Source organism: Colius striatus, chromosome 14, assembly GCF_028858725.1.
Source record: "Colius striatus isolate bColStr4 chromosome 14, bColStr4.1.hap1, whole genome shotgun sequence".
Classification (NCBI taxonomy): Eukaryota; Metazoa; Chordata; class Aves; order Coliiformes; family Coliidae; genus Colius; species Colius striatus.
The window spans coordinates 9,109,654-9,253,832 of NC_084772.1; the positions used below are offsets into that span (position 1 = coordinate 9,109,654).

Here is a 144,179-nt window from a genome sequence, read left to right on the forward strand (position 1 = left end):
CAGCATTAGAAATCTAAAGAACTGGGAGAATGATACAGGCATATGAAGAAGTTGATGGCTGTTTTTTCATGTAAGTTTTAGTGGGTTTTTTTCCTCTTCTCATTTCCTAGATATCTTATAGTTTTGATTGGTTTTTATCAGTTTCTTGCTTGTTGCAGCAGTCTATGTAAGCTATTGCTTTGGTGTGAGCTTATAACATTGTGTATTTGATTCTAACGTATTGATCAATGACTAGGGAGGAAGAAACAGAATCAGTAATGGAAAGCCAGAATTTTGAGCCATGTGACCAGTTTTTAATTGATTAGGGACAATTTTTAATGTGACATTTCTGCATGCCTATGCAAGTCCATTTTTATGTTGGCTTTAGTTATCTTACTGCATCTTAACTACTGAGGTATATCATAATGTTTTAGTGAAACAAATGATGTAGATATTTATGGCTTACTTATAAAGAAGCCAGTGGGTGGTTGGATAGACCAATTGTTCCATTATATTGGTCCATTACAATTCCCTATAAGAACTCTGTTTCAGAGTAGAATTAATTTAAAAGTAAAAATAACTACTGAAAATCTTGAAATGAGTCTCATTAGTATCTTCAGGTGCCTAAATATCATTTTAGCTGGTTAGATTCTATCCAGCTTGGAGACAAACATTGCATCTATTAGCCCTAATATAAATTAGCACACTTTGTTGAGTGAACTCTTGCCTGTGTGTTCTTCCCAGAGACTTAAATAGACTACCATCAAGGAACTCTGAAACTGTTCCCTTATCAAAATGTGGTACCATGAACTGCAATGATGTTATTGTTAAGCTAGTTATAAAAACTCATTGTAGGTAGAAATGTAGTTCAAATTGGTAATAAAAAAAAAAATTAGGAAAAAATCTTGCAGAAGAAACTCAGTTTATACTATAATGATATTTCCAGTATTTTGCAAAAAGAAAAAGTGAATGTATTATTTGGATTGCTTTATATAAAATATATAGTTGTTCTCTGTTTATATATAGCTATTTTATAAGTTACGGTAATACACTATCCCATTTCTTTTCCTTTGGTGATTTTGTGTTTAATAAACTACTGCAATAATTTTTACAAAGGAACATTATGTGCATTTGAGGAAATTAAGGCAATTGAGCTCAATTTTCTTATTCCTTCTCTTTTCTGCTTTTCAGTAAGGATCTAGCTATTAGTCACTGATTTTTTGGGGTTTTCCAGTTTGCTTTTTGAATCTAGAATCATTGTGTGGACAATGTGAGGATGTAAACAAATATTTCTTTACTGAGAGGAGTGGAATGGATGGACTTCCAGGAGTTTCAGCTTCTTTCTTTTTTAACAAGCTTGTTTTTTGGGATTTGGTTTTGGTTTGTTTTTTTTTTTTTTTTAACCAGAAGGTACTCAGGAGCATTGTAGGGCCCTTAAGGGTCTAAATATAGAGAAAGGGGCTCTACAGAATTTTCAGAAGTATATAGGTACAGAAACACCTCTGAAAAGCCCTAGTGCTTCAGATACTTGGGGGAGTGTGGTTTTAGCACCTAACCACTTTCATTTTTTAAAAGCTCATCTTTTGCATCTACGTAATATCATCAAAATGTAACTACCTCAGGAAAGGAAAATCAGATGTGGATTTACAGTGGTAGGTAAATGTCCTTTAGGTCACATGCCATTAGCGCCACCTGGAGCAGTGTGTCATATGCCCCAGGAATACACAACTGCAGCCACATGGCTGTGCAGCATTTCCATGTGAACTGCCCCAAAGATGGCTACAGGTTGTTTCAAGATCCGTTGTATTCTGAGGGGACAAATAAGACTGATTTCACGGCACTGAAACTGAGGACTTGCTAAACTGAGTAGATATAGTTCCAGTCCTCATCATTATTAAACCTGCTTTCATGAAGATGAAAGTGATTTAAAAGTAGACTCAAAGCTGGAGGCATAAACATGTAGTAGGTTGTACTATAGTGGCTGCACAGGAACGAACAGTCTAAATTTTTAAGTATGTGGGGAATGCTGTGCAGGGTTCATTGTAGGCCAAGATTGTTTTTGGAGTGTTCATCGTGTGTTTGATGCTTAAACAAAAGAGCTCATAAGAAAGTTATGAGTCTTAAGATACTGAGCATCAGATCTAGAAGTTGTCACTTGCTGGTATTAAAGGTAGTGAGTTCAGCATCTTGTTGCAGACACTGTCATTGAAATGTTTTCACAGAAGCTTCAGTGTACTTCCAAGTGTCTGGTTTTGTCTAAATCTGGCACAGGATGATACTTTTCCAAAGCAGAAAGACTTCACACTGGAAATGCTATGCCATAGAGCCATTCTTAATGTCTCTGGCACATTAACTGTACTGATGCTTTGATCTTAGATTGATATGAAATGAGAGCCCAGCTTCTTAACGAACTCCACATCTTCCTCATGCTCTTTTGTTTTGCTGTGGTTTCCAGGCCCTTAGTTCATCCTTTACCAAAACTACTTTTGCAACTGCAGAAGTAGTACAAAAGTAGGCATAAATGTTTACTTGAAACTTTGGTACACACACCTTTTCCTTTTTTCTTTCTTTAATAAGCCCTTGTGATTTTTAACATACAAAACTAGCAAGCAACAGAATGCTTGCAAAAAAGTAAAATCGTCGTTGTGATTTGGTGTGAGTGACAGTGCTGTTGATCTGCCTAGCCTGGCAGTTGGGAGGTAAGCTTCTTAGAAGTGTTTGTCTCCTTAGGAATTCCCCTCTGCTTAACCAGTGATAAAGAGATGATGGTCCATTTAACCATAAAGGCTTCTCTACCAGCTGCCCCTGTGTTTATTAGCACAGTTTGTATTACACAAACATAATTTATAGTACAATGACATATCTGATTACAGAACTGTTTTGTGATATTTTCTGTTTCCTGTGACTTGTTTAATAGGAAGCAACCATGCCAAAATGCTTTCAAATGTGAAGTTAGTGAGGCATTTAATGAAGTTGTAAGAGCCAATGCACTTGCAAATGGAATACTGAACACATCACTTATTTCATTCGTGAAACAAAATTGGTTGTGGATTTAAAGAAGAGAAGACTTGCTGAAAAATATGTCTTTGTAAATTCTAGAGGCATCATAACTGGCCTATGACTTGAGTTTAATTTAGAAATGCCACAATTTAGGGGTTTATGTTTTAGCTAGTTTAACAAAGCAATCCTTTGCTTTAAAAGTATTTACACTCTCGAGTCAGCTTCACCTGGATCAAAAATAACCAGCCAACCCTTCTTTTTCCTCTATGTAATTAAAGCCTGTAATACTTTAAAAAAGAAATTAAAAAGTGATAACATTTTCTGCAGTGGGGGCATGCTTTGGGTTTTTTAAGGGATGGGTCTTGGTTTTTGCTAAGAGGTGCATTTTTTCAGGGGCTGTTTTTTGGTTTGGAGTTTGGGGTTGGTTTGTGGGGTTTGTTTGAGAGAAAAGGTCTCTGTGAGGTATTGCAATAGCCTACAAATGTGCCATGTGTGACTGTTGAGTTCACATAAACTGGGTTAATCTGGGACTGTCACAAAGGGCATATGGTCTTGGAAGGAGCATATGGTCATGAAGAGGGTGTCTGTTGTAGTGCTGTGGAACCTCCCCAGATGGTTCATCTGTGGGGTAAACTTAAGAGTTCACTGGGGAAGAATGCATGTGTACATGTGGAGTCAGTGTAAAGTCTGAGACAGGACTCTGCTTCCATTGTAATCTATTTACTACAATTGTTTTGTCAGTCTCAAAAAAAAAAAAAAAAAAGGTCAGAAAAGGCTTGGCCACAAAGACAATCTTTGGAAATAATCCACATGTCAGTGACATTGCTATTTAGGAAGCTTATAGCCTTGTGATATTCATTAACAGTCTAATAAATACTCTTAACACTTGACTTGAGTATCATAGATCAGCTGCTTGGACCTGCAGCTCATGTTCAGCTGATGATTATTGGACTATATGCTTATTTGGGCTGTTTTTGTTAGATATTTTTAAAGTTTGGAATAAGTTACCTCAATGACTAAACATTTTTCCGGTAAATGTATTATTGAAGAAACTTATGGCAATTCTGTACATTAGCTTTATTTGGTCCACTCTTTGTCTACTAAATGGCAAACATAAGGTCTTGAATTAGAACATGAAAAAGAATAGAACTTCATTTATAGAATCAAGACATCCATCTAAAGACCCATGATTGTTCATTGTTTATAAAGTTCTAAGCAGAAGAAAAAAAATACTCTCAGATGATTTTTTTTTTTCAACCTATAGCAACTTATTTCTACTTAACTTCAACTATTTATGTAGAGTCCTTGAATATTCATGTATCTGAGTAGGTAAAACAGTGTAGCTTTAGGGGTGCTTCTGTATTGGTAGACTTTATAGCTTGTATATATGCAAGTTAGTATTCAAGGCTCCCCATAAACAATCACTGCAAAATCTTGCTGTTATGGGTGCAAAAATAAAGCTCCAAGCTTGCATCTCAGACTACAAGTTGCTTTTCCCAGAATGTTCCTTTGATGAGGGAGATAGGAGAAATAATTCATCTTGTAGAAATCTAAGATTTTTTATATGAAAATTCTTGTTTCCATAGATATCACAATATCATGTCTGTACAGCTCTTCTTTTCAAAGTAGTGAAGTGAGCTTTTAGTATGTTCATTCATCCCTTTTTTGAAGAAAAAAAAAAAATGATCTCCTTTTTAAAATTTCCTTTGGTTTTGTCGATACTCCTGTTCCTTACATTGTATAGTGAATGTCGTGAAGTCTAAGCATGTTTGGTGAAAGACCTTAACTATTGTTTATTCTCCCTGCTGTTGAGTTTGGTTAACAGTGCAAGATGGACCCATTTTTGCTTTCTAAGTCAGTACAGTCATAGATTAGTTCAAGTTGGAAAGGACTTCAGGACATCACCTAGTCTAACTTTTTATTGAATGTACTGTCAGCTACAAGACCAGACTGCTCAAGGCTTTGTCATGTTGGATTTTGAAAAGCTCCAAGAAATGAGGCTAGGCAACTTGGTCTACTGCTTGGCTCTTCTAATGCTCAAAAGATGGGGTTTTTTTCCCTTGTATCAATCTGATCTTCTCTTAATTCAACTTGTCTAAAATCTCCCATCCTTCCATCAGACATTACTCTGAGTCTGCTTCTGTCTCCTTGATAACCTCCTTGTAGATGCAGGGGGACTATTGTCAAGTCCCCCACAAAGCCTTCCCTTCTCCAGATTGAATGAGTGTTCTTTCCTCTACCTTTCCTCGAAGGATGAGTGTTCCAGGCCCTGGCTGTCTTAGTGATCCCTTGGTGAACAATTTCTTTCCAGTTTATCAATGTGTTGCTTGACTGGAGAACCAAAATAGGTTACAGTAATTTGTATGCAGCCTAACGAGTACCAAGCCCAGGGAGACAATAGCTTCCTTCAATCTGTGGGCCTTTTCTCATTAACACAGCTCAGGATGTTATTGGCCATCGTGTTGTCTAGAGCACACTGTAGGTGTACATTCAGCTTGCTGTTAACCATGGTCCTCAGCTCCTTTCCCACACAGCTGCTCACAACTAGGTAGTCTTTAGCTCATATTCTTGTACAGGATTGTTCCATCCTAAGTGCATGACCCTTCACTTCCCTTGTGGAATTTCATAAGGTTCCTGATGACCAAAGCCTCCAGCCTCTAGATTGGGAGTCTTTCTCTTAAGCTTGTTGACTGGATTCTCTCAGTTTAGAGACACTAACCAAGCTGCAGATTTGGTGGGCGTTCAACATGAAATATTTAAGCTAAACTTATTGTAAAGTTGGAAATACTGAAGAGCTTTCTCATTATGAATTTAGTCCAAGAAACTGCATGTCTGGATGTGGTTGTGGAAAAGTTTTCTGAAGCTCCTCAAGGAAGTTTCTTGTGGAAGTTTCAACTTAAGTTGAAAAGCATGACATGTTTCTGTCCAGAAACAATTAAAACACAGCTTTTTTTATTAGTAGGATCATCTTTGCATGCTGTTTTTATGTATGTTAATTGGTAGACACAGTTGCAGACACAACAAATCTGTCATATTTTATTGAAAGGAAATGATCTTCATCTGCAGCATTTCAATTTTACTTGGCATTTCAGTATGGCCAGGACATATAAAATAAGGAGATCACACACAGAGAAAATGTGTCAATGTAAAAGTCTCTACATTCCAGTCATTTGGCAACTGAAAATCCTGCTAAGGGAAACTAGCTAGATAGTAGAGCAAATCAACAAGAAACAGTCAATAAAAAATTTTCCAAAACAAAGCCATTGGGATTTTTTAGCAGAATGATTATAAATTTCACAGATTATATGGTTGTTTGGTCATTAAGGTAAATCTGGGTAAGACAAGATCTACTTAAAGCTAACACAATTAGCAAATGGTATGGGATTGATCAGTGTTCCATGTAGTACCATTTTACTTTTAACTCTGACTTTTTGAGACATTCTTTGCTTGCCTGGTGTGCTACATTTGTTAATTAACTCCATCTGCTGAAAGTCTGGTCTGGTAGTTTAATAATATAATGAGTTGCTGTATTAAAAAATTGTGCCTGAAAGTGCTACTGTTGGTTATAACAGAGAGAATTGAAGGTAAAAGTATCTTGGAAATAAACTTATTTTGCTGATGATATCACTAAATTTTAACTGACTATAGCTATAGTTCTCAATATTTGAAGTTTATAGGAGATGGTATGCCATGAATTTCCCTATGCAAAAGTGAACAAAATAATCTTTTGCACAGAGTAATCTTAATCACAGCCTTGTTCTGTAGATTGTGTTACAAAATGTAAAGATATCCACTGAAAGCATGAAAGGCCTTTAATTTTGCAGCTTTGGAACTGCAAGTGAAAGAGAATACTGATAATAATTCATGACTTCTTTGTGAATCTTGCCACTAAATGCAAATGGTTTACCTGCCAGAATCATGGGTATAGTGTTATGTTCCTAATGAATATTGGAACCGTATGTTGTAAGTTGGTTTAGGGTGTGTATTGCTATTGTATGTAAATATATTTTACCATTTGACATATATACAAAGGAAAATGATACCTTATTGTAACAACTTAATGTTTCTTATTGAATTCTAAGCAAATTCCTGATTTGCTGCTTCATTATGTGTAGTTAATTTTAATGAAGTAATGCCTTTCTTTTTCAGACTTCATGTTTGCTATTGAAGGAATCACTATGTCTGTGTCTCTTTAAGCCACTAGCATTCCGATGTGTTTGTAATTAGTCTGCATGCTATTATGTAGTTAGTAAAGATAGTTATATTTTAACTTCATAGAGTTTATAGCCAAACAGACAGTAGATTATATAGCCTGACATGTAGGTAAGAGGTAATTGTAGTTCACCTAATGATTTGGATGTTTGTCCTAGGGTCCAACTTTTTGCATTGTGGGAGATTAAATGCCATGAGCAGATAATTAGGAGGGAACATGCCTTTAAGACCCATCTATTGATAATCAAATGGCTAGGTGAAAATAGCAAAGCTATTTAACCTATGCTTAGTGACTGTCAACTATCAAATTTCCTTGAAAAAAAATATGTATTTCCAAAGATGTGCATATATGCAAAACATTGTGTTGTTTCTTGCTGTTCTTGTTTACAAATCTTTACAATGGATTTTTAAATAACTACTGAAGTAACAAAAAGTGTCAGCAATACCTAAATTGTTTTATTCAGCTTGCACGGAGAATTGTGTTGATTACAACAATCCTTGGGTCTTCCTGTGAATTGCTGCTTTTCGGGATAGCTTCCATCTTCCAAACAGTTTTTTGGGTCCTTTCTTCTTCCTTACTACGTATATTATAATTATATTAATATTCAGTATGACCATGTAACCATGTGTTTAATGTGATTCGTGTAACTTGCCATTCTATAAAGCTTTGGATAGGAAAGCTAGATAGCTCTCTAGATTGCCTATACAAGTATAAATGGCATGATGCAAGAATGGATCATCTGATGACCAGCAAATGATTTGATAGTTATATTGAAAGGTCTATTGTCAGACAGCTTTTAATCCTTTTGCTATTGGACCTGTTTGAAATAGAATCATCTACATCTCTTTCTCTTGTATATATATGATATACCTACATATTTGTATATCATAATAAATTACCCTGCATGTACCAGAGCATGTAAAATACAGCTGCCTTAGCTGCTGATCTCTTCCCATGTGAATTATACAGACTTATCTGTTAAGGTCTACTCTGTATGCAACTGAATGGAGAGCAGATCCTTTGTCAGAGGTTTGTGAAGAATAGCAGCCTTGCAGCAAAATAAGTAATAGTGTGAAGCACATGGGATGTCTACCCTCACATATTCTTCCTCTAATCTACTATTAGGTTATAAATTAATCATAGTTTTACTTGCTGCCAGAGAACATTTTGTTACAACCATACTTCAGCTTAAAAATATATATATTTGCACTCATTTAATAACATATATTTAATGATAAAATAACTAAATCTTGAAGTTGACCTGAACTATAACCATTAAGGAAGTCCTGTCTGTAAGCAGTTGCAGCTGTAACTTTTTTGTTTGATTGAAAGTGCCTAGATAGAAACTAAACTCAGCCTATGTAATTGAGTTTGTGGAGACAATGAGGTTAAGAATTATACTGCAGATTAAAAATAAAGTCCAGAGGTTTCTTATTTATGATGTAGCCCAACGGTACTTTGTTTGTAGATGTCTGCCCTGATGTCTATTTTTTTTCCCAGGATTATAATACTTTGTGTCAAAAATGTAATTTCTGTTTAGAGTATAATGTAATATCTATTGACTTCTTTAAAAATATACAAAGAATACATTGGATATCTTCTGTTTCAGGAGATACATGTCTCTTCTTAAAGTATAATCCATACCATTAGCTACTACAATGGATTGTAAATAAGCAACTTACCCAGACCACTATAGTTAATTGAAAGTTCTTGCTATAATGATATTTTTGGTAACCGAATATTCAGATATACAGCTAATGGAATTTTCAGAACTGCCTAACTAACTCCTTCCCATTGATTTAAAGGGAAAATAAGTGCTTTTGGAACACTAATCTTTTGTCAGAAGTTTGAATTGTTGTTTGTTTGGTTTTTTTAATTGAAAACAATTCAGGTTTATACATTATGAGCACATTTAAAGTATTATATTATTCAAAGTGTCTCCATAATTTCAAGGCTACATTTATTTGACTTAACAACATTAAAAGAGATTGCACAACTTGACTAACTTACTGCCTGAACTTTTAATGCATGCTTAGCTAAGGGTGTGTTGTTTGGCATAGAATCAAACATAGGAACTAATTAGAAAACAATGAGGACTAAGGTGATGGCTGAAAAGGCCTTGTTTACTAAGCTCAGCTGCATCAATCACATATTACTTAATTTTGTCAGTGTTTAAAGTGGCTATTAGGATGCTACAGGAACATGTATGGCCAAATAGATGTTTCAGGGGGAACTTAACATCTCAAAGCAAAGCAGATGGATTTTTAAGCAATCTGGAAGAAAGGAGAGTAGTCATCTTAGCAAAGCAGCAAAACAAAGAGAGTCCTCTGTATGCCCAGGGTAAGAGATTCAGGCTCTGATTATTAATTTAATAGGAAAATTAATTGTGAAGGGGAAAAAGTTACCAACTTAGAGCTGGTTTTGCTTGGTAATGACATTTGGTAATTCTTGCAGTTAGTTTGTTCCTTATGTATCATGTGGAATAATGCTGTTAACATACCTCATTATCATTTTATCTTAGCATTTGGTTATCTAGGTGTTTATTATAAAGTTCACATTGAACCGTGGCCAGGATAACTGAATGTATCTTAGAGATAGCTAGGATATATTGCTCAATCATTTATATTTTGCAATCTGATTCAAGGGAGAGAGGGAGATTTGTGCTGACTGAACTTAAGTAGTTTTAATTTTATGAATCATATCTAAGGAATCCTAGAAACTGAAAAACTTAAAAGATCTTTATTTCAGTGCTCCCTGTCAGTGCACAGATCTTTAGCTGCTGAATTCCATATCACAAACTACAACATCACTTTGCTTGTTATAGTTAATTGCTTACAGAGACAGAAATATTGAGCTAGTTTTTTAGCACGGTGGCTATGTTTTTTTCGGTCAAATATGACACATAATGGTGTAAGAATGGTGAAGAATTTTTTCCTTTCAAGTGACTATGCTTTCTTCAAATATGGATATTGGTTTTGCTATACTTGAATCTCTTGGTAAATCTATTAATGATTTCACTGAAATATAAGGAAAAACTATTTTACTGTGAGGGTGAGGGAGCCCTGGCACGGGCTGCCCAGAGGGGTTGTGGAGTCTCCTTCCTTGAAGGTCTTCAAGACTCACCTGGACATGTTCCTATGCGACCTGATCTAGATGAACCTGCTTCTGCAGGAGGGTTGGACTAGATGGACTAGACTAAAGGTCCCTTCCAACCCCTACCATTCTATGATTCAGGTCTTTCAGTTCTGCTGAATGTTTTGCAGGAATGTTTTCCAGATTTTCTGGAAAATCTTTTTTCCAGAAGATATAGTTGGAAATGAAAAAGTGCTGCTGTAGGGAAATTGATGTAAATTTACATGTTCTACAAAAATTCTTTACCCTAACCAGTAATCTACAGATGTGTTATTTTGAAAAATGTAACACCAACCATAAGAATTCTAGTATTTTAAATCAAGGTAAAATGAAGTTGTGTGCAAAACTAGATCTAAACAAACTTTACCTGTATGTTACAACTTTTGCCATTCTTAATTCCAGCCTGGTGTCCGAGTGAAACCTCTAGTCATCCTTTCCAAGCTGAGTGAGATTGAAAGGATAAGGGAAAAGGAAATAAGGGTGGAGAAAAGTGCAATTTTTGTAAGAGCCCTTTGTGTAGTTTTGATTATGGAAAATGTTGTTTCTTGACCAGACTTATTTAATGGGCCATCAACACTCAGATTTTGTATCCTTCTCTTTTTGCCTCTTACTTCAATGGAAAAGCAAGAATGAAGCTCTTCTCTGTGTTAAATCACTTCATAAACCAGTAAAGATTAGAACAATACACAAGCAGAAGACTTTGGTAATGCAGTGCAAACAATAGAGGAAGAATAATATTAATGCTGTTTGAGATGCAGTGCAGGTGTACATGGGAAATTAAAGTTGTGCTGTTATTTTCAGGTAAATTTCTCTGTAACCTTTTTACCTGTACAGACCTGTCAGAACAGTTTGACATGCCCTGTACCAGGACTGAGAGCTACAATCTAGAAAGAATAGTAGAGTAAAAACATGGTGATTGAATGGTTAATGTCTTTCTTGGTCTTGTAGTATGACATTTTCTTTTTAATGTATATAATAAATCAGCCCCTTTTTTAAATTGATTGCAGTTAAGGATGAGATTGGTAGTTCTTGTCCCACACTTGAAGAATTTAAGTATTGGTTGAAATATTTGGTTTTCTTTAGTGCATTCCATTGCAGAGCATCTTGTTTTGCTTTTGCCTCTCCCACTTCCTCACAGAATTGTACCAGCAGCCTACAGGCTTGTTGAGCATTTCAAAGGGGCAATATGATTCCAGATCAGAATGGTGTCAACAGGAGACAGTCTGCCTAGTGTCTTTTTTTTTTTTTTTTTGTAAGTTGTTTCTTTGTTTACCCTGTGAAATGAGAAGGGAGGGGGGAAAAAATCAAATTGTGCACAATTGACTCCAGTAAATACCAAGTGACAGTAAATGCCTTGTTTATTGCCTGGGGAAAGCTGGTAACTTGCTGAATTTCCATTGAGGCTTCTTTGTAAAGGAGCAGGGCTCAGATCTCCCTTGAAACTGTTATGCAATTGATGGGGTAGGGTTTTGGCTTCTGGAGCAGCAGGCTTGCATAACTTGGTTTATAATCCAGCACTCCCTTCCCAGCCTGAAAGGACCTTTCTTATAAGGCATTTTCTAAAACAAAAAATGCTTCCAGATTTCTACACAACTACTGGAATAATGGTGCCTGAACTCTTAAAAAAATCTGTTGTTGGGATTTTTCTTTAAATCTTGTACAAGAGATTCTTGGCCTGATCTTTCTGTGTATGTAGCACCTCTTCTTTTTTTTTTTTTTTTTTTCTTTTTCCAAATAATGAAACATTTATACAATATGGTTTTTTGATGCCATAAAGGCAACTTTGTATTTTGTTACAGAATTCTTGTTGATACAACACTGAAGAAATTTAATTATGCCAACTAAGCATTTATTGGAGGCCTTCACACAAATAAGCTGGTGTCTGAGTGTTTCACTTTTATTATATGACCTATATATGAAAGTGTAGGTGACCAATCCTGTAACTGGAAGGTTCAGTCTGAACTTGGGAGAAGAAGGCCTGAATAAGAGCATGATATTAATGCTACAAAGACGTTGTCTGTGAAGATGGCTACAATGGTTACTTAAGGACAATGGGAATTGGGATGTCTTGTTCTTCATTGCAGCCTAGGGGCATGCATTCTTCTTGCTTTAACAAGAAACTTCCATCTATTATTCTTCAACTCACTTCATAACATACGCTACCAATCTCCAGATGTTTGTTTACTCTCTGTTTCTGTCCTTACAGAAGTGCATGTGTCACCCTGTTAGCTTGGTTGAAAATTCCAGAACAGATGATGAGGGGTATCTGTGTGGTGTAATCCAGGTCCTACCCTGCTTTGTCCTGTCTGTGCAAATTCTATTTGAGGGCCTTAGGGTCAATATGAGGATTCATGCAGCATAAGGTGGCATAAACATGTATATTTTTATCTTCCAATTGATAGATAAAAAGACAGAACCTTAAGAAAAATGTGTAGATGAAGTCTTCTTGGGAATTGGAGGTAGGCAATCTAATATTCTTTCCCCTCATGTTCCTGAACTGCCCCACTGCATCTTCACACCCAGCAATAAAAACGTTCCCAGCTTGTTACAAATGCAGGATTTCTCTGGGTACTCATCAGTTAGGAACTTATGACTTGGAAAGAGATGAAGTAACATATGCATCTCCCACCGTTGTTAACTGTAATTGCAAATGATTAGTCTTTCTGAAAATAACTTTGGTAGTGATGAGGTGACACTACTATTTCAGAAGGCAGCAATCAGTGATTTATGGGAGATCACATGAAATCTGCTATTATGATGTCTGTAGCAGTCATTACTTGCTTTCATGAATGCAGATATGAAAGGTGAAACAAAGAAATATATGTATTTCAATATTACTTCTTTAAAATTACTAAATTTAATAATCTTACAAAATTACTAAGAATTCTAAATGTAGTTGCCAAAGTTCTCAATCATGAAAGAAGCAGTAAGAACAGCAGAACTGAGAGCTGTTGCACAAATAAATTGTCGTATATTTACGTATTGTTAAGCCACTGTCTTCAGGAACTAGAATATTAGCAAGGAAAAATTTCTACTGGGAAGTGCTAACTCTGGGAAAACTCTTTTTTCATACTTACTCTTTACATTGTTTCTCTGCTGCCAGTAGCATTGTCACCATCACATCTGCTCTTTTGTTACACAGAGTGGATCATTTTTTGACTGCTTTCCTGATAAGAGGATTTTGTCCAGATCTTGAGGTGGTAATCAAAGGGACTGCTGGTTTTATCTAATGGATTCTCTGATACTGGAGGACATGATTATTGGAGTAAACACAGTACCATAACAATGTATATCTCTCATAGTCCCTAAGTGTTCATGTTCAGTTTGGATTTGAATGACCAGAAAATGACTGTCTTTCTGAATCAAGTTCTTTCCACTCCTTAAGGGGCTGACAAAAATAACACTAAAGCTCTGGCAGGAATTGTTCAGATTTGTATTTTGAAAAGTCAATAGTCTGATTGTAGCAAACATTCAGAGATATCATTCTATGATTCTATGTGGAATCAGCAAACTGTAGTAAATTGTCAGGTGATTTTGGATTTTATTATTGAAATGCAAAAGCATTCTTACTATTAGCTGAATATAAATGAGGAGACATGCTTAGAGATTATTCAAAACAGTTAAATCTTTTATGAGAAACTGCACATCTTTGATTTGTGTCTACCTAAAAGGCAAAATACATATCATTGCATAAAATATGGCTAATCTCCACTAAGCAGCCGTAGTGTTTCATCTATGAGAAACTGGAGCCCCATCAAACATTCTGCTTATGCAATCTATGTTATTTAATGACCTACTAACTCTAGGGTTATTTGATCTTTGACAGTTTGGAGACAGGGGTGGGAGATACAGTTTCCTTCTTGCTGGCAAAATCCACAATAGTTTCAGAGTTTTTAACAGAACTGTAGGGTCAAGTCTATTGTACAGCAATGTATTCACTAAGTTGTGTGTGACTGCTAGTGCTGTTCTTACAGTAAAAACAATATTGTTATGTGAATTCAATTCTAAATTCAGTCTTCTATTTTCTGAAGGAATCTGCAATGACTAATAATGAAACCAAAACCAAAATCTAAAATTTTATAGTACCACATAATTTTCCATGTACTGTCTGGACAAAAGAACTCTCACCTTTACCCCTTGGAAAGCTCTCAGCAATGTTTGACTGACTCTTCAAGCATAAAATAAAAAAGAAATTTCTCCCCTCTCTCCTTGAAACCATTCCATTGATCTTGGGAACAAGTTCAGGATGGGATACAATGTGTACAGCTCTAGGGTTATCTTAAAGTTGTGACTTAAACTGGAAGCCCATTATTGTTATAAGAACATTTAGATGTACTAGCATGCAACATTTTTTTTTTTTATGGACACTGTAATACTGGTGACTGCAAAGTTTTAAGGTATTTTTCCTTAGATATGGGGAAAAAGTCTTCATGTAGACCAAGTAAATACAGATGTAACAGCCTACATGAACTATACCTGCACAATGAGCTTGCGTAAATGCATCTCTGAGCAGTCAGCTGCCCAGCTACCAATGGGCCTTGTCTGTGCTATAGATTTGTGTTAGTGTAGCCCCCTGAGCATACACACCTCCTCTTTTGATATCTAAGATATATTACTGTCATATAAATCAGTCAAAAGTATAAGGTATGCTTATTAAAAAATCATTACATCCTCACTTTACATTCATCATTGTACACAGTGGATGCCTTGAATGAAGGTTATTTGAAACAAACAAAATTTGTCTCATCAGATTATCTAGTTATGTAGCAATCTGGGATAATTCATTGCAAGCAGAAAAGGCACATAATGGTATATATAATGGGGAAACTTTTCTGTTTATTGGAAAAAAATCAAATTAGCAGCTTCAGAAATAGCCCTGAGTCAGACAGCTAGCTCTATTATTATGTTACTTAGAAGCTAATGTATTATGAACAAGTGCCAAATATTTCTGTGTAATGCAGAGGAGATTAAATGGAAGCTTCTATTTTTGAGATCTACTTTGTACCATACATGTAATCAACAGAAAGTCCTAGATAACAAGTAGTACACAGATAGCCCTGCTAATTACGAATAATTATGCAAATGGTTATAATCTGAGCATTGTACTTATCTAAGGGATTAAGAATATATATAAATCAACAGAAAGTTTGGAAAATGAATTTGCAAAAAGTCACTTACAAGTTTATTTTTAAATGATGATGTGGAAGCATAACTCAGTTATGCAGTCTTGTTTAAGTTCACATTCCTAGCGTGAGGAAGGAGAGAACTCCCTGACAGGGCAGAACTGACAGATGACAAAGACTGTGAGTTCCTGAATAAGTTTCTGTGCAATTCTTGGCTAGTTCAGTATAGTTCTGTTCTTTATTATTTCTTTACTGGAAAGGTCAGTGTGTAGGGTTGTGGAGCTGAACATGGTAAAAGTAGTTTCTCCAGTTAATATGTTGCAGTGGAAGCTCCAAAACTAATGTTCATGTGAATGTTCTTTGAGACAAATGCCCACTTTGATTTCAAAGATCTCTCTGTTCTACAAAACTTCAGATCTAGTTAGTACTATCCACGGCATCGTCTGTGTAGATACTTGAACTAATTTCCTTTATTTTGAAATAAGACTTGTTATGAACTTTTTACTGTTTAGAAATGTTTAGGACTTAACAGAAGTATCTAGGATAAATTTCACAGGAATGGGCTTACTTAAAATGTTCTCAATCCACAGCAAGTAGATGGCCTAGTTCTGAGTGACAGAAAGCTGCACCAAGAGTTGACTCACCCAAAATTGACCTACTGTCTTCCTAATTCGTGCTTGTGGATTCATTAGGGAATTTACTCTTATAGCATGGACTTCAGACTTTGTGAGTTGTTTATTTTGGGATATGTAAAAATGTTGCTGAATTTATGAGGGATTTTTTTATTTATTTATTTTTATTTTTTTTTAACGTTTTGTGGACAGAAAAAAAAAAGCCCACCCTGCTTTACAAAGTTACTGTCTTGTACATTATGAAGTGCTCATTAAAGGTTTCAAAGAACTCACTTAACTTGGTGTTACCATTTTAGTTCCATATGGCACTATCTCTAGAAGAGGATATCACTCCACAACAGTCTCTAATGAAAATCGGAATGGATTATTGTGGCCACTGGAGGAAGGAATAATTAAGGCCCTGGGAGAAAGAAGTGTATGCTTCACAGCTACCTGCCAGAGCAGCAAGTGTGTAGCATACTGCTAATTTGATGGGACCCCTAAAGGCAATTACTGCTACCTCATTACAGGCATTTAAAACACCTTCTCTAATACTTGGGGTCTTTTTTTATGTTGGTTCTGTAGGTTTTGTGAAAGTGATTGAACAAGGAACCAAGTTTTATTTTGTTTTGCTTTTGTAGGAGTACCACTTTAAAAAAACAGAAACAAACCTACTTCTAAATTGGAAACAGACTGTCTTTTCAAAAGATACTTGTTACTAATTTTCAAGAAATAAAACTTACAGAGACACCTTGTTCATATTGGCTTGCAGATGTTTACATGCTATTTAAAAAATTGTTGTAACTTTAAGCAAGTTCAGTTAGGGAGTCTTTGAAAGAATTTTCCCAACATGTATTTAATTTACTGGAAATTCTTTCTCCCTTATGCTACCAAATAAGTTGTTCTTCACAGAAGAACTTTTTCATACGAAAAGACACAATATATTAAATGATGAAGTGATAGCAAATAGAAGATGATAATTCTACTATTTCTAAACTATAGTTGTTTGTGACTCTGAAAGATGAAAGTTCTAGAGATTTTCCTTCCACTACATAATGTCAATGTTAGATATGATGTCTCCCTTGATATGCATGTAGACTTTTTTTTAAGTAGTCATTTAAATAATTACTAGCTCAGTTGAATGATACATAAGAATTGCATAATTCTATTCCTAAGAAATTTTGTGAAGGACAATATTCATTGGAATTTTGCTCAAAAATTCTTCATAGTTGATTGGATAAAGTTGTTATTTATTATCAGTCCATTCATGACTAGGGAATACTCATGGGCTTGCTATGTGCTGAGATTCTAGTGTGCTTTTAGAGTGCATTAGAATTTACCCATAGCATCCTACTGGGAGCTAAATAGTGTGTGATAGAAACAGAACATGCCTTAGAGGAACTTATTAATTAATATGAAATTAATACATTGAGAAACAGTATTAGGCAGAAGAGGAGGGTCTGAGGAAAGTCAGAGGTCACAGAAGGTATTGCTAAGCAAACTTTTTATACCCATATTTTTTAGACAAATAGGGTATTACTTATTGGTTGCAGTTTAGGAGGATTTTTGCTTCCTCTCTGAATGTAGTAGTTGTAGAGTGTTTTTCTTGAGCTATTCTCATACTGAATGAGTCTTTGTTTCTGGTTATGAGGCTTTATTTATAAAGGGCAACTAATAAAAATGCATATTCTGAAAACCAGACTTTTTCTGTAACCACCTCTCATTTATTTTGGGTTCTGGGAGGAGTTCCATTTCCTTCATCTCCCAGGAAGCCCCTACACTCATCCCAGCACATCTGCAAGAGGGTATGTGGATATTTTTTAGACACTGATAATATCTGACATTTAACCAGCTCACTGAAATTCTCCAGGGACTTTCCAAATGGTGAAATACTCCCTTAGCTGCCTAGTTATCTTAACACAATGACTGAGTTTTATCGCTCTTGTCATTGAGGCAGCTACTGTGGTGTCAAGCCAAGAAGGACCATCTGGGATATCTTTGCAGATAAGTCCCATGACTTGCTTGAGTCTTGTATCAATCTTCAAGTAATGTTCTTTGTTTAGGCTGTGAAGCACTATGTTAGAGGTATTTGCATCTGAACTTGTTTCCTCTTCTGCTTAACATACATTATTATTTTAAGTGCTTGTGACATTGATTCCTCCCTTGTGACGTCTATGCTATTAGAAACAGGAAGTTTACCTTTTGTGTGGTTCCTATTTGCCAGCATCATTTCCTTCTCAAGAGGACTGTACACACTAAAGACATTCTCTAGATACGTCTCCTGTCATCAGTTCTGTGCTTGAATTGTTTGTTATCACATCTCTAACTCATCCCCTGTAACTGATGGGTCTGTTCAGATTGTTTCTTAACAAAATTCAGAACATTGTATACTGTGGCAGTTGTACTTGGTGAAATATGGATTTCTACAGTGGTAATGTTTAGTTAAATAATGCTGCTGTTACATGGATTAAGTTTACAGAACATATTGTCTTCCCATATTTTTCCATTGATTTGGTGATAAGATGCAGTAGTTAAACCACAGCTATACTGAAGACGGAATTTCAGTCTGAAATGCTACAAAAACAGCTGTGATCCAGTGGGATGTTGTTGATCACAAAGTCCTAGATAAAGTTTTTTCATTTAACTAGTTCTGGCTTAGAAACATTAAACCCAGATACTGAACATCTTTGGGAACTTCTATACAGAAAGTCTTCTTACTGTTGAAATTACATATATAATCTTGATACCAACTTCAGCCCAAGGAAACCCATGCAGCACCAAATAATTACTTCAACCAAAAAGAAAACCGCAACCAACCAAAAAACCCACCCCCATCATATTTTTTTTGAGTAAAGACGTCTGAAGGATGTGATTTCACAAGAAAAAGACGTGACAGATTTTTATGACATATATTTTGAACTTTACGAATTTGTATAGAGAAAGTATGGAGACACTATAACAGTAGGTGAAAGCATAAGCAGATACACTGTTAGGTCCTAAGCAAATCATAGCTCTTCAGCTGTTTCAGAATATGGCCCAGCAGACTGGGAACCGATGTGGAAATCAGAACTTTGAGTTGTAAAACTAAATTGATCTGATATTCTCAATTTTCATCTAAGGTTAAGGTCCTTCTGAGTGGTAATACTATTTTTTCTGCTGGTATTGCCATTTTATGTTTAGTTAGTGTGTGCCCAAATCTTCCATCTCTTTTTTTGATATCTTCTTTGCTTTCCCTGCCTGGATTCTGTGCAGTAATGAAAACACTGCTAGATCGTGTAAGCTCCAGATATTTTTCCTTAGCGACAGCTGGAAAATATGCTCTCCAAGAAGTACTAGGCAAAACAATAACCCCAAAAGAGCTCCAGCTAAAAGGAATGTAGACGTTAACAGCTACAAGCATGTTTTCAAATACAATCTAAGTAGGAGGTTACCAACTGTTGCTTTTTGAGTGGTGTTATGACTTCTCCCAGGCATTTCCCAGCAGTAAAATTCAATTGCAGGAGGAGGATGTCTGGTCTTGACAGCAAATTTCCTGAAATACAGAAAGAAAAAGAGAGGCTACAGGGGGAAGAATTATTTACTAAGTCTGTACTAGCAAACTAAGCTTGACTAGGATACAGGTTCACATGCTGGTCCTTAGTCATCCATGAAGTTTAACTGTTAGCATGAGGGCTGAGGCAGTTCTGGCCTGCCAGTGAGCACTTCCCCCAGGCAGTGTAAAGGGGGAGCACGGAATGGGAGTATGTGTGCAAAAGGTGGGAGTTCAGCCCTCCACATGTAGGCTGGGCTGTATACCTCTTTTGCTTGGAATCAGAGACTAGGCTCTGGTTGATCTTATTTACTTGTAATTTGTGTAGCCACAGGGCCCAAGAAGGGAAGAAAGAATAGTGAGGACCCTAAAAGAGAAATAAAAGGAAGCTAGAGAATAAAGGTATGAACAAAGAAAACTTCCTAGATTCCTTGTTTTTTGTATTTATTTAGAGGCACTAAGAACCTCTGAAGTGGTTAGAAATTATGTTTGTTGTCTGCATCTTATAGATCAATTAAAAATTACTTGACCACTTGTTCTGCTTGTTTTAAGGACTATAAGCACCTGCCTATACCGAAAAGCTAAATCATGAGCTGCTTTTACTTGATTCCCTCAAGATTAAAAGTACCATGAATTATTGGTCAGGATAAGATATTTCAGCCTAGAAGGATTAAGTTCTTGTTCCTACCAAAGCACCTGCATAAACACAGAGAAATCCAGAATCAACAGAAGATATAAATGTTATATGACATGACTCGGCAAAAGCACAGACGTCAGATCATCAGTGAATATTTTAATTTCAACTACTTTTTGTATTTCATCTAGATCTCAGCACCATTACTAGTGAAGTCAGAAATTGCTTGTTTTCCTCTTTTCATGTTTTGTTATATATGTTCAGTTCTGACTAGCTGTAGAAATTTTTCTTATGAGAAAGTGCAGGTATGTTTGTGGTACAATTCTGTTACTTTTATTCAGTAGCACTTGCAGACTAGAAATACAGTCAGTATCCTACTCCTTTGCAACTCAGCCTATTATCTGAGTTCCAAAGTGGAACATTTCAAAGATGCTATAAATAGTTTTCTGGAGCTAAATATGAATGAAGATTAATTAAACACCAAGGCTTGGCAGGGACTCCTTGTTCTCTAAGCAAGCTTCTTTTGACTGCATTACAATGTGAAACTATCAAAAAAGGCTAATAGGACAAGATTTGATGACTGGGAAGCAGGGAATAGCTGAAATTTTAAAGGAATTATGCTATCTGTCTCTGGCTACAGTTTTGCAACACATCTGAGAGAACTAGAAATTCCCATGCAAATATATCGGTAACCTGAGTGCATAACCTCCTTAAACTAATAGGCTAAGTTTCTCAAAGGAGAGAGGCCTGGAAGTTGCGAATTCTAATCCAGATTTTATGTACTCCAGTTATCTCTCTACTGTCTAAGTACATTCCTGGAAGCTACTGCTTTTCTGTTCAAGTATCAATGTCTTAAAAATAAAATATAGGCCTAAATCTTGCTCTCTACATGGTATAAATATAGAATATTTTTATCAACAGCACCTAGCCTATGTAGAGGAGGGAAGAATCCCCTCTGTGATCTCTCTTCCATATATCAGTGTAACACTGGATTTTTTTTTCATTGACATGTGTAGTATCTCATTTCAGTAACTGATATGAAATTCAAGTAAAGTAGAAGAGACGGTAGTAGCCATGCATATATCTATGGGCAAGCAGACTTGTTATCCTGTTACCGTAGTACAGTTCTGAAAGAAGTACTCAGTAGCAAACAAAAAGCAACACCAGAAAAGTCTACTTCTTGCCTAGTTGCCTGTCTAGAGTGCTTAACTCTTGTAAATCAGATCGAGGAATTTAGATTCCTTGCGTACTTTTAGATTGTAAAATGAATTTGATACCTTCTCCTGCTTTTGACACCGGATAGGATCTGAAAAGGTCTTCACCATCTGTGTTTGTGTTGGCTTGGTCTTTGCATGTCTAGTGGGTAAGCCCCATAAGTATTTCTCTGGGAATAGTACTTAAGAGCCTTAGCTGATGCATTTTTGCGTGTTCTATTGTCTCTTCACATGACAAATGTGTTGAAAACTTTTAACATCCTAGATATTTTCATTTCTTGTTTTAGGGAAGTATAAAATAGGATGGTTACACTCTTCAGTGCATCTGATGTTGGTGAGCATTCTTTGATCTTAGTAGTAATCCTTCACAGCATTTATGTATAAAGATGCCTTATGTAGAATTTCAGCTTTTTTATTCATATATTGCATTTTAACAGACATGGGATAGAAATATTTTTTTTCTGATCCTTTCTCTTTAAATCTAGGGAGTATATTTCTACTCATGATACTGTCACATTTTACCACTCTGATGTGGTAAATATGTCTGGTAAATCAGGAGACTAGAGATTTCTTGCATAAAAAATGGTTGTAACAGCTGGGATAGGGAAGAAAACGGGTTCTAGCTGTCAGAGAGTAGTTTTGGGGAAGAAAGAAACTTGTGTGTGGGGAGTTTTAGTAATGAAGTTTTCCTGACTAGACATTTAGTTGGCACTTCAGAATAAGAGTTTTGCATACGAGAGGAATGGAAGTCCTTGATCTTCAAAGAAAGGAAGCTGGTTTGTTTGGACCAGGGGGATGCAGGTTGGTAAGTGCATGGAAGAAAGTGAAAGAAAAATAAAGTCAAAAAACATGAGAAAACTTGGTCAAGTTTAGTATGAAAATGTATATTTTAACTTTACTTCTTGAATACTACAAGTTTCTAATAAAGTAAATTAGGCCTAACTGCTCAAGAAGGAAGTTGAAATAAATGTAAGTACTTTGTGATATGCTTGAATATATTTAAATATCAAAAATGAACATTAGTTCCTTGACATATTATTGAGTCCTCACAGGTCAATTGCACACTGACTTTTATGAAATCAAGAATTTAGAGTTGTATGTGTACAAGCTGCAGACACAAATAAATTACATGTTTGTTTGGACAGTGTCAAGTAATTTTCCCAAGAAATGTAAGAGTAAAATGTCTTTCCAAGAAATTCCTGTTAAATAATAGCGTCTCTATTAATTTAATCTTAAAGAATTGAGACACTGTTGAATAGTTCTATTTGATTACAAGGACAAAATGGTGGGCTATTGCAGCTTTTCTTTTATGTCTAGAACTCTCTCTGTCTCAGAGATCCAATTTATGTTACAAAAATAAAACTACAAGTAACTTATGTTTATAGAAAAGGAAAGAAAAACAAAATTGGAACCATATGTTTAAAACTGAGTTATTACTGCTTTCACAAATGGTTTGTTGTACAGCTTTTTCAGAATAATCCCAGAGAAGTATTTTGTTGATGACAAGATGGAATTAAATTAGGATAATACACCCTGCATTATTTAAAAAATAAAATAAACAAAAGTATCATTCTGGCTAAAGGCTAGTTGTCACCTTAAAGAATTTTTGGTTTAGGTTATTAAAGCACTCAATAATGACTGGCTTCCCTTGGGAGACATTTGTTAATATTTTATTCCATGTAAACATCTGGATTCAATTTACTTCAAGAACATTGTGAGAGAAAACTGGCCTCTCTCCAATGCACTGCAATAGGTATCTGGAGGTTTGAGCACTTCGTCTGCACTACTCTTCTGAGATAAAATTCACCATCAATCCCACTAATTGAGACCAAGTAAGTGCCCTTTACTACTAAGTATCTTATGAAAAAACAGAAAATTAAATTCCAGTTCATGTGCAGGCTACTGTGGTGTAATAATCATAGGATTTGCAATATGTACAAAAATATTTTAGGAATCACTTTTCAAAGATACAGCAGCAAAATAATTTCTAATTCGGGGTAGTGGAAGCTCCCATTCTGATTTTTGTTGTTTGCCACTTGATATCATAACAGAAATAAAATAAGCTGCTTTACCAAAGGCTAGAAAACTTCTTATTTCTTCCGAGAATAAATGAATTTGGCCTTTATGATCAATTCAGAAAACCCTAAGCATCTCCCTTTGAGGTACTAAATACTTTATGAAACAGCAACACTGTCATGAATTTGTGAATAAAATATCCCCAGATGATCACAACATTTGTGGTTTTGTCTGAGACTATTAGCAAGCATGAAGGACATTGATATTATTGTTTAATTAGTGAACAAATTTAATTCCTTAAATATAGCTGTAAATTCAAAGTGATGAGCCTTCTTGATTAGATTTAACTAGCATGGTCAAGTTGTGTTCATTTTGCAATTTATAAACTACATGGAAAGCTGTTCCCATGCATAATGAAAGCCTTTTATGGAGCAAGGAGATGGGCAGAGGTCTATCTGAAAGCCTGCACTCCAGCCCATATTAAACTTCTGTGTCTTTGTGCACTGTAGTCAATCTTCTATCCTGATAGCTTGCAATTTTTCCTTTGTGACAAGGAAGTAAAATAATTGCATTTCAAATTGTAAAATTATGATATGCCAATATCTTACATAAAGATTAATTTTGTAAGGTTTGCTGATTGTGGAAGGTATTACCTGAGGTTTAATTAGGTACTGTTACATCCTCATAAGGTATGCAGTTAGTATTATTATATTTCACTTCTACTCTGGCTTGCCTGTTCCTAAGGGAATAGGTATCTTTTATGTTCTCTGTTATATCAAAATACTTTTTAAAAATTATTTGAAGCACTTTATGTTTCACAATCATTCTAAATAGTAAATGCTATAGGTGTGATCCTAAGACCCTACACACTAACAGTCCCAGAAGGCCAGAGGGATTCTTCAGAGCCAGATGGTGAATCAGGCTCACATGTGCTGCCTCACTTTCAATTAAAAAGTTTCAGTGTAGATTACTTACTAACTGGTAGGAAAGAGAAAATATTAAATTAATAATGCTCAGAAATCAAGCAGTAAATATTTATGCAAAGGACTCTATATTAGTTTTTTTACACTGTCTTTAAGATTTGTATAGTATAGCAATATGGGTATGCAGAACATGAAGAACATGCAGAACATCCCCTGTGCATTAACTATGTGAATTTCCCTTCTCACGGATCTCATGAGGGTTTTTCTTATAGAGTTCGTTTACCAAAATAATCAGTTCAGATTTTTGAAGCATAGAAATACTTAAAATTTTTTAGTGTTTCTCTGCAATTTCTTTTGGCTTGATAGAAAACATAGCCATCAAAGGCCAGTGGAAAGGTTGTTTTTGGCCTCCTTCCCAGTTTGTAGTAGGTGAAGGTCCATGTGACATTGGTATCCAGATCCCTGTAGGGAGATGTGAGTGCATACATGGGCTACACAAACCGTAATAAATCGCTTGTTTCAAGCATAGTTGATCTTTTTTCTTGGCATCTAAATGATTGTGCTGCATTTACTTTCTCTCTTCCTAGAAGTTGTGTTGAAAAGCAACTGATTCTTCCTGGCACATTTCCTTCTATGACTTTTCTGATTTCATTTTAGTGTTTTTATTTCTAAGCCTTTTTCAGCTTATTCAGAGGTGTAATGGACTAACGTTACAAAGTGGTGTGGTGAGCTGGGCAAGATCAGAGATATATTTTAACTCTATTATCTCAAGAAGGCAGATACCTGTGCAAGCCTCAGATATTTACTTAAAAATAGGATCAGAACAATTCAAAACAGTGGATTCTTTCTGTTATAGAAAAAACAAACCAAATCACTACACTTTTGTGCTCTTATTTTGGTTGCTTTTACTGGTTGAGTTATTATGGAGTTTTAGGTTTTACATTTACCTTCAGAAAAATATTATTAGTATTGGCACAGGCAGTATTTCAGAGATAGAAGTAATTTAGTTTCAAGTTTTATGCCTAGATTGTAATTTTTTTATCTTATTGAATTGCAGAGTGCAGTTCTTTTTCCTCCAAGCTACGTTAAAGTTTCAGATGAAAGCCTTTTTTTTCACTGATTTTTCCGTGCTTATGTTATTGAAGAACTTCACCAATTGTATCAATCAGCATCCATAGCAAAAGTCTGAAATATTGGATACACCACTACATCTTATTGTCCCAAATTTATGAGTAGAAAATGAAAATGCAAGCAAGCACCAAATATGAGCTGAAGAAAATACCAGCTGCTACAATAAGTGGGACTGGAATGTGACAGGATGACTGGCAATACCATAGTAAAAAAATATAAAATAATCAAATCACCTTTTGGTGAAAAAGAAAATCAGGAGAGCTGTTTGATGTTCTTTAATCACTACATATAACAGTGGAAGTAACAACCTTTCTGATTGTTTCCTTAAGTATAAATGAAAACAGAATAAATGGTCAGAGATTCTTTGTGAGCTCGGTAACTTCCAGCTGTGGTCTTGCTTCCTTGAAGCAAGGTGTTTAAATTCATTTGTTCATGGGATTGTCCTGGTTATGCAAGTACTTGTTACGGAAAGACAACGCTTCTGTTTACACTGGTATGACTTTCAACAAAGGTCAGATGCTTCCATCCAAGCTGTAGTGCTTTATGTGAGAAGCTTGCAGGAAGAGTTTGCCCTAACAGTTGTCATTGTTGACTAGTAGCCTTAGCTATCTGCCAGGGGCTGAAAGTGTACCCATTTGGGGTGAAACTCTGGAGAATCATACAAAAGAAGTAACTAATTTTGTTACCTTTAAACAGACTGAGGAGCTAGCTGGATTAGTTCTCACTACACAAACCACTGTCATTTTCAGTTTTATGGAACTTCCTGATTCCAGCACTCTCTCTCTGGCAGTGAATAAAAAAGTATTTAGCGCAGGATGTCTGAATATCTCAGTGTCTAATTTTAAATAAGTTTTTCACTGCCATCTTTGCGTCTGTTTTTGCAGCAGCTTAAATGAGGTCAAAGAATTTCTGCCTACAATGCAGAAGACTGTATCTGGGTAATCTAGCCAACAATTTAATGTGGGATTTGGGAGTCTTTGATCCCCCTTTTGCCTCCACGTGTCCATTGTTTTTTTTTTTTTTAAAAAAAAAAACAAACTAAAACTGTGTGAAAGCTGTATTATTGGCTAAATGCACATTTTAGTACACTCCTGATTTATTTATTGTATATGACTTGGCTTGCTGTTTGGAGCAATGGTGATCCTCTGACTGCTTCAGGAAATCAACTGAAGAAAGTCTTAGGCATTCTGCTAGTATTAGATGAGGGCACAGTTTTATGCAGAGATCTATGCAGTGTTGTCTTAGAAGGAAGCAGTGTTTTCTCCAGCACACTAGCTCATGAGGTTGTTTCTTCTGTCTGCTCCCCCCATTTGTATATGCTCCACTGGAACCATGTTTGGAGAGGTACAGTGTGAGCAAGAGAAAGTTCATTTGGCTTTTGTCAATGTTAACCAAGAGAAGGCTAGTGTTTGTACCAACTTTCTTTTTGAAGCAGAAAATCCTTAATTACCCTTTTATGTATTTGGGGGGTGATGTAATCCCTGTGCTGTTCTTTTTCTATGTATGAATAACATTGTTTCTAAAAGTGGGATAAGGTATCACTTTAAGATCTTTGCAAGATGTCTGTATTTGGAGGTTTAATTTTAGAAACCTGTGCTGTCATTTAAAGAAAAAAAAAAAAGTTGCTTTTCATCTGCATTCCCTCAGGCTCCCAGGAGTCAGTCTCAACGTAGCAGATACTGCATTGCTATTTCCTTTTTAAATCTAGGACAGCAAAGCTATGACACTTTTCAAAGTCCTGATACTCTTGTTAATATTTCTTTTACTGTGAGTGAAGGTAAAGCTTATGCAGTAAGTGTCCTACTTTCCAGTTCCCAATTCCAGACGAAAAACTTCAGAAAACAGAAGTCTGTCAGCTTCTTGTATTGATATTTATTAAATCATGTATATCATAGCATGTAAAAGCTTTGTGCAAGATAGGGGAGATAAAATGCACAAGTATGACAATCTAGCATCCATTTGTAAAATATCCTAATTTTGATAGAATTTTAAGAGTGCTAGAAACCTTTAAATGGCTGTCCAATACCCAAAAGACAGTGACATATTAGAAATAATTCAGCAAAAGGTCACTAAGATAACCAGGAGGCTGAAGTACATTATATACAAGGAGAGACTGAGAGATCTGGATTACTTGAACCTGAAGAACAAGAAACTTTAGTGTTGTCTACATCTGTTTAATGGGTAGATATAGGAAAGACAAAAGTAACCCTTCCCAGGGGGTGTACAGCTATAGGATAAAAAACAATGGATGTAAACTGAAACACTGGAAACTACAAGAAAAATGCATTCACTGTGAGAATGAGCAAACACTGGAATAGATGTCCAGAGATGTCATGGCATCTTCATCCTTGGAGAACTTGATGGGACAAAGCCGTATTCCACCACATGTACTCACACCTGCTTTGAGCAGGGGTTTGAACCCAAGTTCTATATTTCTGTGACTGGGCAAAGCTGCTGGTTTTAGCACAAGAATAGGGCATTATGTCTTCCGTATAAAAAGTTTATTTTCCTAGTGTCTCTGAAAATGGGATTTCAGATGTAGCAGCTATGGATCACATTTCTTTGTCCTCTTCCTTCTTCTTTGTATTCATGCAGTATTAATAGAAGTTGGACAAATAATACAGGAACAAATGACAGGCTAATACCACATTGTTTTTGCCAAGGGTTTGACCTGGCCAGCAAAGCATGTTAAAACCTTATTTGTGTGTGACTTTTTTTTTTTTGGTCTATATTGAGCGACAGCATGATCATTGATGGCAGTGTTTTGAATTCAGCAGAGGAAAGCCCCAACAAGATTTGAGTTTTTAACCACTGCTGATAGAAATGTGTGCCTCACATAAATTCCTGCTTTCAACTGTTTCATATTAGCCAGTGAAAATTGCTCACAAATATAACCACACACATATACAGTTTTCTCCTAAATGAAATCTCAACTATGCTTTTAGGTGCTGTTGCTGCAGCAGAGACTTCATTCAAAAATGAAAGTGAATACAAAAGAAATAAAATTCCACATTCTGATACCTTTGCTTCTAGTTTTATTTAGTGTCCAGTCAAAACCAGTTACTCCCACTAATGCTGTGAGAAGCAAAGATGGAATAATGGTAGCCCTTCCCCACTGACTGCAGTTCTTAGTATGTTTATGACTCATGCTAGAGGGGAAAAGTTTTGCAGTGGTTCATATCATTATAGCTATTGCTTCCTAAAATAAAAGATTAATAGTTCTTGGTTTCTTACTATAAATCACTCTTTTAAACTCTTCTCCAATATAATTATTTTCTTCAGCTTTTCTACCACTCAGCAGTAGGGAAAGTTTGGGAAAGTACCTGCAAGCCTTCTGGACAATCAGCAAATCCTACAAAAATGTTTTTACCGGAAACTGAAAGTATAAAATGTTCAATGAACTTCTAAGGATCATCCACAAAAATATAAACATGATCGCCGTGTGTCTAAAAATGCTCTTCTCCCCCCCCAAAAAAGGAAAGGTAGTTAATAAGTATAGCTGCTCTATTTAAAGAGGAGAATTTTCAACTTAAAGGTTTTGTTTTTTTAATTAGACTGAAGTAACATTTTTCAAAACTCTTCCACTAACACATGATATTAAATCTGGAAATAGAAACTAAGTATTTGGGAGCCTAAATTTCACTGTTTACAAAAAATAAATTGTTTGAAGAAAATTGGATGGCTCTTGGAAGAAAGTTTTAGTGCACATGGGGACATTTTAGTTATGGGACAAATGCTGTTTTCCTAAGCATTCACTAATAGTGGTGGGACTACAAGTGTCCTGACAAGATTATTTTATTGTGATATCGAGTTATCTCTAAGTGATTTTTATTTATATATACAAGATAACATTTCAGCATTTGTACTGTGATTATACTCTGTTCTTATCTAAGTAAGTCAGGACATCAATATGGAAGTAGACAGCAGAAGAAGGAGGAAAGAATCATCCTTTCAGAGCACAGGAGGTATTTAGAAGTTGGCCATAGTATTAAAAATGAGAGTGCAAGAAATGGAATAGAATGCCTGCTGTTGAAGGGATGTATGTATGTGGCACGCTGCAAGGCTTTTTTTTTGTTTTTAAAACTAACAAGTGTCAGAGTACTAGTGGTGGGGTTAAAAAAGAAATGGAACTAGTCAGGCAGTCTGGAGGATTTTGTGTTTCTTCACTTTTAAATTAGAGATGAAAATGTTATTAAATTCTGCACACCAAATACACCTCTGTGCAGTCCTAAATCAGCATAATTTGCATCATGATATAGTTATCCTTGCAATTCAGACTATGTAACTGAGTTCAAGGTGCTCATATATCAGGGGAATAGATATGTCATCCTTGGAAGGTACTGGTATGTCAGCTAGTTTGCTTCAGGGTCACAAGTTGACATGGAACACTGGAAGGTTTTCCTTTGGGAAACTCCCTCCTGAGTATGGGAGTTCAAGAAGTAATATTAATAAGTGCATACACTAGAGAGGGCATGGCATATTTTGCAGAGCTGCAAAATAAGAAATATAGAGAGATCTGTCAATTGCTGAGAAAGTATGTTTTAGGAGCATGTTTGTTTATTTCTGCACATACTTGGATACAGAGATTAGATACCTAGTCAAAAGCACAAATAGCAGCATATGTTACTACGGACACTAATCATAGTATATAAGTCTCTGCAATGTTATATACTACTTATTAGGGATCATACAAATAATCTTTCTTTTAAGCAAACTTTACCGATATTCCTTGGAACATGTGGCAATTAGGATGTAACCAAAACCAAGATGTTAAGGTTCTGAAGGTAAAATATATAGAGTAGAATCTATTCAGACAATGGATCTGTGGGATGCCCCATAGTAAGTAGGATGGACTGAGATTTTGCTGTGACTTGGGACAGAATTTAGCTTAAAGCAGAACACACGTTGGTGTATGTGGCCATGATCATGTAAAAGTGATCCCAGGTGATTTGTTACTTATACTATATAGCTCTTGAAAGCAAAGTGGAGGAAGAAAGTAGGTATAATTCCACTATCTTTTAATGAGTTTATTTCTTAGGATTACCCAAAACAATGGCACAGCCTTCTTAGCTCTGTGACCTTTCTCTGATACATAAACTGGAATTGCAACCTCCTGTGCAAGCTTCCATCACTGTCCACTGACATAACATTGCCATCCATGTCAGTGGGCTTTGACCCACCCCTACTCTGTATACTGACCTTTTTCACAAGCTGACTGTAAAGAAATTAAAATAGCCTATATATTCAGTTCTTCTTGCCCCTTGCTTGAGTCAAGACAAGTTTAATGGCTGCAACATGCTAAGCTCAGGTTCTGTGAAGGGAGTGCAATGCCAGCAAGGGAAGAATGGTAGAAAATCTTTAGCAGCAATTGAAGCGCAGTTGGCTTGTGCATTTCAAGATAAATTTAAGGCATTCTGACAGCATCTGGAGGTCTTTTTAGGAGCTCCTAGAATCTCTGGAAGATAAATCTAAATAAATGCTAGACTTTAAGGTTTCTCTGCAGTAGACTGTAGAATGTAGTATGTTAGAGACAGCAGGCAGACATTTTCATAGTTGTCTCTTTTTTTTACTCCAGTATCACATTATACAGCTGTCTGTAGTTGGTGATATGAGCAGAATATATTAAGTTTTCTTAAGAAGCATTTTATGCTAATATATTCTCTTTCATCACTAACTTTTAAATTATTTTGTTTCCATACTTACTAGGAAGTATTTGATACTAATTTAATATGCACATTTCTAAATATCACTGTTGCCCTTAAGTCCAGATTCACACTACAATGTGTTGATGATGTAATAATCTAAGTTAGGACCTGATATTTACTCTGCTTGGCTTTCAAGATAAATTGCTTTTATGAGACTCTGCCCTCTTTCAGATGCTTTTCAAGTTGTCAGCCTTGACACCACTGCCCAGTTTCTACCACAGTGCTGAAGACAGGGTTTTTCTCTTACAGTATTTGTGACAGTAAGTGATCACATTTCAGGGAGGAGGCTGGTCTTGAATGGTTTCACTGCTTACAGAGTAAATGTTTATTAGTAAATACATTTTCTTCTCATACCAACAAAATACTTCATATAAATACAGTTATATCAAGTGTGGAAGTATAGCTAAGGTAACTTGCAAAATTATTGCATGGTGTAACAGCTCAGCTTTTTTTTGTAATGGACCAAGAAGCATTGCCAAGACTAAATCTTCACTAATGACAAAACCTTTGCTAATGAGGCTTCAAATCTAGCCAAATAGTGCAGGATTTTACATTAATAACAGTGAATAATCTGAGGTAGCTAACAGTTCGTTATGGTGTGGCAGAAGTTTGATGTAGTGCTGACAAATGGGTAGCAAAAAAGACAGACACTGTTTCCAGAAAATGTGAAGTGGTGACATTGTTTTTTATTGAGGATTTGACTCAGAAGACTGGAACTTGATTTCTGGCCTTCATATCCAACACTTGTTGGCAGCATATCACTGTGTAAATAAATCTATTTAGTTCTTTTATTCTGGTTAGTTTCCCAGATCATGTCAAAGTACATGAAATACATGTTAAAAGAAAAATACCTTTTATCTTAATAATAACAATTTTTAAAGCTTTAAATATTCTTCCATCTGACATATATAAAATGGAGAAATACGTATTTGATATGGTTATATTTAGTTTAAACAAACACTCATACTTTCTGTGGGAAATAATGGCAAAGGTTATCTGTATCATAACACAGCTGAATATTTGTGCTTTGCATGACGTTGAGAGATTAGGTGTTCTTGTATGGCATACTTGAATCTATCTGGGCTTAAATGTTGAACCCTTGACACACTCTTCTCCCTTGTAAAAAGGATGCTGGAAAAACACAGAAGAAATACAAGTTGTATTTTTGGGCAAAATCAGGACTGTGAGACATTTTGATGACAGATGGGCAGATAAAGTTCAGCAGCAGGCATTTTCTTGTATTATAAATTGCAACACAAACATGACAATCTCATAAATTTCCACCATAGAGTGATATATTAATTACAGGATCTGAGCATGTTCACTTGCAACTTGACTGATGACAGAGAAAGATGATTATTACAACAAATCAATACAGCAATAATAGCAAGTAATGCAATGCTCATAAACTCCATGTTGCCTTGAAAGCTTAAGAGGGTATGTCTTTTGTTTCTATACATTTAAACTCTGACTTACGTTAGATTTATGTTATGGCCACTGTGTGGGGAAGAAATTTGTTATTATGATAAACACATTCTTTGAAACGTCACTGAGTTGTTACCCAAGAAGTCACTAATTTCTGTTGTGAGATGTTTCATGTGTAGGGGCTGTAAGCACAATGTAACCAGAAAACTCTGGATCTGTTAAACTAGAGAAGGCTATTCAGTAGAGTGGGAAGTGGTTGTGTTTATCATAATCTCATCTTCCCGTGTGACCTATATGAAAACACTCCCACCATCCCTCATGATCAATTTACAGATTTGCAGTATATTTTACCTCTCAAGTAATGAAATTATTTCACATCTTACTGTGGATGAAATTAGATTGTGATCACTGGAAAGGAGACTACATTCAGGTTATATGAAGTCCAAAACCTTATTATTTAATCATTTGTAAGTTCTTCAGTTGTGCTTTTAAATAGAATATTATTTCCCTACTTCAATTATGCTCCAGGCAAAAGGTGCAGATGCTACTGTATACTGTTCTGTATTTCTCAAGAGATGAACCTAATGCAGATTTGCATGACCTCAAACAAAGGTCTTAGAATATACAGAGAACATCTATGGTCTGCCTTGTAAAACATTTCACTTTAGCTTAGGAAGTCTCTTCTCACTGCCTGTAGACACTTACACGCTATTATCTAAAAGGAAACTTTCCTGTAAAATCCCTATATAGAGGTCAATAGGGTAAAGTGAAAACCTGGATGTTGATAGTAACTTTAATTTCCTGCCATATGTATCCAGATATACATGTCAGTAGTCCTTTTTCTTTCTTCACAAGTCTCCATGTTTCCCTTTTATGTAGTCAGCTTTTTAATAACAGGTAGAGGATAAGAGAAGTAAAATATGATGGATTATGCAGTAACTGAGGGAGTTAATTCATAGCCACTTAAATGTATGGCTTTAAGATATATTATTCCTGTTCTTATCCTTTACTTAATTCCTGTAGGGAATTAAGGGTATGTGCACAGACAATAAATTAAATTACAGGTAGCAATCTTTTTCCAGTTGAGAGATTCAAAGACTTGAGCAATTAGTCTGCCTGTTAGAATCTCTGCAGCTTTAGTGATTTGAGCCTAACACAGGCTTTGTTAGAAATTCTCCTGAAAACAGAAAAGGTTTAAAGCCGTTCCTTTGCCCATGTTTCACTAAAGGAACATAATAAAATAGAACATTTCCACAGGACTACCAACAAGTACCCAGGGTGCTCCCTGAAGATCTGATGCCTGACAAATTGTATCTGTGTGGATGTAGATCAAACAGGATTAATGTCCAAAACTACTGATAAAAACTGTAAAATACCTTAATGCTTTCAGGCCTCCTCTACCAACTAGTGAAACCTGTGGGAGATTTTTCCATGAATTATAGCTTAGAACATTGGCAGATACGCACAGAAGAATTTTGAGAGCAGTTTCCATTCTGCCCGTGAAACTGAAATTAGGATGCAGAGTATCCATACAGCTTTTTCTTCACCACTGCACCATCATCAGGACAGAAATATTAATTTTAAAAGTAATATATGACTTAATGTGAGAGATCCATTTGGCTATAACTCAGTTTTTCATGCTTGGCGCCCAAATCTTTCTGTGTGTCTGCTGTGTAGACTGCACTCCCACAGCACAAATGGGGTATGAATGTTTCCTGCCATTCAGACAATGTGGGAAGTCCAAGGCCTTTTATAAGCTGGTGCCAGTTCTGTATAAGTTCATGTTTAACTGTTTATACAAAGGCATCAGTATATGAAAATTTGATTTTTTGGAAGATCAGGCTAGACTTTCAACAAATGGAGAAGGCCCAACACAGTTTTGTCATGAGGCTGGAGACAGAAGAAATAGCCTAATCTTTTCCCAAACCAGAGAGAGGTCTTTTCTCTAAAATCTTTCTCTCCTAATGAAGACCTTATGCACTCCAAGCATGACAATTACTCCTTGCAGCCAGCAGAGGAATACAAAGAAAGTCAGCAGATGCTCTTCTGTGCCTCAGGATATAAAGCAATGAAAAAGAAATGGTAGGACACAGAGGAAACAGAAGCCTTGTCTTACCAAAAAACAGCGGAGAAAAAGTAGTAAGGTTTCTCTGTAAGTAGTGTTATATGGCTGATGTGGGCACCTCATGAAAAATGGAGTGCGTATAAGTGAATCTGTGTGTAAGCCAGTGATGATGCCAGGGGATTCTTCTGTTTAAACATGTTACTGGTGAATGTGAAATGCTTTCCAAAACCAGACTGTGAGGATTGATTCTCAGTACCACAACTCACTACTTCTCAACAAATACAGTATGTGAGACAGGGAGAGAAAAAAAAACCCACAAAGCTCTAAGATTCTGTATCTGTGCTTCACAGCAAATGAATGCATTCTGGTACTTCTCTCTGCTAATATCTATCTTGCTGAAACTTTTTTTCTAGATGGTAACATAGAGAATATGATCCTTTTCTGGGGTCATATGCTTCTGGTTTGCATATGGCATCAAGCAAACAAAATTTCCTCTTTATATCCATTTATAGCCTCTTCATTATTGTTGATCACTGAGAAAGTGTGAGCTGGAGGATCAGATAGTGAGGCAGATTGTTGACTGGTTGAAGGGAAGAAGGCAGAGAGTTACGACCAATGGGGCAGGGTCTACTGAAGGCCTATATCTAGTGGAGTCCCTCAGGGGTCAGTGTTGGGACCAGTACTGTTCAATAGATTCATTAACAATCTTGATGAGGGAACAGAGGCATTGTTAGCAAGTTTACTGATGACACAAAACTGGGGGGAGTGGCTGACACATCAGAAGGCTGTGCTGCCCATGAACAAGACCTGGACAGGCTGGAGAGTTGGGCAGGATGAAACCTAATGAAATTCAACAAGAGCAAGTGTAGAGTCTTACATCTGGGAAAGAATAACCCCATGTACCAGTACAGGTTGGGGAATTAACTCTGGGAGAGTAGAATAGGGGAAAGGGAGCTGGGGGTGCTGGTGGGCAGCAGGATGAGTATGAGCCAGCAATGTGCCCTTGTGGCCAAGAAGGCCAAAGGCATCCTGGGGTGTATTAGAAGGGGTGTGGGCAGTAGGTTGAGAGAGGTTCTCCTCCCCATCTACTCTGCCCTTGTGAGACCACATCTGAAATATTATGTCCAGTTCTGGGCCCCTCAGTTCAAGAAGGACAAGGAGCTGCTGGAGAGAGTTCAGCGCAGGGCCACCAAGGTGACGGAGTGGAGCATCACCCTTATGATGAAAGATTGAGGGAGCTGGGGTTCTTTAGCGTGGACGAGACTGAGCGGTGACCTCATTAATGTTTACAAATACATAAAGGGCTGGTGTCAGGAGGATGGAGCCAGGCAGCTCAGTTATGTCCAGTGATAGGACAAGGGGCAATGGGTACAAGCTAGAATATAAGAGGTTCCAAAGAAACACAAGGAAAAATTTCTTCACTGTGAGGGTGAGAGAACAGTGGACCGGGCTGCCTAGATGAATTGTGGAGTCTCCTTCTCTGGACACATTAAAAATCTGGACAAGTTCCCATGTGACCTACTCTAGGTGGTCCTGCTGTAGGAGGGGGGGATTGGACTAGATGGTCTTTCAAGGTCCCATCCAACTGTTAAGATTCTGTGAGTCTGTGATGTATAAAAGGAGACATATTAGGGTATTCCCAAGTTATGCTTGTCTAAATGAATCTTGGTAGATAACTAACACAATATAATACATATATTACTCATGGTTTATGTTGTAGATAATATCTATTTTTTTCCATATAGTAAATAACATCTGTCAGATCTTCAAACCAGTAAATTCTGCTTTTTCCATTAGCCTTGTAACTTGTCTGTATGGGTACTGGTATGTAGTTACAGCACTTGGTCTAAGATAATTTCTGCTGGAGCACCAAAAAAACCCCAAACATACAAAAACTGATTTGAAAGGTAGAGAAACCAGCATTTCTTACTCTACTGTCTGAAATTAGTTCATTGTGTATTGTTTTAACATTGTTAAGTCCCATTGCCACCACAGCTCAAAACTTGAGGTAAAAACATGATAAACCGAGGATGTCTTAGAAAAGTGCTTCACTTGGACCAAGAATTTTAGGGGTAGAATTCACATTTTCCTTGCTTTTATCCTTCATCGGCACAAGATTCCAATTTATAACCTCCCTGCTTAATTTGGATTGATAATCTCTAGAGATGTATCTACTTTCTAGTATATGGTCTTTTCACCATCCTCTTTAGAGTAAGTGGGTTCTGAGAACAGCATTTGAAATCTGGTTACAAGTTTGGCACAACGCAAGCTTAGGTTTCTGAGACTTTGTATTTAGCAGTACTGATATAAACAGGAACCCCCCTGCCACCCACTTGTTACAGGTATTGGTTGTCAGTTTGCACTGTATAAATTCTTGTTGAAAAACAATTTCCTTAGTAAAAGGATTTTGTTATGGTTTCATTAAGTGTCATGTTAAAACAGAGGTATAAAAGTAGAAAGCTATAAAGATAAATGAAACAAAGTAGTTTGTGAGGATTTATAAGCATGTATACACTTCAGAAGACCTCTGGCACTAGTAAGCTCCAGTGTCTATCCTCAATCTAGATTAAACTAATTTTCATTAGAATTCAGCAAATACAATAGCCACAGGTTGTCTTTCATTCCCAAGCAGTACTTTCTCCTTCACAGAAACTCCAGACACCCTTTTGGTTTTCAATGTCTAATTGTTAGACAGCAAGAAGATGTCAATAAAATTGGGAGTTTATGGTAAACACCAGTTAAAAAAAGGAGAAAAAAGTTAAAGGGGCTGTGTCTCAGTTTTTAACAGACTTCTTAAGGAGAAAAAGGAAGATATGCAACCCTGAGAAACATAGTGCCCATTTCTAAAAGTTGAACTTCATTAGTGGAATAAAACTTTTCATGGTGGAACAGCCATTGTAAAAGGAAGCTAAATTGGAAATGGAAGAGGCATGAAGTGACAGATTTAGTAGTTGGAATCAATAAGTTCTTTCCTGTTTTCCAGGAATACACACTCAACAAACCCCCAAAGCTTTGGACATAGCACTATAGGAACTCTACAGTCAATAATGAAGAGAATTTAGATAGGGTACACTAGTTGGATTATTTTAATGAACTCTAGTTTCTTGCTAAAAGCAGTTTTACAGCTGCTTTGATGTGCAGCTGGGGAAGATTCTGCTTTGGTTAGTTACCAGGATAGGTCACATTCCAGGGCTTCCCATTGTAATACACTTCTAAGGACTGTTTATTGGAAGGTCATGGATGAAATTTATTGATTGTGAAAATTGTCTGTAACATGACGAGTAAAGGAACTGCCATGTTTGCTGAAACTATTGGAGTCAATTTATTTGAAGTTTGTTCCTGGATAGTGTAATTTAGGGTTCATACAGAAATGATTGATTTTTATTGCTATGGCAATAGCTTTCCCTACCACCCTGCCAAACTTAATAACTGTGTAGGATGCCCAACAGCAAGAACAGTTCTGCAGCAAGAAATTCCCTTCTGCAGCAAGAAATTCCCATGTTCTAGAGTTTATGCTCCTTTGAACAAAGTAGGATTTTTTTTTTCTCCTTAGAACACTTTCAATACATTTCTAAGGAGGCATGTGTTACAATAATATATTAAGAAATAGCAAGACTGAAGCTGTGGCAGGCCTCTGCTTGATATGATATATCTTCAATTGCATATTATTTAAAATATGATGATGGTGATACTGTAGCTTTCCCTAATACTGTATATATAAGGCCATACAGGCAGACAGGGTTATAGTGTTTTATCATGTCTTGAAGTGCCTCCCTGGGGTGTGCCTGTTGGAATCCAATCCTGTCTGCAGGATCCCTGTGGTAACAGATGCACTATGCAATGCTTCCCTTATCCCCGCTGGGCCAGCCAGGGAAGGGTTTGCTGCATAATTATGAAAAAGGATGTGTATTTCACTGTGTGGATGTTCAAATGATGTGCTTGCTTTCTTTCATTTAGAGAAATAAACTTTTTAGCAGTATCACAGTGAACACAGGCACAGCTTGCAAAGGATTTCTGTTTAACATCTTATTGAATGTTGTTACCATGTCACCCAAAAATACTTTGGAAGATGATATCTTTATGCAGCTGACAAGCTATAAATTTTCTCTCAGGCAGCTCTGCAAATGTGTGATCTTCCTAAGAGCTTTTCATTTTAAGCAAATGCACAAATTAATCACAACAAGTATGGATTTATTTGTAACTACCTAAGAGATTTTTACATTTAATTTCAGGCTCACTTTTAGTGTATATGCTTGATCTTTAATGAACCAAACCTAGTAATTATGAAAAAAGAGAGGCTTACACCTTAGCAAGGAAGCTGTCCCCTCTACACACCTGAGAGAAATGAAAAAAAAAACCCAAACAACCCAACCTCAAAATAAAACCCAACAAACGATTACAGAAATTAAAACCTCAGCATCTTTAGTAGCTGTAACTATGGTGACATTATTGATGGTCAGTATCACCGTGCTAACAAGGATGGTGAGCCTATTCTTGTTGTGTTACGGGGGGAGGTATTTATCCTGTTGCAAGCTAGGCTGTTTTGGTTTGGTTTTTTCCCCCCTCTCAAGACCAGGGATAACACTGTTAAAATGACCTCACCGAATAAAATGAAGCCTGTACCTCAAAAGCTTTCTTGTGCAGCACTGGCAATCTAGCGGGAGGGCTGGAAACATGAGATGCTATAATGGTAAATGATATTACAGTAGGAGGGAAAAATGATGTGCAGTATGAAATAGGCATTCGTATCAAAGAGCATTATGATGCCTCAAGCCTTCTCTGTACTCAGGTGTGAAAAGCAGAATGTTGTCTCTTGTAATTTTCCTTCTCTGCTAAATCAGAAGTGTCAGGGATAATGCATGTAATCAGATTTCTTTGTGGCCAACGGCCTCTTCAGTGAGGTGCCCCCTCCAATTTTATAATCCTTATTATGCTCTGTGGTGTCTGCTCAGACTAACTGCCAGTAAAATTAACAGGAGTGTTGCATGACAAAAGATATCTGATAATAAATATCCTTACTTTGCATTGTTTCTAGAACACCTAATGTAAGCTGTTATATTTAGCCAGTAGGTTATTTGCTGATACTTTGTTGACAGTAACAATGATTTTGTATTTAAAATGCATTTTAAACATAAATAGGAATGTGAATAAAGTGGACTCCTACTGTACTTTATGATCTTGCTGCATTTATGTCTTGGTGACCACCAGATCTCTGCAGAAATATTGCTAACAAGAGGAAAAATCTGAACTCGACAATCACACTTGATTTAAAGCTGAATGCAAAACTTGATTCTTTGTCCAAGCTTCCCCACAGTGGTGCTCTCATTCTTACTGATTCATGCAGAAAATGAAAACCAGGAGACTTTTTGTTCCTCTTTGTATGTATAGAGGAAGAAGTGAGGGAGGTGTTCTCAAAATGCTCCTTTTCTGGCAAATGTTTGTGACTGTAGTCAGGCCCATGACTGAGCACAGTCAGTAAGTAAAGGCTGAACAGGGGAACAATGAAACATTCATGTGTACTGAGAGCGCTAGAACAGTAGGAACTGGTAGACGTGGCAGGATTTGAGCAAGGTGTTAATCATGTGTCTCAAGAGATTGGTTGCCAAGTTTAGAAATGAGGATTAGTGTGTGTTTTCTCATCAGAAAACTTGAAGACTGGCCATGATATTCTGTCAGAAGTGTTTTGCAAAAGCAAAAAACAGATCTGTAAGCAAGAAAAGTGATGTTTCTTCCCCCTTTTCCCTCCAATATGACCAATATGTGGAAATAAATAGGCTTACGCTAAAGACATATCTAAGTCTTGTATGGTTCTCCTCCTGATTGAAACATTTTTAGGAAGGCTCAAAATGCTAGCAGTCATGAACAACAGTTACATTATTCTTCAGGACATGGTGTGAGACTAATTTCTTCCACACAGGCATCATGTCCCAAAAATACCACCTTACCTTGTTCAGCTCTACAGACCTGCAAATTCCAAAACTGGAAATGTTGTTACATGTGTTTCACACTATTTTTAAATCATCTTATTGCTTCCTGAATTGCCAGGAAGTTATGAATATTTCTCAGTATAGTATCAGGTGCTACATGTCCACAGAATTTTTCCATTGTTATAGCATTTAAAATGTTGTATCATTACACATCTCATTTTTTACTTGGGAGGAGTTAAGTGAAGACTGCATAATTACATAGTAAGAACTAGGTGATTCAGAAGGATTGAATTGGTTTTAAATTTGTTTAAATTTGATTGGAATCTCAAACAGATCAGGGCTGACTGGAGTTGTATTTTCTCTAGTGACTAGTTACAGATTGGTGAAAAAAAACCTTGATGGTCTGTAAGTCTCTCCTTGGATTCAGACTGATCTTCAAGAAGACAGTGTTTGTGCTGGTTTTCTGTTGCATACTTACTTCTTGAAAATCTGAGCTTGTTCTCAAACAGAATTTAGAGGAATTATTTCACCCACTTTGGCAGCCAGCCACTTGCTTCCCTTCTAAAACTGCAAGGTAATAATTGTCTAGAAATATACTGATCATAAATATTTCTGTGAAGATCCACGACCTATCAGATCTGCTAGAGAGCCTACAATTGGTTGATAGATTATTAAAATGTATTTTCTAAACACTTGCTACGTAAAGAAAAAATATGTGCAAGCTAATCCTCTGATTCCTGTATGCTGAGATACCTACAAAAATGTCAAGATGCTGGTTATTATTAGGAGGGATGAAACTGGGGAAGAAAGCAAATCTTACATTAACCTTTATAGTCCTTCTGAAGAGCTGGTAGATTTGGTATTGCCTAAAATCTCCAGTTCTGAAAATGTTCTTTAATATATCTATGTGATTTTTTTTTAAGGACAACAAGGCATCTTTTCCCATCCAGAATAATTTTAAAAAAAATAATTTTATCTTTTTCACTTTAAAAAGCTGCTTTTTGTCTCCCCAACGTGTCTATTGCTAAACTGAACATAATTTTGTTTTCTTATTCTTTCTATAAAACATGTCTTCTGCCTCTGTTTTCCATTTCAGCTTTCTTATAAATCCTGAAAAAGGATGTAAGTGCAAAATGAATCAAATGCATGAAATTAAAAACAGAAAATGTTTCATTATAAAATAAATGAGCTCAGTTAAATCAGTTAATTGTGATAATTATGAAATACAGAACATTAGTCTGAAATACTTTAAGGCTGTCTGTCTTAAGTGTTTGAAGACTTAGTACACAGATGCACTACAATTAATTATGGATTTTATCATATAGTTGCTATGACTATATGCAGTGAAGTCAACTCATACATCAGGACTATCAAATCAGACCAGTCCAAGATAACATTAACTCCAAAATAAAATACTGTTTTAAACGCTAAGTTTTGGATTCTATTTCTTTGCCTTCTGAAACTTTAGTTTTCATTTTTCTGAAGGTTTTGTTTGTTCACATATTTTTTTAAGTGGAACCCTAATTTGAAGGAATCACTTGAATGTTGCAGATGTTACAGGTGGCATTGCAAGAAAAAAATCTGCAAGTCTTTTTGTGCTACATTTATCAACACAATTACCAGAGTCAGCAATCTTGTGCACATGTGTGTGAGGCTTTGCAGTTTGTAAGTGGCATATCACACACCCTTTGGAGAATCTCATTACAAACTAGGTTTAGTGCAACAGTTTATATAAGAAGGTGTTCAGTGTATCCAAATTGCTTTCTTTTGGAGTTCTTGTTAGCTCAGAATTTTGTAACTATACAAAATGTGTGGTCCAAACATACAAAGCAACTATAAATCTCTATGTGGAAAAAAAAAAGTTATTTTCATAAATGAACTGCTTAAAATAGTGGTGCTACTCTATCACTTTCTTGCTATCAGAAAGTCTCTAAAACTGTTTAGGAATAGAGATGTTTAGTAGCCTAGGTAGACAAGAATTTAAAAACCCCCATGTCAACAACAAACATCCTACTGCAGGATAAAGGGTTCAGTTGAGATCTGCAAGTGATCTTCCATCTTAATCGATGTTTTTGTCTTTAAGATCACTCCTTGGACGTTTGAGTCAAGCTCTGAAAGTTTGTCATCTTCCTTTCTGTGATATTGGGAAATTGTGGATGGCAAAAATCATTACTAATGCATCCAAAGTAATCATATGTATGGGGAAGATAGTAACTGGCTAGGAAGAGTAAGATTAATTTTTCTTATTGTAAATAGAATCTATCATTTTGTATATGAGATATTCCTGTAAACTCCTACTATTTACTACTCTGAGTAAGGCACTGAGCTACAAAGATCAAATGTTACTTTGGTTAGTAGCAAGAAACCAGGTGCAGTCACAAAATTTGAGTATCCAGTTTATCTACTAGTAATCGTGTCTCTACATTTCAAGAAAATGCTGTCATGTGTTGTTAATACTTAATGCTTGAAAGATAGTGTTTTACAGAAACAAAATATTACTAATGACTTCTCACTTAAAATCTCATGTATACTATAATAATACACATGAACTGTAAGATTACAGCAAGACATACTGTGAACTAGTTTATCCCTTTTACTAAATTGATAAGAAATAATAGTACTTTGAGAATACTGTCTAAAGCTTAGAGGAGAAAGAATTATTTTATCACATCTTACTATGAACCTGAAAACTTACAATTATCTAGTAAGGAAATGCAGCAATCCCACTAAACTGTAGCCCTACATACATATGTAACTTTATCAACCACAGCGGTATTAAACATTTTCCTAGCAACAGTATAGCTTTTCCTACTAAGCAATGCTTACAAAAGTCATGCAAGAAATTAATAATTAGTAAACTTGATGATAAATAGACTAACTTCAGTTTTCAACTGTGATATTGACAGATATTGCTAATTTAATGGCAGCCAAATAGAGTAAGCCTTTATTACTCAGCATTTAAAAGGGCCTCAGTTGTAGTGCTGTGTGCAGAACTGTAGTCCAAAAAGAATTAAAGGAGCGTTTGCAAAGTATGCAGAGAGAAAAAAGACCGATCAGAGGCTTTGCAGTGGTGACCTATAAGAGGGAAAGGAACTGATGTCATGTACTGAAGATTAAAGTCTTTAAAAACAGAGAAGGAGTAAAAGTGATTCTGTATTCACTGAAGTGTTTCAAGAATGGGTTGAAATGATAATGAGAGATTTAGGTTATATATTATGGAGAGAAACAATGTAATGGTAAGGACAGACAAACTTGAGAATACGTGTCAGAGGATCTTTTAAAAATTGCTGCTGCAGGAGGATTTTTATGAGCTGTTTAGACAAACATCTGTCAGCAGTAACAAAAGCATAGCTGATTCTACCTTGGAGCAGGAAAATGGATTAGATGACCTCTTAATGTGTCTGAGACCTTTTAACTCTCATTTCCTACAGTAACAAAACTTGTGCAGTCTATTCCAGTCAACTCTCTCTACTAATATTTGAACCTGTGGGCTGATTTCACCTCAGCTGAGGGAGGAGTGAGTCTTAAAGACACTGAAGTCCTTGTAACTTCCTTGAAAAGTGTAATGATAAACAGTGGAGGAAAACTGAGAAGTGGTGTTATTGAGGAAATGAGGGAAAGGTGAACTTTTTGGCCTGCCAGCTGAAGATCTCAGGGATGTGAGCTGGATGGTGGAACAGTAAGTGTATGCACACAACTGGGCAACTGCATTAGGGTAGCTGTCATTTATAGGCATGAGCTGGGATGATATAAAGGGTTAAGGCATGTGGGGAAGCTGGAGGCATTCCAGAGGTGAGTTAGCTGGAGCATGGGAGTGGCCTGGGAGGTTCCTGTGGGGAAGAGAGGAGAAAAATCCATTAGAAATTAGGTTTAATTACTTTCAGTGTATGGGGAACTAGTTTCTATTCAGTGAAAGGCACATGCTTAGTGACACTGACTGGTTAGCAATGCAATGATTTGCTGCAGGGCTGGCAGATTGTCAAACTTGCCTTTTTAGCTAGTGTGCGTGTGCAGGATTGAACCTTAACTCCAGAGTTACTTTATACAAATCCACATAGCCTATTGCAACTGAAAAGCATTCTGGTTCTGATTGCTAAAAACACTTAACTACTACTATTATAGCAGCTTTTTTCCTTGTTGTGTGTAGGAGGCTCCCTCTTTTTCAAGTTTCCACTACTGGATAGACCTCCATGTCTTTAAAACTGCATCAAATGATTAGCACTACTCTATTAAAACCAGAGGTGGAAAAAACCTTCTAATATTGGTAATACATAGCTTCAGGACTGTGTCCTTCCTATTCGGAACAAAAACAATTGTAACATATTTCCTTAGGTCTTCAAGAAGCCATCCCAGTGATGGGTTGGCTGCCATGGCTGTGTGTATCAACTCATGAAAATACTTAAGAGGGAAAGGCTCAGTAACCACTGCATAGCTATGAGGTGTTCAGGGAAAAAATGATGTGCAAGCTACACTTCCATAGCTCTCATCCTTTGACGATAAATGCTTGGTATTACCTGTACTTGGGAGAATTCTTAAATGAGGGGTTTGGTTCATATTGTACTGCATTAATACAGTGATGTCTTTTTTTGAGAAGTTGCCTTAAAACTAATCCCCAAAATCTCTGAATAACTGAACTTTGCAGAGTCTACATAAGAATGTAATACAAAAAGAAGCGCTTTCTGGTCATCAAAAGGGATGAGGATTGATAAACATCTGGATAACCAATTAAACTAGCAGAGAAAATGCTTCATTCACTCAAAAATTGAAATAAGATGGCAAATGTGTATTGTTACTGAAAATAAACAGTGACTCTTCTCTGGCAAACATTTAACAGCTTCAGTGGATAAATAAGGGTCCTAATCCAACAACATGAGCACATAGGTAAGCACACGAGACAGCACTGACATTACTTTCCTGTGACCTACTCTACGTGGTCGTGCTCTGGCAGGGGGGTTGGGCTAGATGACCTTCCAAGGTGCCTTTCCCGCCCTTTGAGATTCTGTGATTCCTTCACTTTCTGCTGAAAATTATATATGTATTTAGGGCATTACTGGACTGGGGCCTAACCTGAACTAAGTGAAGACTTTGAAGATGACTGGATGAGGGGTTTATTGTTAGTTCCTAACATTATTACAATGCTCCTGTGCTCGATGCTACCAGCCTCTGTAAGAAAGGCTCCATTGGAGAGCTCTTTCATTCTATCAAGTAGCACAGGTAGCCCTTCTGCCAGAGCTGGGCTGGACCCTGTGGGGCCTTGACCCCGCAGCCGCCGCTGTGCCAACACCCCCGCTGTCAGCGCAGAGGCGGTCACGCTGACCGGAACGGGGCCGCCAGCGCGACCCGCCGGGCACAGGGGCTAACGGCTGGGCCTGCGGCCGCTGCCCCGCGCCGGCTCGCGCTGGGGGCGGCGGAGAAGCCGCGTGCCGCTGGCGGAGCTCGGCGGCCGCACAGGTACGAGGCGGCCTCTCCCCGGACCCGCGGAGCGAGCCGGGAGCACGGCGGGGCCCGCAGGCGGCCGCGCGGGTTGCCCGGGGAGCAGAGCGGATCCGGGCCGCGCCGAGCTCTCTTTGTTACCCCCGCGCGGCGCCGGGAGCGGGGCAGTCCGGCCCGCGTGCCGCTGCCGGGTGCGCGTGCGCGAAGGCGCTGCCGGCCGCGCGCTGCCGCCCGCCCGCTTCGGGAGCGCGCCTGGCAGGCAGCAGAGCTCCGCTGCAGCTGGCGCGCCCCCGTGGCGGTGTCTCCTGGGCCGGCAGCGAGAAGGGAGGAGGGAGCGCGCGGTCGGTTCGGGCGGTCGGGCCGGGCACCGAGCGTCTCGGCGAGAGCGGCGCAGCCAGTCGCCCCGCGAGCCCGCACGACCGGGGGGAGCCAGGCCGCCTCAGCGGGGTCCCGCCCAGCCCAGCGCCCACAGGTGAGCGCGACGCGGAGGGAGGCCGAGCCGCCTCGGAGGAGGGAGAGGGGTTCGCCCCGGTGGGGGGCCGTCTGCCCGCCTGGCCTTTGCGCGGGGCTGCCGCCGGCGGGAGGCCCCGGCGGGGCGGCCGCACAGGAGGGTCGGGACAAGGCCCCGCCGCGGCCTAAGCTCAGCGCGTGCGGACGGTTTCCTGCTGGCGGCCGGGCCTCGCGCCGCCGCCCGCGCCGGGCGTTGAGGGAGCCAGGCGCGGCAGGGCCCTTCTCCCTGCGCGGAGGGGCCCGCGGGTCCCGAAGGGAGGATGGAGGCGGCCCCTCGGTAGCGGGCGGCTCCGAGCCTTTCCGCCGGGCTATTGTGCACCAGGCTGAGGCGGCGGCCCGGCCCGGCCCGGCCTGGCTTCTTGCAGGGAGGGCCCGGCGCGCGCAGGCCTGCGTCGCCTCGGCCGCGGGGCTGCCCCTTTGTGGGCTCGGCCTCGGCCGCGCCGCGCGGTGCGCTTTGTGCTGGCGGCACAGAGCGGGGCCCGGCGCCGGCTGCCGGCGCGGCGAAGGTCAGCTGGGCCGAAGTGGCGGCGGCAGGCGGCGGTCAGCCCCTCTGGGCCCCGGCGGCGCCTGGCTCCCCGCCTCCCGCGGGCCCAACCGCCGTGGGAAGCAGGTTGCTGGAGTACAGGGGCCACTGGGTGCTCCTCTGTGACATTTGCTGGGAAGGCTACCGACTCCCTCATCTCTGGTCTGGTGAGAGCAAAGAGTGGGGGAGGTTCTCGCGCATCCTGTGGTTTAGCCTGCAAAATTAAAGGTTGGAGACCTTCCTTCATTCTTGTTTTCTGTGATTTTAAAAGGACGGGAAACAATAGCGTTTGTAGTGTGAGGTAAAGCATCCAAAGTATTTTTACAATAGAAGAACCAAGTTTCTTTTCCGGTGGTGAACTGCTGACAATTTTATTATAAGCTGACATTTCATTTATTTTTCTAATATTCTAAGTCTTTATTTCAACTAGGCTGGGGGAATACTACCTTTTTTCTGTAATAAGCAGTTTATTCGTGTTAAATAAATAGATAAAGTGACATAATTAGTTTAACGTGGCAGATGAGTGGATATTAGGAAGCTCATAGCTAGTTTGACTAGGTCATGAAGGACATATTCCACGTGTTGAGACAGTTTCAGTTTTATGTTTATCTCCTGTCTAAACTAAGGCTAGCATGTTGCATTCTAGAGCCTTTGCTCTGAGTTTTTCAAGCTGGCCTTCAAGAAGATTTGGGGTATTGGAATGCAGGTAGACCCATACAGAGGTTGCTAGGATAAAACTTGGATCTCTGGAATAGTCATCTGTTGCAAAAGTTAACTTTGGGGAGTATGCCTAAAGAATTAAATCATTAAGTTCTGCTTTTATAATTTGTTCTACACTGTAATATTGATGTAAAAATTCAGTACTAGATATGATAACTGCATTAAGTTCAGTGGAAACTGATGCTCTTAAATAGCTTTAACACTTTCCACAGCAACGCAAAATTTTATAGGAAAGCAGAAGGATAAAAGTAGTCCATTAGTGGCTTAATTTAGGAATCTCTTGTGATCTAAGAATTCTGAAACTGATGAAGAGCCTTTTTGGTCCTAAAACTGCATGTCTTGACAAGGTATCTTGTCCATTAATCTGTCGTTTCTTTTGATAAGGTTTTAGTGCTATGATCTACTTAGCCTGTGCTACAGAAGTTAGCTCAGAAATTCAGTAGCTCCAGCTAAGAAAATGTGAACTAAAGAAAATAAGTATTTTAAATAGTACAAGTACTTTCCATACTTCGGTTTGAGTATAGTTGCTGCTGTCTGCTTACTATGAATTGAGAAAGAGATACTGCTCAGACATCAAAAACACCAGCCTCTCATGGGGAAGAGTGAACATATTCAGATAAGAAGCATAACTTTTTGGTATGAAAACTCAAAAAATAAGTAAGCTCATGTTATGAACTCAAATCTTCACATGAAACTTTCTTGGAGACTAGAAATGCAACCTCTATGAAAAACATGATGTTCTTAATTTAAAATTAGAATTATTTAGCTTTATTTTTCTACTTGTGATAGTGATTGTAGTTCTGTAGTTTTCAGCTTTAAAAATTGTACTTAGTTTTGCCAAATAGATTATCAGTGTGTCTTTTGCTTTAAAGGTTGTCTCATTTTTAGGAGCAAAGCTGAACCAGAATAGTCAAGGTGAATCAGTGGTATCTGAAATTCTGGACAGGTATAAGGAACTCAGTTCTATAGTTGTGATATGTGTACCCAGACTGTTGAAAGCCAAAGTGAAAATTCTGTTTTAGGCTCCTGACTGTAGTTACCTGAGTCCATAGTTGATACTGTGAAGTGCTAACTGCTGCAGAGATCAGGGGCAGTGAAGTAAGGATGCTGATGAGTTCTAGTTCATCTCAGCCACCACTTAGGGCCTAAAGCTTGGGATCTCTTCTCTGAAGTTTACAGTCTTTCACACTGTAGATGCTGGAGATTGTTTTTACTGGTTTTTTTTTTTTTTTCTTTTGTGTTGATTTGATCTTTGAGGGCAAATCATTAAGAAAACTGAAAACTATTTGTGATTAAAAAAAGAATAGTAAGAGACTACTAATAGACTAATAGAAGTACATGACAGGTAGAGACATTGTTATTTTAATAAAATAGTGTGTTTCATTAATACGAAAGTGTTGTAAGCAGTTTTTTTCAAAGTATATGTACTGTTCATGTCTTAAATGTACAGTTCTAGTGTATGTCTTCTGTGTATGGTATTGCCTCGTAGACTAGAAATGGAGAGCTGTGTGGAACTACTGGTATGTTACTGTGGGATGTTACAGCAGGTTTACCTGAGTTTTTGCTGTTCATGTAACAAAAACCTTCTCAAGTCATTGCCTTGAGGTTGGCAGATACCATTCTATAGTGTGTTTAACCCTTAACCATGTTAGGTAAAGAAAGGAGACGAAACCTGGTATTAATGCCACATTAATACTCTTTAAAATATATACATATACTAAGTGTGGCATAAAGTTTTAGTTGTACTCTAGATTATGTACTGTGTTTCTGTAATGGCCAGGACAACTATTTTAAATATGTATTTGTCAGAGTTAATCTATAAAGTGCTGATTATTTGTGTTATTAGAGGAATAATGAGAGATTTGGTTACTAATTCCACAGTACTTTAATCAGATAAAGTGCTAGATAATTACAGTTAACCAAATGGTGCACTTACGATTTTGACTTGTTCTCTTTGTAGAAACTGAGAAGCTGAGGTTGGCTGTGCTTTCAGTGGGATGATAAAACATTTGAGTAGTGAGTCCTTTTGCATCTAGAAATACATATTAAAAATTACTGTGGCTATATTTCTCGAGGGAAATCGATGTAATAAGAACAGCAAATTCATCTACAGACAGATGTTGTTGACCATTTCCGTTTTTGGTCTGCCTTATCTAGAAACAGGTTTGTATCTTTTCTTGTAACAATTGATGACCTTGCTGAGACATGAAGAAAACCAAGGAGAGTGTAGTGATAGCTGCTGCCACTTAAAGAATTAGTCGTCATCTCCTTTAAAGTGAAGCAGCAGTTCTTTGAACTTTGGCTTGTGTGGCATGAAGTCTTTCAAGTTAATATCTTAAAGTTCTTTCTTACAGTTCTTGCATATAGTACTAAATGGTAAAAAAAGCCCCCTGTAGTCTTTTATGAAAGACCACAGTGCCTGTTCAGTGTTTGTGTTTGGTTTTTTGAACACTGTCAAGGAGGAGCGTTTAGAATGCCACACTTTTAAGATTTTGTTTCAGACATGTTCAGATGAAATATGTCAAATGGAAACTACACAGGAAGGAAAATTGTGTGTTAAATTTTGCTAATGTGCAGATTGTGGAAAGGTTGTAGTAGGAGTGTTTTAAAACAATTTAGTGTTAAATTGGAGGAGGGAAAGCTTAAAAATAAATTTCTTTATGTAAGAATTGCTAGAGTTGGTGTCTAGCTTAGAAATGTAGGTATATTAAAAGGCTTATCTTTGTTGTGACTGTTTACTCTGTATTACAGACCTTTTCTCATGAGGGAAGGTTTTATGCCTTCTATGTTTTGCAAGGGGATGGCAACTTAAAAAGATTTTTAAGTTCTGTTTATGTATATCTTAGTATGCATTGCTGAAATGTGGTGTAGTTATGAGTTTGGAGTGGGTTTTAAAAGGCAGTTTTTCCTATAATTTTTCTGAAAGTCAGATAGCATTGTTTCTAAAATACGTTGTTAGTTGCATTAGGAAAGAAGAAATAATAGATGTAACACTACACAAACTGTAGCACACCAAAGACATGGTTCCACAGGAGCTACAGACGGTTCTGTTCAGGCTGCCAGTGATAACTTGCAGTGCTGCTGTCACCACTGTGAGTGTGAAATGGGCCAGTTTTAGTCCCCAAGTTTAGTTGAAAACTATCACCTGTGAGGAATGGGTAACTATTATCTGGTTCACTTCCCAGAGTGGCTTGCTGCATGATATTGTAAGAACCAGTGCTGCTGCAAGAGATGTCCTCCTCTGCCAATTGTGGGTGTGCTCGGGATCAGTGTCAGTGCAGGCTTGCAGCTAAGAATGGTCTTCTCCATTGCCAACTTGTTTTTGGTGTCTTCCCATTGTGCTAGTGTAAGCACTCATGTAGTTGTGTAAGACTGATATTGCTGAATATGTTACCTTAAAGAGAAAGAAAACTTGTGGGTAAAGGCAGGCAGCACAACCATTCATTTTGGTGGCAGCCTGCTTTTGTTTGTTGCAGAAATGGAGGAATTGCACTCTCACATACTGTGTGTGAATGCTGGAGCCATGGAGCCTCTATCTGGTAGATTGTTCTTTGTGCTATAGATGGATCATTTTCTTCAGTTGTTTGTAATAGTATCTGAAAGTTCTTTAGAAATATTGTAACTGAGCAGTTTTTAGATGTGCTTTTAAAATATTTAAGAACCTTTAAAACATCCAGTGTTGCTACTTTTTCTTTGCAAGATGACCATAGCTTAGAACCAAGACCTCAATCCTGTCCTGAGATCTGTGAAAATTGACTCTTATGATTTTTATTTTGGTGGGTTTTTTTTAAGCCTCACTGCATGTCATTCTTTTGACTAGACATAGGCCTCAGTTTTCTGTGGTTTTATGATCAGATGTTTTAATCTTCTTAACTTACCTAATGTTGTTTTGGAAATCATGTTTGAAACGTACTTTGCTATGCTTTTTTATATTAACACATATATCACTCTACTTGAAGAAGTACAAGATAAATTTCTCATGTTTGACTAAAGCTAGTTTTTAAATTCATGTGAGCATGTTCACCTTTCTATATATATGAGCTTTAAATCTTGTTCCTTTCCTTGTGTGCATGTGCAGTTATTTTCTTGTAAAAGCTGTGAAAATGCTCTACTTGACTAACATTTTGATTCCTGAGTGATTGTTTACTTTGATAGGTATATGCATATATATGTTACATATATATAAAATCATTAGAGTCACAAAATTGCTTTCACAGAATTTTTTTCCCACTTTTTGTGCATGAAGATGTGAATGTAGTTTAAATTTGTGTGGTGTTCATCTGTACCTGACCAATATCTGTGTGATTACGCAAGTAGGTTAAGGATGTAATTTGAGGACTGGTTGCACAGGTGTGACTGGGGAATATTTTGGCTGGCAGATGTTGATGATGTACTATAAAATCTTAGTCTGGCTCAGTGCTAGGTCAAGTATAATCATTAGAAGGGAAATTCTACTAAAAAGTGTGCATTCCATAACAGAAGTTGAAAGAGACATCCTTTTATAAGAGCACCTATAAAGCAGAGATTTTAAGGGCATTTATATGCATATTAAAAGCAGCTTCTGTCCTAAACAACTTTATGTTCAAGTCAGGTGTTCTATTTAAGGAATTGTTGTTCCTCTTACAGTCATTCTTCCATGGATGTACAGGTGCTCAGCCACTAAAGGAGTTGAGTGTGGGGAATAAGATGATGTAATGAAGGATATTCCTTACTGTGTGTATGAGGAAATAACTTAGTGTTACCTGTGAAGCTTGAAATTTTTTTATTTCCTAATTTTTGAACATTGATCTTCCAACCTGATGTATTTTTTTAATGCACCTGCAAAACAAAAAGGCTAAGAAGTACTGCCACTTACAGTTACAGTCTAGATAGTGAGCCATTGCTAAGATTTGGTGTTTGAGATTTTTCAGCACTGCAACATTAGACTCAAGTTTTGATTTGACTACATAACAGAAGAGAGGACAATATTTTGTGGAGAAGGACACAGAGGTGTTGAATTTAGGAAGTGCTGATAAAGAGGGCATGAAGTAGCAGAGAGATACATATACTCCAGTCATTTCCAAATGATTTATCTTGTGGTTTATTTTCTGATGCAGACTCTCCTGACTTAGCTTTGTATACCACGAAACATTTCCCAAGTAGCACAAACAAGTGAAATAGTGAGTGCGTTTTACTTAGCGTTTGAGATATACCTGATCGGAATTTACTGTCAGTGAAAAACATACAATTCTCTTTCCTGAAATCTCTTTTTCTAATGAATTTGCTTCAAAAGCTGCATAGTTGGATCTTTATAAAGCAAGCTGAAGGGTTTTTTTTAATATAAGGATCCCTCTAAAGAAAAGTTACTGTATTTGCTCTCTGTAAAATGTTAGTATGGAGTTCATGCGACAGAAGGAGGACTTAAGATTACATACAGCAGAATTAGTGAGAAGGGTGTTGCCAGTGTCTCCCTAATTTGTCTCTTTGATGCACAAAATATTGGAATGAATAGAGGGCAGTTATCCATATGTGAGCAGGAGTTGGAAAGTAAACAGTGATTGAAGTTTAAGTACTGCTGACTGTAAAAACAGAGTTGTTAAATAATTTAACGTAGTGTCCTTTAGTGTATAAGGATATTTAGTGATTACTAACTTGAAGTAAAGTGAATAGGATCTACAGAGTTAATTTAGTATCCTTATCAAGTTAATTTATTCCTTTTTGCATAATGTCTGAGTGTTGCAGCTACTTAGGATATTTTAAAACCTGTAAAAGAGAAGTACTTGCCCGTGGTGACTCAGAAACTTGTGACAGAGCAGGAACTAAACTCAGGTCTCCCATGCCACAGGCTACTGCTCTAGTACCACTAATCTCTTTTTTTTTTAAGATTTCAAGGAATGCTCAATCTTTTCATGTAACATGGTGGTCTGTGTAGTCAGCAGTTCAGCCCATTTCTGTTTGCTATGCCTGATAGGTTAATAATACTTGCTAGTAGAGCACTCTTATTTGTAAGATAAAGCCCCATTCTAAAAGTGATGCTTTCATGAAAAGCAGTAGAGCTACTGCTCTATGCTGCAGTGTGACCATGGTAATGCTGTAATAATTATTAAAAAAAAAAAAAATTGTAATGGTGGCAGCTGAACCCTTGTGCAACAATATTGCAGAAATAATTGATTCAGAACTGATGAGCGGCAAAAACTTAAGTCACTTAAGTAGATTCTGTTGGTTTCTGTGGAGGCACATGTACTTGAAAGAGTGGATGCTAGAAACACAAGATGTAGAAGATGGGGGTTTTAAGAAATTAACTACTGAAATGTTTGGAACCATCAGAAATTGTGTTAATGCCACCGTGTTTTTGCATTTCTTTTTCAGAGGTTTTATATTTATTACAATATAAAGAATGCCAGTGTTTTTTTGTTTGCTACCCATGTCTCAACTTAGATCTCCATAGTTTTTCTTTTGAATTAGGTATCCATAGTAGGAAAACCTTACAAAATGTAGAAATGTCCATTTTAAAAATACAGATGTGATCCTTTACATTTAAAATGTTGTGCATTTTGTACTCCCTATGTGTGTGTTAAAATGAAGACATTATCTGACATTCTTCTAAATGTTCTTGCTTGTGAAAATTTAATATCTATATTTAAAAAAAAAAACAAAACCCCAAACAACTTGTGAAAATTCTCCCCTCAAAATGACTAGACAGTTTGTGTAGGTTAGTACTGAAAGGTTTGAAAAATTAGTAATTTCTGATGAGTTAAATAGGCTTCCAATGCCACTGCTCTGTAATGCTGGATGTACTTACATGTAGATGTTTGTGTTACTTAAGTTTTATCCCATGTTTGACATACCTTGGGGCACCAAGATCTGTACTCTGGAATCAGTGTCTCAGTTCTCCAAGCCCTCTCCTACACGTTTGCCCTTTACAGGTCAGGTTGCCATTCTTTACAGGGCTTCACTGCCACCAGGATTGTGCACAGGAATACAGAACAAGTTAAGGGTTGCAAAAATAAATTACTATTTAAGATGCAAATATGTATGAGCCTAAGCAGTGCACAAGATGGAGAGATCATTATAAAAATAATCAACATATTCTGACTCCTCCTACATACAGAGTGGCTTTCTGTGTCATGATCAGTCTCTTTTATAGGCCAGGTCTGCCTTAATCAGGGCTGGTTCTTTTGATGGTCTGCTCCCTAGTATTATTTAGTTATGTGGGAAAAATATTGAGCTTAAAATAGGTCTTGATTAGAATTGGAATAGTTATTGCAGAAAGACTTTGTATGTGAAGATGCATCAAAGTACAGGTACTTCTTTTAGTTTAGCCTTCTTGAAGGAAGGTAGGCACTTCCATGCCACACCCTCCTGCTTGTGCTGTGGCAGACACAGGGATGGTGATGCAATGTTGTGTGGCAATTACAGTATACAGTGAAGAATGTAGTTTTTGGAAAATCAGACTGAGGAAAGAAACACAGCCCCCAGTTTGTCACTCTCGGTAGGATTTGCTGTTACCATTTACAAAGGGGTGGGGTTTTTTCCTTGGGTAGGGTGGGTTTTTTGTTATCGCTTTTTGCCTTCTTTTCTGATAGAGTGTAGTTATATACAGAACTCATCTGTGATACCTTGTAGAACAGAATTTAGTGCCTCTTGCTTTAGTTACTTCTGAATGGTGGTATATGTTACAGCATGAAAAATTACTTCTTTTTTTTCTGGTGCTGTTGGTAATTTGCTTTGTAGCTAATCTACCTATATGCCTGCCTTTTTATTGCAATACACTGTGTCTGGAACTTTTAAAGAGGTAACTGTCTACTGGTGTTTATAGAAATCATTGGACTGAGTTATCGTTGGAAGATGATGCTGATTCAGCTCAGTTCAATGTGCTGTGTGCACAATGAAAGGAAATTAAATGTTACTAGAAAATAAAATAAAGACTCTTTTCCCTGATATTGTTTGCATAGAATTGTCTGGTTTTGTGTGAAGTTTTGCTTTGTTTTGTTAGATGCAGTAGTTTTTGCCATCTTTATTTGGAAACCTACTGTACTTCTGCTTTATCTCAGTTAGCTTTACTGTGCTCTAAGTGCAGAAAGGCACATTCGGTTTGGTATCTGAGAAGGCTAGTGTGGGACAGCTGCTGGTTTGAGTTCCTGCCGTAGTTGATCGTGCCATAGGTTCCATGTGTGGGCATGCCTAGAGAGGTTCAAGTGTCACTATGTCAACGAAGGCTCTGGCCACTGTCTGACTACCAATATTGGCATTGAAGATATAGAGCTAATGCGCAGAGAAAGGAGAAGGCTTTTGTTACTTCAGGTACAGTGCATGAGTTTGCGGTGTACAGCTGTGAGCACCTTTACACCTGTAGTATCTTTACACCTGTAGTAGATGGTATTTGCCAGTATCAGCGAGATAAATTATTTGCTTGTTTTTAAAAGCAACAATAAAATCCAATCTGGAAGTTGTCCACAGTCTCTTTAGTAGACGTGTGTGGTTTTGGTTTCTGTTTAAAGAATGACTTTTTTCTCTGTATTTTTGTGTAACTATATATAATGGAAAAGGTTGTTTCAGTAGCTAGCTTGTGGATGAAGTTTATTACAATAGATTACCAAATACCAATATTATTGCTTTATCCCATTCATTTAATGTATTGCTGCATTTGATTGTTTTTAGTACAGTTTGAACTATCAGGAATTTCCTTTATAGTTCCCCTGACTTTTGCTTTCTATCTGCTTCCTCTTCTTCCAAGATCAAAAGATGAGGGAGATTTGTTTGAATTTATGAAGAAACCTGCATTCTTATTTAATGCTATGTATAATTCTAAGACATATGAAGGCTGGGATGTTCTCTGAATATATAGTAGAGAGTGAGTGGTCCAAACTCACGATTTTGCTATTGATCATACATTTTTAGTTTTGATTCTGGAACGAAATTTGGGGTTTTATCAGTCATTTTTTTCTCTGAATTTTGCTCCTCGGTTTGTCTTTCTTTGCAAGACTGGAATATCACAGCAGCATAGTATCTGATATTCCATGCTAACTCAGATCTTGAATCTGTAGAACGTGGAAAATTTTGCTTGGCTAGAGTATGGGTTATTAATTTTTAAAAATTTATGACGTTCTTTGTTACACTTAAAAATGAATGTTATAGTAGTTGCTTGCTAATATAATATTTAAGTAGTTGTTCTGTATCTTCTGTAGGATACCGTTCCTTCTTAATTTTACAATATGAAATTGTTGGAAATAAAGTCTTTGATAGTGAGAAAAAAACACCTGCTGGGTGGTAATATTCTGGCATAGATAGTCAGGGGAAATAGTTAATGATAGTGATGAAAGAGAAGTCAAGCAGCTCTAACCAAGGTTCAAGGTTTTGGATTGGATTAGAAACAGGTCACTATAATTTGATGGGCGTAGTAATACTGCTTATGTTTATGTAGTGCTGTTTATATCTGTATCTGCCACATGGTATGCCTTGAATTTGGAGAAGACCTGGATTGCCTGCTAGCACTCAATTGGCAGTCATGTTATCTACAAGGAAACATGTATGATAAGATCAGAAACATAGTGTGTAAGGTCTGATGGTTCACTGCGAAGTAGCCATGAAGAGAATGACTTGATTCCATGATTATGTAAACCTATTGGATTTCAGCAAGCGTCTTGAAGCACAAGAAAAAAACATACCTGCAATTTCAGGCAGGCTGGGTCACCACAAGGTAGTGGAAATTATTGTAATTTTGTGTGGAAAGGAGATGAACTGGACAGATGACATTTTGGAAAAGAAAGTAATCATGAGACTGGCCTCAGTCCTGTACATTTTTTTTGGTCTTGTTTTATAATATTTTCTTACATTGGATTACTCTGGGTTTCGATTGTTATGCAGGAAGAGACAAGCCCTGAGGTGTCTAAATTAACGAGTGGCACATAACTAAGGATGGTGAAGAAAGCAGTGTCTGGAAGGAGTGAAAAAAATCATTAATCAAAAACAGTTTAGAGAGACTAAATTGTGCTGTATAGTTGATTAATAATTTATGCAATGAACTGTGTTCTAAAATTTTTGAAGTAGGCCAGTAGGTATAGAGGCTGTGTACAAGCAGAGGTGTGTGTTTTTGTGTCCAGTCTTGTCAGATTTGCAGGAATAGACATGCATTGGGTATTAACCAAGCCTGGCCTTTGTGATCCAAGATCTCCTACAAACTGTGAGAGAGAAATTGATGGAATTCAAGGTGGTTAAACCTTGGTCTCTAAAATGTCTTGTAAAACTTAAATAGAAATTTAAAATATTTTTTAAAAGTTGACAAGCTATTCTCTGAGACATTTGTGAATAATACACTTAATGTTTGGTTGCTGGAGTGTGAGTTTGGTGGTGGGGAGGGCAGTACAGAATATTTTCACTAGAGCCTGCTAAAACCTTTTCCCTTTTGTTTTGCTGTACATTGATGACTAGGAGTGCAAAAGGGGACAGACAAAAGGTAGATTTCATGGAAAGTTGTCAGAAATAGCAAGTATGTGTAGTTGAATGTCCTCGGCAGTTTAAGACTTTCCATGATTGAACAGCTATGCTACCAAAATATGACACCTTAAGTTTTTATTATAAAATTGACCTAATGCTACTTAAAAATTGCGAGGAAGTTCCCTACTTAAAATATACTGGTGGCCCTTTGTAACTGGAGCAAAGTGTGTTTTTTTTTTTAAATTACCTTCATTCACAAGGTAATAGTCACTTGGGACTTCTGTATTAGAAACACTTGCAGTTTCTTGTGCATGATATTAAGTATTCTCTGTGTGTTTGTTTATGTGTACACACACACAGAGCCTGCTTGTTTTCAAATACACACCCATTTCTTGTTTCTGTTACAGTTGTGAAACTTCCTTCTGCCACCAAAGAAACGTTGGTGACTCTTTCATTTTCAAATTGTTGTTTATAAGTTTATAATATTTTAAAATAATAGAATATTTTTACATAAGTTCTCAGTAATGAATTATACACATATCTGATGACATCAGCTAATCTTTATCTTCCTTTAAGTTCTGATTTACACCTGTCTAATGGGTGTTTTCAACAGTTCATTTAGCTTTTGGGTTCTGATAGTCTTTGGCTTATATTGCATCTTGAAATAAGTCACCTCTTGGCATTTCACAACTCTGAACACTGTCATAAAACATTTCCAGTGCTCTGTAACAGGGTATTGCTTTTTAAAAAGTCACATTTTCAAAAGTGATCGTACAGTTGAAAAAGCTTAAAGATTTTGTATTACTTTGTTGATGGCTGTAAGGCACGAAGAATGCATTTTGAGTGGAAGTCACTGAATTCAATTAGTTCCAAAGTGTGATTGAAAAAAGGTTTTATTGCATCACATTATAGGTGCTTGTGATGAGGCATTTTTTCGTATCCTTGCATCACTCTTCAGCATTGTATGAGATTTTTTTTAACCCATTCTAGCCATTAAGATGACTAGACAAGTTCTGTAGTTTGAGTTGTGGGTTGGTTTTTTTTCCTCAAAGTAATGTACTGAAAAGCAAATAAAAAAGTTAACCCCAAATCTATTTGAAATGAGTGAGGATTTTGGAGAGGGGAATGGCGTTAACTGGAATTTGTCAAAGGTGCCCCATATTCCAGTGAAAAGCAGGAAATGTGGTTTCTACAGTCATGTCTGAAGGGAACATCTTTGAAAGCTGAGAAGCTGAAAGGGTCTCCATCTGTTCCCAAATGCTGCTGTTAATTCTTTAGCATGTGGGGTACAACGTCTGTTTGAAGGTCTCTTGAAACTGCTTTCCTTATGTCTGCACCTCAGCCGAGCTTTGTGAATAGTGAACTGATTTCAACTTGTCATGCTCAGTGTAGGTTTTTTTTACCCAGCTGGGGTTTGAAAGGCATTCTGTCTGCGGACATTGTCTGTTACATCACAGTGTAGCAAAGAGCATGCTGCATTAGGTAAGTGGCAAAGGGCTGTGGCTTTGTTCTGGGGACAGCTGCTGTGCTGCAGGAGAGAGCCCAGGGCATGTTTCAGACACTTCAGAACATGCTCTTAGTTTCTCAAAAGCTCCTTTTTTTTTTTTTTTTTGGTCATGTTTTTTTGTCAACTTTTCTGTTTTGCCTGGAAACTTTTTTTGATTGTTATCCGGTGGGGATGTTGTATATTGCACGTTAGGAGTGAAGCTGAAGCGTACCTTGTATTGAGTTAGTAGTTGGTGTTAATAGTTATGGGGCATTATTTGCAAGGGTTGTAGTGCTGATACAAGCTTCCACAGGACTTGAAGCTTGCACTTGAGTAGGACATGAATTTCAAATATTAGTAAAAACACGTTTAAAAGAGAATTTTCTTTACTCATATACTACAAGCTTACTTTTTCTGCAACTGAAACCCGGTTTATTATAGTGTGTTCTTCTGTTGCCTCCACTGAATCACCGAATTCCATCATCTCATCATCATTGTACCTGTACTCTGCAATGGCTAAGCTTTTCTGAGCTCAGCATGTGCACTTGGCAAGCACGTTGACATGGTCTCCAACTCCTTAATCCTTAAACTGTTCTAATTTTTTTTATAGTCCATGTGGATGTTCAAATATGCCGTATTGTTCCAAATCTGTCAGTCTTATCCTTGAGATAATTATGCTTTTGCTTCACTGAATAATCTTTATACAACTGGAGAGAATTCTTGTTGAGCAGCTACTTCTTAGATCCTCAGTGGAAAATGCTAATCTGGGCAGTATCTTCGGAACAGCAGGGACAGGAAGTGTGAAATTCATGCATTAGAAGAGTTGTGAATGGAATCTATAAAAAACAAATATTTAAGGAAGATGATTCGATCCGTCAATCTCTTTAAGTGTCTGAAGAACTACTTATGTCACTGTGCTACACGTACATTCGTTCCACATGACTTCGGGGTGTCATGGGGGGGGGGGGGGCGTGGGTACAGACATGACAGCTTCCGTGCGGCCTGCGAGAGATGGATGCCGTGCGGTGTCTCAGGGCCGGAACGCGCTCGCTCGTCGGGCGGCTGCTCCGGGGGAGAGGCGCCGGCGGGCGGAAAGGATCCGCGCCCCCCGGTTAGGGGGCCGGGCGGGGCCCGGCTGTGCGGGTGGGTGGCGGGGCCGGGCCGGGCCCTCCTCTCAGGGCGAGGCCTCCCCTGCGCGCCCCCGCGGGCCCGGGGCGGTGGCGGGCGGGGCCCCGCCCGGGGCAGCCAATGACTCTGCGGCCTGCGTGGGGCCGGGCCGCGCTGCCTCAGCCGTTGGCCGACAGCCGGGCGCGGGGCAGCGCCGCCGGGGAGGGGAAGTTTGCGGAACCATTTTGGGGTGCCGGGCCGGAGCGTGGATGCAGCCGGTGGATGCGGAGTGTGCGCGGCCGTAAATGGGGGGGAGTCGGGCCCGCAGCTGTAAGCACAACGCGTGGAGCGGCGCGGGGGCAGCCCGGCCCGCGCCCCCCAGCCGCCCCCCTCCCCGGGCTGCCGGCAGGGCCGCTGCCCCCAGCGCCTCTCGTGTGCGCGGAAACGCCATGAGCTCCTTCACTCCCCATGACGGGGAGATCCGCCTGCAGCTCCTCGTGCTCGTGGAAGGGAGTCTTGTCTGCGTGCTGGCCGGGGAGTGAAACCGGCAAGGGCAAAGGTAACTCGAGTTACGCGCTTCACGTTTAGCTGTGTTGTAGGAGCTGAGAAGCGACGGCCCTCGGTTTATCCATAGCGTCTGTATTTTCCCCCTAACTGTGTTGAGAATGGTTTCAGCAACAGGCCGATGCGTTTTGATGTCATCACGGACAGAGTTCTTCATCGAGAACTAGGAAGTATTAAAATACATTTTTCTCTTTCTGTTGGTTAAACTTTTTCAAGTTTGTACAATCCTTTCACTCTTCTGTGGTGCAGGAACTAGGGCTTTTGAAAATGACACCTCGTGCACCTTATTTGTCACTGTTGCTTAGAGACTTAATCCCAGTGTGTGCAAACAAAGATAACGTAATAACCAATGTTGCATATAGGAGTTGTTACCCATAGTAAAGTTTTTGTAACTAAAGATATCTTTAAACTTTATTTCCAATTCTGTAGTTGTTTTTATTTGGTTTGTAATTGTGGTTTTGCTAGTTTGTTGAGTTGAATCTTTACACTTGTGATTAACTTGTAGTTTTTAAGATAGCTATAAAACATGAACTCCCATCACAGCATGTTATTCATCTTCATCTTAGCAAGAGTGATGAAAATGTAGGCAGGTTTGGGCTTGGTAAATTACAGTTTACACCTTTATCCAGTTTCTTCTCTGCGTGCTTGTCTCAGTGGTCTGGTTGACAGATTACTGCTCATTTTCATTCCCTGCTCATTTAGCTGGCCCTCAGTTGTAGAAGGTGTGTGTGAGGGTGGGTCACTGGCAGAAATGCTCATAGAACAGGGCTGTACATAGGGTTCCTGTCTCTAGTACCTCTGTAGCTTAAGAAACTGAAGTGGGATGCAATCTGTGCATAAGGTCTTTTGCAAATTTTGTAGGTTGCTTAATTTAACTGTTGAATGGGCTCTGAGAGGTGTAATTAAAGAAAGCAGAGCTCACCCAGCTGGTCAGACTGCCTAGGGAACTGGTCTAACACAGTGGTTTTCACCACTGTTATCTGTGGGTTACTGGCGATCCCTGGATCGGGACAGTTTGGTATATTCTTCATATTACATAAACCTAGCTGCTCTGAAATGTGTGTGTTTACAGTATTTGAAGAGAAACACTTATAATTTTACGTATGAATATGCATGTGATTGCTAAGTGCTTTCCAAGTGAATAGCATGGTCAAAATTTGTTCTCCTTTGTGCAGTTATTCTCTGTATAATTTGTTCTAGAGCATAGAGCTGCCATGTGCTATCAGAAGCCTCCCACCCACAGGGGCTGGGGATAAACAGCAGCAGTGCTCAATTGTCACAGGGACCTTATCATGTGAATCCCCTTGTAACAAGCTCATGTGGCCATCACTTCCCCAGAGCATACATTTGATTTGTCACAGATACCTTAAACTTTCCATCTAAGCTGGCACTCCTTACAGTAGGAACATAAGGCCAAAAGGTACAAACATTCGTGTCATACAAGACCCTGCATTGAAAGCCACTGTCTATTGTGGGACTTCTTTTTCCAAAGATGGAAACTGGCTATTTCTAGTCCAACAAGGCTCAGATGAAGGAAGAGACTTTGGCGAGCACATGAGACTCATAAAAACAGTGACTGAAAACCAAACCATAGGCATTTGTGTTCTTCTTGCTCTGGACTGGGGAGAAGTGCTTCTCCAGAAGAATTTGAAACTGCCTGTTTGTGATTACTTTTTGAGGGCCAAAGGATAAGTTATTCTGTATGTTGGAATCACTCAGCTCCTTCACTTTGTGCCCTAACAGTGCATGTCTGTATGTCTGGCAGAAGTGTGCACAGTGTGGTGTTCTCAGGTGTCTAGTCTGGGTTAATTTGTGGATGAAGTGATGCTAAATACATGAAGCTTGCCTGTTGCCTAACACTCTCATGTCAAATAGCATGGGGGTTAAAGATAAGGCTTATTTTGAGAGCTTTATGTACATGTGACAGATGGAGGGTTGATGTACTTGCAGAGAAGTACTGAAGGGGGTTGAGAATTTCACTGTGTATTGGAATCCAGTCATAGGGTAGCATTGTGCTTCACTTCCTTTAGCCAATGAAGGTAAGGTTTATTTTTCCAAACTTAAGCATTTATTTCAACTGGTAGTACCAGTAATTCCTTTTGGGGGGAGGGGTGAGGAGGCACAGGAAAAAGAATAGCATCTGTCACATGTTAAGAAATACAGTACTTCTGCCACAGTTGTTGAATGCTTTGCAAGTTGCTTGGGCAGACAGCTCTTAACTCTTGTCTGGGGACATGGGAGAGAACAGAATTCAGTGTAAAGTCTGCTGAATGTAAAGCTTCATCAGCAGTGCCTTTGCAAGTTACTGGAAGTGCTTGGGTGTATAGATGTTAAAATCTCAAGTGTAATCTTTTTTGAATTTCTTGTCGTGTTTGGGAAACTCAAGAAAATAATACATTTGTTTTCCTTTCCTGGTATCTTGACAAATGGTTTGGTGCAGGAAGCTGAAGCAATAGATGTGCTCTTTGCTACTGTTTTTCACATTTAAAAAAGCAAACCAAAGCTGGTAAACACAGTTATTGAGACAATAGTATCTGGGAGATCACCTGTCACTAATAGTAATTGGTTTGTCATCTCACTAAACATAACTTACAATTCAGCCATAGGATTGTTTCGGAGTGCTGGTGGTTGTTACACACAAGTGGTCTGAGTGGAGTGTTTCATAAATACTGTAGTAAAAAAAACAACAAACCAACAAGAAACTTCTTTTGAGGATTTCAGTTCCATTTTTAGCATATCTTTACTCACCTCCCTTGTAGCTTCCAATAGGTAAATTCTGCTTCAGAAGAATTAGCAGAACTTCCTTGTTAGATCTGCACGTCACACCCCTGTGTGTTGTGTGCAGCACAACTGATATTCTGTACGGAACGTGTCCACAGTTTGCATCACCTGTTCTTTTGCTTTCGTTTGTATCTGTTTTGTTTTGAAGGACAATGAAGAAATACTGTACAACAAAACAAAAATATGTTTAGGAAAACAAAATATGTTTAGATGCTCATTCTCTTTTTCTCTCTTCTCTTCCAGCAATGAGCCGCCAGACTGCTACAGCACTACCTACAGGTACTTCAAAGTGTACGCCATCACAGAGGGTGCCTGCGCTGACTGGCACTACAGCTTCCAATAATGACTTGGCTAGTCTCTTTGAGTGTCCTGTGTGTTTTGACTATGTGCTGCCACCAATTCTTCAGTGTCAGAGTGGCCATCTTGTTTGTAGCAACTGTCGCCCCAAGCTTACCTGCTGTCCAACTTGCCGAGGCCCGCTGGGCTCCATTCGTAACCTGGCTATGGAGAAAGTTGCCAACTCCGTACTATTCCCGTGTAAATACGCCTCTTCCGGATGCGAGATAACTTTGCCACACACAGAGAAAGCAGACCACGAGGAGCTGTGTGAGTTTAGGCCTTACTCCTGTCCGTGTCCTGGCGCTTCGTGTAAATGGCAAGGTTCTCTGGATGCTGTTATGCCCCACCTGATGCATCAACACAAGTCAATCACAACACTTCAGGGAGAAGATATAGTGTTCCTTGCTACAGACATTAATCTTCCTGGTGCTGTTGACTGGGTTATGATGCAGTCTTGTTTTGGCTTTCATTTCATGTTAGTGTTGGAGAAACAGGAGAAATATGATGGTCACCAGCAGTTCTTTGCCATCGTACAGCTGATAGGAACACGCAAGCAAGCAGAAAACTTTGCTTACCGGCTCGAGTTAAATGGGCACAGGCGGCGATTGACTTGGGAAGCCACTCCTCGATCTATCCATGAGGGAATTGCAACAGCCATTATGAATAGTGACTGTCTAGTCTTTGACACCAGCATTGCACAGCTCTTTGCAGAGAATGGCAATTTAGGCATCAATGTAACTATATCCATGTGTTGAAATGGCAACCCAACCTCTTCAGGCCAGTGTTGAAAACCGTTGCATTTAATTTAGCAGAAACTAGGGTAACCATCTCTGACTGTCAGACAAATTACTTGGTAGATGGAGGGTAGAGGTATATGAAGGTAAATAAAAGGAGAGGCTGTTAAATTACAGGAAGCAGTTGCATGTAGTAACATTAATATATTTAAAATAAGTCAACAGTAAACCACTGAAAATATGTATACACCCAAAATGGGCATCTTTTGTATTAAGAATTGATTCTACAGGAAATGTTGTAAAATAATTCTAAAAACTCGTTTGTAGATTGATTGTACTGTTGAAAAGGATACTGTTTCGTGTTTTTGTTTGTGTTTTTTTCCTCCCCCCTTTGACTGACAAGCCATGTTGAGCGGTCTGGTCTCTGGCCACCGCTTCCCCTCCTCCCCCCCACCTCCCCTTTGTAAGTCACTACATAGTATTGCTGCTGTTTGTGTATATTTTTTGTGTATTTGCTAATTTTTATTAACTTCTAGTTTTTCATTAAATAAATATGACTTTCTTTTCTGTAATTCAGGTTTTTCTCTTTCTTTTGTATCTATTTGAAATTAATTACAGGTGTCTTCTTTTGATATGCATAATTGCTATGGTAAAAGTTATATTTCTGTATGTTTGGTAAATTGTCTCTTTCCAGTAGTCAGTTCATTGGTGATACTGTTCTTAATTGAGCTATTTTGTGAATGTACTGCACTCGAAAGGAGTACTTATGTTCAAAGCTGTATCAGGAAAGAAAGCTCCTTTAAAAACAGGTCTAGATGTTGTTGTACTTTGAGTTATACTCTAACAAAAATGAACACATACTAAGAATTTTCTGAATTTCAAAAGAAAAATGTCACGTTTCCGATGGAGAGATGCTTAGAACGTTGATGCATCTTTGTGTTTGTTGGTTTTGCAGTACAAAGAAGGTCTTGTCTCACAGTACCTGTAACTATAAAACCAGACCGTTTGGGTTTATTTTTAAAAAGGCAGTCAGAATGAGATGTTTTCAGTCTTTTTATATTTGTCATTAAAAGAATACTTGGCAAATTTAAAAACACCCAACTTTGGCTTTTTGCTTTAGCTCAAAGTCTGACACGTTGATACTTTTGCTCAGTTTCTTGTCTTTCATGTCTTTGGGTTGTTACTAAAGTACCTGTCTCAAACTGATTTTTGTGTATCATTTTAGTGACGTGCCACAAGTCAGAATGCAAGTCCTCTCTTATAGGTGTCATTCAACCCATAAAGGGTTCTGAGGCCTATTGGGCTCTGTGCCTAGGTGTGAAAAACGGCCCCATGGATCTATATGGGATTTGTGTTACAAAACTGACAGAAGAACAAGGTGAAAAGCTGTTTCATCTCCAGCTGTTGAAAGAAATCTTTGTCAAACCTAGGCGTGGCAGACATCTGTTTGGGGAGGTAGTCTGGCAATGAATTGTTTTTGTAACACATTAAAAGACAGCTAATTTACTGTGCACTGTAGCTGATCTGTTAAGACAACTCTTGTTCTTATTTTGCTGCGTGATGAGGTAAGTAGTTCTCCAGGTAAGGAACATAGAATACCTCAGGTTGGATTAATAAAATATCACAGAAATGGTTGGCTTCAAGTAGGAGAAGTTTCTTTTCATAAAATTTGATACTGAGGCATTTCAGAGTGTGCACAGATTTACTATAGAAGATGTCCTGGTACCTTGTGACAGTGGATAAATCCTGCAATCTAGCTTTTTCCTTATGGATGTACAACTAACTGCAGTCTTCTAAATGCAGGAATTATTCTCACCTAATTTTGTCTGTGTTTACTTCTGGTTTGTCTTCTGGCCTTTGAAGGAAACTTTGCTCAGTACTTCAAAGGTCAGTAGGGGAATACTGTGCCTCTCATTGTGCCCTGGTGCCCATGGCTGCCCTCAGAGCCACGATTCTGTTCAGAGACTGCAGCCCAGAGCCCATGGCAGCCCAAGCCTGGGGGTGGAGTGGAACAGGGCTCCATCAGCACACAAGTGGTGTGAGGCTGTCTCTGCTGCTGCCTGGGTTTGGAATGGTTTCACCTGGCTCCCCAACAGAACTGTGAGTTGTAAAACCTTGTTGCATGGAACTGCAGTGGTTGGATTTAGGCTAGAGTGGGCTGAAGGGTGAGACTACTTTTGGAGGGAACTTCAGAAATTGCCTTTGTTAATGAGCTGGAGAAGCTACCTGGTATGGTCAAGGCAGCCTGTCATATTTTACAGATGCCAAATGCTAGAGCATAACTAATGTATGATGACTTACTGTAATGTAAACCAGTATTACTCCAGTTGGTGTTCAAATGTTTTATACAGGTTTACTTTTTATGTCCATCATCAGATGGAATAATTCAAGTGCAGTTAGGCCCAGATCCTCAGAACGATTAGAAGCCTAATGCAGTGATTCTAAAGAGTGTGAGGGTCTGCTAAGTCAGCTACACTGTTATATGTGAGAAAAGTACTAGAAATCTGTACAGTTTACTGTCTTATCTAAAATAAATGGTGTGTTAAAGCCTGGTATTGTCTTAATATTAGCTGTTTATTTGAACAAGTACTATTCTGCTTTGCTGTACTGGGAAAAAGTATTCAAGCCTGTCTTTAATAGATGAAATGGAATGGATCTTGTATTTGTGTGCTAGCACTAGCTTCTGTTCTTCATTGCCCTTTACAAAAAAAAAGCCTTAAAAGGAAGATGTTTGACAAACATGGCTGTTAATATTTGGGTTCTGTTTTGACATTTCATGCTAGTTCTTGTTTGTGGTAGTGCTTTAAAAGTCCGGCAGGTGAACTAGATCCTGTGTGGTTGGATTACCCCCCTCCTTTTCCAAGCTGCTATGATTAAAGCACGAGTTGCAGTAGCAATTTGTAGTGTGGACAGAGAGAAGGAACTACCCCTGCTCACTTTACCTTGGATAAGCTTTAGCTGCCAGAGGGTATATTCTGAGGGACACATGGTTATTATCAGGTCCACTGAACTGGCAGTTGCAGAGCAGAGTAATCCCGTGGGTACTGAAATGACTTCCAAGTTCTTTACTGTTCTGGCTTGCTGCTGCACTGACTGTTATTCTTGACAGTGTTCAGTGGAAGCAAAAGAAAAGGCACTAAAGTGTGTCTGTAGCCTCTGAAATAAGGGGTTGCACTTAATTTGTTGAGATTTTTTTAATACAGCTTGCCCCAAGCTGGTGAGCTCTGTGTTCTGCCTGCAAACAGCCCTAAGGAAACACCATTGCTGTTCTTCACCTGGCACCAAACTCTGGGCTACTACCACAGTCCAGGTGGGTGACAGTGAGGAACGGGAGTGGTGTGTCTGACAAAGGCACTGCTGAGCTGCTGGGAGCTACTCCCTTTTCTCCAGTGAAATTGCTGTGGAAACTTTTTTACATCAGTGCAGGTTTGGTGTATGGGGAGCCTGCGCTGGGATTCTGTGCAGGGCTGTTTGCTCACCAGAGCAGGGCAGGAGGGGGCTGTCAGCTGCATTAAGTTTGGTAAATCATTTTTTTCTCCCTACTGTTCTTGATGAAAGCAGTACCTCAGCCCCTGTTCCTTCCTCGTGTTTCATTAGTGGCTAGTTACTTTGCCATACAAAAAGTGTAAAGAATTCTGAGGTTCTTGCCTCTTACCCTGGGACCTAGGTTAGAGAATGACTAAGAGTACATTTCTTAAAACAGAGAAACAAAAGGGTGTTTTCTTCTTATCATTTTATTAGGTGAAGTCTTCTGTGAAAGTTATAAAATCTTCTGTAAATCAGGTGCAGAACTACCCATGGAATTTGTTACTACCAGTGCTATTATGTTCCAGGTAAATCAACTTTCCATCTATGGCAATGTAAGCAAACCAAAGAATGACTGTTGATGTGCAGGCTGCTTCTGCAGTAGGCTGCTGTCAGCAACACCCTTTGCGTTTCTTAAGCACACAGGAGTTGTTTTCAGAATTAATGAGCAGGAAGAGACTGGAGCATCCTGGGTTTGCCCTTGTGCTTGACCCTTCTCTGGAACAGGGAAGAAGTCGAGGATCTTACATTATGTAAGTTTAAGTGTCTACCTTTGCTATCGTTCAAGGGAAGGCAGGTGCCAAAGCCAGCAGCTGGCCGACTGACAGACTTTCTTAAACCTGAAATTATTCCCAGTGTGCAGCACTTAATGCCATTTAATGATCCAGGAGCTTCTTGGCCTTGTTTAAATGGATGTAACTTTTATAGGCTGAACTCCACCCATAGGCAGCCCAGCATCATGGTGATGTGTCAGGTAAGAATGAACTTGTACTTTGTCCCTCGGAAACGGTACCAGGCTTTTCCCAGTACCCTCCTCCTCCTGCTGCTGTATGTACAAGTGTGTATACGGGACCTTCCGCCCCCACCAAACATGTCAGTTCTGGAGCTGCTTCCTGCACTGAGGTTTGAAAAGCAATCTCTGCATCCCCCATACTGCAGCCTGGAACCACCTGCTGAAAGGACGTGCTACCTTAGACCAGGGGGCTTCTCTTCAGAGCCATGGAGCTGAATTCTGAGATTCCAAACCCGTTATTTTTCCCGTGCTGCTGGTGCTCCTTTGCACACTGACTGGTATTTCCCAAATCGCTCAACTCTTGCGCTAAATCCATTTGCTTTTTGGTAACAGCCCCTTCCCAAAACGCCTCTTGCTGTGCTGTGGCTGCTGCCAGGCCAGGTCTCCCGACTCCACGTCCTTCCCCCTGGGTGGGCCTGGCCCCTGTGGACATGGCTATGTGTGTGTGCTCCATAAGCTAAGGAATTCTTTCTCAACAGCTTCAGCTTTCTCATGCTTGGCTCTTACCAGGAAAGGGAGCGTTCAAGATTCTTTGCTGATGGCACGTGAAAAGGCCCCATCAGAGGTGGTTCCAGGTTGGTAATGGCTGAAGTAACGTTTCTATTTTGATTGCGTTTGCACCCCCATTTAAACAATCAAGTTTAGCTCTAGGTTATACTTGATACATGTTTAGCTGATAGTTACGGATCTCCATTAAATTTGATACAGAAACCATCTCAGCCTTGCTGGCTGCTCAGAGTTTACTGTTCAGACGCTCAGCTCTGGGTTTAACTGCAAACCCGCCGTCGAAGGCCGCGTTCAGCACTTCATCCAGGCAGCTGGCCAGGACAAAAGTCAGGTCCTGCCGCACGTTCGCTGCAATTTCTTCAAGATCTTTTTCATTTCTTTGAGGAATGATAATTCTCTTCAGTCCAGCTCGGTGTGCTGCCAGGACTTTGTCTTTAATGCCTCCGACCTAATAAGGAGAAGTAGTACATACATAAAAAATCTGTGATGCTAAGTATGTGTTGTAACAAATCACAGGAGGAGATAAACGTTAATGACAGGTTCTCCCTTTGCTAATCATTTAGAAAAGCAATAAAAAAATGCAGCATTAGTTTTAGCTCATTGTATGCTTAATGAAGAAATACATGACTGCTACAGCACCCTTTCTGTAACAGGGAAAAATTACAAATTAATCTAGGCATGCAGGTCCATGAGCACCAACAGTGGAGGTCAGTATTTTTCAGGAGTTGGTTTTTTGGCCCTAGATCAGTTGTTTCAGACAGTAGGCCTAAACCTGCACCTACATTAGAACAGGATTTTTCAAGGTAAAGGCAGTATTAGGCTCAGAGGAAAAATAGCCCTAAGGCTGCAATGTCCCATGATAAATAACTTGTGTTGTCCAACAGAAGCAGCAGAGCAAAACAAACCCATGCTCCAAAGCCACAGTGATGGCTTTGTGAGGGAAAGCTACAAGTGCCTGAGCTGGTCAGGAGATGAGAAGGGTTAAAGGAAGTTTTTCTTTTAGTCACAGCTGTAGCTTCCCCTTGTACTCTTTTCTAGTTGAATACCATCTTACCAGAAGAAACTTGCCATTTTAGGAGGCTGCAGAGGACAGGAAAGCCTTGTGGTGTAGTGCAGAGGGCAGCTGCTGTAAGCCACAGCAGTGGTGACCCTGATGGTGGGTGCTGGGCTCTGGACAATTCCCCCCACTCAGCCCGTGCTCTCAGGCAGCAGCTGCAGTTGACAGCATGCTCAGGGGGATTATGTTACTAATAGCAGCAGGATTCTAGACAATATTCAGGAAGGCGGTAAAGCTGCTTTACTAGTTACAGAGAGTTGATTTTTGCACCTACTGTAAACAAGGGGAAAAGTTGGTCACTGGTGTCATAATGACAACTTCACTGGAAAGCCCAGTCAACCTGCAGCAGCTCAGAGTTCAGGCAGTGCTTGTTTGTTTCTCACTACAGCCTTGAACAACAGGCAACCTTGTCACTGACTGCCACCAGAGTGCTAGTGCAGAGATCCTCCTTGTCTGCTGCTGTATCATGTTCTCTCTGGTTTAACTCTCTACTGCATGAAACGAGACTTCCAGCTTTATCCTTCCTTGGTCCAGCACTCAGTAGGAGATGGTAACTCCCACATCTCTGTAATCACATCAGCTTCCATTTGATACTTAAAAGTAAGACTACATTTGTTTGAAAACTTTCCTTCACCCTCATGCTTTGAAAAAGCTTAATGGGAACAACACTTCAGCTGAACAAAGCTGAAGAAGAATCTAAAAATACCTGTATAGTGATAGTTCCAAAAGAAACCACAATTACTTTTAAGTAGTAATCAGTTTCTTTAAGGAGAGCTTTTTGGAAACAACTCCTTAAAGAAACTGGAGATACTTGTGTAGTAATAGTTGGAGGAAGCATGTTTAGAAATTGTACTTATTTTGAATCCATCTTGAATTTAAGATTCAGAAGAGCCTGGACTGCTGCTAGGGAATGACCCAGCAAGACTTTGTAGCCATTTACAAAAGCAAACAGATTATATACCCAGAATGGGGAGATTTAATACAACTTTGCTATTTTCTCATATGATGCTTACTGGAAGAACAAGGCCTCTTAGTGTAATTTCTCCTGTCATGGCTACATCTGAACACACCAGCCGCCCACTGAAGAGTGAAGCAAGACAGGTTACTATGGTAACACCAGCAGATGGTCCATCTTTTGTGACAGCTCCAGCTGGGAAGTGCAGATGGATGTCAGTGTTGTCAAGGAGATCAAAACTTCCAGAAGCTTAAGGAAAAAAATAAAAAGAATGGTTTCAATGTGAAAAATCCCATTTTGTTCCCAGTCTTTATTCTAAAAGCCCACCAGAGAACCAAAAGTCTCAACATTACTTCTTAACAGTAGGCTGAAAACCACAGCACTATATTGCAGAGGCCCTAGAAAAAAAAAACAAAGAGAAAGGGAACCCAACACCCTTTCCAGCTTCCCAGACAACCCCAGAACACAGTAACCAATAGGCTCAGCATCTGCATGTGTTGGGAAACTAAGCCTAGGGATTAATGTAGAAACCAAGGAATTCCTACATAAGATTTCTAGGGGTTTTTATGCCGCAAACCATAAATGTCATATTGCACACTCAGCCCTCCACACAAACCCACAGTAACCAATATTATAAAGTAAATATCTCATTTACATCTTTTCACCTTACTTAACCTGTAGGAGGCTGTAACAGTGTAAACAGGTCTATAGTAAATGTCAGCATTCGTTCACACTAGTTTTTTAACCTATCTAAACTTCCATAAATAATGACAGACAAATATCCGACTGTCTAGCAGATGATCAAACCAGAAAGCACAGTTGGGAGGGTCAAACACAAACCAAGAGCTGAAAGTTTCTTCACTGAAGAAAGTTACTGCACTTGCAGTTTACCAGCTGCTGCACAAACCCAACCTGTCCTCCAAATATTACACCTTAGGACTACAAACCCCTACTTTTAACAGAAAGTGTGTCCTTAACTTTAGAGAAAACCTATAGACTTGCATATCTGTATCTGCACCACAAAAAGTGTTGCTGGAAAGCTTCAGTGTCAGAAAGGGGATGGGGCAGTGTCTGCTGAGGTGAAGCCTTGCAGGCTGCTGCAGGGAGGGATGGGCCAGGATGGGAGCGTGTGTGGGGACAGCTCCCCTTCTGTCTCAAGGGACCCGTTTGCCAGGCCACTGACAGCCAGCATCGTGGGAACTGGGGAAGGAACTGCAAAGAGGAACTCTAGAGGCAAGTGTATCTCCAGTGCAGTGCTTATGGCTGAAAAAGCCTTTCTCTGATAAGGCAACACTTCACCCATTTCCACAATGAGTCCAAGTTCCCAGTGGAATGCTGCTTGTTCCTCAGCAGTGTCACAGCCTGCCCAACTATTGAAAAATACCAAGTTTCCGACCACGTAACTTGGTGCACTATTACTGCTCCCTTTCTGTGCAGCCCTGGGGCGAGAGGCCCCTGCATGCCCACACTCCCGGTGGTGCAAGCGGCGCTCTGCCGTCTCCCCTCACGTACCGTTGGTGAGCTGGTAGCGCTTGGCGTTGCTGCGCAGCCAGCTGATGGCCAGGTGTGCCGACTCCTTCATCACCTCCCCCAGCTGCCCCGTCAGCGTCAGCTGCCCTTCGCCATCCATGCGACTCGCCTCCACAAACATGATCTCCCCGCCTAAGGGCGTCCAGGCCAAGCCGATGGCTACTCCTGGCTGGCTCAGGCGTTCAGACACCTGAAGGAAAATAGCATAGGAAACAGTTTAGGAAAAGCAGTTTAGCTCAGAAAAGAGAAGATGGAGGGGGGACCTCGTCAACACTTATAACTACCTAAAGGGTGGGTGTTAGGAGGATGGGGCAACACTTTGTTGTGTAGCAACAGGACAGAAGCTGGAACACAGGAAATTCCACTTAAACATGAGGAAAAACTTCTTTCCTGTGAGATGAGGGAGCCCGGGTGTGGAGTCTCCACTGGAGGTTTCCAAACCCACTTGGATGTGTTCCTGTGCCCCCAGCTCAAAGGAACCTGCTTTAGCAGTGGGTTTGGCTGGATGAGCTCTGGAGGTTCCCTTCCAACCCCTACTGTTCTGGGAAATGTTGTAACAGCACCATTGCACAAGGAATTTAAATCAGAAAACATCCTTCAGTTACATTTTTTAAACGACTCCAACTGAAAGTGAGCGTTAGAATCAGCTGATGACTGGTCACATCTGTCAGATGATGGGAGAAGAGGTCACTGACCTGCACAAACAGTCTTGCTCTTTGAAAATGTTTGTAGATGAGACCAACCCAGCTATGATTCTACCAGAGTAGATAAACATATTGGTCAGATACATTTTAGCTGCCTGGAGACTGCAAAATTAAAGTCTTAACGTTTAGCATAGGAATTTCTTCTGAAATATGTAAGGTTATTCCAAGATAAAGGAAAAAAGACATTGTCTGCAAGTCCACAGTTATGGAGTTACTTTCTAAGCCATCAAAACTGACTTAGAAAAGAGCCTCTGGGTCACAGATTTGTGAGGGGAAGATGAGAACCAGTCCAAAGTTACTCGGTGGCCTTTAGCATCTCTGTTGTCCTTTCACAGCTTATCCTAGCCCAACTGCACAAATCTTTTCTCCAGTCTACCCTTCTGGTTTGTTTTCTGGCAAAGCACTGCAGGCAAAATAGGTGACAGCAGCTTCTCTTTCAGGGAGGATTCCCCAGAAATAGCACCACAAGCCTGACATTTCTTAGATAAAGATGTCTGTCTGTGCTTGGGCTTTGTATAGGTTTTGTTTCTAAAAGATGACCTGATTTGTTCCATTATTAGCATTGTGTCTGCCCATGAAACAGAGCTATTCTTTTACAGCATCTGCACTTTCATTCCCCAGAATAGGTAATTTCACAGAGAGCTTCTGCTACTTCAACTTCTCTCACATTAGGAGAACACAGACTAATTCTGAAGGGCCTTCCCCTGGTGCCAATAACCTTTTGTTAACTGAGCTGAATTCAGGGTTGAAAGGAAGAAGAAAAAAATAAGCAAGCTAAAATTCCAGTCAAAAGAAAAACACTTCATCAGAAACACTCTGGATATGTTCTAAACCTTTTGCCCCAAAAGCGTGCTGTGCTGAAACATTTCATGAAATCCCTTACACTTTACTGTCAAGATTGTTCTTCCACAGCCTGACTGTGTGATCCACTCCGGCATTTGCTCTGGAGGATGACACATAAGATGATTTATTTCTGATAAATGAATTAATATAAACTGAGTATTCTGTCCTGCCTTCCTGCTGGGAGAACGCTGCAGAAAATACACAAGCAATGAATGGAAAAGGGGAAAGATAAATCACTTAGTTTAAGGTATTCCCTGAGGAACAACAGATCAATTAAGTCATGTCATGTTTTCAGTCTGATTTGCTCGGTCTCATCCAAGTACTGACACGGTGCCTGCCTCCATTGTATCTTCATTTCAGCTAATTATAAATGGCAAAATGCAGGTCAAAAGGTTGAGCTTTAAAGGATGGACACAGAAAGGAGAGACACACGCTGCAGGCTACATAAACCAGAAAAGAGACCAGTGGCCAACGTGAAACACCTGTCACTGAGACACAAGCTATACCCTTCATCTGACAAAATCGTGAGAGCAGATGAGAAGATTGAAAGGAATAATAGGTTAGTTGGGGAAATTCATTACAATGAGAGTTCTGGGGCTCCATGAGCAAGTTACACTGAAAAAAAAATCCAGCAGTGTGTACTGAAGAATATTGACTCATTCATAAATGCAGCAAATAGTACGTGAAAATAAGTCCTGAGCTGCTCAGGGAACTGATGCTGTGTGGATTCATCTCCAGTTCTATTGATGCACTACTTTATTTGCCTGCTAAATATGGAAACGTTTAAAAAGCTTTGACACACAGGTCAAAGGCATCAGTCAGTCTTACTTCAGCTTATGCAGGCCAGTAGATCCATCAAATGCTTCTAAGCATATTCACAGTAACTATTCATGCAAAAACTCCCAACCTAGATCTCATGTGTTTATATATTGGAATTAAGAACCATACATTGAAAATCTTCTCTGCACTACCTACTGCTATAGAAAAAGGAGAAAATGGCAGAAAACTATTTGCCAACACAGCCACACTACCAAATTTAAATGAATACCAACTCAAGAAAATGTTTGAAACTAGAGCAGAACATCTAAGGAAAGTCCCATCTTTCCTGGCCTACAATCTAACTGTTAGAGTGCTAAGTTCAGATTTCTGTGAATGAATTCTACTCTTGGCTGGAAACCAGGAGTACAGCTGCAAGCCATCAGAACTTTTGTACAGATTTACTGAATTCAATTTGTTCTTTAGCACCTTTATGAAACTAATAAACACCCTTTTGTAGAAATCAAGAGCACTGGCTTGAATATTAACTTCAATTTACTACAATGGCTTTATGTGCATCTGCAATTCACACACTGAAAAGCCAAATGATCCTGCAGTGCTTTGGCTCCACAGGCCAGATGTCTGAAGCATAAAACATACTTCAAAATGAAGATTCAGAGACAATGTTATTTCTCTGAAAAAAACCCCACATGGTAGTTCTCAGTAATTGTTTCTACAAGTCAGGGAGTGAGAAAAATAGGGATAGACTCATAAAAATTTCCATAGGAGTATTACAAATGGTCTGATGGCTGCAGCCATTCCAAATCAAGCTAAAATCTACCTACGTTACCTCCTAATTAAAACTGTCTTGTGTGATTTTATTATTGGGTAGAGAGGCTTCTGAAGAATGTAATTTCCTTATAATAAAGTAATTTGCCTAAGAGCTCTCTCCTCTAATTTCTGATAGTAAAAACAAATCAATCAGAACACAAATAAACAACGTGAAAAAACTCAGCCAGAAGGTCTTATGTTCACTTGATCTTCCCTGCTTCCCATTCCCTCTGACTTCTGCTGCTGCCATCATCATCCTCTGATACAATCAATAGTGCTGCCTTCTTTCAACTCATTTGGTTCATTTCTGTCTCTTCATTAAGAATCTCTTCCATAATAAAATCTTAATCTCCCATAACCCCAGTTTGCGTCTAAAAACACCACCATTCCTTAACAATCACTCATGTTCTCCTCCTCTCTCTGCCTATCTTGTCCTTCACATCCCCCCAGAGTCTGATTCTCTCATCTAGGAGAGCAGAATTATCACAAGAAAGTTCTTAAAGAGTTTGAATTTTGTCTCTTCTGGACGTTTCTCCTTCATTCCTATTTTCTCCATAACTTACTAGTTTGCTGATCTTTTCCCCAGGATAAAGACAGAAAAAAAAAATGAGTGTTCTGTCAGCAACTGGTTTCCTGTCACAGTGTTATATCTAACTACCTACACTCAGTCAGTTCCCCTGGACCTGAACTAAAGGCAGAGAATAACTGCAATGTAACTGGTGAAAACAGAATCCCAAATTAACAAACTGCTTTAATTGATGGAATTTTCACAGAATGTAGAAAAATACTCTATGAATGTATTTCATGGGAAAGAAAAGAATCCTGGAATATGCCTACAGAGGAACAGAGCTGGTACTAGGAAGCTGAAGGTACCTGGCTGATCATTTTTAACAGCTAAGAATCACAATAATCTAAAGAATGTCTGGGAACTTCTGGTGCAAACTGAAATGGTTTTAATACCCCAAAATACTGACTGGCTTTAAGGAGGTATGTGGGACAGTCCTTAACACAGCTGCCTCAGAGACAGGATTCCTGGGTTCTACTTTTGGCTTCTTTCCCAAGGCCACCAAACATCCCCCAAACAAAAGCAAAGTTGTTATAAACTGAAAAAAAAGGTCACCACATTCTTCAGCACTGCTGCAGGCATCTTTGCTGACCCAAAGTCAGGCCATTATGTTGTTTGTATACCCTGAATTAAAACAATAGACACCCAAAACTTCTTCAAGTGGCAGAACACAATGAAGCACAGTTCTGTTACAATATTAACTTTAAAAAAAGGTGTTAGTACAAACCCAGGCAGCAATAGCAATAGAATAGACAATTCAGTCAAACCAGACAAGAAGAGCAGTGAAGCAGAAACAAAAGAAGATGTTACCTCCATTTCATACATGGGTGGCCCCAGGATATCTTTTAAAGCATGGAAATCAATCAAAATGGGCATTTCAGGTGGCAGAGCCAGGTCAGCCGTGTCACTGATGGATTCCGTTTTTGCATCTTCTGTGACATGCTCTTTGCAATCTGAGAGAAGAAAATCTCATTGTGGATTTGCAGCAGTCTTTTTGACATACGAATTAAAAATCATGACAGAGAAAACTAAAATATTCAAAGAAATGCAAAGAAAGATAATATGACATAAAAAGGTGCTCTAACTGTTCAGCAAAGATAACATTAAGTCTAGAGCACAGACAGAGATGCAACTCGCTTAAATACATTTTAAACTAGGTCAAATAGCAAAACACAGTAAGTTCATTTAGGACTTTGCATTTTTCATCAGATTTGTGCATAAAACCAGTATCTGTATTAGTGTAGTGTAGTGCAGAATACGGAGCTGAATGTGCAAATACTGAAAGTTCAGTAACTACTGCTCGTTACCTACAGTTTTAACTGTGCTCTCTGTGGTCTCTTTCTGCAAGGATTTCAATGCTCCACTTCTGACACTAATAATTAAGTTCTGTCAGCCAAAGCAGGAGTGTTTTGGCCAGATTTACACCCACAGCTTTGCCACACGGCTGCATTACTCAGAGCTGGCCTGCATCATGTTCAGCAACATGTCATTTCACAGTAGCCAACAAGGATAGGCTAACTTATTGCTCTGTCACTCTGCCTTCCTCTCTCCACAGCCCAGTCCTCAATACCAGCTGTCCAGGCACAGGAGAAGCTGCTACACGTGGCTCACGGGGAAGCAGCTCCACTGCACCTCTCTCCAGGCTCTTGGATGGAACCTCAGAGCACAGCCCACTCCAGTCTGACATCACCCTTCTTTCTTTGATTTTTGTCTCTTAAGACTGTTATGGCTTTACTCAGAGAATCATAGAAAGGGACCTTTTAAGATCACCTAGTCCAACTCTCCACCATAAGCAGGGACATCTTTCAGTAGATCAGTTGCTTAATTCATAAAATTGACATTCCTCATTTCTTCATCAGCCAGTTCAGAACAAGGCACATACAGCCTTGGAACAGGAGATACTCAGTGGAACAACCTCAGACAATTCCAGTGAAGCAACTTCACATATGACTTTTGTCTTGATATACTGTGCTTACAAAGGGCTCTTCTCTTTACTAGATGAGATATTTCTAAGGTGTCTTGACAAGCAACTACTAGCAGCAAAAAGTTCCTCAGCAATCAAATTATTAAGCATTTTCAGAACTACCTACAGGTGTGACATACCCTTTGGGAAGGGCTATAAAACTCAATTAGCCCGCCACTTTGACTGCAATATCAAGAAAGCATCATCAAGAAAGGACCACATCAAGAAAGGAATGATCATGGGTTCAAAAGCGTGTTCCGCCCTTCCTCCATTGACAGGGTGATTATGTTTCTTTCCCATACAATTGTTTCCTTAGCAGAATTTCCTTCAAATTTCTGGTTTCTCTAAAACTGTGCCTTCTATGCAGAAGTGAACTGTAAGGGGGACCATATAAATATCAGAACCTCAAAATCATTTTATACCAGACTACACAGCTGGTTGTTTGCAGGAATAAGCTCGACAACTAAAGCACCCTTGGTACCAGGCTCCACTGCACATTCACTTAAGCGACTGGATAGAGCAGGAGAATGTGAGGGGAGGCATTTCCCCACAGAATTTGATCCAGATGCAAGAGGCTCATGACCATTTTCTCAAGAGCCTTAAGCAATATTTTAGTGAAACATATATCAGAGAAATGAAAAATACCTGAAGAATCCAGATGTTTCCAAGGTTCTGTGGCAGTTTTACAGCAGTGCCTTCCTGCCCTGAGGCTGCCATTAAGAGAAGCATTGTACACACACACATATAGTGAAGATGTTTCTTTCTACCCCAAAACCACAAGCCTAAGATACACTTAAACAGTCTGTGCTATGCAGGAATGCATACTGGGCTTCAAGACTTCTGCACCCTATTTTTGGGAGAATACCCACTGTTGCTTCCTTTGAGTTCTTTTTGACTTTCAATGAAGAGACTCTTCCTTTGCATATTGATGCATGCACAGTAACTGAAGATCCAGGAATTTAAACCATTTCAGAAAAACACAACCCCCTGATCCAGCCTATTTAATAACATTAAGAGCAGTTCTATACTGCAAAGGTAATTCTCAGAGTGGATGAAGATAAAAGACAAACAATCCTTCTGTTAATCCTGACATATACAAGCCTTTTTACAGTTAATTTTGTGGCAGTGCAATTCTCACTAACGCCTTCATACAGCATGAAGGAAAACATTCTACATCACTATTACTATAACACCAAGTCAGCTTTCATTCAGAGCTGAAGTCTACTAGGTACTACCAACAGCCACTACCCTTTCTATTGTACTACTCATTGTTCCATGCATATATCCCATTCCTTTAATGCAAATGCTGCCTTAGTCAGATGGGCCTTCCTGCTGTTCCAGCATGTCTCCATATTCCTGTTGAACTACTATCCCTGTGCATAATATATTCAAATACATAAATACTAGCAAGCAACTAGGAAACATAATCCTTCATGCTAGTCTTGCAGCTCAGGCTGCAATTTCAACACTACTGATCTTCAAAACCTAAGTCATTTGATATGACAGTCCATAGTTTAAAACAAAACCATGTTCAAAACCAACTGCTTTTGTTCTTTATCAAGACTTTGACTCCTAACAAACATGACTTTCCATTTCTGCTTGCTTTTATTTCACCTAGTTCTATGTATACAGCTGAAGGAGACAGACTCCTTGTAAACAAATCAGTAAGTAATTGTCGAGGCCACCTGCTCTATTAAAAGAATCAGAAATTCCTTCTTTGAGCTTTTACAGTCATTCAGAGAGATCTCAACTGGCTTGAGAGATGGGCAGAGAGGAACCTCATAATGTTCAACAAGGACAAGTGCAGAGCCCTGCACAACACCCCTCCCCAAAAAATAAACAAAACAATTACAAGAAACAGCCAACCAACCAGAACAAAATATGTTTGCAAAATTTTCAGAGCCGAATCTGGAGTTACTCAGCAAAGATCATGACAATGTTCCTCATGAATCCACCCTTACAAGTTCCCAAAAGAAAACAAAATGTTGCATGTAAATATTGGATTTGTAAGAAAAAGGGCTCCTAAGAAGGGATACTGACAGTGAACTTCTACATATCATTCAGGATTTAATCTGAAAAGGAATTCCGTGGCAAAGACAGATTTCAGATTTTAAGACTGCTACTTTCTTCAGGAGATGTCATGGAAATGAGTGAACAGAAGATTCTGAAATTTCCTCAACATGTAGCAATTTCTCAGCTCATAAAACATGTTTAAATTAAGCACTAGTAACATGTAAGTCTTAAACCCAAAGACTTCTGGCCGTATTTACCTACCAAGACAGAAGAATACAGTAGAAGCCTAAGATTTTTAAACCGTTTTTAACATAACATATTCTGTTTTGCTGAATTGCTACAAAGAGGTACAAGGAAGGGCATAAGCATCAAACAAAAGGTTTCAAGCTTGTGGGCAGGAAAACAGCACATTCTTTTCTCTCAGCTGATTTACCAGCAGATGCTTCTGCACGTGACAGGGAGACCCAGAATTCTTTTAGCCCCTCCAAAGTAACAAACTCCACAGAACTATATTTTGATAGGAAAGGATGGGATTGCTCTTCTTGACTACAGTCCACAAAGTCAGGCCTAACACGAAACTGTGTTAAAGCAATTCTCCATTGTCCAACTTCAATCTCATGCACTACATATTTGGGAAGTATTACTTTCAAAGGATTGTCTTCTGGAAAGGAACTCTTTCCTGGGACCCCAGTCCAACTAACATTTGTTTTTTTCCCCACAGGATCAGAAGATTTCTTGTTTCACAAAATAATTACATTCCATCAGTTGTCATCTACAGTAAAATGTACTTGAAGCACTTGAATTTGAGGTTTGCACACAGGAATATTTAGATAAATTAACTTGACAAGAAATAGTCTGTTTACAAACCAAACTTTTCATAACATCCCTGCCTCTTTGGCCTAAACCAGAAGAGACATTCCAAGCAATTTTTAGAAAGAATCCCATATTACAGTCTGCAGAGCTGACAAGTACACCAACCCCAGCACAGCTGAGCTCAGACTGGAGTGGGATTTATGCTGATCAGATTTCATGGAGACATTTCCCAGTGCAATGGGAGATCCCAAGCTGCTGGAAGTGCTGAGTTTCGGCTAAAACACAGAACAGGTCCCTTTCTGCAGGAGCAGTGATGTTAGCCCAGCTGTATTAAGGCCTTTATACATACTAAAAAAACAGCCCTCCCCCTCCAGTCATGCATAATCATGTTTTGTGAATAAAATGCATTATTGCCAACCTGAGCACTTGGACTCCAACTCACATTTAAACTTGAAGTGGAGTTTCACCCATGAGGAGTACCACAAACTATACTGTATCACTGGGTTATGGAATATCTCAGTATTTTCAGAGCCTTGGCTTCAACATAGATAGATTCCTCATTTAATCACTCTTAGTTATTAAATATTACCTGTCCTAAACCTCTTTTCAAGTCTGAATTAGCCAAATCATTTTTTCAGTCTGGGTTTCAACTGTTAGGTGATGGTATGATGGTGCCTTAGTGCACAGTTGCTGCATTGTATTCTCAAAGCAGTTGCACTAAAATAGGAAGGAGAGTTTCACATATTTTTGTGTCTCCTTGAATTTCTTCTACTGTCAAAGACAAGATGAGTGTCTCATAAATCTTAGATAGTGTTTCAGCAGAAGATCAGATAGTGTTACTGTACACAGGGATGACTCCCTGGAGAGGTCTGAAAAATGACTCCATTTGCTTTTGCTGAAGTTCACTGTACAAATCCAATGACTGACGCAAACTAACACTCCTCCACTTGCCAACTTCATCATAAAGTTCAGGAATCAAAGGAGCGAGGAAGGCAATACAAAGCTGCCAGTGTGTCTCAGTCATGCATTTTTGGAAAGTGCTAAACACAGCTTGACAGCATATCTCCCAGCATCAGCTCTGCCATGGCAGGTATCCTCCATTTTTAGAGCCTACTATCTAACAGTGTCAAAAGCCTGATGTTTGCAAAGCCTTGGAAATAGATGCTCCATTTCGAGTTAATAATCTGATTTAATCAATATAATGATGGAATTTTTGTGGCTCTATCACCTAATGTCTTCCAACTTTTATTACAAAGCCACAAGCCAGAAGGCATTCAGCTGAATAAACACAACAGGCACCATGCTACTAGTCTGATATGCTACGAATCATACACAAATTATGCTTTAGCAAGTTAGAATCCCCAAGGCAAGTCTGTAGCTTGCTCTCTCCCATTCACTGCACACAGCACATGAATGCACTAACTGTAGAGTCTCAGTCTCACACCAATAACTGACAAATGTGTAAAGCAAAAATGAACTATACATCTTTTTATACAGAGAAAGAAAAAAAACCCCAACAAATAATTCCAAATGAAACTATTATGAGAATCACAGAATGGCAGGGGTTGGAAGGGACCTTTAAGAGATCATCTAGACCAACCCCCGAAGACAACAACTGAGACAACAACTTGATCATTCTTCCAGAGTAATTCATTATACAAAACAAAAATTCATCGTTGCTATGCACAACTGCACAAATGCCCACAAAAAAAATCCTGAGAAATAAATTCAGGCTACAAATCCCATTATTTGCATCATCTTGCATGTATCTGGGGATATTTCCGAGTCTTGTTTTAAATACTTGATTGTTTCCAACAGAATGAATGAAAACTAAGCAAAAATGTTTTAAAAAACAAGTGTCTTACTCTTATACACTCCCAGCAAGTGACATATTCTCCTAAAAATGCACTAAGATATAAGCATATTATTAGTGCAAAACAAAACCCATTTTTCAGACTGCACCATTCTATACATATCTTTGTAACACTGAAGTTGAACTAGAGTCCCTTGGACACCCTTTTATTAGCACAGCTTTTTCTTACAGACAGTTTCAATTCCAGAAGTACAAAGGGAACTCTGCACAGCTCATTCCTTCTGGGCTTACTCCAAATTGTGTGTCAATCAAAAATGCTAGCATTGTGGCACTTAGCTTGCTGGTTTCACTTAGCCTTGGTAAGTTGCAAGTCCAGTGTGAATTTTAACACTGTAAATACCTCACTGGATTGAGATATCTAATACAGAACTTTTTTGTTCTTGGCATTAATAGTAATGTGTTTCTTCTCACAGCATCAGGAGTTGTGCTTTGAACTGACTTTTCATTCATTTTATCAAAAGGCTTGAAGAGCAGAATGACACTTTATCAACCAGTTGCCATTAGACTTTTAAAGCACATTTTAGACACAGCAACTCTTCAATGTAAAAAAAAAAATACTTCAGAAATGTGACTTGGCAAGATTACTAACAAAAAGTGACAGCAGCAAAGGCATCTGATATTGCTTGATGCTAAGCCTGGCCACCATGGCCCCAAGGCTCATTCTCCTTCAAGAGCAAGTTCAGGTATCACAGAAGCATCAACAAACTCAGTGTTTGACTTCAGAAAAATCCAGCACAGAAGGCAGACAAGATGCATATAATATAAACGGAAAGGATTAATAAACATGTCTTACAAGTTCTTCCTTTTAATGTGGCCAGGACAATTTAAACTGCACAGTCATTCCCACATGCACAGCCACTGACTGTGAGAGTTCACTTCCTTCAAGCCAACCATTCAGAGAAAACTGAGCTGAATCCACTAAAGCAAACATTGAATTGCAGACCAAATCTTCTGATACTGCAGTTTCCACGAACATTATGATAATAACAGAAAACACAGCAAGCTAAAAGAAGTCTTGGTTTTCACAAGGGAAATACTGAGTTAGGGAAAAAAGGCAAGGTAAAGCTAAAAGACTGTCAATAAACAGATTTCCAGAGGTAAATTGCAGAAGTTTTTACTACGGTAAAACTTTTTCATACAGTTTAACTGCTGTTTGTACAAATATCAGTTACATTTGCTGCTCCGGGATTTAGTCTCTAAGAGGGGTGAGGCACCATTCAGACTCATAAAGGAACAGATCAAAACCATTCTACACCTCTACATGTTAGAACACGTTTTTCCACATTAACTAAGATGTGGAATCTTCCCAACAGCAAACCAACAGGGGTCTGGTCAGTATTTTAAGTCTGGGAGTATTCTGGAGCAAAAGTCTCCAGTTTGTCAGTCCGGAGCCACTTTGCAGTTTTTGCTTTCTGGTGTCCTCTGGCATCAGAAGACATACAAACATAGACAAATCATAATTGCATACCTAATATATGAAACAGATCCACTGTACTTCTCAATTACCAACCCAGTAGGCTGAAATTACTTATGTTCCAAGCCATAATTCAGCACTACTTGGACCTTGCATAAGAAGAACATCACTCTAATTGCACAGTTTTAAAGACCAAGTCTTTAAAGAGGGATAAAAAAGGAGAGAAGGTTGACAAATCAGCTTCCTAGTGACTATGTTAGAAGTTCCCTTGTTAATAAAACATGCAAAAGACACACACCTTCTCCTTCATCCACTTCAGCACGATCTGGCTTTGTTTCTTTATGCTGTCCTTCTGCCACTTTCACTGCCACCGCTCTGCAAATTGCTCCCAGCTTCCGATCCAGAGAGCGGACTCCTGCCTCTCTAGTGTATCTAGCGTAGAGACAAATGTTTTACTGGTGGATATCCTTTGGGAGAGAGATCTCTTTTGAATGTAAACACTTTCTTTTTAAATAGACATTCAAATAAAACAAGATGTGACAGGCAGTAAGACCTTAGGCTACTGTAATAAACAGGAAAATAATGTCTTGTGCTTTTATCCAAATAGCTGTGGTTTGCTGATAAAATTTTAAAGAGGAAAAACTACTGAGTGGGAAGAAGACACAACTCACACCTGGCATCAAACCTTATTGAAATGCTAAATAACACTCCCATAGCACTCAGCTCTTCTGAGATGCATAAAAATTATAAAGGAGAAATATTTAAAACTCAAAATATATCTCACAGTAAACTGAGTATTTTCTTGCAGTCTGTGAATTAAAAATAAACACTAGACAATAACATTCACTAAATGCCAAAATGTTGCTCCTGATGATAAAACTCTTCAATTCATTGAACAGTGATACACTTCTTCTGTTGGAGATGCACTTGTTTCAAGTCCAACAGATGTTCTGAGCACTATCTTTGCTCTCATGCTCAACAAAACGTAGTTGTAATTAACACAGGCTATTTTAAAAAAACCCTTTTTTTCAAGCACTAATTTAAATTTTTAGACAAATGTGGCCCATCAAGTCACAGGAAACAAAATGGCAATTTTCATTTTTTTTCTATGAACATGACAGAAATAAACTCTCATACTTCAAAATAAAGGCCGTATGTTGCCAAGAACATGGTTTCACACACTGAACACTGCAGCAATACTAGCTTCAAGTGCTTCTGTTTATTCATAGTGCCTTGTCAACACAATGGACTGTGAGAGACACTCTGAGAGCCAGAGGAAGGAATTATCTGGAGAAGGAAGGATGATTTACTTCAGAAATCAGAGCCAGACAGAGCTCAGGAAATTCCATAAATTACAAATTGGTGAACTTCTAAAGCTGTTAAGGACAACAGATCTTAAGAAATGTTTTGTGTTATCACTTTATAATTCACTAGTTACCAGAAAAAGAAGTTATTTAAACTGAAAGTAATGAATAATAGATTTACCTGGTAATTATGTCCAAAGTGGTTACTTGTGGAATCTGTAATTGCTGTGGAGTCAGACCATGTTGTTCAAGCTGTTTAGGAATCAAGTGCCTATGTGCAATTTCGATTTTTTCTTCTTGTGTGTACCCTTCAAAAGAAAAAGCACACATTCACTAATCTTTTTGTTTTCGCACTACAATAGATTCTCTTTTATAAAAAATTTTATTCAATTTTCTTACCATTTATAATTGTACTTGATTGAGTTTAACATACACCCCCCCCCCCCCCCAATTATAATTTAACAGGCTGTTGGTATGATATTTTGTGGTTACTATTCAAGTCAACAAGAATAGAATTTTAGTGTTTCAAAGACCCTTTTCTCCACTGGAATCTTAAAAAGATGCATCAGCCAACAGTCAGTTAAGATAGAAACTAGTCAGTTAGTGATAATATTGTTACAGAATGTACCAATGTATCTCCATACACTTGGAACTGAATTTTCCTAAGTGCAATGCTACATTTCTCGAGACAGGATGGAAGCAGCCCAGCTGGTCTCTTTCAATGATTCTGGCCATTCAGCCTAGGTTCCTGGCAGGCCTACCTTAAGGAACTGCTTTTCATTTCAGGAAAAACATCCCAACAATTTTCAAAGACTTACAAAACCCACTTCAATGAAAACACTGCAGTGTTACCTGGAACTTGAATAATCTCCATTCTGTCCAGCAGAGCAGGTGGGATAGTAGCTGTAGTGTTGGCTGTAGCTATAAAAAGCACTTGAGACAGATCAAAGGCTACGTTTAAGTAATGATCGGTGAAACTGTGATTTTGTTCTGGATCCAAGACCTTAACAAGAGTGAACACAAAATCGATGCAGTTGCTCAATTAGAAGTAAATACAATATCCACATTTTTATGACATTCCACTTGGATCTTACAAATCTGACTCTACATTCATAAAATGTTATGAATATTACTAAAGCTAGACCCTCAATATCCTAACCTCACCTTGATCACTCTAACTCATTCCACACCACATGGAAAAACAAGTCGCTTCCCTGTTAGTTCTATTTATTCTTTTCTGAAGATGGCTGCAGCATTTCCTCAATCATCAAGCACCTCCTGAAAGCTATCTCCATGACCTTTCACAGATGGTCAAGAGCAGACTTTCAAGGACTCTCAGTACCCTTGGGAAGGAACCACAAGGTTCCACGGACTTGTAGGAGTAGAATTCTGCCAAGTGATCCCTGACTTCAACCCTCATCTGCTGCAGGCAACCCTTCTTACTCTGAGCAAATCAACCTCAGAGATTTTGCTGTGGGGACCAAGTTGAAGAACAGAGATTATCTCAGCCTCATCTGCTGTCACTAAATCACCTGCCCCACTCATTCCACTTTATCCAGACTTTACTACTAATGTAGTAGTTCTTCTTGCCTGTGACATCCATGCAAGTTTGACTTTAGGTGAACCCTGGCTTTCCTGACACAACCTTAGCATTTTCCTTTTTTTCCCCAAATTCTGTGATAAAAACCAGGACACAGATTGAAACAGGCCCTGAAGAATAACAACACAGTTTGATCAACCTCAAAAATTTACTGCACAAGTAGAACTACAGCAGAAATAACACTATTGGCTTCCTGTTGCTTTTAATGCTACTTATGTGCTAATGCAACACCTGCAGATATTGCAGCTATTACTTGAATAAGATGGATTATTTTCTGCATTAGGTGACACACATTCTATGTATGCAAATCATGAGGGTACCAAGGTGCTGTCTTATTGGGGTTTTTTTAAAGGTGCTGAAAATTGTAAAATTGTACATGGAAATCTACACTTGGCTTCTGTACCATCTATGAACCAATCTAATCACAGCCCCCCCTTAAAGTACTGCCACACTTTTCCTTTCCAAGTGATGAATTCTCAATGCTACGCTGACATGTATAATTCTCATGTTACAAATACTGGGACCTACGTATCTCCTGAGAAATAGCACATTGCTGTCAAAATAATTTATCTGCCTATATCCAAATGAATGCACCCTTTGTCTTACCAACTTGAATTATAGCCAAGAACAGAGTTGATAATTCTAAAGAACTGAATCTGAGTACTTCTTCACTGGTTATGAAAGAAACAACTCTGAATTTTCATTACTCTTAAATTCTCTTCAGTTTTGTTAAGTTAAAAATGTTTTATGATCATAACAAACTAATAAAACACTTTTTAAAGAACTCCAGAGATACAACAGAACTCTTTGAAAAATGGAACAATCCTGATGCACTGCACAGATTTAAGACTAATATTTGGAAATGTATTGATGACAGTAATAAAATACAAGTTATATACTCCTCTTAACAATGGAATCTTAAAGCATATGCCTGAATTCTAAAACTAAGGGTAGAACTCAGGGAATGCTACTGTTTGTTGGCTATAAGCTGTTCAAAAGCTTCTTTTCCAACCCTCTTCAGCAGGCAGCTGCTATCATTTACTCATGTTTTTACTGATAAAGACAAAGGCCTTGAAGTCTCCCGACTAGCCAAGTACACTGATGCATGGCTGAGTTACAGATACCTCTTAGCTCAAATAGTCCTAGCACTTAAACGTAGGAGTACACAGCAACAGACAGTGTATACAAACATAGCATCTACAAACTGCCTTCAAAGAAAACAGATCTAGATCACACATTAGGCTCTCATTCACAGTCTGATCTTGAAAGGTTTTCAAAACTGATTTAAACAGCAAATCCTAATTAAACTCACTTTTTTCTTTACACTGATAACATAGTACATCTACAAAATTCCAGTCTATTAGCTGAAGCATTTGCAACTACTTCCAAAGATGCTGAAAAACAATGCATTCTGACAGATCCCATTGGGGTTTTATAACATTTATTTACATGCATCATGCATGTTTATCTCTGTAAATAATACTTCAGTCACCAGCTTAGCACTTTGTAGGATTCATAAGGATTTCTAGCTGCAGACTAGATGACAAAGATACACAAAATACTGATGCTTTACTCATATGCAAACAATACTACTCAGTAAAGGTAACTGTAGTCAAAAGCAGCTTAGATTATATCTAAAAATGGGAATCATCTGATATTCCCTATGAGAGCTAGTGTTTCTCTGGACTAATACATCTTTGTCATGGTAACTATTTCTTAGAATAAGACATAAAACAATATGATGCCTATGCATTTAAACCAGATTTTCCAAAGCAAACAGCACTGTTCTCCAGCTACAGATCTGTGCTAAAGTTCAAGTTCAAAAGTTTTTGAAGATATTCAACTAATACAAAAATATTAAGTACAAAAAGTACTTTCAGGGAACGAAACATCTCAGTTAATTTATGGCTGACAGCTCACATGCATACAAAGGCCTCTCTGTACCAGCTTTTTATTACCACGAAATCCAGAGTAAGTTCCATGAACATTTAATTGCCTGGCTATGCTCCTGGTCTAATTTCCCTGCATACAAATACTCACTATCAGGCACTTGGATCCATTTCTGTTTTCTTCTGTTTTAAACAGAGGTCATCTAAATTTAGACTTAAACATTCCCTTGTTGATGACCAGTAACTGGAAAAAGGAAGACATTCTGTTTTGTTTAAGCAACAACTCTGCAGAAGCACTAGAACTAAACACATATCCGGCAATTATAAAACATTAAACATTGCTTCCAAGCGGACAGGGTACAGCAATTTTCTTCTTCAATATATCTCATTGTAGACAGTCAGTGAGAATTTAAAACACCTACACATTAAGGGGAAAAAAGATGTGCCTTTTCTACTTAATGATGGCACTTACTAAATAAGAAGCAGCAGTCTGAAAAACAAATGTGCCAGTTAGGCGACCACTTACTATTGTTTGCTCCCCTACATAATTGCCACCTTTGCTTGATCCAGATGGGCTTTCCAACAATCTCAATCACAAAAAGCAGATGAAAATTAAGCTGTTACGTCCAGACATGAGTTCTCCATTAGAAGAGGTAAAGCACCTGCTTCAGGATGTTTAGACAGCAGTAGAGGGATATACAGGTCTCACATGGGAGCAGCCCAGACATGGTTAATAGAGCAATTACTTCTCCAGATGCAACTAATGGTCAATTAGCAATGGCTTACATAAAGACTGCAGCCCAAGCAGACAGTTGGAAGCTAACCTGATCAGCCCCAGCTGGAATAATCCATGGCAAGGGATGAGCCAATATCACTGAGAACGTGGTTTTAAAATACAGAAAACAGAAACATCCCAAAGAAGCAGCAAAGTGCCAAAAATTCAAACACAAATAATTAAAACATAAATTCATTTCATTTGCCCTCACGCACTTGACATGACAGAAGCAGAACAGAAATGCTAGTTCTCTATAGCAAGACAGGGAATGAAAAACAGATTCAAAGTCACAGTAAAGGTTGAATAAAATTCACAATATTAATGTACAGATCTGGATTTATGATTGGAACACTTCCAAAAAAAATGTTATTCTCTTTCCAAGAACTGCCATATCATTGCCTCATTACCGATTTGGGCTGCCTAGCAAACAGTCAGCTAGCTAACAAAATTATTTTCAGGTGTTTTTTACCCATGCATTACCTAGATTTAGGCCAGCTTAGTTCAGTATCTAAAGGAGAAATGACAGAAATAGCAAACTCAGAAACAGAGCTCATTAACAGCAACAAGTAAATAAAAGCCTATTATAAAACCATGAGCATGTTACACTCCCCTGCCTGTTTTCCTCATACATTCAAAGGCATTTTGTGCACCCTAGAAATATGTACAACACACTTGAGCAGTACACAGGTAAAGGACCATAACTGTCACTTTTAAAAGCTAAAAAAGTAAAGCAAATGTAAATTATTCTAGCACATTTAAATTATTACTAGTTCATGTTAACATGCAGAGATCAAAACAGAGCTCTCAAACCACAGCCTGTTCGTACGCTCATTTTCAAAGAACTAGTTGGCCTTGTCAAAACAGTAATTTTACACTATGTAGCAGGAAAGAAATAATGACATTTGTAGAATATCAACTGACATTTCATTTGCAGAAAGTCATACAGCATACAGATGAGCTCATGTCACTTTAATTTAAGTAGCATTTTTCATATTCAAATCACTGTATTAAGCACTGTCAGTCAAAAAGACTCATCAGAATGACTCTGTAGGCAAATATTACCAGAGCCACTTTCATCCTGTGGAAGATGCCAATGCTGTTTTTGCAGAACGCAGCTGTGGGGCTTGATAACTATGGACAAGATAGAGCTACTAGTATATGGCTACATCTTTGAAATATAGCTGTGTTTGAAGCTCTGTCTGTGCAGCTGTGGGCCAGATAACTATGGTGTCTGATAGCAGTATGTGAGGGACATAACTATTTTTGTAAGATAATATTGTTTGTGTGAAACATAGCCATTTTTACAGGTGTGACAGGGATAAGGATGAAGGCAGCCAGAACATTAAATCAATCAATGTGTCCATGATAAGGATGTACAATTAAAATCTGAACTAACTAGGCTAAAAGGCAGTTACGAGATCTAAGGAATTCGAGGCATCCCAGTGACTTGGACACCTTGGAGTACCTAACCAATGGGGAAACAAGGGAAGGACCTGGCAGATGGGAATGGGGAATAAAAAGCCAAACTTGGTATCCATCAGGTGTTCCTGTTAGCTAAGACACCCACTCCTGCAAGAACACTTAATAAAAGCGTTTCACTGCAGAGTCTGACTAGTCTTTCACAAGAAAACTTGTTTGCTTCTTACAATCCCCACCTACAACCAACCAGCTACATAAGTTACCACACCTTAAGTCTGACAGCTGAGATGCTTCTAAGATTATGCTCTAAATCATTTCAGTGAAAGTGAGCCTCGCTAGCTCAAAAAATTCAGATAAATATCTTGTACTAACACAACTCCTTCTGACTGAAACTGGTAAATAACAACCACAAAAGCAGTTCTACTGAAACAGCAATAAGAAGATAGTCCCTACAGCCAAAAGAGCAGAGGACAGTGTAAAAACCCAGCAGTATAAAGAAATTCTAAACGTGCACAATACCAAAACCATTAACTGCACTAGTGCTACGTCTTCTGTGGACCACCTCAAAGTGTTTCACCTTAGCCCAGCCTTGCTGTGCCATTGCCTTCCCCATTCCCTCCTTTCCTCATGGACAGTGCTAGCACAAGACACAGTCTTCTGCACTAAGATGCAGGAGAAGGGGCAATGAATGCTTTTTGTGTCTTCCCCGTACATGAGGCATCACTCCTTCCTCTCTCTAGCAAACTGCCAGAGTAAAACCGCTGAACATGCGGGTCAGTGCAAGAAGGAATTGTACCAGATACCAGGGAAAAAGAAGGCAGAAAGAAGGTTGTGGCAACTCAGTACTACAGAGCCCTCTGACACATAAAGCCTGCAGGAAGGCACGGGTCTCAATTCATTATCTTCTTTGTTATCCTCTTGAAATCCCGACAACTAACCTCATTAATAACATCTCAGCAGTTGATGGATTAACAAAATACTCCAACGGTATCTTCTTCATCAATGTCCTTACTTGTATATCCTAGACTTTACTTGCGTCTTTAGGCAAGTCAACTTTAACACATCTGAAGTCTTCGTGATATAACACTATGTACTTCAAAATGAGATTCATTTATATCTTGGTCTGAGTCCCAGAATTTTGGAAAAGACACACTTCAGCTGACTCTCATGAAAAGCAAACACTCACTACATCATAATCAGTCAAGGAGTGAAGATCTGTGACTTAAATGAAGAACTTAAGGTCAGAAAGTTAAATACAGTACTAATTAAAGAAATGCTGCTAAAAGAACATGTAACCAGACCATATTACATTCTATGTAATATGCTTAGCTCCAATATAAGTTTGTACCACCAAAAGCTTCAAATATATTAAAACTGTTTAAAGAAAGAAAGAAAGGAATAACTTGAAAAAACCCAGCTACTGTCTTGGTTGCTCTACAGTTCTTTCTTACAGCTAACAGCGTTTGGTCATTAAAAATCAACATCACAAAGTCCTCCAAATAAGGAATGTTTAAAGCTTGAACAGGTTTTGAATACACAGAACACTTAAAATACAAGCATGTATGTCGTGCTAAGTACAGATCACTGAGATTAAAGATATCTTACATAGCATCCTACGTAACAGCATTTGCATTGTGTACAAGGAATAGATAGAAATCCAACAACATCAAAATACAGCAGCTGGTGTTTGAGTAAAGAAGCTGACACTGCCATGCTACCTTTTGTCCAGTGAATCTTCCTTCTTGAGTCCAGTATTTTAATTCTTTTTAATTATAAATGAAAAAATGCTTGTCATTTAACATCTCTTACCTCAAGCAAGGCTGCAGCGGGATCCCCTTGCAAGCTCTTCCCCAGTTTATCAACCTCATCTAACAGGAATACTGGATTGTTAACCCCAACAGTCTTCAGCCCATTGATTATTCTGCCAGGCATACTGCCAACGTAGGTGCGCCTGTGAGAAACAAATATGTACGGGCAAAGGGAAGCCACATGCATGTAGAGACATGTAGAGATATCAAAAATAAAACATAATAATACATAGAAACAATAAAATATTAAATATAACAACAACTCTTGCTTTTTTTGCAAAACCTTTTAGAACCATTTAAGGAAACACAGGCTACACATCTGCACTAATACAAGCAATTATGTCAGCAGATGAAAACTCCAGTGCCAGGTACCAGTTGGTCTGCAGAGATAAACACATGCATTAAAGTATTTCCAAACTTTATAGCTTGTAGGCATTTTACATTACTTAGTACAAGCATCCTTGTACTGTATGAACAAGCAGAAACAGATTTGGGAACCTCATCAATACTAACACTTTAATCATGATGATGCCGGGTTTGTGTTATCAGAGTTTGCACAGCATGCTACAAACTGGGGCAAAATCCCAGATATGCCAAACTGTCATGTCCTTGGTATATTCAGCACATTTTAATTAATACAAAAATTGATTGTATTTGCTATGCCATTTCACATGAAAGAAAAAAACTAGAACAGTGCAATGGAACAGAAATGTTTTGAGTCTGAATTTATTCAGCAAAGGTGGTAAAAAATTGTTTTCACATATTTATCACAGTTATTTGCCAGTGGCGTAACTAAATACTATCATTAAGAGCATGAAATGCTGGCCACTCAAGAAAGAGATACATGAAGTGCTGAATTACAGTACCTATTTCTTGTCCCCCTAAAAGCAGACCTCCAGAACAGGCCTGCACTGCCATATGATCTGTTTTAATACAGTCCAAAATAAACAGGATGACATTTAGAAAGATGAAACAAAAAATACCATGGGAGTAATATCAAAAGATACTAGAGAAAACTTTAAATGCTAAGAAGAACCCAACTCAAACCACACAGCAATACCATTAGGTCCATGCAATATTTAACCAGAGCAAATAAATCGTTCTTGCTACTGTACTTAGTTTAATTTAAATTCTAGATCTGAGCTGAAATGAAAACTTTTAAGATTTTCTAAATAACCAGAAATGCAACAACTTCAGTTGGCCTGTTATCACCTCCACGAGACAGCTGCTAAAGACTGGAGCAGCCAGCACACAGTAGTTTATCACCTCACTGCTTTTATGTTGAGTCTTAGTCTGCAGCAAGTGAGTGGATCCCTTTCCACTGAGGATTACACAGGGGAATATTACACTATATACTATGTAACTATTAGTATGTTACACTATGCAACATGCATTACAAATCAAGAATCTGGGGTGGGGAGCTATTATACTAGCACACCACTTCATTCTCCATCAGCACATAGCCACCCTTGCCCAAAGAATGAAATAATTCTATAAAATGCAATCAGAAAATTACAAGACTCAAGTAGAACTGAAGTTCACAGAAGTGAACCATTTATCAGCAAATTAACCATCAGAGCAATTTGGGAGTGAGTTTGAGATTTTTTGCTTGTGGGTCTGAGGTTTCTTTGGTGGCTGTTGATAGCTTTGTTGTTGCTTTTTTAAACAGGAGGTGCTTACTGCACTAGTAAATAATTTGACATGCTTCAGAGACAATGCAGCATGACAGTCTTCAATATTCTATTTATGCCAGTAATAGGATAACACCATTAGGTAAAGCATTAAACCTTTCTCTCTCGCTACATTTTTCTCAACAGCACACTCAAGGACATTACACTTTTACAATGCACATTTGCATTTTTCTATATACTAAGTCTTATCTAATCCTTTTAAATTCTATAAAATTTTGAGGTACCTATGTTCCATCTAGTTTTAAAAAAGAGCTTTGGTTTGTAAACTAAATTAAGGCAAATTGGGCTTCTCTAGTCATGAGAAAACAGTCAAAATAATCACTCTTTCCCTCCCTGCAGCATCACAGGTCAAAGGGTGAGTTTGGTACCAAAGAGTTTTCTGAATAATAAACGTTTGTTTATACCCATGCACACACACACATACCAATTCAAAAGAGTTTTTTCTTCTTTCTTCTTCACTGTGAGGGTGCTGGAGCACTGGAAGGGGCTGCCCAGATGGGTTGTGGAGACATTCAAAACCCACCTGGATGAGTTCCTGTGCAACCTACTCTAGGTTGTCCTGGTCTGGCAGGAGGATTGGACTAGATGGTCTTTCAAGGTCCCTTCTGACCCTTAAGATTCTGTAATTCTAAGTTCTACCAAATAAAAGCATTAAAAAACCAAACCGGCAATCCACAAACAAAACAGGAAGAGGTTTTTCTTTCTTGAGATAAAATAAAAGTTGTTGTAATAACAACTTGATTGAACAATAATCTTGATAGATTGAAATACTTTCCCCTCCTCCAAACAACCCTAAAAATGGCTTTCAAGTCAACAGTCATTTTAGATTCAAGTAGATCTGAGTATTTAATTACATATTTACACTTGTGGAAGATTCTCACAGATACAGCATCTTCAGCAAGACTTGTTGTAAACAATCAAGTTTCTTATTATTCTAAAATAAACCTAAGGTTGAAGCACAATATATCAAATCAATGAAAGAATAAATATACTCAAGACAACTTGTGACAAGTCAAGGGAGATCAATACCTTGGAGAAATACAATTGTAGGAGCATAAAAATAAGTGGCTTCTAAAGCAAGCAATATGAAAAACATTCTAACCACACCAGAAAATCATATATTTTTCTTTTTATGCCTTGGGTGACGAGCTACCATATAAAAACCCAGAAACCACAGTCCAACTGAAATGGATCTAATGTTACAAAAATTATTAGATCACAGAACCACAGAATCTTAAAGGTTGGAAGGGACCTTGAGAGATCATTTAAGTCCAAGCCCCTGCCAGAGCAGGGCTACCAAAAGTAGGTCACACAGGAACTCATCCAGGTGGGTTCTGAAGGTCTCCAGAGAAGGTGACTCCACAACCCATCTGGGCAGCCTGCTTCAGTGTCCCATCACCCTCACAGTGAAGAAATTCTTCCTTGTATTTCTTTGGAACCTCTTAGTCAGAACCTTTAAAACAGTACCAAGAATTACTGATGAAAACACAACTCACTTTCTTCATACTGTTCTAAAAAAAAGTATTAAATTGTTTTTAACTATAGTGGTTTTCAAACTGCAGAGGCAGGAAAAGATAAGAAAGTTAATGCCACCGAAGAAACTACTTCTGAACTTAGATGCACAGTCATAGCTTGTTTTATTTCAAGTACAGAGCCTACATATGCTCAAGTGCTTTACAAATGTATCTATACCTTATGCTTGTATATCAGCCATTCCTCTCACAGGTGAAATTCAAGTTTGATTTTTTTCTACTGCAACACAGCCTGTGCTGGGAACTTCTGCTAGAACAGCTGTACTGGCAGGTAATCACATCCTTTCTCACATGGATGCACCTGAGCAAGTCTTCAGCACAGGCCTAAGCCAGAAGTAAATTATCAAACTTCTAGATAATGAAAAGCAATGATAATATAAGAAAGTGCTTTGCATAGAGGTGAGAGGGAGAAAAAAAAAAAAGAGCTTCACAGTGGTCTTACCAACACCACTACAAATAAATGGTGCCATTCTATCCTTCCCTTTTAAAAACAGAAAAATCACACACATATGCAACAGAAATCATATAGTTCCTGTATAAACCAAAATACTGAAGAGTTCCAAGTCATCTTTCAAGGTGGTTAGGGGTTTTTTATCTTTTTTTTAAAAAAAAGTTAGCAGTAAATGTAAACCAGGAAACTTTAACATATGCTATCGATGAATGGTAAGTGCAAACAACAGCTGGAGGATGTCTGATAAAGCAGTTCTGGTTTTGTACCAAGATGATGATTTCATTTTGAGAATGCAGAACAGTAGTTGCTGCTCTTCAACCAAACAAAAAAGCACTCACAAACCCCAGCTGCAGGCACATGATCCACACTGAAATGGCAAAAACTGAGTGTTTCTGATTGCCCCAGTTCCACATCACCGGGAACAGCACACTTTCTGACACATCACTCTCCCCACTGCTGCCATCTAATATATTTTGTTTTGCTTGCTGAGTCTACCAGTCATCTTTCACTTAGAACAGTAAGAAGTGGCCAAAGCAAATGCTATTTCAGGCAGTATTTGTTTGCAAGTGTTTCTTTTTTCATGTTCTAGTACATTTAGTACATTAGTAGGTACATACAGTATCATTCTTCTGCAATGTTAATGGAATCCTTAACTTAAGCCTTAAAGCCTAATAAGGAGCTTTCAGGAGAAAAAGAATGGCTCCTAACATGTAATATTAGAAAATCAGATGACTCAGTAAAACTCTGAGAGCAGCTGCCTGTATCCCCTCCACTTTCAGACCATCTCTGTAATTCCTCACTATGACTGCCACCAGATGCACAATATGGATTCACTTGACTGGGAACAACTTGAAGGATTTATTCATATGAACAGACATTATAGAGAGAAGTCCTACAGAGAAGCTGCAGTTGTAATTTGATTAAATCTTATTCTGAGAAACAAGAGAAAGAAATGAAGTGCAATTAAAACATTATGCAACAGTTGGGTTTGATTTTACCTACAAAAAACTTGCAAAGCAGTCAGTGACAAAAGACTGTTCGTACTAACAGCTCTCAAGTCTGTTTTTAAGCTACACACTTGTTTGTAATCACATGATATTCTTGCTACTTCTAGATATTATTTTCCTTTGCTGATGAAAAATAAACTGTCTTATCAAATACTTCCCATCAGATAATCTCAAGTAGATTTTTAATATGAACTTTATAATGGTTAGTGTCTAACATGCATTAGTTATTCAACAGCACCCTCAAAAACACTACAGTGACAGCCAGAAACACCTGAATTTGCATGTTTTTAAAAGCCTCATTATCACATGACTCTAGCTGTCTTTATTAGGTCTAAGCACAAGACAGAAAACCAAACAACATTAAACTGAGCAAAACAAACAAACAAAAAGAGGAAACTGTGAGGAATTACTAGCAATTGAGTAAGAGATTAGGGCAGTTTTAGGTTTATGAATAATGTTAATTTCACAGACATGGTCTCCCTGTTATAAAGGCTTCAGTCCTGCTCTGCCCTGGAAAAGTTGCTGATGTCTATAATGCTTAGCATTCAACAGCCTCTAGTGGTTTCAGTTCGAATAACAACGTTGTGGAATCACAATTTATATTGCTTTTACATTCCATACTGCAAGTTGTCTGTAACATCAGAATTATTACTTATTAAAGAGTGATTTACAATGCAGTTTAGGAATTGCACCAATAATACATAGTGAAGGAGGAGGACAGAATTTGTCTTACAAACATTACAAAACAATCACACACACATGCACAGAGTTCTGCTGTGCAGTCAAAACCAATGCAACAAGACAAATCTATCTACTTGTGGATGTCAGTTGGATGGGGTGACACTTTTTTTCTGCAGTGACAGGACCAGTAGCAACACACATAAGCTGGGACGCAAAATGTTCCATTTAAACACAAAGAAAAGCTATTTCAGTGTTGAGGTGAGGGAGTCCTGGCCCAGGCTGCCCAGTGAGGGTGTGGACTCTCCTTCTCTGGAGGTTTTTCAAACCTACCTGGATGTGTTCCTATGTGACCTGATCGAGGGGACTTGCTTTAGCAGGGGGGTTGGACTAGATGATCTTTAGAGGTTCCTTCCAACCCCCACCATTCCATGATTCTACAAACCCCAAGTGGCTACTGGGTATGCTGACCAAACCTACGAAAAAAACTTATAGATGATTCTTTAAAGCTACAAACTCCAGGCAAGTTTCAAATACTCTGAAAAACAAAACTCCCAAATGTGCACAGGAATAAATGCACATTGCTTATTTTACCAGGGGTGCTGAACTAAAATGTTTATGAAACAATTCTGAATTTTCAAGTTGTTGTCCAACACAAAATCACCATTTTGTCACTTTTTCATCTCTCATGCTCTGATCTTAGCAGCGATCAGTACTATATTATACTTGGCATTCCTAGAAATTCATTCCATTCCAGATTCCTAGAAGTTCATGCATACATTCAGCAGATTTCCCAGTGAGCCTCCCACACTCCTTCCAGTCAGGACTGTGTGCTTCTACCACTCTAATGTAATCATACACGCAACTAGCTTACAGTCAGAAGTCTGATAGCACAAAATGAACTTTCACTACGCATGTAAGTTGTCATTAAAAATACATAAGGAAGTGATAAGAATACCAAGGTGCTTTTTACTGCTCACAACCAAAAGGAATTACATAATAATCTAAAACTGAAGAAAGAATGACGGTGTATTCTGATGACTGAAAGTTGCAGCATTGGGTAAAATTAACTGCTACATGGCATCAAAGAAATAACTGATAGCTTGCATTCATAGTAATTTACCTGCTGTTGCAAGGTGAAGTTTTAATCAATAAAGTGACTTTAAAAATAACCAACCCACATGGTTTTGCAAATCTTTAGAACTCTAGCAAATTCATAATTCCAAATTTCCTACACCGTATGCAATAAGCATAAAATATGTAGAATGGAATCAGAAGTGCTGCACTGGTGTTTGGCAGTTACTTATCCCATTCACTATGCTTTCAGTTGCAAGGAATGGGGAAAAGACTAATATAAACAAATAGTTTAAAAGACTAAGAAGTAGATGCATAAAGAGATGCAAGATGAAGAAAAAAGGTCCTAAAGAAAGTCATCCCAAAAAACTCCTTGGACATCTTCCAGCTTAGGTGTCCTTGTATAAACTTCCTTTTGAAATGGGGAAAACAGTACACTTACAAGGTTGAGATACTACGTAACTCAGTTGCTGTTCACTAGCAACTTTGAAGCATCACTCTCAGCTTCCTTCCCTGTTTTAGCAACAAACACAGTTATAAAGCAATGCATTGTTATTCCTAGGCTATTTTGCATAGTGAAATCTTTACATTCTTAAAAAGTAGGAAAATCAGGTCCAACACTAAAGAGTTTGCATTAGACTTCCTATTGAATTTTACTTCAAAGTGCCAAAATGACTGAAGATGAAACTCCATTCTCCTGTATGGCAATAAAGGGCAGCAGCAGAAGGTAAGAATAAAGGCTGTATCTCAGCACTTAACATCCACCCCCACTACTGCAGTTCTCTCCTGAATACCAATTAAAAATAAATAAACAAATAAAATTCAATAGACAACTACTATTGTTTGAAATAAGCAAAAGTTCTCTGTATTAGTTAAACAATGAAAATAATCAATACCTTTGGTAACAAACAACACAAAACAAACGCAATCAGGAAAGGAAGAAGTAGTTACCTGTGGCCTCGAATATCTGACTGATCACAGACTCCTCCTAAAGCAATTCTGTGGAATTCTCGACCCAAAGTCTTTGCAATTGATCTTCCAACACTAGTTTTACCAACTCCTGGGGGCCCCACAAAACAAAGAATGGGTCCCTTGAGGTTGTTTTTAAGCTGTCGGACCGCCAAGTATTCTAAAACTCTCTTCTTCAACTTCTCCATAGCATAATGATCATTATCCAAAAGGATTCGAGCTGCACGAATTTCGAGGCGATCTATCAATTGTTAACAACAGAAAAGATATCAGCACATTTACCTTCAAAGAAGGAAATAATTTGTTCTACAATAGAAACAAACACATTCCCTGACAAACCTGTTTTAGACAATGTTTTCCTAAATCAAAAGCATTCTAAATCTCCATTAACAAAAGAAATTAGACATAAGCTAGACAGATCACAGATAAGAAAATTCTGAAAATCCCTCCTTTTCACTGTCTCACAGATTGAAATCTGGTTCAAATGGACTTGGGAGTCCATATTATACAAGTGATAAGCAAATTTTTCAGCATTTGCTTTCTCAGAGAAATAAGTCTGATTCTATAACATGTTCTCAGAAGAGACAAACTCATCCCCACGTCATCATTTTTTACTCGTGGTAAGAGTCTATAACTATCTTGCAAATAGAGCAAAATCTTATTGGCCTGAAGGGCAGACTTCATGTGCTATGCAACAATTAAAGTGATTTGGCACTGTAAAGAATATCCATGTGACACTGGGACTGGAAAATGTAGTTGTTTGCTATTACCATGATTTGAGATCAATGATCAGACCTCGCTGATGGACACTAACTAATGCTTTACACAGAGCAGGAATTTCTGGCCCAAAGCAGATGTGTTTTTCTTTGCTCTACAATACAAAGAAAGTAGGCAGGAAGCAGCAAAGCCTACTGACTCTGCACACACTCATCCTTCAAATCCTGTGTATTCCAGACACGCATCCCTCATACCACTAAGTGCACAGAATTCACATACAGATATCTGTGATCAAGTTCTCATCATCAGCTGTGTAAATTTTTGGAATGAACCACTGAACCAAAAAAAGAGATCTCTAATGATCATAATTTACTATTGGATTTTCTCTTTTTACATTCATGTATATTTTTATTCACTGTAGCTATGGAATCCAAAGCAGCACCCACATGACTGTGAATACAAACTTTGCAACTTCGCTTAAACACATGTGGCATGGCATAATTTTACAAGATTAAAAAACAACTCCCACCAAAACCCCATTCTGCTAGGACATGAGTGTGAACAAATATTTTACTCATTTGGGAATTTTAGAAATAACACTGTGGAGATCTGCAAAAATCTGTAGACATATCTTTTTACAATTTAATGATTTAAGAAAATATTTACAAGAATATTTGTAAACAGCAAAGGCTCTAGTTTAAAACAGACTAAATTCACCACCATGCATACTAAGGAGGCACAAAGTGACAGACATTTCTGCTTGTGTGGTATGTTAAATTTCCTTTTAAATAAAACCAGATTTTTTTTTTTAAATGCCATTCAAAAGCCTCATTTTTCAGTCATTGTTAGAAGGAATTAAAATCCTTTTCTCCAGCAGCATCCCTTCTGGAAAGTCATTTTGCCCACTTAATCTACTTGCGTTGGTCAGTAGGAAAACTCGTGTTTGGTTTTCTACACTTCACTTGTTCTCTATTTTTTCATACTGTTCCCCTACTAATAGTATCATTCTGTACTCATAAATTCTTAAAACTGCAGTAAAATCCAACATGATACTCAGTTTTCCTTTTGTACTTGAGGTTGTAATTATTAAAATTAACTACAACTGTATTTTTCATCCTCTTGTTCTTTCCCAAACTGCATTAATTCATGACATGACAGAATCTTCTTCAGGAAGATTAATGCTGCAGAAATGTATAAAAGCTCTTTTGTCTGACATATAAAAGTAATTAGATGCTCTTTTCTTTAGATCCATGCTAGCACAGATTGCAAGTAATAACACCTTCATTGTTCTGTGCAGATATTCCTAATATTTTTTAAACTCACATTCTTAGATGTACACCTGAGCTACACAAGCTATTAAGTATGCTCTATCTTTCTTTAAGCCATTAGACAGTAAGATTTCAGTAACAACATGTTAATGAATTTTTTAGGTTCAGGCAATTTGCAAGACAAATCTAAGTACAGAGTGTTTACATGAGGGCTACTTGTCCTAAAATATCTGTGCAAGAGACAGTCAACAATAATTGAAGGGTTTACCTTTTGTACTCTTGTTCCATGGCAACTCCACCATCAGTTCTAAGTAATTTCTTGTCAAAGCATATTCTGGCATTGACTGAGGCATCTTCTTTAATCTGGAAACACATGCACAGTAAGGCTCACCAGCAACTAACCTAGAGTAAGACTCTCCGGCATCACAAGACAGATATTTAGCAAACTTGAGGTCATCAGCATACCCTCTTACTTTCTGACAACCATAATAATAAAAAAGCAAGTCACGGCTCTTACCAATTAGGAGACTGTCTTTGCATAATGATAGGTTATTTATAGGATACAAACAGAACTGAAAAAAAAGAGTCAGTTTTCTATGGATACACACTACACCGACCACTATGCACTCTCACTGTAAAAGAGGTTGTTAACCATCGTATTACCAACCAGAGTTATCCTCTCACCAAACAAAAACAGAGGAAAAACAACTCAATAACCAGGTCAGTTTATTCATTAGTTACAATTCATGGGCCTTATTTGTTTGGTTGTTTTTTTAACACCTTCACTTTCTAGAGGCCTAGAGCTTACAGTTTAACACTATCAACGCATAAAGCATATCTTCATATTTCTTTGTCATCCCTTCTGATGTTTCAAAAAGATGAAATGATGACATTTAAAAGCAAAAAGTATCACCTTTGATTTACTTGTCATTTCCAAAACACATCCAACACAAACATATAATCACATGAGAAAAGGTTAATGCAAGATTTGGCTTAAAAAATAAGAGAAGAAATCACCATTTGAAAGTCTCCTACCTCTTTATTTCCTTAAGACAAACTTTAAAAGCTTGTTCTGACATACTGGATGCTCTAATCTTTTTTTCCAGAATGACAACATCATCATGATCTTCTTCTTCCTCCTCATCTTCTGCAGTGCTTGGAAGGTGATTGATTCTTCTATTAGGACGAATAGCTACAACCTATAAAATGCAAAACAGAGATAGAGAATAATATCAAGCTTGGGTTTTTAACTAAGGTGTGTACCTTGGCAATGAATAAAAATCATGACAAAAACATGCAAGGTCCGGGGAGAGACTACTTTACTGACATTTTCAGAAGATTATAATCCAACAAATAACTTCAGAAACTGTTATTGGTGCTACTTTAAAAAGTTACAGTTCTTATATTTTACTGTATGTAATTCTCAAGTGCGTTTATTATTCACCCTAAACTAGCAGACGACAGAAGACAAGAACAAAACTGAAAAGAGCTGTGATTTCTTGGGCACTGCAGCTCATCATACTAAGCAGAATAAGCCTAATCTTCACAAAATGGAGAAGGTTTCTCTCTTATTTTGATTCATTTCTCAATTACTTCCTGTTTACTAAACTGCATTAGTTAGATGCAGCAAAAGTCTAAGCTGCCCTAGTGTAGCAACTGCCACTTTACAACACACATTCCTTATTCATATTTCAAAAGCTATTGTTCATCTGCATTGCCATTTGTAAAAGGTACACCTTTCCTTCCCCAGCCCAAAACTCAGCATGTGCATACCATGCAAGTAAACTGGGCATCAAATAACTCTTTAAGGAACCTGAGCATTTATTCAATGTCAGAGAATGCTCAGGCTAATTTGAATTAATAAATAACTAAAACAAAGTCTAGGCAGTTGTAAAAGTATTTTCTCTTTTAGGTATCTAACAGCCAAAGATGCCAGCTGGGTGTTTTCTGCAGCTCCAGACCGACCACAAAACATTATGGCAAAAGATTAAAACAGTTTCAAAACAGACACATTCATCAGCCTGTTTAAAATTGTGGCTTTATAAATATTTAGGAGGTTCAGATATCTCACATTTAAAGGTCCATACCCTTTTATCATCATCCTGTTTGGGTTTTCTTGTTTTCTGAAGTAGCTTCAGGCCTTCAATCTGTCTAACAAGCAATGGTATAGTCATCTTGAACCGTTCTTCCAGGCTAACAGCATCTAAAATCTAAGAGCAAGGAGCTGTAAGTAACCAATAAGTTCACACTGAGGGACTATCAGTTTGGGGGAGGGGAACATGGAGGGTACTGTTACTATGTTGGCCAGTTATAGACTAAATGGTTTAGGACAAAAGGTAGCAAGAAAAGAAACAAGAACACAACACACAAAATCTATCCTCAAGGTTCTGGACGCCAAAGCTATAAAAGCACTCAAAAATAGAAAAAACGAGATTTTAAAGCATCTTAATATTTTAGCTTTATTTTCTGTAGCAAACACCTGTAAGCACTCTCTTTTTCCAATTACTGGGCAAGCACATATAGATATCAGTCTAGTAAGCATCAAGCCATAAGCATCATTTTTGCATTGTTATTTTGACATATGATGCAAATTTAACCAGTGTCTCAGTACTTTACAGAAATGCACAATTCAAGATGTTTTTAGAAGAGATTTTAAAAAATATTCTGAAGCTGTTGGTGCTAGGAGATATATAATCACCTGTCAACTATGATAAATAAGCAAGATTTCAACCCAATTTGAATAAATATTTATTATCTTTACCATAGAAAGAGAAAGCCAACACTGTATTTACTGTTTAATGAAATAAACAGTTTCCAATGGCAACTAGATTAATCTACCTATTAGGTGAGTTCTGACATGCAAATACATCAACACTTTAAGCACAGCGTAAGAAGTTTTTACAAGTATTCATGCTCAGTGGTACCACAAATACCTTCTGGCACAACATTATCACTGTACCATCTCAAATGGAAGCAGTTTCAAAATTATGTAAAAGCAATTAACTATAAAACAAACAAACAAAGATCTCTCCTTAAAGCAGAAGAATACCTGAAGCTTCTCTTGGTTGGATGTACGGATGATAGAAGTCAATATATCTGGCAAAGCTTCTCTAGGCAGATTGTCCAGAAGACGTCTGAGCTTTGCAACTGCGGGAACAGACATATCCAGCATCTCAACCAACTGTAAGAAACACAAAGAAAAATGTTCATAGTTGCTTTTTAACTTATTCGAGTAGCTGACCTAAAAACACTTCCGTCTTGCAGTATGAAACCTATCTAGGTACTGTGCCAAACAGCTACCAAAATCAATGAAGAAGTTCACAGAAAAGGCACTAACTGAGCATAAGGCAGTGAGGGCTTTGGGCTTCCTGCTTATTCCAGAAGTCTAAAATTGTCATCATTTGCAGCACTTCTACTTTTCCCAATGAACACATTTTGTCCTTCCCACATATAACCTGATTAAAAACCTTCCCAGCTATTTTAACTCTACACTGACTCTTTTTCTATACCCCCTTTAAATTCAAATTCATTATACTTGATTATAACTTAGACTCTAGAAGGGTTTTTCTCCCTTCAATAATATAAACAAAAATCACAAACTCTATTGTATGTATTTTTATATAAGTATACATATATGTAATTCTTGGAAAAAAATAATCAAAAGTAATCCTTTTACTGGAATGTATTTATAGTATTGCTGTCTATGAAATAATACCAATGTATGATAGCACTATCATAAGCAATTAAGACTCATCCTGCCACAAGCTGTATAGACACCCTGGAATTCAACATAGAAACCTTAAGCTCTAACAAAAATATTTATTTTGCAGCAGATGTACTGTAACTTCACTAGCCACCAAAAAACTAAGAACTACATAAAAAGAATGACAGATAGGAAACAAACAAACCCCCCTAAACGTATGCATAAATGCAAAGATACATGACGCATAGGATTAAAACCATTTACCTGCACTGCATACTTGTAGAATTGTTCTGACAACTCCCCAAGCTCCTCCTCTGATTTATGCTGATTAGTGAACTGCTCAAGTCGATCCAACTGCTCAACCTCAGCAACAGGATACGGCTTCTCTTTCAGCAGCTGCAGGATCTGGAATCGGCAGAGGCCTGTCACCAGCAGCGTGTAATGTGGCTTGGGCCAGTTGCTACCAACCACTTGAACTGCCAAGGCAGCAGTGCCAATCCTAAAAACAGATCAAATCTTTGTATTACTTGTCACCTTCCACATGTGTGACGCTGTCAAGAAGCAACTGAGCTACAGGTTGCAAGAACCTTCTGGGTCATGGCTCCTTATCATGAAAGGCAACCAAAGAATAGATTTTCCTTTGTAACGGGTTAAAAAAACAAAGCTTAAAACCTGAAAATTAATGAGCTAACTGAAAAACTAAGAGAATTATAATGTAGCCATCTGGTTTAGAAATGTATGCAATTTTTTCATAAATAAATCAACAAATCTTGCCGTGGACAGAAACTCTGACACTTCTGCTTACACTGTGCACTTGGAACATCGAATGTTTGTAATTTACTGTGACATTGCGTTCAGAATGACGCTGACATGGTTTAGATCACATGTACCTTTTAAAATAGATTTAAAACATAAGCTGTTTTCTTGCAAAACCTTACTAAGTCCACTGACATAACTATAAATTAACAACTTAATTTTGACAGTACATGTTACAGCATGTTAGTTTTACCCGTGCTTTATCCCGCAGAAACACGAATCGTTTTCATTTCATGTAAATAGGGTCGCTGTGTCACTATCTACGCTACTTATTAGGCGAAAGACACTATCGTTAACAATTGCCGACAGCTCCAACGCTCCCGACCCGCGTTCTTCGATCGGATTTTCCTCTTCCACCCGGCTCTCGCTTTTCAAACTCTTGTTCCCGGCGTCAGCCCGACAGTCCCCTACCCTCCACCACCGTGCCCTCCCCTAACGCGCGCCTGGTGCGGAGCGCAGTTTCTCCGCAGGGAGAAGCGTTTCTCACACGGTCGCGCCCGGAGAGCCGCAACATGGCAAGCTGAGCCCGGGGCCGGCGGCCAGCGCTGCCGGGTGAGCGGCCGGAGCGGGAGGCACCTGTGCAGAGAGGGCAGGTCATCGCAGTCGGAGGTGGGGTCGCTGGTGTTGGGGATGACGCCGATGATGGTGCTGCGGAGCGAGGTGCCCTTCAGCAGCCGGCTGCGCACCAGCTGCATGTTGCGCGGCGAGTCCACGCTGGTGCGCATGGTGGAGCCGGGCAGCAGGACGCCCTCGTGGGTGAGCAGCAGCGGGAGGCGGCTGGGGATCTGGATGGCGCTGCCCGCCGCCATGGCCGCGGCCCGCTGCGCCTGCCGCGCCGCTGCGCCTGCCGCCCCGCTCCGCCCCCGCGCCCCGCCCCGCTACGGGCGCCCGGCAGGGACAGGCCTCGCCTCGCCGCTCCGCCGGGCCGCTGCGGGACGGGCTGAGGTCGCCAAGCTGCTTTGCGTCCCTCGCGCTCCATTTCTCCCCCCTCTTTTAAAAGACACATACCGCCTCAGCCCCGGCCCGCGCCCTCGCCCCGGCGGGTGCCGCCACGGCCGCCGCCACCGCCAGGTGTCAGGTGGTGCTCACAGTTCGGCAGCTGCAGCGCAGCGGTAAAGGAGAAAGTGCTGGGGTCCGACGCAGAGACCGCGAGTGGAACCCAGTTAGGGTCACAGGGGATGGTTACAAAGATTCTTTTTTTGTTTGTTTTTACAAAAATCTGCTGTCCTGCTTGTGGCCAAAGAGCTCAGAACCCTGTTCATCACAGAACCATAGAACCACTTTGGTCAGAAACGACCTTTAAGACCACAAAGTCCAATCCCTGACCACACACTGCCAAGCCCACCACTAAACCATGTCCCTCAGCACCTCAGCTACACAGCTTTTCAATGCTTCTGGGGTCAGAGACTCCACCACTGCCCTAGGCAGCCTGTGCCAGTGTTTAACAATCATCTCAGTGAAGAAGTGTCTTCTAACCTCCAATCTAAACCTCCTCCCACACAACTTGAGACCATTTTCTCTTGTCCTATCACTCATTGCTTGGAAGAACCAGACCTCCACCTCCCTACAACCTCCTTTCAGGAGTTGTAGACAATGACAATGTCTCCCCTCAGCCTCCTCCATCCTAAACAGCCCCAGCCTTCTCAGCTGCTCCTCATAAGACTTCTGCTTCAGACTCTTGTCCAGTTTCATTCCCCATTTCTTCAAGAAAAAGTTAGTGCAGCTCCTCTTCAGTGTACTCCAGACAGCCTTAAAGCAAAGGGAGGAAACACAGGATGCCACATCTCCTTTGCAGGGCAGGGCCACAACCTGAGCTTTCCCCAGGACCAGGGAACAGCAAGGAGAAAAGCACCCATGGATTCTGCCCATACTCCAGCACAAACTAGGCAGGCAACCTGCAGAGATAGACCCTGACACCTCACACACGCTGTGGGGGTTTTAGTGCAATTGGTTATTTTCAGCAGACCTGGAGGTATCAGCCAAAGTCACAGCTCATAATGATCAATAACATTCTTTTGCTCAGTCCTGCAAAAGCCTACCCAAGTGAAAGGGCTCTGAGCTTGTTCAGAAGAACAAGCAAGTTTTAGAAAAATCCTCTCTTCCCCTTTTTTTTCCCCACTGGTGAAATGAGATGCAAGATTAAAGTTGCATAATGTAATGAATTACAGTAGCCAATCCTTTGTTAATCACTGACTTGCATGATACGTTTTGAACAAAGGTAACTCTGTACAAAGGGAAAATCTCAGTAGCAACAAACAGACATTTTGAAATGTACAAGTGCAGTTATAGTGAAAAGATTCTTAATCATGTAGTTTACTAATACTTTAATCTGTTGTCCCATTGGAAAATCCAAGGTAACAAGATATATGGAAATGCTAACAATATATTTAAATGCAAGAAATTATTGCAGCTGAGAAAGTGTCTTCTAAAGCAGACACCCCATGTACCTTAGAAAGAAGCTGGAATCTAATATACTATTCAACGTGACATTTAGAAAACATTAATACAAAAGGGCACATTATACAGGAATATGAAACGTGTTTTCTGAACTTCCTGATGCTAAATATAATTACTCTGTAAACATATGTTCAACACTCACAAATGTTTAAGTCTATGTATATTAGGTCACAGTGTGAACACAATCCAAACCTGAAGGTTAAACATTTACTCGTCACATTTATTGATGAATTTTCTCAGTCTGTCTTTTCATTAAAAACAATCTACCAATCTAATCATGTTTATTCTCCTGGCTACCATTTTTTCCCTCCCTCAGAGATGACTAGTCCCCGTGGTCATTAAAAACAGTTTCTTAACACATTCTGGAGTTGTATCAAAAAATACCAATGCTTGCTTTAAAATTTTCCACTGAACAGCTCTTAATACCCAGGGCTGTACTTTACTGAATGTACTAAATGTGCAGTACAATTGGGATATAGGATTATGATGTCTAGATAGTACTTGATCCTCCAAATTGTTTTTTGCTTAAATACAACCAGATCCCATTTGAGCAACAGCAGTTCTGAACTTTTTTCTGGACTAGCTGAACATTTCTTGATAGATGGAAAAACAGGCTAGTATTAAGTCTGTGCCTCCAACTCAGAGGATTTAAGATCAGAAGGGATAATTGCCACATGGTCTGACCTCCTCTGACTCACCAGTGACTTCCACATCAAGTCCATAGTATCACTGTCTCTCTTCAAGGTACTTGATACCTTTGGAGATTTGTTGTATGTCTATCTATTTCCATTTGAAGTACATTCCTATTATTTTTCACCCATTGTTACTGTTTGGAAATAATATTATCGTTACCTTAAAGTGGAAGTAATTTAATACACAGAACATACAATTAGAGCAAATATTTTTCTTACAGATGCATGGGAATTTAAAAACATTTCACATTTTGATTGGTTTAAGTAAGTCTGTGAAGCTAAACGTGTGTCTGATGTGCTACAGGTTTTGGAGTTGCTAGATCCTTAATGAGCTCTCGCTAATCCTGATGTGATAGATTTCTTTTTTTACTCACTAGACATCAATTATTGCTACTAATTTTTTTTAGCTTTTCTATTCCAGATCATAGTTTTATGACCTTGAAGTTCACCTAATACAAATGCTTTTACTCTGACTACATAAAAAATGAAGCCTTTTTTTACATGGAATTAGCCTTTCCCAGAGGCTTATGATCTGAAGGCAGACTGAAGTGACATTGTCTTTTTTAAACTTAGTAATAGGAGTTCATGTCTTTTTTGAAACTGCCAGTCTACACATACTGAGGATATGTTTCTTTCCTGGGAGGTTGTGCTAGAAGTTTCAAACCTATAAAAAGTTTTACAGAGATTAATTCCAACACATATTTGAACCTGTTCACAAAACAGTGTTGTAAAATGGTGCCGCTTCACAGTGCCTAGAGAGTGCGACATTCTGCATATTAAAAACACTATTCTAAATCAAGCAGTATCTTAAGTTTCCATGCAGTATAAACTCTTAGCCTATTAATGTTTTAGCTGCTTCTCTAAACTCCATTCTCTTCTCCTAAAGTGTGCATACACTTTTGGCATCTCACTGGCATTCCCTGGAGTTCTCAAGCCCTTGCTCCACCTTGTGCAGCTATTTTATTAAACAAGACAATCAATTTATCATCAGACTCTCCCTTTCTCATTCTGGTTCTGTTTTATACTTACAGATTGCTTGATGAAAGTGTTCTTTAGGAACTCTTTTTCTCCAGTCTCAGCTGCTGTATCTGTAAAGGAAAGAGAAAAAGAAGTTTGCCTTTTTTTTTTTTTTGTTCAAATTTTCTCTGTGTGAAAATCTTAATAAGACGAGCCTCTCTTAATAAATACATCATCCGGCTCTAAATCCAACAATGCTTAAAAATGCTATGAAAAGATGTTCTGAATTGATTCAAGGTGTATTCTATACAATCAGTTAATATAAAACATCCAAGAAAGAATATGCCAGACTGGTTTAATATAAAGGAATTACTGTCAGGATTTTGCAATACCTGTGATGATAAAACGGACATTTTACAGTCTTCTGAGGTGAGAGGTTATACAGAAGCATTGTCAATGCGCTGTGCACAAAATGGGCTACATAAATTGTCTGTTCTTTAAATTATTTTCTTCAACGACATTTTCTCTTCCCCAAGCACTGAATGTATTCTGCTGCTTCCTACCATCTCGGCATGCATCATAAACACCTCAAAAATCTTTTAAATATGGTAAGTAGGAAGGACGTTTGTGTAAAACTATTTAAAGGATGTCATAATATAACTGAACTAAATTTGAAAGTTCATTTAGTTTAGTGTCTACTTTTTCTACTCCCTCGGTTGCAGTGGAAATTTTTAAATCTGGGTTTTAGTGTAGCATTGTATTATATATCCTCAATCATTCTTTCTTCACACAAAAGAATCTCTGTTTTTTCACATCCATCTTGATTAAAAAGCTACCAGTTGGTTATGTAAGCACAGCACATGGAACACACGCCAAGAATTGCTGGCAGCACATTACTGACTAAAAGAGTGCGAGACCTTTCAGAAATTTCTAAAGCTGTATGAAGGATTCTCTCACGGCAATTGTAAAAAGCATTCTAGGAGTAAGTCCTAACAGACCTCACAAGAACACCTGAGCTTAAAATCTTAAATCTTTTATTCAAAAGCGTGAGAGAGATCCAAGAAAAGGCTGGGGTGGGGAGGCGGGGCAGGGGGGTGCAGGAGGGGAACACAGCCTACTGTCCATATTTGAAACTTGAGCTACAATAGCATAGGGCAGAAAGAGTTCTTGCCTGTCTTTCCTAGCCAGACGGGATTTTCACATCAGATGCCTACCCCAAAAATGGTAAGGATTGAGAGGAACTTCTGAAGGACAGGAAATACTCATGGGAAACTGAAGAAATGCCATCAGTAGAACTGTGCTGATTAACACCCAGATGAGGATACAGCTGTAAGGAACTGAAAGAGTCTCTCACTCAAACTTAGTTTTGCACTACATGCTGTCGTACTACCTGGAATATGATTTTCTTTCTCTTTGATCTGCATACTGCCAAATCAGCCTTTTTATGGGAACTGCTAGTAAAAGATAAAAATATCTTTGCTAAGTACAATGTAACTGGATCAAAATGTTAAATGGGCCAGATTTGAAGCTCCTATATCTGTGATATGGTTTTGTAAGCTTTCCCCTTTTTTTGTAACCTTATGAAGGGGAAAAAAGTGTCTTGCAACTGAGTAATTTTGCTACTGAAATAAAAAAGGTAGCCACCAAAGGAGAGAAACATGTAGAAAATAATTAAGTTACAGCCACAGCTTACTGAAGTAAATACTCTCCTGAGTCAACTTCAGTCACATTTGTATGTTTTCATGAAGGAACAGTGGGAAGGACCTGCGGAATCACATTTTTATGTTCCTCCTACTGCAAAGAGCACTTTCTTTTCCATAGTTCAAATGAAATTTGCTGACTGCAACCTACAAATGGTATGCTGATGTCCTGGAGTAATTCTGGGGTTTGACATTAAAGAAAGTCCACACAGTCTGCAGGAGAGAGTCCTCAGGCCTGTTTTAAAAATTCTTATGTAGACAAAATCACAGTTAAATTTTGGAAGGAATGTGAGTTTTGCCTTTGCTTCTCAGCAACTACTTAATACTCTATGGAGGAAGACCTGAATGTCTCCCTGACTCTCAGAACAGCAGCTAAAGTACAGGCTCTCAGGCTAGGTTTGCTACATTCCCTTACAAGACATAAGGAATCAATCTCAGGGTGTTGATATAGAATGCTACTAACAAAGTTGTCTTTTTGTATTTTTGCATGTGTTATCTCTGGAGTTCAGCATAGATTGAGGAACTGTATCTTCCCAAATTGATGTTCCTGCCACAAAAGAAGGTGTTTGGCTGTGTCATGTAGCTAATTTGGTTTTTTCAGCATAAAAATCAAGTTCTCTCTGTCTTTTTCTTCCAGTAATTGGAATAACGATTCTTTAACATGATAGAAGGGAACGCCATCACACATTTTGAAAGTTGCAGTTGACTAGGCTGCTAGAAAACAAGAAGACAGTATAATCCACAGCAAAAGAGCAGGAAGAATGGAAGGTGGCAGGCGATAAGGGAAATGGTCATCAGGAGAAACAAGCAGAGAGACAGAGTAAATATTAAGCCAAGGATGAAAGGACAGTATCAAAGGAGAAAGAATAGATAAGAAACAGAAGTGCCTTGTCTTGTACCTCTTACATACTGTCAAATTCTGCTGCTGTTTTCTGAGCACCTGCTTATTCCACTGGGGGTATTCAGCAATTCTGAAGCCTGAATATTATATTTTCACATGTTTATACAGAGAACAGAAATATTCTCTTTTAACTGGCTTAACATTAATCTGAAAACATTTTAATTGATTTCTAATACAAGAGATGTGCAGCTTCCAATTCTGATGACAATAAAAGTGGGTAAGAAGACTGTGATTAAAGCTAGATGCTAGAATAAGAAAAACCCACAATGTTTTATTTCTCTAATCTCATTTAACAATAAATCGAAAGTAGGCCCCATTGGTTGCAGGGTAGGCTCTTAGAGATTCTGTAAGCCTTAGAATCGTGTTTCTTTTATAGAACACGAGGAGTAAAAAAGAGGGATTATAGCTCTCCTAATTGTAACATTATTATCTAACAGTTATAATCACAAAGCACTGTTCTAACAATCTGGGATTATCTATGCACTATGGGACATTTTGTTTTTCATAGGAAGCAGAGAAGTGATGCACAACCTTTATGCTACTGATAGACAACTGGCTTTGGCTCTTCATGGTAGCAGCACAGAATAAGGCAGCCTTGATTGTTCTGCCAGCCTGTCCTTGTTTTATGAATGCTTCTAAGTTCACAATCTAATCATATTTTCAAATTCAAGTCACAAACCAAACATTTTTTTATTCCTATTCTTTGTCCATTTTATGAATTGATTCAGTGTGGTATCACATGGCTTGCATCAATACTAAAGCAGCATCAATTTGTTTTTGTATGAAATTCTCTGTGATAATCTACTAGTATTTTCCCAATTTGCCACTTTATTTCAGCATAAAGTCTGCTTCAACTTCAGTTATTATTGCTTATGCCTTTCTTGCAGTGTTTTTGGTCAAACACTAGTCTACTCACATTTATTGCCTGGATATTCTTTTATCCTAATAATTTACCTGCAGAAGTACTGCAGAAGACTTACAACTTCCAAGGAGGAAGTTTAGCAATCCTTATTTAAGACTTTTCAGTCCATCCTTGTATTTCGTCTTTATAATTTACTTCCCATTTCTCTGTGGCTCACATTGTATTTTTACGCTTTCTCCCTCTGTATTTGCTTCTCTTCATTTTGCTACATAATGTACTTCCTATCATAACTGTTCAGACAAGAACTCTGAATAGCTGCCTTGTCTGGATTTAGTCATTCTTCTCTGTTTTCAACAGTTTGGTAGCATATTAACTGCACACTTTAGGTCAATCAACTGAAGAATGCTTCTCTACCTGATCCTTTTCAAATCTACAGGATAACGATTCCCTACAGGAAGCATGACCTACTCTGCTTTCAGTTATTCAATCAAATTTAATCTACATTATTCAATTTTCCAGAGGCAAAAACCCTCAAAAATATGTTTAGTAGAAGCAGTTACTTATCTCTGAATTAGCGAAATAATCCTTTTCATAATGGTCATTCTTTGTTATAGTATTTACATGTTGCCATTTGGCAGAATCTGTGCTACATAAACATGCAGCTCTTCATGACTGGCTTTGATCACAATAAAAAAAACCTGAATGGAGCCATTAGCCAAAATGTTATCCATCATTTCATGCTTAAAAATATTTTTAAGCTGCCAAATATTACAAATATTGTTCCAGCTGCATTGATTTAAAGCCACTAAGTAATCATAACTGTGTACTCCCTGAGGACATTTCAGGAAATTACACATTAAAACCTATTTCTAATATGGTTGTCTAAATTCAGGTCAGGTAGCCACTGACCTCATCTGAAATTCTGAAACCTCCATGGCAGAGACATATCACATGTATATGGCAATGATGCTGCTACTTCATGCTGATTTCTCTAATGTACATAAATTATGTTAAAACCTCCTTGTTTTTCATAGAAATTATTGTGTTAGCTTAGCACAATGGCATCTACTTCATCACTTTTTTAGCCATTTGGCACTCTGGTAGAATATTATGATGGAGAATATGCAGATATAGGTACATTTATTTTCACCTATTGCCTCTTTGTAAAAGTTCTGTCTGTATAAACCTTTTTCACTACCTATTATAAAAATTAAAAATGCTTATTGCTGTTTAAAATTTCCTGGGAGTCTTACAAAAAAAATGCTGCAAATAAGGACATGTAGACAAGCAAGAGAATATCATTAGGCATTATAAAGTATACAATGAATAGTTGATAATTTTCTGTGATTTACAAATATGATATTAACCAAGTCACTATGAGACGCCTCAAATTCTTAAGTTGGACATCCATTACACTATTCAGCTTCACAATTAAACATGAAGGGTACAGTATAGTTACCAGAACTAAGCTGGGTAAGGAGTCTGCCATTTAGTTAGCAGCTTCTATGATCACCAACATCCAAGACAGCAAATTATGTTATCAAAAGTATTCCTATCTCTAGTTTAATCACCCATTTTGAGATTAATTCTTCAAGCTAGGGAGAAAAATAATTATCCTAAACCAGTGCCAAAAGAGACTGCAAGTTCATAGAAACAAAAACAAGTTTGATTTTTCCACACACTCCTGCATAAATCTGGACATTTGACTCCATTCTCCTCAGCTCACTTTAGTGCCTTCTTTTACCAGACAGACAAACCATCTCTACTGATGTACCCAGTCATCTCTAGAAAACATTAATGTTGATACAGTAAAAACATATAATGTAGCTTCCTTGTCACATAAACCATTTTCTCCTAAATTACGGAAATGTAGAACAGGAGAAGAAAGAAGCTGGTTTTTTTCAATGTTTATTTGTTTGCTATTTAGGAAGGGAGGACCATATTTTCCTGTCAATTGCATTAGAGAAAACTCATTAAGTTCAATTCTGGCATGCAAATATTAATGACAGCAATGTTTTCATCCTTACCCATTAATTAAATCTAGGGAATATTAAATTGCTCTGCACTTACACATTCTGGAGTGATCCATGAGCACAGCTCTAAGAGGCAGCCCAGTGAGAACAGTCTCACTGAGCACACTGCTTGGTCTGCAGCTGCATGCAAACTATTGGTTACTGGTAGCCAAGAGTTTGTTGTTAAATAAAATGTATAGTAAAGGACTTCTACTCATCTTTCCTTTAATTTAGATACTAATTAAGATTGGTTTTTATTACCTGTTGGTTTTTTTTCACAAAGTATGTACAACTTATATTTTAATTTTGAAAAGCAGTTTCCAGGTAGAAACAGCTGGAAAGCCTGACTGCTTTACTCCAAACGCAAGGAGTGCTCTTCTTTAGCTTCATGTATTTTAATACGTATATTTATAAATAATACTTATGCTAAATTAATAAAGGTTGAGTCAACACAATGGAGCTTAATATAGTTTTAATCTCAACCACAATGTCCGACAGTAGATGGCGTATGGACTACTTGCAGTGTGAGTATTTCACCATCTTTCTGATGTAAGTTCCTAGTAGTTTCAAAACTATTGACAGACAGTACAAATGTCGAAAAGCAAATATCTTGATATAATTTAAAGGGATAATGATTTTTAATTCTTAATTGCTACACTAAAAAAAGAAGAAGAAAAATGAGAAGAAACAACCAGCTAGCTTTTCAGGAGATACTAGGTTGTAGGAAATTAACTGACAAAACATGGTGAAAACAGATAAATTACAAAAGCATTCTTTAAAACTTGTCAGAACCTTACATGTTCTGATTCTTTTCAGACTCATTTTTTTTGTTAGATCAGCTATTTCAAATAAGTTGCTGTGCTAGGTTGATGATTATTATCTCAGCCTTCACAATTGCAAATGGGAACAAAAAGGTGGCCAGCAATCAAAGCAAATAAAACCAGGTTCTATGAACACTACACACAGGGGATAAAAGTGCTCAATTTACCGATTTTAGTAATTATAAGCTTTATTTGTGATATTGAGGATGCAGGATAGGATATTCAAAAATCTTCAGATATTTGAAAGTCTCAAAGCTGGTTCATAAAAAAAGAACTCACATTTATTTATTGCATATTCAGCACTCAGCCTGTTGTTTCAAGTGCTTTGTTCAAATTCATCTATGACATCTAGTCTGTTCCATGAAAAAGAAATAGTTTCAGACACGCTGGATTTATAGGTTTCAGGTACACTTTATCACTTTAAACTTGGAAGAGGCAGAATTTCATATCAGACATGATGCTTCTAATGCTTCCAGGAACTATGCGAGTTCTTTATGCTTTTCTTACAAATGCTGTTTTAGTGAAAATAATCTAAGATGGGTTTCTTGACTATTTAAAAATTAGTTAAATATGTGGAAATTATAAACAGTTCAAGCCACATTAAGCAACATAAACATAAGAAAATGTAAACAGTGTAGGCATTAATAACCATGATATCACCATGAAGAGTCTGGCTCAATCTTTGTATCCTGCCATAAAGTATTTATACATATTGCTATAACATTCTCCCTCAAGCCTTCTCTTCTCCAGGCTGAACAATGTTAGCATCTCTCCTCATATATCACATGCTCCAAACCTAAAGGTAGACACCTCTGTGTCCATTTACTAGATTCAATCCAGTACGGCCATGTCTGTCTTGTACTGGTGAGTCCAGTAGTGCACAGAATTCTAGATTTGCTCTCACCATTGCCAAATAGAGGGAAAGGATTACCTCCTGTGATGTGACAGCAACTCTCTTCTTATTGGACCCCGTTTTCCCAACGTAACCTTATTATAGTAAGAAATCAAGGTGATCTTTGGAGTATTGAATGTTCTCCCTTCTTGCAGTCAGTAGCTATTTTTCCTTACTGAAATGATGAACAAGAGATTTCTACAGAAAACTCAGATTGACAGTTATGACAGTGTGGGAGACTGAAATTTGGAAACAGGAATTCCTTCTGCCCCAGTTGGTTTACAGCTCAAATTCCCACAGTAATCAACCTTTTGCTGAAAATATACGGAAAATATTGTTGCAGAAAACATGCAGCAAATGCAAGAAACCCAGCTATAGCATATCACTTTTTTTAACCTATGGAGTTGTATTTTACATTCATGTTTATACCTGCTACAAGTTTAGCTTTAATTGTTATTCAGTGAAACAACAGAATGGTCAAGATACTGGCAATTTAATTGAACATACAAGACCAGATGATATGCTTCAAGATGTGATCAGCAGAAAACAGAGAAAGACCAGTAATGCTTTGCAGAACAATGAATACAGTTTAGAGTAGGATTTGTAAGCTCAGATATGCTAAAAGCATAATATCCACTACTCAAATAAAATGGCAAATGTCCAGCACAAATTGGCTGTTCCACTGTGAGAATTCCAAGAGAAGAAAGCATAATCAGGAAAAACTGAGGGGCAAAATACTCCACGCCCCATCCCTGGTGATGACTGGGTGTAGTATTCCGTCACTATGTTCTAAACTACTCAAAGACCAAGTTCCAAGGCCAATAGCCTTTCAATTGGGGAGCAAGAATCAACATATAAGCATACTTCTCAGGCCTTGTACTATAATCATGGCTCACAGACTGGAAATTTACTGCTAAAATTGTATCAGCAGTTTCAATATAGCTCAAAAATTCTATTTTAAGGAGAAAGAATGATGTGACTTGAACACGAATATAGCAGTCCAAAAGACATAATTGGCTGCTGGGCCATTATCATAACAATTATAAATGGCACAACATTAACTGGGAGGTAATTTCTGGGTATCTGCTCTCAGAGTCATCAATAGCAGATCTCTTCAAATAAATATTTCATATTTTAATTTTAATTATGATTTATTATTTCATTTAATATTTAATTAATGTAATTAATATTTATGAAGATTGGAAAGAACTGTATTGTGCCTTGATCAAGTATGAAGGTGATCTAAAAATCTGTAGGGGAAAAAGATATTGCACTTGGTACAACAGAATTATGGTGACAGAGAAACACTAGAAACAAAGTAAAGAAAGTATTTCTGCAGTATTTGTAAATATATGCCTGTGTACATGTAGGTATTATAAAAGTAAGAACTGTGTGCATATATGTACACACATGTACACACACCTCCCTATATGCATACACACTTTAGCAGCCAAAATACAGCTTTGTCACAAGCTGACTCTAGTTACAGTTTAAAGACTCTTGAGCAGAAAAATCACACAAAGAAATCCACATAACTAACTAAGATGAAGTAACTCAAACAAAAAGAGTGGGTGCTTAATTCTAAAGCTCTACTGGGAAAAAAATTCAACTGATTCCAACTAACAGTCTGTACAATCCAGACACTGAGGTGATGTTTTAGGCATGACGTGAGAGTAGCAACACCGAGAAACAACAGAGACAAGAAATAAGAACATTCCAACTGAGAGGTAAGATGAAAAAAGAGTGTAGCATTTTTTTGGTGTGTAGTAAATATTGAACAATAAAATATATAGATTAACAACACACAGAAGAAAGAAAAGGTAGACTTTTCAGAAGTTTTTTTCATTTTTAACAGACCAATGAGACGTGGTACTAAGGTCAACATCACTGTAAGTGTTAACACATTGTTCTCAGTTGAACACTTTAAATGGCAAGTTCTCAAGAAAAAAACTGTGATGGTAATGAGAAGCATATTATGGATCAGTTTTAAAAAAATAGTTGTGCTGAAGATCAAAATGCAAAGCAAACACATACCCTTTATAGTCCTTTACACACTTTTCTTATTTTCATCACCATAACACTGGCATATTCTAAGTAGAAAACAAAAGAGATAATGAAGAGACTTTTGTAGCCAAGACATCCCCAGAGCAGATGCAGGCTAAGATACTTGTCTTAAACCTAAACCTAAGAACACTAAAACAGCCTGACCACTGAGAGTAGATGAGAATTAATTAACATTTTTACAACACGATGAACAAAAAGCATTTTTATAACTAATCACATATATATATTTAAATATACATATATACAAATCATAAAGGGGCATACAGAGATTTGTGGTACAGCTGCACAAACGGGGTAGAGAAAAATATCTGCAAGGGGTAAAATCTGCAAGAAAAACAAAGTATACAGGACAGGTAGGAAAGATAGCCAGGGAAATTAAAATTACCCTGCAGAAAAAGAAGAAAGTGACTCAAAAACCCAGAGTGATTCTGCAGAGCAAGTAAGAAATAGGCTGGTAAAAGCCAGAATTCCAGGACCTCAAAATAAAAAGCACAATGATAAGGTACTGTGAGATGTGTAATACACTAAGGTCAGAGGAAAGACCATGGGGGGAAAAAAAGCCTCCTCCAGCTCCAGCCTTCCTTGTCGCAGAGCTCTCAACTCTAATCACCTTGATTTCTGCAACTAACGCCATTAAGGACCACAGCCATCACTGCTAACCATACAGTATCAAGTCCATGGAGCTTTTTACACTCAGCTTAAAAGACTGTTAAGGAGTAACATTTCAAATGTGTTGATAATAATTGACAATGATTAAGAACTAACTATTGGCAAAGTGTATTGTTACTGAATCTCAATCCAATTAAAACGATGCTTTGAAGCTGGCCTTATTTATGGGCCCTCTAAAAATGTTCCCATCCCTGTGATTTCTAATTTTCCAATACATGTAAAGATACATAGGTGCACCACATATGCACACATACATACATCAGTTAAAACACCTTCCACATTTATCTCCAATGATAACATTCTGTCATGTTAGGGACTTTGCCATCAGCTTTAAATAGTTACTTAAAAAATGTTAAAGCTAATGATAAGCTTTTCAAATTTTTGCTCCAAAGGAAAATCTACACAGGGATAAGAAGTTCTGGAAATGGAATACTGGCATTAATGACTAACTCAGCACCACATGTAGCAGACAGAAAAGTAAATACAAGCTCTTTTCTTCAGAAATAGGAACCCAGTTTAAAAACAATCACACATCAATGCAAAATCTGTTGGTAATTGAAAAATGAAATGCAGAAACATACAGAACAGCTGAAATTTCATTAGCTACATTGTTATGAAATAGTGTCTTACTTTCGTTTGGCTTTTCAACTGGGTCAATATGTTGTCAAGATGATGTTTAGCTTCAACATGAGCTGAGTTAAACTCACAGAATATGACATTTCAGAATTGTTGAAAGGTAACATGAACATATGCCCTAATACTCAGTGCATGCCCTGTAGCAGTATGAGGAGAATACTGGTTATGTATAGCAAATGCCAGTTTTCTTTGAGAAAAGGAGTCTCCTTTGGCTCAGAAACAGAGCAGACAGTATTCAGTAAAAAGAATGGCTCCATTCTTAGTCCATGAATGTGAGCCTACCTTATGATTAATTAGTAAGTGGTGTATTAAGGTTGTCTTTCATGCTCCTATAAAATGCATAGTAATCTCTGTCTAGAACTGTCAAAAGATCTTTGTATGTTTCAGAACACATAATTTTCTACAGTTAACATTTGTAAGGTCAGTCTGACAACCATAAAATTAATTTGGAGAATACATAATAATATCTTGTGTTTTCCCTTGGGTGGGCTGTTAACCCAATAGATGATGCAAGGCTGTTCTCATCTGCTACACATTCTTGACTTTCACTTTTAATTATGGAAGGATATAGACATAGCTCTTAGCTGCAAGTTTTGTGTTGTTCTCATTGTTTACCATTGTACATGATACTCAGAAAATAAGAAGGTGAGAGGAACATAGCATGTTTAATATACAAAAGAAAAGGTTAATTAGTTGTGTACAATATACAGAAAAACAGAGAAACAAGCATAAAAGCAAAACCAAACAAGGTTTGCTGCTTCCCTCCTTAAACACTATGCAAGAAGATCTAGTCTCTACTCAAAAACAGAAAAGGCTATGAAAAACAATTCTCAAAATTCATCAATCTGTATGTCTCTCCAGCCAAATTATGGTATGGTAGTGTATGGTCCTAATCAAAATCCAGCAGAAGCCACAAATAGTTTTTGTGTATGTTGAATTTGATCCAAATGTGCTCATGATTGGCATAAATACTTAAGAATACCACGGGAATTATTTATGGCCTTAAATTCACGATCACTACACCACAGGGTGGGGTCAGAATGATCTGAATTTTATAGTTTCAAGTCCAAAGCTTTGTGACAAAAAAAAAAAATTGTTTTACATTTGCTATTAACAACCTCATAAAAGTTCGATTTCTAGTGCTAGAAGCTGACATTCATTTCAACTTAACATTAGCACTCTGACTTCACTCCAGGGGTTGAAAACACCACTGATTTCATCCTATTCCTCTGTGATCTACATTTAGCTCTAAAATTAAGACTGTCTGTCCTCACAAAACAAATTCTCAATTAATGCTTCATTTTACTAATTTCCTAGAGGAATCATTTAGCATAATAAGTTTGTTCATGAGACATTGCTCTGTGAAAATATGCTCTGTGTGCTACTTCTAAAGATGTCTCCAAACAAACTCAATGACAGTGCAAGAAGATTAATTTTATTACTTCATCAGTTTCCTACACAAATGTCTTAGAAATTTTTGCAACTGGAAAAAATTCCATCAACTACTTCACTTTTAAAACCAGGGAAATGAACTTATTTACTTATTGTACTTATTTATTTCCACCTTTGGAAAGTAAAACTTAAAAGTGTTGGGCCTGAAAAAGGTTTCCTTGGGCAAAGCAGTACAGAAGTTCCAAAGAAGAAGACTGGTGAATATCATAGTGCATTTACCTATGCAATAGTGAGCCAAGATGAATACAGGAGATGAATATATCTCACACAGCATAATGGGCAGTGTTGTCCTGGCCTGTCATCCAGTATCGGTTCATTTTGTAATAATCTGCCTTCATTTTCCTGCAGAATTGTTATAGAAAACTGTGAGCCTCACATGCAAATTGAGATTCTGTTCAGTTAAAATAACCTCAAACCACAAAACACAAAGCCATTTGATCTGTAGAAGTTTCTCTTACCCATATGCCCATCTCATCTCATGAGTCACCAGAGACCACAATACAGAGACTACAGAAGGTTGTGTATAGCCCAATTTCCTCAACTATATCGACATAAATTCTTCTGCTCCACACAGAAACAGTGGCTCTTTCAGTCTGTCTGCTTTACACCACATCATATCAACATTAACTAAATAGATATTAGAAGTCCCAGTGCATTTAAATTGATGCAAAGGCACTACTGTTCCATCTCTAACTCACTTAACCTCACTATTTCCTTAAGTCTACATAGAATGATGGAAAGCTGATGATGCAAGTATCTTTGTCTCTACATCACCTGTTTTGACACTCTGCTTCTGTAAAGAGGAAAAGATAGCAAAGAATAACAGCAACACATCTTTGTTTCCTTATCCTTCCTTCTCAAAAGCCTCATTCCCCATTTGCAGATTACAGTCTGCACATATATAGATCTATATTGTATATAGATCTGGTCTTCAACAGCAGGGATATGCTGTTCACGTGTTCTCTCCTCAAACCGCAACTGGTTCTATTGGAAACTCTATGCTCAAGAGAAGATGCTGTTACACTGGAATAATTTCAGCATGATTAAATTAACTATATCTTTTGAATAAAAAAACCTCAAATAACAGACTCAGACTTTTGCCCCATACTTATTGAAGAACTTGTCAAAAATTTCAGAAGGCTTAGAGCCTATTCTCTCCATCTTTACTGTATATAAAGAAAGGGATTGCCTGGGATTGCCCTGAGCAAAAACAAATCTGTTTCTCCACATTTTCCATAAACTCTCATTGTAAATTACAAAAGTAATTTTATGACCTGGAAGCCATGAATTACAGCTGGTATTTTAGTCCAAATCTAAGCCTGACTTCTAACAACAAAGAATATGAGTTCTTAATAGCCTAATTGAAAATCAATGAAAAATTCAGACATCAGAATCTCTGTTTTCTATGTGTGACCAAACAGTGGGAATTAAAAGTAATTTTTTATGTCAAAGCACAGTTTTCATGAAGTCTATAGAGATACTTTTTTCTTTATTCTAAAAAAAGGTCTGAGTCCTCCTTATATTGCTACAGTATCTGCTGTCCAGACCTTCAAAGGCACTTCAGCATTATGTGTTACAGAAATGAGTAGCAGCAGGCAACTAAGTATACGGTTTACATTCAATTCCTTTGATGATTTAATACTGATTTGAAAAGCACTCCAGTTCAAGGAAATAAAACTAAAAAAAAATAAAAATGAAAGATCAGATTCTACTACATATAGCATTTAAAAACTTTTTTCCCCTGAATTTATTGAAAAGAAAACTTATTTAATGTTTATTGTACTTACATAAGGTTTCATGTGATTCTTTGACAAAAGACATTTAGCATTTTTTTTCAAGTTGCTATCAAACATTCTATATGTGTGGTAATAACAACCAAATCAAGAATAACTCCTATTCTACTGCTTAAGGTGCCAAAGTAATCCTTATCTAAATTTTACTCCACTATTTCTACTTGGAAATGAATGCTTTTGTCTATGTCTACTTCAAGTAAGAATAACAAATTTCCTCCTAGTGACAGGACACTACAGAATTCAAAAGAATGATTGTGCTTAGCACCAGCTTATAACCAGGTAAAAACATGTTACAAAAAATATATGCAACATTCATGGGGATAACTGACTGATGGTGTCCTGGAAAGAGAATGCATGCACCAAGTTGCTTGACACCATTGGCCAGTGTCACTGATTAATGAGCAAGAAAAGGCAAAGTCATAGCATGTTTCCGTTGACAGGAACAATATTTCAGTATTTGCATTTCCCAGAGTTCTTCTCTCCTTCCTAGCCCTCTCACAGAACTGTTCTCAGTCTTCTCTACAACACGTGAAAGAATCTAAATAAAAACGTCTTTCCGAGAAATAAATTACTTTCTCATAATAAAGCAAACAGTGTTAAATACTCAGCTGCTGCAATTAGGGACAATTCTGTAAGAAGGAAACCAGCACATTTCCATTACATCCACTTCTTCAGATCCACTTTGGAGTGGGTAATTTGAAGAAATTATGCAGGACAGATCTTGGGTACAATGGTGAGAGGAAAATAATCCTTCAGCTTTGCACCATTGCAAAAAATTGTACATAGGAGCAAAAAAAAAGTCTTAAGATATTGATTAATATTCCAATGCTTATATGTTTTCATTTGAAGAACACATTTTATTTATTAATAGTTTATAAAGCTTCTTGCAGTAGAACGGAACTTCTCTGTTATTTACTATGAATCAATCTCCTTTACTTTTTACTGAAAAAGGAGTACTAAACTCTTTTGTTCATCAAACGTTCTTTTGCTCACCTAAGCACTTACATGCACTTTTTCTGCACTTCTAAAGCTTCTGCTTGATACACAAGCTGATGCTTCAGTTAAACCAAAAGAATCCTATTCCATGACTCAAAACTTTGCACAGGATTAAAAGACAGACTGTACAGCTTATGATTTGAATATAATTATTTGCCCTGTTATTTATTCCCATGTGTCTGTCAAACCAATTAAGCCTATGTCAGCTGTTCTTAGGGTCACAACAAAGATTATGTCGATGAGGTTCTGGACAACAAAGTAATCTGGGTCATAAAAGCTGTGGTGGCCAACTACAGAAATTATCTAGACAGTCCCTTCAGTTAAAAATAAGATGCAGGATAAAACCTCAAGAAATTTCTGGAACATAGAGAAGAGCTTCATGAGCAAAGAGTCACATTTCAGAAGTTCTGCTTTTACTATGTGTTTGTAAACCATATCTAATACATCGTATATATATTTGTATATATCTAATATACAGGTATTTCTAATCAAGCAGTTATTACTATGGAGCTCTTTTCTTAAACAAAAGAGCTTTTTTATTTTCTCCATGTTCATTTCCTAGCATACACTGATGAAGATAAAGTAACTTTGACTTATACTCTTAGTGAGCAACAGAATACTATAATAAGAACTAAAATTGTAATAGAAGTTATAAGAATAAATGATTGTTCAGTGGAGAATGTGGAAATACAGATGCTTCAAAAAAAAAAAAAACCCATGTAACAAATACAACTTCAAAAAGTACAGCACATTGTTTGTAACATTTCCACTTTGTAATACTCATGTTCAATTATTTCTGGGGTTTTTGTCAGATTAGAAAATGTTTTAACATGATTTTTACAGCTTGATTACAGATGAAGATGGCTGAATTCACAACTGAATTTTCTCTCTCCTAGTAAGAGGCAAAGAGAACAAAACATGAAAAATTATCTCAAGAGAGTATTGTGTTTTTCCTCCATCCTACAGGAGCAAGTCCCCTGTACCAGTAGGAAAAAATCTACCACTATGTGAAAAGGCAATAGTAATGGATCTGGAGATTCAACTACTACAGATTTCCCTTCACAGTTAGATTTCTCTGAATTTAGTTTTCTAAATCACTGGGGGTTTTTTACAATTTTGCTCCTAGAGTAAAAAAACACACACTCTGCTCCAAACCACCAAACCAATTTATGCTAATGCCTTTCCAATGCATGTTTTTCCCTAACATATGTTTTCTAGTACTTGATTCACATCCAATTCAAATGTTCCAAGCACTTAAACTAATCATAATCATAATTCCAATCATTTAAAAATCAAAACTCTGTCTTAAAACCCATGATATGTAATGAAATGTGATAACAGCCTCAAACTGATTAGATTCTTCAGAGATTTATTTTCGTTTCATGACCCTGATGCCAGAGCATACTAAGGATTACATGTGCTTGCCCAAAGATGAATTTTTTTACGTCATTAATATCCATCTGATTTTCAGTTTACATTTGGTTAAAAAAAAAATAAACCATCTTCATTTCTTTATTCTCATCAGAAGACTGATGGTCCCTTAATAATTCCACTCTTACCGTCTTTGTTGTTTATATCTGTAGACCTTTAAAAATGACACAGGTGTTTCTTTAACTAATGCACACATATTTAACTCACTCAATCTTTTCTCATAAATTATTCCCTTACTCTCCAAGCAGCTTTTCATTCAGTTTTCTAAACTCACTCCAATTTCACTAACAAGCATCAATCTTGAAATGTTAATAGATGAGGAGCAACTCATGTCTTTTTGGAACTGACTTCTCGTAAATTATAGTAAGGTAGCGAGTACTGAACGTATGGTTCAGTAAGTAAATACAAGGCCACAAAATTTTGGCCACAAAACCAGTCCATATTAATTTGCATTCACTTGTGAATATGAACACTTACACTGAAATAGGATGGAGTTCCAAATACTCAATGGAATGATGAAAAACAATATAGGAATATGCAGGAAAGGATGGTATTGCCACTTTCCTCATTTTTAAGTTATTCATCAAGCAGAACTAGCATATATACAGAGAGAACAGAATATTCATACACATGTCCTTCATTAAAACATGACAGAAAGTAGTGGAGAGGTATTCATCTTGGAACAAAAACTAAGCATGACATATGCAGCAAAATAAAGGGGAATTTGTAGAATAGGCTAGCATATCCATATTGGTTTAAGATAACTAGGAAGGTAACAGTGTCTCTGAAAATGCAATGCAACAAACAGCTAATCAGCCTGGTAAATTTGTACTCTGACTGTTAAGGCAAACTTGCCTGTTGCAGGAGAAATCCTGTGCACTGTATATCCTCAAGAAAATCTTACTTCGAGTCCATAACTTGTTGGTTTGAAAGTGCTCAAAATTTCAAATAGATCCAGTGTTTCTTGTCTAAAATGTAAGCTACAAAGTGCAACAACTTATTTCTTCTCATTAAAAATATAAGAAATAAAGAGAACATCACAGGTCTCACAGCATGAAACACCAGCAGTTTTACAGAGAGACAATTCGAGAGTTAAATGAAAGACTGAGTTTTATTATAGAATGGTTTGGATTGGAAGGACCCTTAAAACTCATCCAGTTGCAGCCTTCCTGCCATGGACAGGGACACCTTCAACAAACCAAGTTGCTCAACGCTTCATGCAACCTGGCCTGTAACACTTCCAGGGATGGGGCATCCACAGCCTCTCAGCAACCTCCGGTTCCAGTGCTTCACTAACCTCACAGGGCAAAACCTCCTTATGCCAAATCTAAATCTTTCTGTTTGAAGCCATGCATCTGGATCATTCAAAACACTGTTTGGGACCACAGATGCCACAATCAGTAAGTGCATGAGATATTATTCAGATTATGAAAAATTATAAGTGCTGAACTTTTATTTTCTGATACAATTATGCAGTCAATGTATGCAGCCTATAGTCAGGTATGGAAATTCTTCCTCAATATTTCTTTTACACACCGAAGTTTCCCAAAAATTCTGCACAGCTGCACATACTCAATCACACCAAAGTCTATTTCAGAATTAACTGACCCTAGTTTGTCAGATATCTTGCCATATTAGTAGGCCTTAGAATTCAAGATGCCTTTTGTGCTTATGCACGTATTCTCCTACGTGCATATCATCTTTGTGACATATTTGTCTTACATTGGTGGGTTTGCCTTCAAGAATCTCAAATAAATTATCCAGTATCTATGCCCTGTGCAGGTAATACTCCACACAAAAAGCTACCAGTTTTACTGTTTTAAAATATTTTTCTTATACTCAATAAAGTTACATCACATCCTATCAGATGACAGAAATCAAGCAGTAAAACAACGAAATAAGGAGAGACACAGTGAGTCTTTCTAACAAGAAACTCTCATTAGCAGACTCGGTAGAATAATGCTTCTGTTTCAAGTATTGTTACTGTCTGTGAGTCATTTATAGTCCATTAACAAGGGCCAGTGTCTCAGCAGGGGTAAACTGAAGGGAATGAAGCCATATTATATTATAACTGCTAAGCATCTGTTACTGAATGTTTAAGTTAGTTATATCTAATTGTTGAATTCACTACTGAATTTGGTCTTTTTTTTTTCCAATCATGCTAAAAATGAATGTTCACAAATGTTTTGAAGTTAGTTATTTTTTTAATAAGTGACTAATCCTTGATTCACATTCACAGATTCAAAATGCAGATGAAAAATTTTACAGTAGAAAATTATACCATAACTGATTAAGCTAATTCAACTCCAGAGGCATGCATTTCAAATTATATAGTTGTTCCTAATAATCAGAGCAAATGCTAATGTGATCAGTCACAAAAGTGATGCAATCAGAGCACCCTGTTACACAGACACTTTATATCATTTAAGATTTCATCCTCCTCTTTCAAAAATCTTGGAATGAGAATGACCTACTTCCAAATTTTAGAAGTGGAGACACCTCTGTGCCAGCTTATAATAGATCAGCTATTCACTGACCTGACCTGTTCTGAGAAAGGTCTTTTTGTCTTCCTTGGTTAGAGAAGTAACTATCTGAAGGATATATTTAAAGAGAAGTTTTATAAATTTATACCTCTTTTGACTCCTCATTGAAGCTCACAACCTAACTGCATCAAGTGCATGTTGTGTGTAAACAGTTGATAGCTGCAATTCTTATTTCAGATTTGGAAAGGGCAGGATTAAATTCTTCACAAAAAATTGGGATCAAATGCTGTAGCCAGAAAAATGTTAAACTGGAGGGGGAGGGGGAGGCATTCAATTCGTGAAGAATCTTTCTACTCAATTTGTGCCCTTTTTACTTTTACCTTCTGATTGTGTCTGAAAAGTGCTGATTGACCTACTCACTTTGACAATGAAAACTCATGTGATTCAGATGAAACAGATCAAGATCAATACACATAATCTTAGTAAATATATAGCAGTTTGCCTGAGCAATAGACATTTTGTAGAATGCTTTGAAGTAATTTTAACTGCAAGTTACTACCTTACACAAGACTCCACACTACCCTTTTTTTCCTCCCATTCTGTTAAGATGGTCTTTTAGCAGCTTTATCCAGACACACTCAATGTTTTCAGAATTCACCATGGTGGAGAAATATGTCTCATTCTGGTAAAAAATTTGTTTCAGTGACTGTTGCACTTAAAAAGATGCAATAGCTGAAGTAATGAAACTTGAAGCCACTTCTCCTATGGCAAAAAACCCTACAAGTCTTTATCCAAGACCAACATTTTAACATTCCCACTAATGACATAGATAGTGGGATTGAGTTTGACTAATTAAATGTCACGTTATGCAATTCTTAAACTAATTGTAGTTTCTGAATATTTAGTAATCCTTGATAGATTTCCTCCTCATGAACTTGTCCAGTCTACTTTTAAAACCATATAAAGCACCCACAGTAAGTTCTACAGGGTTACTGCATATGGTCTGAAGAGGCATCTCCCTTTGCTCAGTTTGCTTCTCTTTGCACATCTCAGTTATATTAGACACTGACCACTTAATTCCTGCCCATTCTCTTAATTTCACTCTCATCTTTGCAGATTGTTATTACATCATCCTGTAGGCAATTTCTTTATAGCTTGAAGGGTTATTTCACAGATGACAAATCACTTTTTGATCTATAAAAATTCTGCCCTGCTAGATCAATTCGGAAAAAAAAAAAGAGGGAGGAGAGATGGGAGATGGATTGAAACTACTTTTTCATGGAACAAAATTTGGGTTGTGCATTTCTTTCGATTGACATCTTGTTTTGTGAAGGATGAGATGGGGAAAATGGAATATCAATATAGTTTTGTATGCAGACCTAAAAGCTACTCATCATTCTTAGTAAGCAGGTATAATTTACCACAATTTGTTAGTCATTCAATAACTGCTACAAAACTGGAGGGAGGACTTGCCATACAGCAACATTTAGCAAAAGCAAGGGTTCTACATATGAATAAATGCATTTGACAAAACATTCCTATGAAATAACTAATACAAAGGTTCTTTTGTCTGGTTATTGTGCTAAAACATGCTTAATATTGCTTGATGCTGGCAAAAAATGACTGCATCTAGTCCTACAAAGAATTTTGTATTGCAGCTCCCACAAACCAACTTGCTCATGAAGAGTTTTCCTTTCATTTATAAGTAAGTTTCAGGTAAGTTTCAGAGGCCTACTCTGTTATTCACAGCTGTGGAAAATGCTTATTTAATATTTATCTAGACTTCCCTGACACTTGAAGGAGATAAGCAGCAACTTCAGTGAGATTCATGCCCTTCTGAGATAAAATGCCTGAAACAAGTACACACATTTAGGGGACACGTTTCCAGTGATTGTAAAGACACCACAAATAACAGGCTTGGATGAAGACATCTACATTATAGCTATCTTGAGCAGATTATATGAATCTCAGTCTGTTGCATCAAGTTTTCTATTATATTATCAAAAATACTACCTATAAAAACCTCTTTGTTAATCTTCATAAAATGTCTAAAACCCTCTGACAAAGTCCCTAAGTCATTCTCTGTAACTTAAATGTAACACCACCTCTAATCTGCTTTAAGTCATTATTCATGAATAAGACAGAGCTGAGTGGAGGTGGTAGGTTTTGGTATGAAATTATCAAATCCTTGATACCCTGACTCTCATGCATTTGATTTGCTTTTTTTTTTTCTTTATTTATGAAAACAACAGAAAGACTTGAAAATTTGAAGAAATTTATTTTCCTTTCAAATGCATTACCTTCAAAAGCACCTTTATAATTGCTGATGTTTGAAAAGCTGTAAAAAAATTGTTTGCTACTCCTATAATTTTAATGTTAGCCAAGATTAAAGCTACTGTATGCATTACTACATAAACTCTAACTACAGTAAAAGACAAAGACTGTGATTTGATTCTGCTTCTTCCCTTTATCCACAGATCTTACAGAGCCCAATGAGTTTCTTTGATACAATTCCCACTGGCAGGCTAATGAACCTTTTTTTTCTAATAATATGGATGAAATGGATGTGAGCCTTCCATTTCATGCTGAGAAATTTTTTTGCAGCAGTTTCAAGTCTTCTTTATTGTAGTAAAAATAGCTCTTGTTTTTCCTTTTCTGGTAATTGTAGTTGCTACCACAGCTATTATTTTGGGGTTTTTCTTTTTAAGTAAGTTGATGTACTGTTCCTTCAAGATCTTTTAAGTTATTTGAATTATCCTTTTTGTTTGGCCTACAGAAATTGACACCATATGCTTTTGCATTTTATTCTTAAACTTCAATTCTGAAAATTCTTTTGTAAAGGATTATCAGAAGCTGGGAACTGTAGAACCAAGTAAGTTAAAACAGCAAGTACATCCAGCATGGCAAGCTGTCAATTATTCTCTGCTTTTTGTATGAAGGGCTGCATTCAAGCTTTGGTTAAACCATTTTCTTGTGAATGTAGCCAAGTCTCTTCATCTGTGCAGAGTGTGATTACAGAGGTACATGTCAATGACTACTGTCTGTTCATCCAGAGTCCTACAGCTAGCAACAAAGATCCAGAAATAGGCCAGGTTAGCAGGAGTGGCAAATTGAAGTGGCTGAATATTCACTGCTGTAGCACATGATAGAGAGGACCAAGCAAGGCCAGAATGTAGCAAAGCCAAAGGTACTTTCTCACATTCAACTGCCACTCCCGAGAGTCCAGGGCTTTTTGAAGGGCATATATATTTGCTGGATTAATATGTTGCTATTCTTAAAGCATCTCTCCTCTTCTGACAAAATCAATTAAAGTATTTTCATTGTGTTTCTTGCATGCTTTATCATACTTCAATATTAATAGAACATCACTAATGAAAACATACAAAATAATCTAAGAGAGGTTTTACAAGGGTGAGGATCTTGCATTATTTTGTGACATGCATTATGAGTACTGAAACATGATAGGAGATTCTGAATACAAAGAAATATATTAGTAACATTTTTCTATGCTAAAACCTTCAGGAAGGACCTGAGGAAAAAGTAAGTACAGAAATAGCAAGTGTAGCCAGATTTTTTGACTAAGGACCCGAGATAACCTGAAACGAATCAATTCAAATACTTCTAAAGGTGTCTTAAGCTAGACTCCTAAAATGGGTATTTGTTGAATCTGCAAGCCAGAAAACTTTCTACCACTACACCAAACCTAGATAAAATTGTTGTCACTCTGCTCAGGAAATACAGGGATTATTTCCTTGTAGGTTTCTGATGGTGCAAAATATTTTAAAAGTTAAAAGTAAGAGATAAGGCCATAGTCTCAATTTTCTCTAAATTGAAAGTAGAACTTAGCTGATAAGAAGCAGCAAAGCAGAGGTTGGAAGAATATATAGAATTCTGTGTTCTTGCAACACTCAGGCAAAAATATACAGCACAAATCATCTGAGAGCTGTCATTCTACAGACATTGCAAAATTTCAGTTCCAATCACCTGCACAATGCAGCATCACTACCACATAATCAGCTATGGTTTACACCCAGGGGTTTAACTACCATACAGAATTAGTACATTGCTCTTATATTCTGTGGCAGTTTTTTTCCGAGAATTATCCAAGAACTAAAAGGAATGAAAATCAGTAGGTCATCTCTGTTGTCTCATATAGCCTCCTCTGTGTTGGGTTTCAGTGTAATTCATACTTATGACAGAAAAGATGACTACTAAGAAGCAAAGCAAACACAATTGAACATTTGTTTCATTTTTGCTCTAATTTAGATAGGTAACACTGCCTGTATGTTTAGCTAACTGTAAATATTGTAGGCTGATATTCCCACTGACTTTGATAAAACCTCAGCAGGGCACTAAAACAATGTTTCTATCAAAGTTATCGTGCTACACAAGCAGCAAAGATCCTGGAGCTTTTCTACTTAGAAAGTGAGCAGCCACATGAATGCTACCAGTTTCCATTACAAACTGTCAAAAGAATTTAGCAAACAGCATTAAATCCAATCTCACCATGACAATTTAAAAACAGAGCACACAGTTTTACACTTGAGTTTTAAGCAATCTCTAGAACCCTTTCGAAGAGATAAGGTTCAGTGACTCTCATTAGTGGCTGCTTAGAACAACAGATATCACTGTATGCATCCTCAGCGATGCTGTCTCAAGGAGAAAGTTTGTCCAGCATTCAGCATATAAGGGAGTCAAGAATGCATTGCATGGCATTTGTTTAAATTGGTACCTAGTGATTTATTAGGGTAATTAACATATTGATCTGACAGGATTCTAAACAGTGAGACATCAATATCATGAAATATGCTGTGCAGACCAAAGGCTACACTGTCCTACAGAAATGTTAAAAAGGATAGTTAACATTGATGCAGAGATTTGATTCTCAGGAGCAATGAAAAGGCCCTAAACTGCATGATTACATTTAGTTATACTTCCTTTATTTTTGCAAAACCCTGACTTCATACATACTTTGCCCCTTGCATCCTACCCAAGTACAATGAACGTATCACATGCACTTTTGTAAATGTAATTGGAATTTATAGGTTCTCATCACAATTTCAGCGAGACAGCTTCATTCTCTTCAACTCTCCAGAGTTCCTTGGCTCACCTCTTTTCTAATCTGTATACAGAGACATCCACTGGTCTCCCCTCAACTAGCCAGCCAGTCATGCTGTCATAGAAGGCTATCACCTTGGTCAGGCATCATTTTCCCATGGTGAACTCATGTTGAGTATTCACTATAACAATTTTTTTCCCTTCATGTGTTTAGAGATGACACTCAGGAGTTGCTTTATCACCTTTCCAGGGATGGAGGTGGGGCTGACTGGCCTGTAATTTCTCAGGTCCTCCTTCTTGCCCTTTTTGAAGACTGGAGTGACATTGGCCTTCCTCCAGTCATGAGGCACCTCATCTGAACTCCATGAGTGTTAATTGAGCAATGGCTTAGCAATTTGCGTGCTTGTACAGAATGTGCCTTTATTGTCTGCACTGAACTTCAACCACCAATCTTCACAATTTAGCAAACCAAAGGTTTATTACCATGTTAAGTATTAGTCCTTTCATATGTGCATTATTATTCAGTAAAAAGAGGAAAGATTATGGTCAAGAAGAATGCTTCTCAAACTGATAGGGTTTGGCTGAATACAGAGAGAATCTTTTAGAATATATATTCCCCAAGTAGGACATAATTCACATATCTTCATCATATGGGAGTACAGTAGTAAGGACACCTGACCTGCCAGATTATTTTCAGAACTTAGTACTTCTCTTAAAAAAAATGGCAATCTAAACTGATTATTCATAAATTCACAATCAACATGCCTGTTTCAGTAAATGGTGCCTGCACTGTATTTTGAGTGAAAACATTCATGAAGCTTATGTTTAAAAATCAACACTTCAACATTTGAAATGAAACTTCTGTTTATGATAAAAAGGGTTTTACATAAAACTGTGTCTTCACTTTAGCTTTAATTTCAGGTTGAAAAAGGTAACTAATGAAAATGCCAAACTTATGATGTTATTTAACTGCATATTTTTCTGGTTTGCAGTTAGAACAGATATCCTTGTGAGCTTTGTAACTTGGACTGTGGCATTATTTGTTCTTTTGAGCTCTCCCATAAGTGCTGCATCAAAATATTTGACATTACCTTCCATCATTCAGGTAAAACAAGTTATTTACAGGTTAACTCTGTTGTTATATGCAATTTTCACATTCTAGACATTGTTTATACCACACAGTTCAAAGACTTCAATTCTCTTGGGCTACATTCTATCATACGTACAGTCAGATAGCATTTTGCAGGCATATCAAGGTAACAAAAAGACAGGTAAAAGTCCATACTTTGCAATTGTTACTGAATATATATTTAATTTCACATTAATGCCCTTTAATAGCTTGTTAAACTCAGTTGTAATATCTTCTTACATTGAGGTTGGAAGTATTTCACCAAGGGCAAAGCAGAGACTGCATATATTTTGGTTTTGTGTCTGCATCACATTTAGTACAATGTGCCTCAAATCTGACTACTTTGTGCACTGTTAAAAAAAAGTACTTGTTCTAAACACAGATATTTAGAATATACAACCATAATACATATTTTTAGAATGAATAGGAAAAAAATAATCTCAGTTTGCTTCATTGCATTAAAGGAAATAAAATTGCTTCCTTCATAATAAAATAAATGTGTTCTTTTTGTCTTAATCATCATCATCATACAATCTCAGGCCAGTATTTCATTTGGTTTTGTTTTGTTTCTTTTTAAAATTATTTTTCAGTCTCCAAATATTTTGAATCATAATCTCTGATATGCAGTAAGTATTTTTCCATCTTAGCCTTTTTTCCCCTCAGTCTCACTTCTGTTTATGTTTAAAAATCAAACACTTACCAAAAGTTAGCATAGAGAAATGAACACACGACTGTAGCATTACAACATGATGGCTTTATTACTTTATATATATTTAGTAAAATGTCATTAAAAATACAACAGTATATTTAGCATAAGTACACAGTATCTCCTAAAGTAAGAAGAGAGGCCAGAAAAGCACAGGACTACACATCAAACTGTGAAAGATATTTTTCTAGCTACTGCAGTTTGGCAGTCTCCACAGGCAGTTCTAATAGCCTGGAAATTGCCTCAGGGTCTATCACTGAATTCTGTTGTTGATGAGCTTTTATATTGCTTCATTCTTAAGCAGCCTTTTACTTTGATTAGTCACTTTTCTTTCCTCAACAGAGCTATTATGGACATAAATTATCAAAAGGTGATTTTCCAATAATTATTTTTGGATTTTTTTTCTGGTTAAATCATAGCTGAGTGGACTTCTCCAAATGTGCTTAAGAAACTGAGATAGGCTCAAAATTTACTTTAGTTGAAGAGATAGTGGAGTATGCCTTGGTAAGACCTACTTGTAAACATGGTGGTAAGACTGCAGTTTATATAGATTAAAAAAATGTTATTCTTAAAGACACTGTGCTTGCATTAAATAATACACATTTCTCTCCAGTTTCTGAGATATGTTCCTGAGACCCCAAAACATCGAGTCACTGAAATCTCCGAAGGGCTAGTCAAGACAAGAAGAAACTGTATTTAGAGATTATCAAAGGAAATACACAGAAAACAGTTCTATGGTTCTCACAGGCCTAAATATGAAATTTAGTGATCAAGAAACTACTGGTGTTGTCAGAAGAATATGTTTTGATAAGATACACACTTCTTTTGTTAGGTATTCTCTTTTTTGTGCCACTTAATAGAATATTTCTCCTAGATCTACGTTTCCAAGTAGATTTATCTGTAAATTATGATTAATTTTTTTAATAGTATAAGATCCACATGACATATTGCAGTGGTATAAAATATCATCCTAAGACAATTCTAAATATATTAGCTTAAGGGGAAAAAAGAAGAAAAAGCTATGCATTAGCTATGGTATACTCTGTACACATTAATAAATGATGCTGAGAAACAGGGATCATTAACATATGTAAAACAGTATGTAAATATGGCAGCTTTATTCTTGGTACCTCAGTTCACACAGTGAGATCCAACTTAGTTGTTGATATGCCATGTAAATATATCCAGAGGGAAGACAGTCTAAGAGTTCATGTTTAATTAGGTGCAAACCACAAAGAACATTGTCTATTTAGGAAGTAATGAAAAAATTATCCTAACACACTGATATTTGTTTTCTTTAGAATAGTAATGAATCCCAAAACATTAATACCTAGCCACTGGGAGAACAGGAATTTTTCTCCCCCGTTTGGTTCTGTAAGTATTGAGTACTGAAAAACTTTGAGTAGAAAAATGGTAATGAAAATATAGTACTGTAAAAGTGAAAATTCATGGTTATTTGACCACTCCAACAAATATTTAAAGACCATTGGTAGTAATCCAGCTGTACTATCTTGCATTTTGTCTTTTTCAAAGGTTATTTGTTCCTCTTTTCGCTACAATTCAGATCCTTTCAGTAACTGTACTGATGATCAGATCTGGCCATCACCTACAAGAACGTTTATGTAAGACAGTACATATTTTGCATTTTAAGTCAGTTTATTTTTCTGAAGAAAGTATTAATGAATTATGCCATATTCCCGAAGGTTATAACAACAATACTAAATTAGTACTCTCACTAGTGTAAGTGTTCTATAAAATGTGCTTTTCTCCTTTCATTTTTATATGGTACAATATAGCCTGGGATACGTGACTGAACTATTATAAAATCAAATGAATGTGAATTGGAGCACAGCTAGTATAGAGAACATAAGAAAAGTTGCTTTTGTATTTTGCTGTGTTTAAATAAATTCCAGATGTTAAAACTGCCAGAAAACCTACAAGCAACTATTGAAAATGGAGAGGCATGGTCGTTAGTTTGCATGGCAAGGACACCACTTCACATTCAAAAGTAACTGAAGTTCACTTAGTTGAGTAAGAAATCTGACCACTGTAAATATCTGAAGCTTCAAACCAAATTCCAAATCCATGTTGCATATAACTCCACAGTTGAATCACAGTGAAAAGTGTGTGGTGTTGCAGTACTGATCATAACCCAATGTAGACATTGTTTCTTAAACTGCATGAATTATGTAGGATCAAAATTATACAGCACAAGTTGCTTAAATATAGAAATTGTTTAATCAAACTGAAATTTACTGCTGATTGCTTCAGATTCATGTAATGCTTCCAAATGCCAATATTTGCTTTGTTACCTTTATGGTAGGGATACACAGATTACCAGCCAAGCCCACATCAACAGCACTACTCATGCTCTAAGCAGCTAGCAAGAGAGTTCACAGGAGGACCAGGTTTAGCAAGGACCCTCTAGGGTTTCTCTCTTACTACAGGACATTTGTTCAACCAAATTGGCTCACACAGACCAGTAAAACCTCCATCTACATTACTTCCACACAGCTATGCAGCCCAAGAACTCCATCCAAACAGAACCATCATTACACTTCCTCTTTTGATTTTTGTACATCCTCCCTCAGGGTTGTTTGGGCCCTTTTCAAGTTTTGAGTCTCAGTAGACATAGGTAGAACAGGCTGTTTCAGATCAGAGAGGGCTCTTCCACTGAAAATCTGAAATCTTCTCCTGACTTTAGTACTTGAGACAAAAATGGAGCATGGCTTTAGTTTACCCATGCTTACAATTAAAATTGGCAGCTACCCATATTCCATATTCTCAGGCTTTTACATAGAATACCAGACCTCTCCTCCACTAGAACCAACAGTAATACAAAGCTAGCTAGCCACTAGCTACTGAAAAGACTTCATTCCATTAGATATAAAGCACGTTTTTTGCCTTATCCTAGTTTCCTCCAAGATTCCAGATAAGCAAAACTTAGCTAGTTTTTAGCATGTTCCATTTTCTGTAATCAGTATTGTATGTTCTGCAATGATGCAAGGGGTTGGAACAGTGCAAAGCTTGTTTTACAATATAAACATCCAGTTCCTTTATGAGTTAAATACTCTTTCATTAGTTAACCTCACTTGACCAGACTAATTGGCATAAAAATTACACATCTCTGTGTTTAAATCTATCTGAATAAAAGTGAACAACGTCAGTGTTAATTAAATGTAGATCAAGAGCTATTGTTGCACTACTCAAAATGTAAATTTCCCTCAAAAAAAAACTGCAAATAAGTGATTACTGCTTTACACTGCACAAAATTGTAATTGGGCAAACCTTCAGAATCAAAAAGCCAATGTCAAAGAACCTTTAACAAATTACAGTTGGGCTGAAGAAGAAAATAAATACAGACATGCTCATTTTTTCCTTATTAATAATAAATATGGTAAACTACACTTCATTAACAAATTCAATTCAAAAAGGAATCTAATGCAGCCCCCAAATACCATCTGGAGTACAGTTTTTAAAAATCAGTAACACCTATGTTTGTGTATATAGAGCTGGAATAAATTGACAGAAGAAAATCCCTCAGTTCCAACTTTAACATTTAAACGGAGTTAAACTTTCACAACTAACTCATCAGATGCCATTCAGATAGTCAATAACAGGTTTTTAAGAGTTCTTTTGTAAAAAATCCTGTTCTTAGCCTTCTAGCAGAAGTTTCCAAGATCAAAAGAGGCTTAAATGGTCTTGTTTTTCCCATTTGTAGATTGTTACACTAAAATCTGCAGGGCTCTCTACAGCCTCAAACAGATAAAAGCTCTGTTGTATCAGATAAAAGATGCAAATAAAAGAACAGGATACGAAGGGTATTTTCCAACTCTTCCCCCAGTATAACCACCTGGACCATCCCAAGTTTATGAAAGATACAGAGTGGCTACATCCCAGTGCAGAAATGATGCAAAACAGCTTAACAACCTTTTCTCTTTAATGTAAATAAACATAATATCTAGGTAATATCTGATAGGAGTCTGGATTTTAATGTCATCTTAACTGAATGAGACAAGCAAGGTATTCCAGGATCAAAGTGAACACTGGTTTCAAGCTATAAACATAGCTGTTGCATACTTTTCACTAAGGTCAAACGTAGCATACAAATATAAAATAATATTTAAACAACACATTTCAAACCTAACCTTTTTTTTACACAGAATAGGTATAAATCCTAAAACATCCTGAGCCTCTGCAACTTTTTGTTAAATATCACTGACTTCCAAGTATTTGGCAGCTGCAGTGGGTTTGTCCCAACACCTACTGAGATTTTGAGCTGAAGATTCTGTGAGACTTATTTTGGTGTTTGCAATCAAACCATTTAAGTTACTTCCACAGAAAATATTATGTAAATTACCATAGCATTTAACTGAGCCATAGTAATTGTACAGTTATTGTTATGGAAGTATTCCATGCACAATCAGAAAGTCTCCCTCTGGCTCACCCAACACCAGGACCCTGCTGTCTCCCAGGGATGAGTGTTTGTCAGACAGCAGTTGCTGTTCTGGTGAGATGAACAGAACATAAGACCCAGGAAAAAGACAACTTGGTGACCATTTCATGATGTGAAGATGTCATTCCAGTATTCATTGGGATATACTCTGCTATTTCCTTTGTAAAACATCTTCTTTTCAAGCTTTACCCCAGGTTACGCATGAAGATTGTTTCCACTTGGTTTCTTTTAATCTGAGCTCTGACCAATCTTTCATAAGATAAAAATGATGACATGAAACCTGATTGTGCTCTTAACACTCTTTTACTTGAATTGAAACATGTGAACCTATGCTGAAAATCTTTCCTTGTATTGAATTCCCACACTTTAAAGGACTTAACAATTTTCTAGCATTTTTTTCTAAAAAAATACCTGATCAGCATTTTCAGAGATTATGTATCTTTATTTTTAAAAAGTTAGAAGTCTAAAGTAGCTTCTTATCTCTTGCCAGTTTCAATTTTTAAGTAAATTCAGTTGGAGTGCTGAAATGTCATTCCAGTTTTTTCATTTTCTCATCACAAAACCTTCCCTTTTAGAATTCAGTGTACATAAAAAGAATCATTTTGTTGCTTAATCAGGAGGCTTAAGGAATCTACAGAAAAATGACAGATTTAATAATTGGCAAAGAGCATAGATAATGCAACATTTTGCATTTAAAAGTCCTTAAAAAATGAGCAGACAAATGTATCTTATTGTCTTCCTGATGTGCTCAAATAAAAATGAATTCTTTCTTTTGAAAGAAAAAAATCTTCACACACTTGTCCCATCCAAATTGTACAGTAAAAAGGGAGAGAAGTTGAGGCTTTCTTTCTATATGCACTTATGAACATTCATATCTCAAAAAAAACCAAAAAACAACCCCCCCCCCCAAAAAAAAAAAATCAAGCTGTGCATTGGCACTGAGAACAAAATCATCTCAGAAAAAAAATATTTACTTCCCCAGACCCCCAAAATACATATATTTTAATCAAGTACAACACAAAGTAAACCTGGGACTCTTTCTTTGAACTAAAATAGACCATTTCTACTTTGTTTATCAACACCAGTAATATCATACATCTATATTTCCCTGGATTTAATATTCATATGAAAATAAGTTCTACCGTTATATACTTAAATTACTGGTCATAACCTAAATCAGAGGCCCAAATGGGGATGCAGGAGTACATACACACCTCTCTCTCTGCATAGATCCGTACAACAATGTGCGTATATAAACTGCTAGATTATATGTATCAGAATGGACATATCAGGTCAATGAACTGAGATGTGAATTTGAATTTCACAGTCTCTGCATTTAGAGTGAATGTTTCTTGGGGCTGAGACTGCATCTTACTATGTGTAGGAAACCAAAATAAAATACACCATAAAATGAGAAAACTGCTATTAATATTTGGTGAACTGCACCAAATCCAGACCATAACCCAGAATCACCTCTAGTCTGCATTAGCTCCTCTAGATCTACTCTAACATGTGCAAAAGGGAAGAGCCTAGATCTTGACTGAGATGACACATCATAGCAGGTCTCACCATTAAAAAGGGGACTATTCTTGCCCCAAGAACTATTGTCGAAACCAAACATAGACAAGAGTAAGAGAGGAAAGAAAACACAGGTTTTCTTTTACAAATGTGAAGTTACTGGCCAAAAATCATTCTATGATTTTACAGATTAGCAACCAAAATCTGTTTGCCTTGCACTATTTCAGTGCATTTTCACTGTCTGTTATCCCATCAGGCATTTTCAGGGGACTTAAAACCCTGACATTTTTTGTATATTATCTAAATACAACCACACTGTAATATTCTAGGATAACAAAGCTGTATATACAGTAACTTTGTCCACTGTTACTCAGTCTCAAACTATATTATGGTTTGTTGACTCCAGAAGAG

The 144,179-nt window shown here is 37.8% G+C and overlaps 2 protein-coding genes across 6 annotated transcripts; one reads left to right on the top strand and one right to left on the bottom strand.

The window, feature by feature from the left end:
* Positions 1-46,292: 46,292 nt before the first annotated feature.
* SIAH1 (siah E3 ubiquitin protein ligase 1) lies at positions 46,293-66,334 on the top strand. 5 transcript variants are annotated; one of them, XM_062007099.1, is made up of 2 exons: positions 46,293-46,532; positions 64,411-66,334. In XM_062007099.1, exon 2 carries the CDS (start codon positions 64,413-64,415, stop codon positions 65,259-65,261), a length of 849 nt encoding a protein of 282 aa, XP_061863083.1. In that variant the 5' UTR covers positions 46,293-46,532; positions 64,411-64,412; the 3' UTR covers positions 65,262-66,334. The 5 variants fall into 5 exon arrangements, with proteins under 5 accessions (XP_061863083.1, XP_061863084.1, XP_061863085.1 ...); XM_062007100.1 differs by lacking the exon at positions 46,293-46,532 and adding an exon at positions 47,071-47,321; XM_062007101.1 differs by lacking the exon at positions 46,293-46,532 and adding an exon at positions 47,071-47,260.
* A 2,621-nt stretch (positions 66,335-68,955) lies between these two features.
* On the bottom strand, positions 68,956-108,935 carry LONP2 (lon peptidase 2, peroxisomal). The gene is made up of 15 exons (XM_062007096.1): positions 108,660-108,935; positions 107,532-107,766; positions 106,614-106,745; positions 105,652-105,774; positions 104,600-104,763; positions 103,833-103,927; positions 101,562-101,820; positions 94,179-94,320; positions 87,539-87,689; positions 86,868-86,994; positions 85,681-85,814; positions 78,117-78,259; positions 73,590-73,797; positions 72,136-72,326; positions 68,956-70,513 (listed from the first exon to the last, which is right to left on the bottom strand). The coding sequence occupies exons 1-15, from the start codon at positions 108,890-108,892 to the stop codon at positions 70,292-70,294; spliced, it is 2,559 nt and encodes an 852-aa protein (XP_061863080.1). The 5' UTR covers positions 108,893-108,935; the 3' UTR covers positions 68,956-70,291.
* Positions 108,936-144,179: the final 35,244 nt, after the last annotated feature.

Coding starts and splice junctions, on each gene's coding strand:
- SIAH1 (XM_062007097.1), top strand. CDS start 61,291: ATGACGGGGAGATCCGCCTGCAGCTCCTCGTGCTCGTGGAAGGGAGTC. Junction 61,382..64,410: donor TGAAACCGGCAAGGGCAAAG/GTAACTCGAGTT, acceptor CTTCTCTTCCAG/CAATGAGCCGCCAGACTGCT.
- LONP2 (XM_062007096.1), bottom strand. CDS start 108,892: ATGGCGGCGGGCAGCGCCATCCAGATCCCCAGCCGCCTCCCGCTGCTG. Junction 101,821..103,832: donor ATGGAACAAGAGTACAAAAG/GTAAACCCTTCA, acceptor AACAATTGATAG/ATCGCCTCGAAATTCGTGCA. Junction 78,260..85,680: donor TGAAGTGGATGAAGGAGAAG/GTGTGTGTCTTT, acceptor TTCTTCTCTCAG/ATTGCAAAGAGCATGTCACA.